The sequence below is a fragment of the Quercus suber genome, unplaced genomic scaffold, assembly GCF_002906115.3.
Source record: "Quercus suber isolate HL8 unplaced genomic scaffold, Cork oak 2.0 scaffold_25, whole genome shotgun sequence".
Classification (NCBI taxonomy): Eukaryota; Viridiplantae; Streptophyta; class Magnoliopsida; order Fagales; family Fagaceae; genus Quercus; species Quercus suber.
The window spans coordinates 702840-847018 of record NW_027069490.1 but is presented as its reverse complement, the minus strand read 5'-3'; the positions used below and the strand labels follow the sequence as shown (position 1 = coordinate 847018).

General features: G+C 35.5%; 12 protein-coding genes, 1 long non-coding RNA gene and 1 other non-coding gene across 16 annotated transcripts in view; 5 read left to right on the top strand and 9 right to left on the bottom strand.

Annotated features, from left to right (window-relative positions):
- The window catches only part of LOC112017493 (translocase of chloroplast 90, chloroplastic), an 11319-nt gene extending 10483 nt beyond the window's left edge, over positions 1-836 (bottom strand). For all 3 annotated transcript variants that reach the window (XM_065767047.1, XM_065767050.1, XM_024049947.2), the window contains exon 1: positions 481-836. The gene's annotated coding sequence lies outside the window, so the exon portion shown is untranslated. The remainder of the gene's footprint in view (positions 1-480) is intronic.
- Positions 837-18123: 17287 nt separating this feature from the next.
- On the bottom strand, positions 18124-18982 carry LOC112017463 (uncharacterized). Its single transcript, XM_024049914.1, has 2 exons — positions 18815-18982; positions 18124-18681 (listed from the first exon to the last, which is right to left on the bottom strand). Exons 1-2 carry the CDS (start codon positions 18980-18982, stop codon positions 18124-18126), a joined length of 726 nt encoding a protein of 241 aa, XP_023905682.1.
- Positions 18983-24642: 5660 nt separating this feature from the next.
- LOC112024362 (uncharacterized vacuolar membrane protein YML018C) lies at positions 24643-32441 on the top strand. The gene is made up of 8 exons (XM_024057000.2): positions 24643-25059; positions 27449-27847; positions 28891-29108; positions 29578-29648; positions 29741-29839; positions 31214-31331; positions 31421-31556; positions 31817-32441. The coding sequence occupies exons 1-8, from the start codon at positions 24976-24978 to the stop codon at positions 31889-31891; spliced, it is 1200 nt and encodes a 399-aa protein (XP_023912768.1). The 5' UTR covers positions 24643-24975; the 3' UTR covers positions 31892-32441.
- Positions 32442-40429: 7988 nt separating this feature from the next.
- LOC112024345 (uncharacterized transporter C405.03c) lies at positions 40430-47151 on the top strand. Its single transcript, XM_024056982.2, has 8 exons — positions 40430-40735; positions 42926-43315; positions 44321-44535; positions 45092-45162; positions 45300-45401; positions 45928-46045; positions 46158-46293; positions 46804-47151. Exons 1-8 carry the CDS (start codon positions 40655-40657, stop codon positions 46909-46911), a joined length of 1221 nt encoding a protein of 406 aa, XP_023912750.2. The 5' UTR covers positions 40430-40654; the 3' UTR covers positions 46912-47151.
- Positions 47152-48265: 1114 nt separating this feature from the next.
- LOC112024360 (ubiquitin C-terminal hydrolase 22) lies at positions 48266-52894 on the bottom strand. The gene is made up of 3 exons (XM_024056996.2): positions 51649-52894; positions 51298-51422; positions 48266-49523 (listed from the first exon to the last, which is right to left on the bottom strand). The coding sequence occupies exons 1-3, from the start codon at positions 52629-52631 to the stop codon at positions 48751-48753; spliced, it is 1881 nt and encodes a 626-aa protein (XP_023912764.1). The 5' UTR covers positions 52632-52894; the 3' UTR covers positions 48266-48750.
- A 4413-nt stretch (positions 52895-57307) lies between these two features.
- Positions 57308-61337, bottom strand: LOC112024355 (actin-related protein 2/3 complex subunit 3). The gene is made up of 5 exons (XM_024056992.2): positions 61222-61337; positions 60970-61073; positions 60697-60805; positions 59700-59969; positions 57308-57617 (listed from the first exon to the last, which is right to left on the bottom strand). Exons 2-5 carry the CDS (start codon positions 60970-60972, stop codon positions 57475-57477), a joined length of 525 nt encoding a protein of 174 aa, XP_023912760.1. The 5' UTR covers positions 60973-61073; positions 61222-61337; the 3' UTR covers positions 57308-57474.
- A 19239-nt stretch (positions 61338-80576) lies between these two features.
- On the bottom strand, positions 80577-84371 carry LOC112024357 (monogalactosyldiacylglycerol synthase 2, chloroplastic). The gene is made up of 8 exons (XM_024056994.2): positions 83751-84371; positions 82775-82947; positions 82190-82351; positions 81952-82093; positions 81634-81858; positions 81487-81549; positions 81316-81390; positions 80577-81214 (listed from the first exon to the last, which is right to left on the bottom strand). Exons 1-8 carry the CDS (start codon positions 84036-84038, stop codon positions 80954-80956), a joined length of 1389 nt encoding a protein of 462 aa, XP_023912762.1. The 5' UTR covers positions 84039-84371; the 3' UTR covers positions 80577-80953.
- A 3105-nt stretch (positions 84372-87476) lies between these two features.
- Positions 87477-91242, bottom strand: LOC136064790 (monogalactosyldiacylglycerol synthase 2, chloroplastic-like). The gene is given in 10 exon segments (XM_065767015.1): positions 87477-88108; positions 88144-88145; positions 88210-88284; positions 88381-88443; positions 88528-88752; positions 88845-88986; positions 89083-89244; positions 89667-89839; positions 90625-90893; positions 90896-91242. Coding segments are annotated over 10 exon segments (1386 nt in total). The 5' UTR covers positions 90912-91242; the 3' UTR covers positions 87477-87849.
- An 8072-nt stretch (positions 91243-99314) lies between these two features.
- LOC112024326 (uncharacterized) lies at positions 99315-103333 on the top strand. The gene is made up of 2 exons (XM_024056965.2): positions 99315-99323; positions 102791-103333. Exons 1-2 carry the CDS (start codon positions 99315-99317, stop codon positions 103331-103333), a joined length of 552 nt encoding a protein of 183 aa, XP_023912733.2.
- On the bottom strand, positions 101098-101171 carry TRNAR-UCG (transfer RNA arginine (anticodon UCG)). Its single transcript has one exon. It is a non-coding gene; the product is annotated as a tRNA-Arg (tRNA).
- Positions 103334-103354: 21 nt separating the features above from the next.
- On the top strand, positions 103355-103897 carry LOC136064951 (uncharacterized). Its single transcript, XM_065767463.1, has one exon. The coding sequence runs from the start codon at positions 103355-103357 to the stop codon at positions 103895-103897; it is 543 nt and encodes a 180-aa protein (XP_065623535.1).
- An 8281-nt stretch (positions 103898-112178) lies between these two features.
- Positions 112179-117540, top strand: LOC112024307 (uncharacterized). Its single transcript, XM_024056942.2, has 3 exons — positions 112179-112341; positions 114377-114729; positions 115049-117540. The coding sequence occupies exons 2-3, from the start codon at positions 114386-114388 to the stop codon at positions 117417-117419; spliced, it is 2715 nt and encodes a 904-aa protein (XP_023912710.1). The 5' UTR covers positions 112179-112341; positions 114377-114385; the 3' UTR covers positions 117420-117540.
- A 1385-nt stretch (positions 117541-118925) lies between these two features.
- Positions 118926-121061, bottom strand: LOC112024316 (uncharacterized). The gene is made up of 2 exons (XR_002884117.2): positions 120671-121061; positions 118926-119362 (listed from the first exon to the last, which is right to left on the bottom strand). It is a non-coding gene; the product is annotated as an uncharacterized LOC112024316 (long non-coding RNA).
- A 3893-nt stretch (positions 121062-124954) lies between these two features.
- Positions 124955-130021, bottom strand: LOC112024306 (uncharacterized). Its single transcript, XM_024056941.2, has 4 exons — positions 129680-130021; positions 128061-128104; positions 127523-127820; positions 124955-125712 (listed from the first exon to the last, which is right to left on the bottom strand). Exons 1-4 carry the CDS (start codon positions 129729-129731, stop codon positions 125402-125404), a joined length of 705 nt encoding a protein of 234 aa, XP_023912709.1. The 5' UTR covers positions 129732-130021; the 3' UTR covers positions 124955-125401.
- Positions 130022-144179: the final 14158 nt, after the last annotated feature.

The following is a 144179-nucleotide window of genomic DNA, read 5'->3' as shown; positions in this document are numbered from 1 at the left end:
AAACCATAAATCAAACTGCAGCCACGGTTCATCCAATCAAATAATTAACAAATGCATTTCGATTCAGTTTCAGTATGAACGAAAAAAATCATCCAATATCTACTCAAAACATTTTTTTTTTTCCTCCCCAACCGAAAAATAGAAAAACTTAAAACCCCGAATTCCCTTTTACATTACTTTCCTTGGAAAAGCATTTCCACCCCTATTGTGGTCCATTCATCAAGAGCTGTCTGCATGCAAAGTTACATACTCAATTAATACAAAACCCCATTCTCCAAATTACAGTTCTACACTAAATTTCCCATTAGTAAATTAGTTCCATCTACAATTTTCTGAAACTGAAACTTAAACATCAAATTTATGAAGCTAGCTAGCTCCTAGTAATGCTGCTAAGACAAAAAAACTAAATTGGTACTATAAAATCAGTACCACAATTCAAAATCAAATCCAAACAAACTATTAGAAAAGAAAATGGAGTACCTGAAATGTAAAGAAATTTTCGAAGTCAAAAAGGCTGAATGGGATAGTAGGAGCTCCGGCGAGGAAAAAAAAAACTATACTGGAGCTGTGAAACCCTAATTGGAGACCCACGAAGGCATTTGGGTACCCGATTCAGGATCCGAAACGAGGGAAGCCCACGTGTGCGATGGTGAAAACGGGGAGCGGACGAGGTTGAGGTTGAGGTCGAGGTTGCAGAACAAGAACGAAGAGATAAGACAGAGAGATAAAAGGACTTTTGTTTGTGAGTTTATCGGTCTCTGTGTTTGTGTTTTGTGCTTTGTGTGGTGATTTTGTTTGGTGAAAGTTTTGGTTGCGTCCTAGATGCTAGGGATAAGACAAAAAGAAACCCGGATTTTTGTCAAATGACACGGACGGAGAGAGGGATTGAGTATGTTTAGAACCACTTTGGAGTTAGGTCATGATCTTGCCATGTGCCAAACACCTGGTTTATAGATTGAGATTAGGTGCACCCGATGCAATTGTAATCAATGGCTGAGATTTAATGTTGAAAAAAGTAACTTTTAACCTCAGTTATTAAATTAAATATATTAAAAAGAAGTAAAAAATAAAAATTGTAAAAATATAAACCAAGAGCTAGAAGAAGGAAAAATATACAATCCAATACAATACAAGTACAATTCAAACAATCCAATAGCATAAAAAAATAATAATAAAAAAAAAAAACCCCCACACCCATCATAGTATAATACAAATATAGGAGGAATAATGACAAGATTGAGTTGTGGATGGAGAGTCAAAACCTTTCATGGTCTGTTTGGGATCCGTTTATTTTGTTGAAAGTATTGTAGATAAAGGTAAAAATTAGTTAAAATAGTATAGTAGAACTCATGAATAGTACCAAAAAGTGCAGTAAAGTCCACGAATTATAGCAAAAATAAGCTGAATAGTAAAATAAGATGACTTTTTAATTTAAAGCCAAACATACTTAGTGATGAAAATGAATGACGAACAAGTGATTTGATAGAGCAATTGAGACAATTAATTTTTTGGGCTAAAAGGGATAAATGGATTGACAACTTGACGAATAACACACACACAGAGAAGGCAATCAACAAATTAATCTAAAGGGGAAGGATGAAACAAAACAAGTATATATGTATGTGAATCAAAACTTAGATTAGGTTAGGTTTTATGTTATTTTCCCCTAAAACCTAGTATCTGCCTATCTGGTAATAGAATATGTACAAAATAAATAAATTATAAATTGGATATGTATTTAATAATAAAAAGATTGATTGTTATATATAAATAGCATAAATATATATTAAATAAAAACATATATATGCACGGTTGGGGTGGGGTGGTGCAAACTAAACCCATCCCCAACCCATCAATATTTTTGACATCTCAATATTTACTAGAATACTCGATTTATCTTAAACTTAAAATCTGATTTTGATAGCCCTCCCTAGTTGAAACCACCAACCCATCGGAACTGACCATTTCGATAGAGATAATTGAGTTTTCAGATCTATGGTCATCTCTATACTTGACTAGCTTAACTATATACTTGCTCTGCATATGGTTAGAGTTCATTAGTTGCACATAATCTCATCTCATATGTGGCTAATTATTATTGTTTTCCATGTGATAATGCACTTTATTCTCTCTCTCTCTCTCTCTCTCTCTCTCTATTTTCAATCATCCAATCGATGATCAACCCTTCTAAGAATTGGCCACCTTAAGTAAGAAAGAAAGTTGGTGTTGTACAAAAATAAGTTGTCACCAACAGCAATGAGACCTTATTCATCAACCTCTCCAATGTGAACCTCAAGTCTCATCCATTACCTTTCATCCTCTCATTCACCAACATAGATCTTGACAATCATCACTTGCACAAATCTTAGCATTGTTGCAAAGATCTTAACTTTTAGAGATGAGATTATTGTTTAAATGAGTTTCTTGGCTTTTTTATTTTGTTTAGCTTACATTAAAGATAAAATTATATTTATAAGTAGCATATTTGGTTCATATGATTTTCTTTTCTTTTCTTGATTTATCACCCTTAACAAATTTTTATTGATTCCTAATAATGTGTAGTATTTTTTTGTACTAAGGGTTAAATCTTCCCAACTTGATGACCCATTCGACAACTAATCATCCACCCAAAAGCAATTTATGGGCAGTCTCACCCAATCCTTTAGTCGAGAGTGAGTAGGGGCACCATTCACCTATTAGAGCTGATTCAATTGGAAGGTTGACCCTTAATTTAAGGCTAATCGTTGCATGATCGCCCCTTAGTGGTAAACGATTAAGAACATTTAGATATATTTAAGATGAATATTTATTATAATGTATCTAAAAATAATACAGTACTATCATTCGAATTTGGTAAAATAAGATTTTAAATAAAATGACCATTATATATACCCAGGACGATTAAGAATTAATTTTTCACCATAAAATTTATCCTATCTTTCAAATAAAATGAATTGATTCATGCTTTATTAAATATTACTTCAATATTATCTTTTTGTGTGGTTTTCTATTTTATTTTATAATGTCTTCAAATATGATTCTTTGAAGAGTTTGTGAATACAATATTAATAGTTTTCATAATTTATTCTTAGGGGTGGCAATGTTTGACATGATTGGCAAATATGACATGGACACAACACAAAATAAACAAGTTAGTATTTGGTGTGATTGTATTTATGTTAAAAAAAAACATGTTTACCCTATCAAACATTCTTAATAATATGTTAAATTCATGTTGACTTACATACCCAATGTACATATAAATTGTAAGCGAAGAATTGAATAATTAAAAAGAAATTGATGTCTTAATTAGCAAATACATATACAACTTCAAAGTAGGCTTGTTTGTATGCTTATAAAATGTAAAAGGTTAATTTTGTATGTAATGTATTAATGTTAATCCAATATGTCTCATTTCATATGTTGAAATGATCATTCTGGTGTTAATCTAACAAAACTTTTTAATTAAGTAGGCAACGTGGATCATATCATGTCAAATCACTCAATAAACATGACATGTAGAGTTTTGGGGCTAACATAATTATTAAATGAGTAATGGTTGTGTTGGTCCATAAAGTTAAATGTTCATATAAAGTTAAGGGTAATTTTTATATGCTCCAGGAGCAATGCTCTCTCATCTCAAAAAAGGGGTGGGCCCCATGGTGGGACCCACGTGTGGGGCCCACCCCTCATGTGAGAGGAGAGAGAATTGCTCTCGAAACACCTAAGTTTTTTCCTAAAATTAAATGTTCACATCTCATCACAATATACATCTGACCCATCAATATGAATTGTCACCCTTACTTCAAAAAAAAAAAAAAATGAGGTTGAGGTCGAGGTTGCAGAACAAGAACGAAGAGATAAGACAGAGAGATAAAAGGACTTTTGTTTGTGAGTTTATCGGTCTCTGTGTTTGTGTTTTGTGCTTTGTGTGGTGATTTTGTTTGGTGAAAGTTTTGGTTGCGTCCTAGATGCTAGGGATAAGACAAAAAGAAACCCGGATTTTTGTCAAATGACACGGACGGAGAGAGGGATTGAGTATGTTTAGAACCACTTTGGAGTTAGGTCATGATCTTGCCATGTGCCAAACACCTGGTTTATAGATTGAGATTAGGTGCACCGGATGCAATTGTAGTCAATGGCTGAGATTTAATGTTGAAAAAAGTAACTTTCGACTTCAATTATTAAATTAAATATATTAAAAAGAAGTAAAAAATAAAAATTGTAAAAATATAAACCAAGAGCTAGAAGAAGGAAAAATATACAATCCAATACAATACAAGTACAATTCAAACAATCCAATAGCATAAAAAAATAATAATAAAAAAAAAAAACCCCCACACCCATCATAGTATAATACAAATATAGGAGGAATAATGACAAGATTGAGTTGTGAATGGAGAGTCAAAACCTTTCATGATCTGTTTGGGATCCGTTTATTTTGTTGAAAGTATTGTAGATAAAGGTAAAAATTAGTTAAAATAGTATAGTAGAACTCATGAATAGTACCAAAAAGTGCAGTAAAGTCCACGAATTATAGCAAAAATAAGCTGAATAGTAAAATAAGATGACTTTTTAATTTAAAGCCAAACATACTTAGTGATGAAAATGAATGACGAACAAGTGATTTGATAGAGCAATTGAGACAATTAATTTTTTGGGCTAAAAGGGATAAATGGATTGACAACTTGACGAATAACACACACACAGAGAAGGCAATCAACAAATTAATCTAAAGGGGAAGGATGAAACAAAACAAGTATATATGTATGTGAATCAAAACTTAGATTAGGTTAGGTTTTATGTTATTTTCCCCTAAAACCTAGTATCTGCCTATCTGGTAATAGAATATGTACAAAATAAATAAATTATAAATTGGATATGTATTTAATAATAAAAAGATTGATTGTTATATATAAATAGCATAAATATATATTAAATAAAAACATATATATGCACGGTTGGGGTGGGGTGGTGCAAACTAAACCCATCCCCAACCCATCAATATTTTTGACATCTCAATATTTACTAGAATACTCGATTTATCTTAAACTTAAAATCTGATTTTGATAGCCCTCCCTAGTTGAAACCACCAACCCATCGGAACTGACCATTTCGATAGAGATAATTGAGTTTTCAGATCTATGGTCATCTCTATACTTGACTAGCTTAACTATATACTTGCTCTGCATATGGTTAGAGTTCATTAGTTGCACATAATCTCATCTCATATGTGGCTAATTATTATTGTTTTCCATGTGATAATGCACTTTATTCTCTCTCTCTCTCTCTCTCTCTCTCTATTTTCAATCATCCAATCGATGATCAACCCTTCTAAGAATTGGCCACCTTAAGTAAGAAAGAAAGTTGGTGTTGTACAAAAATAAGTTGTCACCAACAGCAATGAGACCTTATTCATCAACCTCTCCAATGTGAACCTCAAGTCTCATCCATTACCTTTCATCCTCTCATTCACCAACATAGATCTTGACAATCATCACTTGCACAAATCTTAGCATTGTTGCAAAGATCTTAACTTTTAGAGATGAGATTATTGTTTAAATGAGTTTCTTGGCTTTTTTATTTTGTTTAGCTTACATTAAAGATAAAATTATATTTATAAGTAGCATATTTGGTTCATATGATTTTCTTTTCTTTTCTTGATTTATCACCCTTAACAAATTTTTATTGATTCCTAATAATGTGTAGTATTTTTTTGTACTAAGGGTTAAATCTTCCCAACTTGATGACCCATTCGACAACTAATCATCCACCCAAAAGCAATTTATGGGCAGTCTCACCCAATCCTTTAGTCGAGAGTGAGTAGGGGCACCATTCACCTATTAGAGCTGATTCAATTGGAAGGTTGACCCTTAATTTAAGGCTAATCGTTGCATGATCGCCCCTTAGTGGTAAACGATTAAGAACATTTAGATATATTTAAGATGAATATTTATTATAATGTATCTAAAAATAATACAGTACTATCATTCGAATTTGGTAAAATAAGATTTTAAATAAAATGACCATTATATATACCCAGGACGATTAAGAATTAATTTTTCACCATAAAATTTATCCTATCTTTCAAATAAAATGAATTGATTCATGCTTTATTAAATATTACTTCAATATTATCTTTTTGTGTGGTTTTCTATTTTATTTTATAATGTCTTCAAATATGATTCTTTGAAGAGTTTGTGAATACAATATTAATAGTTTTCATAATTTATTCTTAGGGGTGGCAATGTTTGACATGATTGGCAAATATGACATGGACACAACACAAAATAAACAAGTTAGTATTTGGTGTGATTGTATTTATGTTAAAAAAAAACATGTTTACCCTATCAAACATTCTTAATAATATGTTAAATTCATGTTGACTTACATACCCAATGTACATATAAATTGTAAGCGAAGAATTGAATAATTAAAAAGAAATTGATGTCTTAATTAGCAAATACATATACAACTTCAAAGTAGGCTTGTTTGTATGCTTATAAAATGTAAAAGGTTAATTTTGTATGTAATGTATTAATGTTAATCCAATATGTCTCATTTCATATGTTGAAATGATCATTCTGGTGTTAATCTAACAAAACTTTTTAATTAAGTAGGCAACGTGGATCATATCATGTCAAATCACTCAATAAACATGACATGTAGAGTTTTGGGGCTAACATAATTATTAAATGAGTAATGGTTGTGTTGGTCCATAAAGTTAAATGTTCATATAAAGTTAAGGGTAATTTTTATATGCTCCAGGAGCAATGCTCTCTCATCTCAAAAAAGGGGTGGGCCCCATGGTGGGACCCACGTGTGGGGCCCACCCCTCATGTGAGAGGAGAGAGAATTGCTCCCGAAACACCTAAGTTTTTTCCTAAAATTAAATGTTCACATCTCATCACAATATACATCTGACCCATCAATATGAATTGTCACCCTTACTTCAAAAAAAAAAAAAAAACTTTTTTCATTTGCTTTTGAAATGAAGAAAGTTTGTCAAGTCTCCCAAACATGAGTCATATCTTCTCTTCAACTTTGCCCCATTTGGTGTATGTTTGTAAAGAAAGTTCATTATAAAATGAAGATTTAATATTTCTCAAATCTAAAGATGAACGTGATGTCATGTTATTTGAAATCAATAATCATTCATTATTTGATGGAGTGAGATTTTTTAAATGATATGATACCATGTATTCATTTGAATATATTATAGATTAATCTTCACTATGACATAGATTTCCTTCCTTTCAAATGATATAGAAAGATCCTAATTCCCCTTACTTAACTTTTTATTTTATAGAAAATCAAAATTTGTTTTTAATTATCTTTACTTAAATTTAAATTGAAAAGAGTAGTTTTGAAAGCTTATTATTATTATTATTATTATTATTATTATTATAAAAATTATTAAAAGCCATTCTCATAAGCAATTGAAATTTTAAACAAGACCAGCAGATGCAATGGTGCTAAAGGACTTTTAGAAAGGGTTTTGATTAAAAATTCACCACCAAATTACATATGGACTTGAAAAAAAAGAAGAAGAAAAAATTGCCAAGTCATAGACTCATACATAGTTGAAAGATTGACAGAAAAGAGACTATAAAATTTATTAGTGGATACTTTTTTTCTTTTTTTTCTTTTTGAAAGGATTATTAGTGGGATAGTTGATAGATACTGTTCAATGTTTTATTATGGGATAAACTTCAATTGGGTTGTGGACCCTGTGCTTGAATTGAAGTGCAGGCGTGGTTGGGTTTGCGAAATAATGAATGTATCTTTAGGGGATAATTTTAGTGCCATAACTCGCCCATGTAACTTGTGACATAAGTTGTGGCACTAACAATGCTCATCTTTAGGAGTGTCATCACTGTCATCATGTCTCCGTATGGCTTAATTAGCAAAAAATACTAGAGTGAGTAACATCGTTAGGACAACTTTAATTTTGGGATGGAGCTTGTATCGGTGAACGAGTGCATTGAAAAAGTTGAGATTTAGACTCATATTCGAAACTGGACATCTCCAGTCATGTCTTAAATTTTTAGCCTTTTTTTTTTTTTTTTTTTTTGCTGAACATAGGTACAAATAGAAAGAAAGGAAATTACAAAAGAGGCTTGCCCCTCTTGAGAGCAAAGGACTTTGTACAAATTTTTAAGACAATTAGACCATCACACCATTTGGGTGAGTTGGTACCTCCTCAAGCATTGTGAGATCTGCTTTGTGAGCACAAATAAAATTGCATGAAGGGCAACTAATCGGGTAATGCTATAGACAAAAATTGTCATAATCTATCACATCAGCTAGATGTGATTTTTTTTTTTTTTTTCCTGTATAGGCTTTCTCTCCCTCTACCCAAGGAAGAGAGTGACCTTTTTCTTCGCGCAACCAACCTCTAGTGATGTTACTAGCTCAGTTTCTTCCCAAAGCATAATGGACTACTTTGTAATTTTTCAATGCAACATCAAAATTTGGTTTTATCCATTAAGGTGGGGGAGGAGCCCACACTTTTAAGGCTTTTGACTCCATTTGATATCCCTTTTAGGTTAATTGATGCTCTTGGAGAAGCCCTGTTTTTCTTTTTCCTTTCTGATAAATAGAGAAGCCCTGTTTATGTCTCTTTCCAATTGGAAGTGATCCGCTTTATCACCTATAAATATTGATTTCTTTCCTGCCATCCATAATCATGTAAAAATGAAGCAAAAAATAGATTTTTTCTTACACTAATCCTAGGTAGTGGCCTGGATCTATATTACCAACATAACTTTTTTTTTTTTTTTTTTTTTTGAGAAACAACATAATTGTTAAATTGTGAATACAAACGATTTTAAAGAAAAAAAAAATTATTGCGCATCATAATATATATAGATACCTTAAAATAAATAAAGTATTATATATGACATATAGTAATCATACCTATATAATTTTAATTTTTTAAGAAGCAATCATACACGTAAAATAAAAATTATAAAATAACTCATCCATGCTACCTTCATATTTGACCAATTAATAGAGTTATGTAATTGTTAGGCAAAATCTTTGTGGTTATAATACTTCCTCTATGAAGAATATTGATTCGAATCCCCTTTGTTGTAAGATGACGATGATAACAGCAACATCAACAACAACAATAACTTTTATTAGTTACTAAAAGCCAAGAAATTTGTAACTCAATGGCTCTCCTTTACAAGGAGAATCAAGATTCAAATTCAACAATAACTAAAGAACCCAAATTTTGTTGGATTTTTAGAGACAAAATTTATATTTCGTCACTATAGCATACTTTTAGAAACAATGGAATGAAAAACCATATTATTTTTAGCGACGATTATTTTCCGTTGTTACTTCTTCCTTATAGCGACGAAAGGATTTTCATCACTAATACTATCCACAGCAATACCTACAATGACGAAATATTTCTTCACTAACAATTTCAACTTTTAGCGAAGAAATATTTTGTCGCTATAGATTAATTAAGTTCGCGCCAAAGTTTCCCCTGCTGGCGCCCATTTTTCAAATCACAATAGCAACGAAAATTATTTTTCGTCGTTAATTTTTTTTTTTTTAATTATTAGTGATGAAATTCATATTTCGTCGCTAAAACTATACTTTTAGCAACGAAGAATATTTCCTTATTAATTTTCGTTGCTAAAAATACATTTTGTTGTAGTGCCCTATTGTTGTAATTATGGAATTATAATAATATTGATTATTAAAAATGGAGGATTTAGGAAGGGTTTCAAATTAAACCTTCACGTCTCGTAAGTTACAAATTAAAAACTATAATTTGGAGGCTTTCAAATTAAACCACATTGTTTGATAATTTACAAATTAAATCATATACTTTTACAAACTATGCTCTCTCTCTCTCTCTCTCTCTGATTTAGATCACATTGGTTAGGGTTTAAATTGAAATGGATTTAAAAGTTCATGGTTAGGGTTTTGAAACTATATATATGGTTCAATATTCAATTTCCTACGAGAGAGAGAGAGAGAGAGACCACATTATGTGACAATTGATAAAAGATTACAAGCAATTTTAGGGATACAATTTTTTCACAACTTGTTAAGTTGGAAAGTTTTGATTTGAGCAACAACAATTTTACTTGAGTCCACCATTGGCACCAATTTTTTTTTTTTTTTTTGAAAATAGATATGATAAAATTTGAACATATGACATCAACTTTATAATGATTACTCTTTATTATCATTAAGCCAAAACACTAATTGGATTTTGTAGGGACTCAATTTGGAAAAACCGTCAGAAATGAGAGGGAAAAATGGTCCAACAAGCCCAAACAATAAATTTTTTAGAGTGTGGGTGAAAGAACTAGCTCTATTTGATAGGAAAAGCCTCCCGTTTTCTGTATATCTAGACCTCCTTTATAATGTCATCCCCTTTCATGTTATGTACTATGTTCCTCCCCTTACTTTCGCCGTACACATATAGGTTTTATCCTGGGAACTCCTTTCTGTCCCATCTCCCGCTCTCTAGAATTCCCAACCAGCAATCATAAGGCTGCTTGATCACTGTTCAGACATCACCTCCACATTAATGCGGCTAGAGAGTTAGCTGGGAAGCATTTAATGTAGAGGTAGTAGCGTCAGAAGATATTTGTTACCTCCACTATCCCATATCTGTTTCTAAATTATAGTACAACCTTATAGACTATCCAGGGTAACCAGATAGTTGCATCCACCTCGGACTATCGTTCTAAGGTGAATCTTCTCCTCGGATACATTTTGGATTTTTATTTGCAATCCTCAGCTCTTCTTCTTATATTATTCGTATCATGCCCTTATTAAATCATCCTCAGACAGATTACTATCCTCGGATTGGGCCACTGGGCCGCAGGCCTAATTCCTACAAATTTACCAATACCTCCTTGTATAGCTGGCCCCACAATAGCCCCTCAAAATCTCACTTTTTGTCACCTCGGCAGAAGGGAGATTTTGATATCTTGCTGTCATCCCCTTTTCCTAATCTCTAGAATGCCTTTCTACCTGCCCAAGGCGCACTTCTGACGTTTTGGCTTCAGGAGCGTGCCATCATTAAATTATGGCGGCCTCTCTGTCCCCCACGTTCAACGGCAAGATGCTAATCTAACGGTAGAGGGTTTTCAGTATTTATGAGCGGGATTTTTCCCGCTCACAATTTCTGCACCACTATAAATAGCTTTTCAATTCAACCTTCTTTCCAGTTACAACAATCATATTATCACAGTGCACATCCATTAAACCTGTCACTTTCTTTTGCCTCATCGTGCGTTCATAAATACCACAACCCTGTCCGAGGATCTCCTTTCTAAACCTGTAAGTCTCCTTGAACCTTCTTAGTTCTCGTTCCCTTTTTATTAGCTTTTTCTTCGCAACTTTTAGAGAATGGGTAGGTTTAAAAATTTAGTTGAGTCCGAGGAGAATATAGAGGCATTTAGATCGAAATATGGGATTCCCCCAACAGTGGGTATGAGATACGCTTCTCCAGAAACATGGGTGAAAGATAGGAAGACAGGAGAAGTGGTAATCCTTATGATTGCCTTTATGGAGGGAGGGATGACCATTCCTATGGGTAGTCTTACTAGAAATTATCTTAGATTCTTTAGGTTATCTCCCACACAGTGTGCCCCCAACATGTTTAGAGTATTAAGGAGTATAGAAGTCCTAAACGAGAAGATGAACCTAGGCCTGACCCATCACGATGTGAACTGGTTGTATAATCTTAATCATCTAAAAGGTCAGGGTTACTATCTTAAGTCTAGGCATCCTGAAGTCAGGTTAATTCAATGTCTCCCTACATCGAATAAGGGCTTAAAAGATGACTTTTTAATCTTTTCTAGGTAGTGGCATAACGGTCTACCCTGCCCGACTAGAGAGGGAAAGACAGGTGGGGTTTTTGGCAATAAGTTTATATAGTTTGGTTTGTACTCTTCAGTTCAAATTATTTTTGTTTCTAATAAAGATTTCTTCCAATTTTAATGACCTTGCAGATAAACGCGCTACCAGGCCTCAATTCAGACTAGTCAATAGGAAAAGTTTGGATAGACTCCTGCGATCCGAGGTGTAAGTGAACCCATCTGACGGCCAACTTAGAGCAAAACATATCATCCTCAGGAATAAGCCTATCTCCTCGGCATTTCATGCCCCCAAGTATGTGATAAAGGCTAAGGATCCTCGGTTTCACTGTATCAGTGTAGCTTTTGAAGGATTTATTGTCCCTGAAGGCGTTCCGATCCCTGAAGGGACTCCTTTTATAGAGCCGCTACACGTGGCCACACCCTCTGTGGGGGCTTCTTCATCGCACCCTGTTCCTTAGGAAGGAAGAGAGGAAGAAGAAGAAGAAGAAGAAGAAGAAGAGGAAGAAGAAGGAGAATCTTCAGAGGGGTTCGTAGAACTGTTGGACTCGGTGGACGAATTCGAAGTATTCAATCAACCCCCATCTCCCGAGGTAGTTTCTGAAGAAATGGGCATCCAGAGGAAAAGTCAAAGGAGTTTGCTAGATGTGATCGAAGGCCAGCCTGGGAAGGGTGCGCTGGGGAAGTCAACTCAACCCAAGCTTCCCCTTCCTCCCAAATCTCCTCTTCCCCCTCATCAACCATCCCAACCACCTGTGATCGAACCTACTGATCCGAAGAGGAGGAGGGATTCAAAAGACAAGGAAGTGGTGGAAGCCGGGAGGTCCCGCCTGACTCTTGAAGATGAAACTCAACGAGCTCCGAAGCAGTAAAAGGTTAGCCCTGGATCTCAACGAGTCGCAGGAAAGACCTCCACCTCGTCCTCGGAGCCCGAGGCTTGGCTCCCCGCACCCATGCTCGGCGGTAAGCTCCTAAGGGAGGATGCATCCCTTAGGAATTTCAATGGCGGAATTGGGTGCCACGTCACCTCAACCCTAGAGGAAACCCTCCTGCTCCCCAAGGATATGACAGAGCTGAGAGGCATAAGGAAGAACGAAGTTTTCCTGAATGCTAAGAGATACTTAGGCATGGTATGATATCTTTCTTGCTCTGCCTCTTTAATTATAAATGTCCTGCACATAACTTTATTTATTGCATCTCTAACTCCCTTTCCTCTAGGCCGTCCAAGCCACTTTCAGGATGGAGGAGATCACTAATTCTTATGGCCAGCAACTAGATGATGCGAGGAAGATGCAGGCCATAGCTGTGCAAACACTTACCATTGCTGAACAAAGCAATGCACAGCTGAAAAAGAAGTTGGCCGAGGAAGAACACGCTCAGAAGAGTGCTAAGTCAGCTCTGAAGAATACTCAGAGGCAGGCTGAGGATTAGAGGAAGCGTCTGTGCGATGCTACTGACTAGCTGGCAACTTCCCAGGAACAAATATCAAATCTGAAGAAACAACTGGAGGAAACCCAGAGGCTCAGAGGCCAGGCTGAAAAGGCAAAAGCCGAGGCAGAAACTGCAAAGGCCGAGGCTGAAAAAGAAAAAGATAAAGCTGAGCAGGATGAGTATGACATCGGTGTAGCTGAAACGGAGGAGAAATTCAAAACTGAGGTGCTAGCTGTATGCCGAGTATACTGTGCCCAGACTTGGATAGAGGCTCTCAACCGAGCTGGTGTTGACCCTTCTTCCGAGCTGAGGAGACCAGAGAACGTTTACTTCCCTCCAGCTATACGAGCTTTAGGCCCCTCTTCTCAGCCACAGGATGCATCCTCCACAGCTGCTGATTCGGCCAAAGAAACCCAAATTCAGAATCCTCCCCCTCTCAATCAACAAGAGCAACCCAAAGCGCTTGAAGTTTTTAAAGACATCTCTTCGGACAAGGCAGGTGAGAGGCCCAAAGATGGAGCAGCTTCTCAAAGTTTTGAACAGGCTTTAGCTTCAACCACTCTGCCTGCTGGAGGAGTTCAAATGGAGAAGGAAAAAGATGTTCCTCCACAAGCAACTGGCAAAACTCCCTAACCCAAGCTCCAAATAAAATTAAAACCATAATTGATCTAGTTAAATTCTATTTATTTTTCATTTTATTTATCTTTTAAAGAAATTTGGAATGTGATGTATATTTTTTATTTTATTACATTTATGTAAAATGTTATTGCTTTATTTGTCACTTATGCAATTTTCTGTGCGAATATTCTTTGTTTTTATATGATTGCTTGAGAAGGTAATCTGATGCTACAAAGGAAGACTTAACTTTAGGTGTACTAGTTAGAAAAAGGAGTAGACCTTAATCATAAACTTCACTACCTTATCGAGGCTTGCTTCTAATCCATTACAAAGTGTCCAAATTTGAGAAGACGTTCTAAAGATGTTTCAACCAGCGAGATACTGGGCACCTTAGAATGCTTTAAGTGATGCTCATGGGATTTGCTTTGATACACTATTTTAATTGCACGAACCCCAGTTAAGAAGCACTGACTTCTACTAAGTTTGTTGTCTGGACGATCTGTCGTGCTTTATTTTCTGCTTAACACCTCGATGGATACGAAAAGGTATTATTTTTCACTAAGTTTGTGGTCCGAGGACCTGACCTGACTTAGTTTTTGTTTAATACTTCAAAGGATATCATAGTGTATTAATTTTCACTAAATTTGTGGTTCGAGGACCTGACATAACTTAGTTTTTATTTAATACTTCAAAGGATGTCATAGTGTATTAATTTTCACTAAGTTGTGGTCCGAGAACCTGACATAACTTAGTTTCTGTTTAATACTTCAAAGGATGTCATAGTGTATTAATTTTCACTAAATTTGTGGTCCGAGAACCTGACATAACTTAGTTTCTGTTTAATATTTCAATAGACTTAAAAGCACAAGTTGCAGAATTAGGACAAATTGTAAGTGGAAGTAAAACTGAATTGCTCTTATTAATAATAATACCTCTTTAGGTTGCTTACATTAATAAAACAGAATTGCTCTTATTAATAATAAGCACCTATCCCCGCTACAGATGTGATACGATATGGTCTTTCCCAATTGGGCCCCAACTTTTTCCAAGTTGGATTTTTAGTAGTTCCCAAGACTTTTCTCAATACCAGATCTCCTGGGGCTAACGGCCTCAACCTGACATTTGCATCATAGCCTTGTTTTAGCTTGTGTTGGTAGTAGGCCAATTGAACCATCGTATTCTCTCGTTGTTCGTTTATCAAGTCTAGATTCTTCTTCAACAGTTCATCATTCCCATCCGAGGTAAAAGTACTGGTCCTTAGGATGGGAAAACCTGCTTCGAGAGGAATCACAGTCTCAGCCCCATAAGTCATTGAAAATGGGGTTTCCCCTGTCGATCGTCGAGGTGTCGTTCGATATGTCCAGAGGACAAGTGGCAGCTCCTCCACCCACCTTCCCTTTGCATCATCTAATCTTTTTTTAAGCCCACCAACTATGACCTTGTTGACAGCCTCGGCTTGCCTATTTCCCTGTGGATAGGCCGGAGTGAAATATCTGTTCTTTATCCCCAGATCGGAACAATACTTTCTGAAAGCCTTGCTGTCAAATTGAAGACCATTATCCGAGATGAGAGATTGAGGAATCCCAAATCGAGTAATGATATTTTTCCAGACGAACCTCTTGACATCCACATCTCTGATATTGGCCAGAGGCTCAGCTTTGACCCAATTCGTAAAATAGTCTGTGCCAACCAACAGATACTTTTTATTTCCTACCGCTTTAGGGAAAGGGCCAACGATGTCTAAGCCCCACTGAGCAAAAGGCCAAGGACTAGAAAGTGGATTAAGAACTCCTCCCGGCTGATGGATGTTCGGTGCGAATCTTTGACACCGATCACACTTCCTAACAAACTCCTGCGCTTCTTTTTGCATATCTGACCACTAATAACCTTGAATAATTGCCCAGTGAGATAAAGACCTCCCTCCGGTGTGACTTCCACAAATCCCTTCATGTAGCTCTTCCAATAATGCCTTTGATGCTTCGAGATGTACACAAAGCAGATATAGCCCAGAGAAAAAGCGTTTATATAACTTTTTGTCTTCAGACAGCTAGAACCGAGGAGCCTTCCTTCGTACCTTTTCAGCTTCTGATTTGTCTTCGAGCAGTATATCCTTCTCTAGGAATAGCAATAGGGGATCCATCCAACTGCGCGCCGAATTGACTTGATTAACCTGGAGCGAGTCTCCCATTATTGGGGTGGATGTGATTAAATCTTTGACCATTATCACTCGGGGTAAGTCTTGCGTCGAGGAGGTAGCAAAGGTAGCCAAAGAGTCCGCATGGGCATTTTTGCTCCTAGGGACATGGGTTACTTCAAAACATTCAAAATTTACTTGCCTACGTCTAACCTGGCCCAAGTACTCCTGCATTCTGGTGTCCCAAGCCTCCAACTCACCTCTAACCTGACCCACGACCAGTCTAAAATCCGAGAAAATCTCCACTGCTTTTCCACCTAGTTTCCTGACCATCACCATCCCATTCAATAAAGCTTCATACTCTGTTTCGTTATTAGTAGTTGAAAATCTCAACCTTAAAGACTTCTCGATAACGACCTTTTCATGAGACATCAGAACCAGCCCCACTCCTGACCCCCCCTGGTTTGCTGCTCCATCCACATACACTTTCTAGGGTGAGGCATGTTGCACGGAGATAAGGCTAATTGATTTTTCATCCATGTTCGATGGACTTGTTTCTATTTCTTCAGGGCCTTCAGCAAACTCGGCCACCAGATCGGTGAGAATCTGTCCCTTCACAGAGGTATGAGGCATGTATTTAATATCAAAAGCTCCTAGAATTGTGCCCCACTTGGTAACCCTACCAGTGTAGTCTGCACTCTAAAGCACTGCCTTAAGTGGATACTGAGTGAGGACGACCACAATATGTGCTTGAAAATAATGGGAAAGTTTCCTTGTAGCATGTACCACTGCCAAAATGGCCTTTTCCAACGGCAGATAACATACCTCAGCCTCATGAAGTGACTTGCTCACGTAATAGACTGGCCGATGCACGCCATTATCTACCCGTATCAGAACGAAACTAATCGCATAAGTGGCTATCGCTAAGTAAGAAAAAAGGACCTCATCCACCTCGAGGCTAGACATAATAGGTGGCCGAGATAGATATTCCTTAAGCTGCTAAAATGCCAGGGCGCACTCCTCTATCCACTCGAACCCCTTCCACTTGTGGAGTAAAAGGAAGAAAGGTCTGCACCTATCCGCCGACCTGGAGATGAATCTATTCAAAGCAGCGGTCATCCCAGTCAATCTTTGGACCTCCTTGGGATTTCGAGGTGCTTGCAAGCTACTTATGACTCTGATTTGATTGGGGTTTACCTCAATTCCTCGGTGAGTCACCATGTAGCCCCAAAACTTCCCCGAACTCACTCCGAATGCACACTTGGATGCGCTCAGCCTCAATTTGTGTTTCCTTAAAATCTCAAAAGTATTGGTAAGGTCTGCCATATGCTCAGTCACAACTCTGCTCTTCACAACCATATCATCAATATAGACTTCGATGCTTCTGCCCAACTGTGGCTCAAACATCTTTGTCATCATCCGTTGGTAAGTAGACCCTGCATTCTTCAGGCCAAAGGGCATTACCTTATAGTGACAATTTCCAGTGGGAGTGAGAAAATTGGTCTTTTCCTGATCATCCAATACCAGTAGGATTTGATGATAGCCCTGGAAGGCGTCCAAGAAGTTCATCCGAGGGTGGCCTACTGTTGCATCCACTAATTGATCTATACGGGGCATAAGGAAAAGGTCTTTTGGTTAGGCCTTATTAAGGTCCGTAAAATCAACACATACGCGCCACTTTCCATTTATCTTTTTCACCACGACCGTGTTAGCCAACCATTGAGGGTAAAACACCTCCTTGATAGCCCCTGCCTATTTGAGCTTGGTCACCTCGTCCTTGATTGCCTCGGCATGTGCTCTGGACGGACGCCGAAGTGGTTGTTTCTTTGGAATAATAGAGGGATTAACATTCAAATGATGGCAAATGAAGTCTGGATCCACCCCTAGGGTTTCATAAGCATTCCATGCAAACACATCAATGTTTTTCCTAAGGACTTCAACTAATTGTTCCTTCTCCGCCACAAGCAACTACGCTCCGACCTGAAAGAACTTTTCTGGGTCATCCCCAACACTCACCCTTTCCAAATTTACACATTCCACTCCCCCGGCAGATATGCTGAAGAGGGTTGTTGGAGACTTTGATTGCTATAAATCATTCTCAGCTGTGGTTGAAATATCTGCCTCTGGCCGATGTTGAATAACCGTTATCAAGCATTGCCTAGCCATGGTTTGATTCCCTAATATCTCTAACACCTGACCTCCCGATGGATATTTCACCTTCTGATGAAGTGTAGAAGAGACAGCCCCCAAAGTATGTAGCCAGGGCCTACCCAAAATAGCAGTGTACGGAGAAAAAGCATCTACTACGATAAAATCTACCTCCACCACGTCTAAGCCAGTCTGCACAGGCAATCTAATCATGCCCAACGGAATGACCGATCTGCCCTCAAAACTCACCAACGGGGAGCTATAGGCTGTCAGGTCCTGGGGTCTTAAATTCAACCCCCTATACAGGTTGGGATACATCACCTCGGCTGCGCTACCCTCGTCAATCATCACCCTCCTGACATCATCCCCCCTGATTCTAAGTGTAGCCACCAAAGCGTCATCATGTGGTTGTATGGTTCCTCTTTTATCCTCTTCTGAAAAGCCCAAAACCAGCGATGTCTCCAATCTGGCTCTCTTCGGCACTGAACTGGATCCCTCATCCAAACAATGAGACACATTTATTACCCTTGAAGGACAAGATCCGGTTCTACTCAGGGCAGCAAATATAACGTGTATCGTACCTAAGGGGGGGTCTTGAAGAAGCATCCCCCCGAAATGTCGAACCTACCTGACTTCCTCGGCCACTGGAATGGTGCAGAAGCTGGGTCAACTTTCCTTCTCGGACCAGCTGATCCAAATGATCCCACAAATTTCTGCAATCTTCAGTAGTGTGCCCATGATCCTGGTGATACTGGCAGTAGAGATTTTGATTACGTTTCGCAGGATCCCCTGCCATTCTATTGGGTCATCTGAAGAATGGCTCGTCTTTTATCTTCTCCAGAACCCGTTAGGAATGGCAACGGGTCTGGTTCGGGCCGAGTTTTTTCATACCCGGACCCGACCCGCGGGCTAAGACCCACGGCCCGAACCCGGCCCGTTTACTTAACGGATTTTTTTCCCGGAGCCTGGACCCGCCCCCGCCAGGCCCCGCGAGCTCCATGGGCCCCGTTGGGCCGTGGTACTTCAAGGCCCATTTTGTGGCCCAATAAAAAAAAAAAATTTTGCCTGATTGATTTTCTCAGCAACCAAACAGGAGGGTAAAAGAACACTCAAGAAAACCCATTATTTTCCAGCAACCAACAGATTTGAACAATCGAAAACCAACAAAACCCATTATTTTCTCAGCAACCAACAGATCGAAAACCCTTTTTTTTTCATTACAATATTTTCCCACATCAAAAGTAAAAACAAGAACTAACATACAAACCCTAGGTCTGAACAATAAGACCCTACAAAATTAAATCAAACAAGCCGATCCTATTCAACCAAAATAGCACTAAAACTAAATATTACAAATTTGATTCTTTGAACAAAAAGAACAATTTTCATCCTTTCAAAAAAAAAAAAAAAAAAAAAGAACGATTTTCATTGCAAAAGCCATAACGAGGTGAGGGAGATGAGAGAGTTGCGGCCTTGTGAGGTGGAGGAGGGCCTGGCGAGGTGGGAAGAGCAGCGGCGTCTGCAGGCTGCGGCAAGCTGAAGGAGGGAGGGAGGAAAGACCTGGTGATTTGGGGTTCGGCCTGGCGAGGTGAAGAACGGAGCGACGCCGGTGAGGTAAGGTGCAAGGAGCAACGGCGCCGGCGAAGTGAGACTGAGAGTGAGAGTGAGAGCGAGGGGAGGGTGAGGGAGAGAATGGGAGGCGGCTTGGGAAAGAATGAGAGGGTGAGAGAATGGGTCTGATGGTGAAAAATGACTATTTATACTTAGGGTTTTTTTTTTTTTTTTTAATATTATATATACGGGTCGGGTTCGGGCCGGGTATGCCTAATACCCGGACCCGACCCGAGCCCGCTTCAGGTTTTTTAATGAAAACCCAGACCCAACCCTAATGTTAAATGGGTCGGGTAAAACCCGACCTATTAGGGTCGGGTCGGGCCGGGTACCCGCGGGTCGGGTACATTTTGCCATCCCTAGAACCCGTTGCACCGGTTCTCGGATCACGGCATTAACCACTTAAGAATTAGCAGATCCTGGTTGCCCCCAAAAATCCTTCTGAGGCCGGTTATTGTTATACCGGTCCGACCTGAAATCCCTCCTTTCTTGAGGGACTACCTTGGACTTTCCTCTACCCTGTATCTGATCCTCCTCTACCCTTCTAAACTTGTCAATCCGATCCATAAGCTGGCGCACATTGGTAACAGGTTTACCAGTCTAGGATTTCCTTAGATCATGCTCGATTGGTAGGCCAGCCTTAAAAGTATTAATGGCCACGTCATCGTAGGCCCCATCTACTTCGTTGAACATTTCCCAGTATCTATTAGAATAGGCCTTCAAGGTCTTCCCCTCACGCATAGACATGGACAATAACAATCCCAAGGGTTGAGAGACCCTCCTGCAGGTGATAAAGCGAGCACTAAAAGCCTGGGTGAGCTTCTCAAAGGAGCCAATGGAATTTGCTCTCAGACTGTTGAACCATCTCATCGCCACTAAGCCCAGGCTAGATGGGAAAACCTTACACATCAAGGCCTCGTCCTTAGCATGAACAGCCATTTTTTGACTGAAATGGTTGACATGCTCCACTGGATCCGTTCGACCATTATAAATGGTGAATGTGGGTTGATGGAATCGCCGAGGAAGATCTGCATCCTTGATATGTCGCGTGAAGGGTGATTTTGAAACTTGACTCAAAGCTTTGTTCAGGGCGTCATTCCCCAAACCCTGGCGAGGCAGACTCTTATTCTCTTGTCTGCAGTACCCCTCATCATAGGAAAAAGATTCACTGGGCGGAGTTCTCGACCTCCGCCTATAACTAGTGTTATCGGACTCTTCAGAAGATTACCTGGAGTGGTGAGACCTACGCTTTCGTCGTTCGTGTCACAATTCCCTTTTCAATTTGTTAATATCACGTTGCATGTCCTCGTCGTTCTTTACATGGGAAATATGGTTTTTCCCTCGAGAATGACTTCTCTCAGTGTGGGTTGTCCGCACACTTCCCTCGCAATCCCCCCTTTGTTCATGGACTACCAACGGATTATCATGCTGAGACACCTTGGACTTTACCTGGTGTGGGTTAACATCTGTCTATTGTGGGTTCACCACAGGTTATTGCGGTGCTCCCTCTTCCATCTTAACCGCTGCACTTGCCTTTCCTTAGAAATAGATCAAGTTCTTCCCACAGACGGCGCCAATTGTAGGAACTCAATTTGGAAAAGCCTTTAGAAATGAGAGGGAAAAATGGTCCAACAACCTAAACAATAAATTTTTTAGAGAGTGGGTGAAAGAACTAGCTCTATTTGATAGGAAAAGCCTCCAATTTTCCCTATATCCAAACCTCCTTTATAATGTTATCCCCTTTCATGTTATATACTACGCTCCTCCCCTTGCTTTCGCCGTACACGTGTAGGTTCTATCCTGGGAACTCCTTTATGTCCTATCTCCCACTCTCTAGAATCCCCAATCAGCAATTATAAGGCTACTTGATCACTGTTCAGGCATCACCTCCACATTAATGCGGCCAGAGAGTTAGCTGGAGTTAGCTGGGAAGCATTTAATGTGGAGGTAGCAGTGTCAGAAGATGTTTGTTGCCTCCACTATCCCATATCTGTTTCTCAATTACAGTACAACCTTATGGACTATCCAAGGTAACTAGATAGTTACATCCACCTTAGACTATCGTTCTGAGGTGAATCTTCTCCTCGGACACATTTTGGATTTTCATTTGCAATCCTCAGCTCTTCTTCTTATATTATTCGTATCATGCCCTTATTAAATCATCCTTGGACGGATTGCTATCCTCGGATTGGGCCACTGGGCCGCAGGCCCAATTCCTACAAATTTACCAATACCTCCTTGTATAGCTGGCCCCACAAATTCTTTTTGGTATACACAAGACTTAAACCTAGACTCTTTATTCAATAAAAAGAGAGTTTATTAGTTGAACTAACTAGAACTCATCATTAACTCTATTTTTATTATTCACTAATCACAATAGATCATGTTAACAATTGTGAAAAATATTGTGACTCTTGACTTATTTAGTAAAAAAAAAAAAAACAATAAGTCATTGACAATGTTGTGTGCCAACAATGAATTACTTTTTTTTTTTAATAATCGTGCCACCAATGAAAAATGATACAATATTATGGAAGTATGCATTATTATACTCTAAGGGAATAATTAATTACTCACAAACAATGTAATATACAACTATGTAATTGTCTAGTTAAGGATGCAATATATATCCTTATCAAATCTCATTCTTTCTCCCTTGAGTATGTTTTTGTTTTTTGTTTTTTAAATCCTACAACTAGTTTCAACTGGTTGGCACCTTCTGGTGTTTCCTTATGGAAATACTTATTTTCGATCATTTTGAATATTGTAATTAAATCAAGATATTGTTAGCATAGTAAGAGGCTTACGCAAAAGAAACAAATAAAAAGATAAAAGAGGGAAAATATTGAATATCTTTAAAAGCTAATTTTGTCATGGTCTATTATATATATATATATATATATAAATTGTTTCTTTGTATACACTATACAGGTCTCTCTCTCACATAAACAAAATAAGGAGAGAAAAAGGAGATAAATATTGAATATATTTAAAGGGTATGTATTACGGTCATTAAAAAATTAGAAGAATTTGCTTCCAACCTTACCCATGTAACCACACTTACATGTGTAACTGTGCGTTTATAATGGTGACATAAAATAAAAATATCTATCTAACTTATGTATCAAATGCGTGTAATATCTCACTCACAGTGTGTAGATCCTCTTTCCTTACAGCGTGTGGCCTTCTAATTCATAAGATACCACCATATTTAGTAACCATCATTCAACTTTGGAGAATGAAATGCCATATTTCATTGTTTCATATATCCAAGTGGATGTTTCTTACATAAACCAATATAAAATTCTATCTCCATCAAATATATAAGAATCCGATTGTTTGCATCAAGAAAGAAAAGAAAAAATCTGATGATGCCGAAAATCTCACCAGTGAGTTGCACGACGCGTGTACGCTCAAAGACAACACCTGCACAGTGAAAAAGAAAAGGACCTCGCAGAGAGCACCGGTGTGGTGCCGGCCAAATACCCTCCGAAGGTCAAGTTAGAACTTCTTTCAACTCTAGAGTGCTAGAGAGGGGTTAATTATGCGTACCTCGGCCTATGAGGGTATTGGGGCTTTTATAGTATGGACCTTTCTTCCTTGGAGTAGAAGTCTTTTCCTTATAGGAATCCTTAAGCGCGTAGATTGCGGAATCCGTTCCTTATAGGACTCTGAGACGGGGCGTGGAATACAAGCAATCTCCCTAAAACCCATGCGTGGTGACCAAGTCATGGTCTGCGTGGAGCCGTCAGCTTTTAAACCGTCAGCCTGCACTTCCCTTCAGCTTAGTGTCAGCTTCACACCGTTCAATAGCCTAGGGGCTCCCAACTTCCGTCAGTTTAGACTTGGGAATTCAGACCGTCGGTTTTGTCTTGGTCAGTCAGCATGTATTTCTTTGTTTAGCTTACGTCACAACTTCACCCGTCAGCTAGAGCAGAAGCTGACGGGTTAAGCCCATGGTACCAGTCATAAATCTTCCATATCAAAATCCATGTACATTGTGCCAAGAGAACCCCAATATCAATTTATCTTTTAATAGTTATAATGGAAGAGGAGGGGATTGAACTAGTGTGTCTCCATTGGAAATTAATGCTATATTTCCTAAAAATAAATAAATAAATAAGTACCATTTTTTCTTGGCCGAGTAAGAGTTACTATGAATTTACTTTTTTTATGTTTATGTGTATGTTATCTAGGCCAAATTTCTTCTTTACCCTTTTCCCTAACGAGAACGGTGTATCATATGTCTTTTTCCATTTTTCTTATCTTTACCCTTTTCCCTAATGAGAAAGGTGTATCATATATATCGTTTTCCATTTTTCTTATAAAGTATGGGGAAAAGAAGATTTAAACCTTAAACGTTAAGGTTGAAAACTCTAGGAGGTGGTAGTAGGATATATGTGTGTGTGAATGCTAAAAAGTTAATTGAGCTACAATGTACTCTTGATAGATAATTCAATAATTAGGAGTTAGAGGACTCGAACTCTGAATTTCTCCGATGGAAACACCATAAAGGTGCTACCCAATTGAGCTATAAAACTCTTGGTAATAGAGATAGCAAGATTTGAGTATTCTTTTAAGTGTGTGTGTGTATATATATATATATATATTTATAGATATGATAATTTTTCAACATATAACTTTGCTCCATGATATATTTTTTTTCCAAATTTTTGAATCTTTAAGTATAAATTAGAAACTGCAACCTAGGATTTTTATATAAGCTTCTTTTTTTTATACAAGCTTGTAGCGCAAAATTTGCCATATTTGGTTATATAAAAGAACACCAAAATTTGGTGGTACAGCTATAAGGACCAAGGAATATGTGGGACGTTTATTTTGTTTGTTTATTGTTCTTTTAGACACACGTAACGTACTTTCCACCCCCCTCTCGTCCCGAGATCAAATGACAATAGGCATAAAGCACTCGCACAGACACTAGCATTCATTTGTCTCTGCTTTCTTTTTAGCTTTCCTTATTCCTGGATAGAAGTAGAAGCGGCCAAGCCATCACTATTTCGGAAGAATTGTAAAAGCCTACCAAGTTTTCACGTCCCTCATAAAACAATAAGCAACCAAGCGTGATTGTTAGCCTTCGTTTGACTGAGAAAAAGAAGCAAGGGAAACATAATATATAGCACAAAGACAAAGATAGTGATTCTTGGTTTCATCATAGATATGATGAGTTGGAAATACAAGGGAGGGTTGCTTCTCATCGTCAGTGTTGTGATCATGTGGGTCACTTCTGCAGAAGTCACCCAGGTCAGTTCTTTCTCTCTCTCTAGTCTCTATGTTATTTATTGGTTCAGCCAGTTATGGCTGAGAAATTTTTAAGTAATGGGTGTTGATTAGAATGAGATTTTGTTGCAGACTTTGATATTGTTTTGTACGTCAGATGCCTTTAGATGATATCTGATTACTCTGGGTCGACTTTGAAGCTTAATATGAGCACTTGTCAATTAAAATGAATACATATTAATGGAATTTATGGTAGTAATTGAATTCCAAATGGTATGTGAAATCCAAGTTGGCTACTGTAGAAACTTTAAGATTTCCTTGCAGACGCGATTTTTTTGTAATCCGTGGGACATTCCCTGTTCAGTTTTAAAGGCACACAGAAATTTTGAGTTTTTGGTTAGAATCTGCTGTTTTCATATGTTGAATTTTTTTTTTCCTTCTAGCCGTGTTGGCTTAGTATTGTTGCCGTGCTTTCCCTGCTGGTTTTTGTTTGATTGTTTTCTGCAGTACCCTTTTTGTTGAACTGCTTGTTGTCCTTGTATCCAAGAGTTGTTCATATTAAAAAGTCTGCTCATTTATCTAAAAAAACAAATTTTATGGTAGTATTCTAGGTGGTAACTGTTCTTGCATCGTCTATGAATTAGAAATACGCATTGGTTTTGAGTATTATGTCTAACTTATGGTAGATAAGACATTGAGAATGAAAAAAATAGTTGTTTCTACCTTGCTATCGGATACTGTAGATAAAGATTATTCCATGACTTTCCTCTTAATAATATCACGAACTTTGTCTTCTCCTGTAGTTTCAGGAACGGTGGGGTGCACACTACCATCTTGCTCTGGTGGTGGGTCCCTATAACCATCAATAAATGCATTATTTTTGGTTTTTCACTTTTACTTTTGGGGCTAGTGCTTAGTGACAAACAAAGGCTCCCGAGGTTGCCAAGGAAAGTTTGATATCTTTAAAGTGGCCCCCAAATCTGATAATCTTAATAGAGGAAGTTGAACCAAACAGTGCCAAAAGCATCCACAAGTACTTTACTTATACATCGTTTATTTGTGTTTTTTTTTTTTGGCATCCACAGTGTTGATTTTAGACTTATTGCTCAATGGTTTATTATTTATGACACAATGAGCTTGGTTGGGGTTGACCGTGAGTTCCACTTGTTTCTATCAAATTGGCTTTGGAATTAATATTTATTATTATCCACTTTGTTTAAGCTAATGGGTCTAATTGTGACTCTTAGAAACATCATTTTTGGGCACTTGGCAAGGTGGTTAATACCATATCCTTATGTATACTGGTATCGAAATACCAACGTTTTGTATCGGTTTAAATACCGGTTGTCCCAGCTAATTTCGAGCATTACCAGCCAGTAGAGGATAGAAAAAAAAAAAAGCATTTTTTTTTTTATAGTTTTGTAATTTTTGAATTTGTATAAGGGTAGAATGGTAACTTACTTGCATTAACTTATTAGTATTATTTGTTTTCTTAGTATGCAATGAATAATTAAACTTTCTATTTTTTAATATTGTGTTTTTTTTTTCTTTTAATTGATACTAAAGTCTAAAATCATGAATAATTTGTTCTGAATTGAGGTAATGTTTTATGGTAAACGTTTATATTTATTAATATATATTCAGCCAGTAGAGGATAGAAAAAAAAAAAAGCATTTTTTTTTTTATAGTTTTGTAATTTTTGAATTTGTATAAGGGTAGAATGGTAACTTACTTGCATTAACTTATTAGTATTATTTGTTTTCTTAGTATGCAATGAATAATTAAACTTTCTATTTTTTAATATTGTGTTTTTTTTTTTCTTTTAATTGATACTAAAGTCTAAAATCATGAATAATTTGTTCTGAATTGAGGTAATGTTTTATGGTAAACGTTTATATTTATTAATATATATATATATATATTTATAAATATAAAAAATATCGGTAAACACGAAACGTATTGACCGGTACTGAAATATATCGTTTCACTGGTTAAACCAGTACAATCTCTGATACGAAATTGACTCTCTTGGCACCTGGTCTTCTTCACCCAATTACCTATGTATAAAGAATGAGCGCCACACTACATTTGTACCATTTGATATTATTGAAGTTTGATTTGTTATTGCTTTATTATTTAATGACTTTGGTCATAATGAAGCTCATTTGCAACAATATAATGTGCTTAAGATTTTAAGCAAGGATCATTGTTCTGAAGTTCTTTAAGTTATAGTAGATGCAAGGTAGAGGATTTCTGTGTCCTTGATATTTGATACGTAAAAGCCATTTTCTTCCACAAGTGAAGCAGTACATTTACTCAGTTTATGTTGCTGTGGGACTAATTACAAATTTAGTTTCTTTTGTTTGATTCTCATTGTGACTGCTAGAACACCTAACTAGTATTCATGCAACAGGGTGTCTTCAGAGAATACAAGCAGCCATTTGCAGTGGCATATCTTGCAACCTCTCTATTGGTAGTTTATCTTCCAGTCGCGTTCATTAAGGATTGCTTACTAGAATTTCTGAGATGCCACAGTTGTAAAAGTGTAGATGATGCAGAAACTGTGGATGAGCCCTCTATGGAACTTGATTCTACTGCAAAACAAAATGGGAAGCATAGTATTTTAGAAATTGAACCTCAGGAAAAGTTAGGGAAAGAAGACTCTTGCATAGATGTTTATTCTGAGGACGTTAAACTGTTAGTTTCTGAATCTGCAAAAGATATAGACACACTGAAGGATGACAAAAAGATTACTACAAAGGAAATAGCTAAATTTGGATTTTGCATTGCTCCTCTCTGGTTTTTTACTGAGGTGAGATCCTTGCATGTTTCTGTAATATCTTCATGGAGCTTTCATTTGTATCATTTGACTTGCTTCCTGGAAAAAAAAAAAAAAAAAGCAATTGATTCCTTAAATGTTGCTTTTCCTTGAATCTCTTGAGAAAATACAACTCTTGCTTGGCGGATTTAGGAATTTTTTTTCTAGGGTAGCCATTAAGGCAATTTAATTATGCAAAATCTAATACTCAATTATACCAAATAATGCTGCCAAACCAATGACAGTTAAAATAGTCTAATAGCCTTTTTTTTAGGGGTTTTATTTATTTATTTTTTTGTTGAATGGGCTTATTGTTGAATATTTTATTTATTTATTGTTATTTGGCCTAATCATGTTGTTGTTTGGGATATTTTTGCTGTTATTTTGGCTAATTCTTATTATTTATTTATTTTTATTTTGTTTAAGGGGTTAAGGATTATGTTTGGGGGGCAAAGATTATTTTTGTTGAACCAAAATTTTTGGGATTCTTAAGTCAGGGTAATCAATATATTTTTTAATGGTAAACAAAATAGGTTAAGTTAAAAAATAATTACGCATATAAATTTTTTTTAAAATAATTTTTTTTTGCAAATCATAACACCCTGAGCAATACATATTGCCTCCACTACTCTTGCCAATGAGCACTAGCTTACCAGACACCTCCTCCTCTTGCAAGTGCTAGGTGGAGGATGAGGTCTTGGGTTCACAATCCACTGGCTGTGTGAGTAATTTACCAATAAATAAATAAAAAATACAACTCTTCCAGAATCATTATTCATTTTCCATGCTATTTGTTTCGGTACTTTTCTTTGTGTTATAATTTTCTAAGAATTGATTGTTCACACATCCTGTCAAACTTTTATGTGGTCATTTGATCTGTAACATCTGGAATAAAATATTATTACTCATTATTATGTATGCACACAACTCTTATCTATTTGATAGATAATGTTCCAGGAAACTTTAGGTTATCAGCTTACAGAATGAGTAGGTATCTATCTTTTGTGAAGAAGCATAATTGAGTTTGTTTTCTGCAGTATCTAACAAATGCTGCCCTTGCACGAACAACCGTTGCCAGTACAACACTGATGTCTTCAACTTCAGGACTTTTCACTCTTTTAATTGGTGCATGTCTGGGTCAAGAATCTATAGATATCGTTAAAGTAGTTGCTGTTGTTGTTAGCATGGCTGGTGTTGCCATGACCACATTGGGGAATGTATCAGCTACAGATGAATCACAATTAAGCACACTTAAGTACGTTTCGTTTCCTTAGTTTAGTGAAATCATTAAGATCATATATGAATGTGGCTGAATTACATACTTATATTGTTAGATATAAGAGCTCTGTAAGTCACACTGAGCCTATTCATGGGGAATAAGAGTTCAAGCTCCATCAAGTTTTGATTTCTAGTCTGATGATCAAAGTATGTGCAAATCTTGGATGATATATGAGTTACAGAACTTTGAACCCATATATTTTCAAAGACAACATCACAAATAACAATTTCCATCTGAAAAAGCTGACTCTAATCTCTAACTACTTTTGTGATTTGCTCTCAAATGTAGTTGAGCATTCTTAGTGTAATGTACTTGGTGCTAAATGCCGGCAATACATTACATATTCTGGCACTTTTTGTTTTTGGTTGACTAAGTTTTTTATTAACTTGAACTTTATAAAGCATGTTTCTTAAGCAGTGACTGATGATTGCTTTTTTGTGTTCAGAAATGGGAAGCATTCGCTTCTGGGTGATCTTTTTGCTATTCTGTCATCTATTACTTATGGACTGTTTACCGGTTGAATATCTTCTCTTTCTATTCATGGAATATTTATGTCTTTTTTGTAATGCAATATAATGATTGTCTTTGTTGCAAAACTACTAATGCAGTGCTTCTTAAGAAGTTTGCTGGAGGGGGTGGAAGGGTAGATGTGCAAAAGTTATTTGGCTTTATGGGATTATTCACACTTGCTGCTCTTTGGTGGCTCAGTAAGGCTTGCTAGATTTTCCAAAGTCCTGTTACTGTATATGATATATTATAGCTGCCAAAGAAAAAGTATATGATATGCTACAGTTCTTTTGCATGAGTTGGCTTCTGTTGTATCTGTGGCTCTTTCTAGTAAATGTTTCTGTTGGTCTCTCATCTTAGAAATAGGCTATGCTATTTTCTTTTTTTCTTTGTTAATTTCCAAAGTCATTGTTATTTTTTGGAAAAGAAGATCCTTTTTAATTTTCAATGTATGTTTAATTTTACACATGCACCACATTTCTGAGAGTTTGGTACTGTAAATTTGGGGCTTGAGTTTTGTTTTTGGTAAGCAATTTGGATCTTGACTTGCTAATTGTAAACAATACAGGTTCAGCACCATTCTTGTGTTTGTGTCAGTGGTTTACAGAGTAAAAATGTTATATTTAATCAGGAAACAGTATAGTTTAATGATGCTTTCAGAATATGAGGGATGATAGAATGGGGACATACTGATATACTTGTAGTTTTGAATAGCACAATATTGGCACAACAATAAACAATATGGCATATATGAAGCAAGTTGAAGCATTTAAAAGTAGGAATGAATTGAACTACTAGTTTTTAACTTGTTATATAACCATTAACTAAAACTATATGACTCCTTGCTTGTGAACCATTAGCCTTCTCTGCACATAATTGTCACCTTTAGGTGTTTCCTCTAAAATTTCAATAATCCATTTCCTTATGTGTGTTTTTCCATGATCACTCATTTTATCTCACATTCTCATTAACTCCCTTTTTGAGTCATAAATTATGGATGGTCATATAGCTCTCTTATTTGTCTTTTGTGTTTGATCCATGGACTAGTTTGCTCCTTAAGATATTTTTTAGAATTTTGCATGCAGCATTTCTTTTCAGTATGTTGCATTCACCTTTATCACTGTATTTAGATAACCCAGATCACTATAACCGTAGTATAAATCAGAGGGAGGATCATTATTGGAAAATGAAGTTAAGTGGTTTTTTTTTTGGGGGTTGTTGAGCTTCCCCTATAATATTTGAGTATATACGTTATGTTCAAATTTAAAAATAGAATTCAATAGAAGTTCTATCAAATGCATACTTTAACTTTGGATGATAAGCAATTGGTAGAACTGCCAATTAATATGATGTAAGATTCATGACTCTAATTGTATCCAATCTTATTTGATGAGCATCTAGAGGACTTATACAATAGGACCTGTTATCTCATTTCCATTATTGTTATTATAAAAGATTATGCACAAATTTGAAATCAAGAAGGGGTTTGGAAGTCTCAACCATAACACTGTCTATTTTCTTTCATTTTAATCGTGCATGACATTGAATGATTAAATTTATATTCTCTATCTCAGTGTGGCCTCTTACTGCTATGGGCATTGAACCAAAGTTCAAATTCCCCACCTCTGCTAAAGTGGAAGAAGTTATTCTCATCAATGGTTTTGTTGGAAGTGTTCTCTCAGACTATCTCTGGTATGTTAGGAGAGTAACCTTTTGCCACTTCAATTCGATGAATTTTAATGATCTTACTCTTCTGATCAGAGTTTTATCATACTTACCAGGGCATTAGGTGTTGTTTGGACCTCACCACTTGTAGCAGCACTAGGTGCTTCGCTTACCATCCCTCTTGCCATGATGGAGGACATGTTGATTCATGGACAGCACTATTCAATAATTTATATTATTGGTTCAGCTCAGGTAAATGATGTACGTCATTATTGCTGGTACTATAGGGCTTGGTTTTGGAATTTGTTTTTATTATATATAAATATAGTGCTAGTGCTAGTGCAGTTTTTATATTGTACCCACCCTGCAGAAAAGGTTTCCATTAATTAGTGGTTGTGGAAAAACCAATCCCAAGTTTATAATAATCAATGCTAGCTACTATTGTTTGTGTAGAAAGCAAGTTCTTGCTGGTTGCAATGGCCACTTATTTGTATATCAATTACGCATTGCAGGTATTCCTTGGCTTTGTAGTAGTTAACCTTTCAAATTGGTTCTCACAGAAGTGGCATCAGTATCAAAAACCTTGAGTTCACCAGGAAAAATATTGCTTCTCACATTCTCTCCTTGGACGTTTCTTTCTTAACTTTGATGATGCATGGCCTATGGACAGCCTTTTTTTTCGTCCGTATATTATAGGCCTTATTATGAAAGAAAAGATAATTGTTCACAAGATGCAACACAAATTCGAAGTCTGGCCATCCAGTTTCTTGGCTTGATTGACGAAGACATGACTCCAAATAGAGTGGAATTGCTGCAGTGAGATTTTGTTTAAAGGTTTCTTGTTCCTTGGGTTTGAAGAGACTTGTCTTTGGCCACTTATTACTCTATATGTACTCCATAAGATTTGTACTGGACTGATGCAAGGAATTATGTGTATGATGTAGCTCGATTTGCATTGCCTAAAGGCTATTGCAGATTGATCGGTAATGGGAGCAAAGGTAGATAATTACCAAGGAAAGAATGCACAAAAGCAAGTAAGTATAGAAGTCGTGAATTAGGGTGGGAGCATGTTGATAGTGGCAATGCAATCATTATCTGCTTCTCTCATAATAAAATAATTTTTATTTTTTTTTCTCACAGTTGATTTAAAATTGAAAAGCTTCTTACCTTTACATTTTGTGCTTCTCCTAAAGGTCTTACGTTATGCCATTAGCTGAAGCTTCTTGTGCTCCTGCTCAGGGTTACCCTGGCTTTGCTTATATGTACATAATCCAATCCCTTAATTTTTATCCTGATCCAGTACTGCCTGAGTACAAGTTTGAAGCCACTGTTTTAGAGAAGGACTTTTCACCCCTCCAATTCTATACACAACACTGACAATTTGTTCTTAATGTGCACAATTGATCATATAATTAGAGCTGCTAAGGTCTTCCACTTTCCTTGACACCTTGGATAACTTCAAGTTAAGAAGCAAGAGACAGAGATAGAGAGGTCCAGATGGATACAACTGAATGTTGAAATTTTAAGCTGAATGAAACCTAGAGCTGAAATTACTTGCCAAAGTGATGAATATGGATTTGGTTTTTGCTGACAGCTTATTTACTCATTTGCTAAAAATGGGCAATTCAATCTAAAAAGCATGAGGTTTTATAGAAGCTGTACTCAAGAAAATAAGTTAAAAAGCTAAATGAAGAAAATAACTAATTCAAACTCACGTTAATCAGGTTCTCAAAAAAAAGAAAAAAAACTCACGCTATCAGCAAAATGAAACCCAGAGGTGGAATTACTTTGGGGGTAATATGGCCCAAGTAAATTCTTTTGGGGCATGCATCACTAACTTGATTCTTTGCTTTGTAATGTAGTCTGTGTTTCTATTTTGTTAAAAAAAAGAGAGGGTAAAGTGGTATACCCATAAAACATGAAATTCCCAGGTGTTTTCTTTGTCATCTACCTTTCTTGTGTTTTGCTTCATGTGGCATTTACCTCACTTGTGATTTATTTATGAGCCATTTTCAATAACTTCAATGGAATTTGATGGTGTTACAGGTATCAACATCACATACAGAGAAAGAATTGAAGAAAAATTTTGCTCTAACCTCACTGTTTTGTGTTTGTATATGTTCATAAGGCATAAGTTTTAAGGAGGAAAAATCTTTTTTCTTTTCCCCATGTATGTTCTTGGTGTTTGTCACATCATTAATTTTCATGAAAATTAACAAAAATGCATTATAAAGAAAACACATGGGAGGTAAATGCCTTATAAATCAAACCATAAGGGATGTAAGTGTTACAAAATAAAACCCAAGATATCCATGTTTTATACCATAGGGGTGTTATCTGTAATTTTTCCAAAACAGGAAAAGAGATTACTGTTTTTTGTAGTTATAAATAGACATTAAAATTAAAATTGGAAGTTTTCTACAATGAGATTGTTGACGTATTAGATCAAATGCCTCAAAGGCAAGGGAGAAGAGAGGAGCTGCTACCAAATTGTAGGTCTAAGAAACACTTTGAATTGCATATACGAAGCTTTAATGGCCCTTTTAGGAAGATGTTAGACATCCAAAACCACCTAGCCCTTCACTTGTATTATTGGATTATACTTGAATGAACATTACTAAATAGACTACTATTAACATGCATTTGCACCCTAACCCTAAGTAAATCATACAATAAAGCAACAAAATGAAGAAAATGCATGAAGTAAATCTTCCAAACATTATGGCTAATTAAGTATGTGACCATCCAAGCACGTGATCACTCAAGCATATCCAAAAATATAAGCACCAACCAAGGGATTTGAGTGGCCAACTCGAAGTGTGTCGACACAAGTGCTTTTGGCAAGTTTACTTTGATGTGGGCCCCACCATGAACATGAGCCCAGGAGTATATCACTTGCCTAAAGGGCAAGGGTAGAGAAAGGAACACGCTTTGAATGAGAGAAAAAAGTAAGAAATCCTCTTTTCAACTTTGACTCTCCCACTCTAGTTGTTGCTTTTCTTTCTGTTACTTCAAAAGTAGCTGCTTCAATATCAACCACTCCTACTCCAATTGTTGCTTTTCTTTCTGTTACTTCAAAAGTAGCTGCTTCAGTTTCAACTACTTGAATTTTCGATAATCCTTTTTATAAATCTTCAGTTGCCACCTGAGTGTAGTTCCAAGAACTACTTGAAACCATATATGTGAAGCCTAATCAACCTAGACTAAGTTTGAAGTTAGGGTACGTTCTAGAGAGGTATTAGGCACCTAAAAAAAGGATGGAAAGATCTAACAAGACTCAAATGAAAGGTTAGTAATTTCAAGACAAGAAATGAAAAAAAAAATGAAAAAGAAAAGGAAATGATGAACAGGTTGTATTAGATGGAATCCAAGAGTGAGAGTTTAGCTAACTAGTGGTGAAAAAACAAAAAAAAAAATCAATTTAACTCTCAAAGAATTTGCCCTTCTATTTTGGCGAGGAGAGAAAAATAAGTATAGAGTGAATCCAACAAGGTTTCAGTCTGATTTTTAGGGATGTTCTTCCTTGTTTGAAATGAGGGTGTCAGGGTTTTTTTAGAGACTTATTGATTCTCTAGAGATTGGTAAACCATTCTGGCCAACTAGGGGCTGACCAAAATCAAAATCACCTGATAGAAATGGAAAGGGGGTGATTTTAAGGTTCTTGTCCCTAAGTGTGTGCACACCACCCTCCCATTGGCATACACCAAGTGGAAGTGGCATACATTGCTTTAGTGTTTGTTTGAAATGAGTTTATCTAACTTTTCGCTAAAAATATTTTGCTAAAAGTGTGTTAAAATACACTTACACTTTTAAAAAGTTTGAAGACGAGAAAAAATGAAGTTTTAAAAAATTGTATTTAAATACTAAAAGCTAAATGCTTATCCCAAACACACTCTTTAGTATGACAGTTACTAAATGGGATTTGGAAATGGGCTTGATTTCTGCAATTCAAACTGTTGGACTTAACAGATGATGCTGATTATTTTGACAGTGATTAAGACTCATTCATTATCAAGATCGGGACCTCAAGTATAGATTGGAACAGAATAGAGTGTCTAAGCTTAATATTAACCTTTGTCCAACCATGTTCTGCCTAATCTACTCCACAATCCTCTTCATTTCTCTTGTAGTTATCCTTAATATATAGTTTTGTTACATTGTCATATTCCATTAGTTGATTGGCCCCAAATCTTTGGTAATCTTCACCATATATGTAAAGGTAGGTTCTCACCACCTCACCTCGAGATAGAGTTTAGCAAAAATGGTCATTTGAGTGGTACAAGGAAACACATGGGGGGAAAACGAAACATAGAATAATCACAGGCACAGCAAAACAGGACAGCACCCACCGCCACGCACACTAGACCTTGTTGGCAACATGAATGAGGAACCTGATGTCAAGGAATTTTCAACAAAACAATTTTATAAAGCCTTGACTTTTGTCGAAGTTTACTCTCTTACTAGTTATCACATGCGTATGAGCTGAGCAAATAAGGACACTGTAGGCTTAAACGCGCTTAAGAGAAAGTATTAAGGTATTAAATATGTTGGTAGAACTTACCTAGTTGTTTCTCTTCTTTCTTTTTGTATTTTTCTCTTGGTGCATGTGCTTATGCGTTCGGTTTGTTTACACTAACAAAAATGCGGCTCAATATATTATACTACTTTTTTTTCTAACAAATAAGGGTAACTAAAATTTCAAACTTCTTCGATTATTTAACTATTCCATCGAGTATGCAATTCCTCTGTCCCATATACAACGGATTATTATAGGAAATAATCTTTTAAGAGTAGTTCTAAGATGCTAGCATGATATTTCGAACCCAAAATCTCATAGATATCACAAAATTTTAGGAACCACTAAGTCAATCTCTTGATGTTCAATATATTATAGTACTTGTTTTAAGCCATGTAGCTGAAGATTATGAGTTATGACAAAAAGTAGTATATACCCAACTGAATATATTTCTCTCAGCAAAACTATGGCTTTGGACTGAAATCCCGTCTATGCGTTCCCATTCAATGATAGCAGTTAGGCATTTGCAATTGGAGTGTTCAATATGAATTATTGAAACTCTGTAGATCTACACCTAAGCAAAAATATGCTTCTTTGCTTTTCAAGCTTAAAACAAAATATTAATGAAAAAAAAAAAAATAACACCAACGTACGTAGTGGGGGTTGGGGTCCATTTTGTGCAGTGCGTTGATTCTCACATTTCTTTATAATCATTTCTAAGAAATATTTTTCCCAATTTATGATGTATGTGCACTCGTCACAAGCAAATTACTATTTGGTCAAAATATGATTTTTAGTTAAGAATTATAGTCTATATGTGAATCATGCATGTATGGGATTCTAAGTTTATCTTGATTAATTGTATTATAAAAAAGAAAATTTATCTAGATCTTGATTGTTTTGTTTAGCATTTGAAATTCTAAAAGCCAGTCAATATATTATTTATATTACCTTTCATGCAAATACTAATGTGATAGACTTATAGAACTATTTTGTTTTCTTATATTATTAATATGATACAGTAGTCACATATTATACTAGTAAAGTGTTAATTTCAAAATTTTAAGATAGGTAAGAATCTTCAACAGGTTAAATAGGATCGGTCACATATATTTTTCTTTGTTATTAATTTATCATATTTAAAATTATACTTTTTATTACATTCTTAATATATATATATATATACTATTTTCATTAGTGTTAATTTTAGTCTTTCTTTTGATCCTTTCCCTTGAATAAACGTTATCCCTAAAAGGTGTATTAATTTTTCTCCATTTTCTTATCAAGAAAAAAAAAATCTCCATTGTATGCGTAAGTAACTTACTGAGGGATGACAATCATGACACTGCTCTATATTGCTATTTGTGGAAGTTGCTAAACTACAAGTCTTATTATGCTTGACTAAAATGGGGAGTGACTAATACTCTTTCCATCACATAATGATGAACTCAATTAATAAATGCACATATTTTCAGAAAAAAGCAATCAACACTAAAACTTTTCAAAGTCTTATTTAAATTTCCAAAATATTCCTCTTAAAAAATTAATCTAGTTAAAAATATTAGAGTAGATTTTAGTTAGCTCAACAAGTAAAGTTTTTTGTTGTTGAATAAAGAACTTAAGTTAGAATCCGGTCCACACCAAAAACAATCCATTGGTATCTTTGCTAGATGATAAAGAGAAATCATTATAGATTATACACTATAGTTTCAAATATTATCATATCTATAAAATAAAAAGACCAAAAACAATCTATTAGTATCTTTGCTAGATGGTAAAAGAGTAATTATTATAGATTAGACACTATAGTTTCAAATCTTATTATATTTATAATATAAAAAGACAAAAACCAATTCATCAGTATCTTGAGTAAATGGTAAAGAGTAATCATCATAAATTAGACACTGTAGTTTCAAATCTTATCATATCTATAAAATAAAAAGTATCAGGAAAAAAGAGAAAATAAGTTATTTAATTTCTAGATATTAACATTCATTATTGAATAAGTATAAAGATGATGGGTAAATTTTTTTTTCTTCTTAAATATTATTTATGTTCTATTTGTGTCGGCATTTTTAATGGAATGTATATTTTAGAGATGAAAACATGATAATATTCAATAATGAAAAGAATATAGTTCATTTAATTTTTCCTTCATATATATAGTTGTTTTCACTTTCATTAGACATGTAAAACAAAAGACTACTAAACGTGGTGAGAATGAAATATAAAACATTTGAAAGATCAAGATCAAAGTTGAATTGCTATATTTTTATCAAAAAAAAAAAAAAAAAAGTTGAAGGAAAATGAATAACTGAACCAAAGAAGATTAGAATGATAGAGGAAGTAGAAGTCAAAATGGATTTGGAAACTGCACCGACATTTTCTTCTTTCTTCCAACTCTGAAGTCAACATTGATGGTGATTAGTGAAGAGTAAACATCATGGGTCCAAAACATGGTCTAATTTGTAAACCAGACGTGGAATATTTTCTCATCCTAGTGTATGAAAATGAAACCAGTGGTCTTCGAATAGATGTGAATGTGTAATCTCAAATTCTTAGCATTCACACACTCGACATTTTCTTCTTTCTTCCAACTCTGAAGTCAACATTGATGGTGATTAGTGAAGAGTAAACATCATGGGTCCAAAACATGGTCTAATTTGTAAACCAGACGTGGAATATTTTCTCATCCTAGTGTATGAAAATGAAACCAGTGGTCTTCGAATAGATGTGAATGTGTAATCTCAAATTCTTAGCATTCACACACTACCCTCCGCCGCATGCACTAAAGGTTCCTGTTGATTTTGATTTTTATGTGATTCTTCCTGTGGATGTCATTCCTTCCTTCTTCCTTCTTCCTTCCTTTTCTTGCAAAAGAAAATATTTTCTTTTTTATTCTTCTTTTTACCAAAGGACCCACATTTTCCACTAAAGAGTCCGACATTCACACAAAAATAAAAAGAAACGAAAAACAATCACGCGCTTTTGCACCGAGTACTAGAGTTTGGAATCTTGTGATTTTAGTATCAAAGTGATACAAGATCTTGTTAATTATTAATTGTATTTTATTAATGGGTACCTTAAATCACAAATTAATTAAGTATTAAAATACTAATTAAGTTATGGTTATATTTTAATGACTCACTCATTGCAGCAACGAATTATTGTTTTTTTCTTCTTCTTCTTTTCTTTTCTCTTTCGTAAATGTGTATTATAACTCATAAAAACAAATTTTTTATTTTTATTTTTATTTGTGTAATTAGCATATTTGATTAACAATATCGGAACATTCTAATTTTTTGATAACTCAATAATTATAATGTAAAATACAGATTTGAATATCCTAATTAATTTAAATAGGATATACTATGGGAGATTGAGTTTAACTTGTTTTGTAGGTTCTAGTTAACTCAAGTACTCAACTGGTAAAGTATCTGGTGGTTGTATAAGAAATCTGGGATTCAATCCCCACCTACACAAAAAACTGATTGGTATCTTGGTTTAATGATAAAGAGCTATTATTAGGAGCGGGTTGAAACTCTCTCAAAAAAAAAAAGTTTAACTTGTTTTGACCTCATATTAAATTAATTACCATTTTATATAATAATAATAATGAAACCTACCTATTAATAACCTACCTTTGTTTTTTTGAAACATTATTAACCTGCCTAATTAGAAAATGTGAATTAATCAACAACCTACCTATTATTCATAGGAGGAAAAAACACTCCCAATTTTATGTTACCTATTAATATTTACCACTTTCTTTCTCAAAAAAAAAAAAAAAAAATTACCACTTTCTTTGTTATATCCACTCTAAATTTTAATATAATAATATTATGGATACACTCAATTTCTTCAACTTTGGATTCAATCTCTGCCTACACTGATAATCGATTGGTGTCTTAGTTTAATGATAAGTTATCATAAAAAACGAACGGTATAGGATAAAAAACAAAAAAAATTATTTTATCTCAAAAAAAAAAAAAAAAAAGTATATTCATGCATGCCTGCTTTAAAATGGCGGCCTGCCTAGCTATAACATAGGGAAGGAAGTCTACAACTACGGGAGAATTGTAAAAATAAGGTAGAAAACTAGAAATAATGCAGTGTCATGGGTCCAGAGTTCACCCATTTTTCACCGTATATTATTAAAAGTTGATTCACGAGGCTGGCTGGCTAGTCCAAGACTCCAAGTTGAAATTATTCTAGTATTTACCTGCACCACTACATAACAAAGGTTGTGACAGCTCGGCCAATTTTTGTTTTTCTAATCATTCTTTCGTCATTGTAGTGTGGCTAGCTAGCTACTTTAAAAGAAATATCCTTAGAGCCGAAGCCTCTTTCAGCTCAGGTGGCTAGCAATGCATAGTACAATTCTTGAAAACAATATTTATAACCCCCCCGTGTCTATTAAATTTTCTCATTACTAGCTAAGAAGCACAACCTACCTCATTATTTGAAGCTAGTTGTTGAGAGATCGAGTGTTTCAACTTTCAGCTAGCACTACTTTCTTTTAGATACTACCTTTGAGTACGCAGAGAAATGAGTTGGAGTTAATCATTCTTTCGTCATTGTAGTGTGGCTAGCTAGCTACTTTAAAAGAAATATCCTTAGAGCCGAAGCCTCTTTCAGCTCAGGTGGCTAGCAATGCATAGTACAATTCTTGAAAACAATATTTATAACCCCCCCGTGTCTATTAAATTTTCTCATTACTAGCTAAGAAGCACAACCTACCTCATTATTTGAAGCTAGTTGTTGAGAGATCGAGTGTTTCAACTTTCAGCTAGCACTACTTTCTTTTAGATACTACCTTTGAGTACGCAGAGAAATGAGTTGGAGATATAAAGGAGGAGTGGTTCTGATCATTTCTGTTGTACTTTTGTGGGTTACCTCTGCAGAAGTCACCCAGGTCAGCTCTCTCTCTCTCTCTCTCTCTCTCTCAAAACTAGATTTCATTGCTCTTTTTTTTTTCTTTTTCTTTTTTGGAATTAGATTTCAAGTATTACTGTACATTAATGTCCTCTCATGTTTTTTTATTTTTCTTTTTGGGAATTAGATTTCAAGTATTACTGTACATTAATGTCCTCTCATGGTAACACTATTCTTTGGTAAATTTCCCATATGACCTTGTTAGTGTGTCATAGCAGCCTTGATCAGTTTGGATGTTAAAATTGTATATCTCAATGGCTTTGAGTTCTCCATGTTGTTCAAGGTACATACATGTCTTGATTCAAAGGCGGAGCCTGAGGCCCCCCCTAATAATTGTACTTGGTATTTACAAAACTGTCCCTTAAAAAAAAATGTTAGGTTAAAAGCTGAGCCAACCGGTTAATAGATCATTTTAAAAAAAATCTTAAAACACTTATATGAGAAATTAAAAAGAATGTTAAAATATATTTTTTTTTTCTCATAAAAATTTTCTTAAAATAATTTACTAAAAATATACTTAGAATATTCATTAATATTTCTCTTAAAAAAAAAAATCTAACGTATCAGTTACATGCGAAATAGACCCACGAGAAAAAGCTCACCTGAGATTGGAAACACCTTGCTCAACAACTATTCTGCCAAACAGATCCATTATGTAATTACTAGTGTCCAACATGCATGTAGTCTAAGGTTTAGCCAAGCATAGAAGGCACGTGGCTTTCCCAATAATGGGGTGTGACACAACTTTGCACCCTTTCCAATTATAATTTTTTCCTTAGTTTTTAGTGATTTTCTTTTATGCATTTGTTATTGATATATTAATATTTATCATACTTATAATTAAATTACTCCTGAACAGAAAAACAAAATATAGTGAGTATACTATCTTTTTGTGGATTTCATATTTCTTTTTTCTTTTTTTGACGTGAGTGGATTTCATATTTCAATTGCATGAATGTACATTTGTATATAAAATTTGCTCCCCAAATCCAAATCCTAACTTTGCCATTGTCTTCATTAGAATTAATCTCAAGCAAAATGATACTCTGTCATTGTCTTTATTAGAATTAAACTCAAGCAAAATATCATTTTGTGACACAGCAGTTCACTCAACTAGCTAGGCCATTTTTTATGGCCCACTGATCAGTGCTTGTATAGATGAAAGCTTTATCTGTCATAAACTGTCTTTCCAATTAATAGGATTAAATTTTGTTGTTATTATATAATAAAATAAAAAAATAAAAATAAAAAACTTGTTTCCACCCAATAGGCTTATATTAGCTTTAGAAAGTATAAACACATTACAAGAAAAAATATTTATTACAATGGAAAAAATCTTTGCAATAACATAAGAGTTGTTGTAATAGTTAATGCGAGGTATTGCAATAAAATCTGAGATAATAGTTTTTTGCCAAAAAAAAAATTGCAATAAATTTCAAAAATTTCAATAACAATCTTGATACAATAATATATATGTTGCAGTAAACAATTTACTGTTTTGAATAGCTTGTAACAATAGGTTATTATCTCACGAATCTTATTACAATAAATTATAAATAATAGACAAAAATAATTCAGATCAAATTATTGCAATAATATTTTCATTGTAATAGATAATTACTCTATGTTTATCATTGTAAAATAATTAATATCAAGTTATTGCAATAATATTGTCGTTGCAATTTCATATTTTTCATTACAATAGATTGTAAAATAATTATATCAAATTATTGCAATGATAACTTCGTTACAATATACTATTGGTTCAAAAATTTTGTTGCAATAGATTATAAAAATAATTGATATTAATTTATTGCAATGATTTTTTTATTTTAAGTTACTGCAACAAATTTTCCTAATAATGTATGATATTAAAGCCTCTATTGCAATTGAAATTTATAAATTATTACAACTAATTATTGTTGATGCAATAATTCAAAATTTTTAAATTATTATTGTAACAATTATTAACTTGTAGATGCCGTATTTTATCTACTACCATTATACTAATTTTGTTGTATTAGCAATTGATATAATAGACTTATTCCGATGTAGTTCATATTCCAAATGATATTTTTTTCATTTTGATTCTCATTTGAGCTCATTCATTTATATTTCAACATTGGAGTTTTTATAGTTTTCCTTTGACTTTTTTTATCATTCCTGACAGGGTATTTTCACGGACTATGAGCACCCATTTGTTGTAACATATCTTGGAATCGCTCTATTGGCCGCTTATCTTCCAATAGCATTCATTAGGGATTGTTTACAGAAATTTCTAAGACGTTCTTACCAAACTGATGGTAATGATGTGGATGAATTCTCCATGACCCTTGATTCTCCCACTAATAATTGCCAGAATGGAAATCTTGACATTGAGCAACAACAACCACTGGCTGATGAAAAATGTGTCAAAGACTTGCATTCTCAAAAAGAAGGAAAACTAAGTGCTTTTGATAACAAAGACGATGTGGACATATTGATACATCAGAGAAAGCTTAGCACAAAAGAAGTTGCTACACTAAGCTTATTCATTGGTCCCATCTGGTTTCTATCAGAGGTTGGAGGCCCTTTCTTTTTTGTGTGGGTTAAATTGCATATTTGGGTCTTAATTTTTTACTTTGTTTTAAAAAAATGTCTTTATATATATTTTAAAATGAAAATGCTAAGATTTCAAACTATTTTATAACATTTTTTATAAACTAATGATGTAGTGAGTAGTTATTAGAAAGTGAAAAAATAATATTAGTAGTGAGTTCAAATAAAAACCAGTAAAAATTGGTCATATAATAGTTTGTAAAAATGTTGTAAAATAATTTGCGACATTAGTATTATTCATTTTAAAAATTTTCAAAAAGTTTTTACCATTTTTTTATGGTAAAAAATAATGGAATTCACAAAATTGATCCACTTTAATGAAATGAAGCCTATGATATGACATAAATTTCAAATATCATATCAACAATGTCCATCAATCAATTGCCAATAAAGACATTTTTTTAAGTAAAAAATATGAAATGAAACATTTCAAAGAAAAGGACAACTATAAAATTAAAATAAAAAATTATAACTGGTTTGGTTGGAGAATGAAAAAGTTGGAAAGGTAAATGGAAGAAAATACAGTTTGAGTTGTTTGGTTAAAAAGGGAAAAGAGGAGGAATTTTGGTGGGATCCAGTGTGTTCTCCTCGGGCCTATCAGAAATGAATTTCCTCAATTTGAGAAGGAAATGAAAAGAAGAAAAGTAGTTGTAATCAAATGACTTAACAATCTTTCATTTCATAATTTGGTTGTTACCTCTACCTTCCTTCCACACCACCCCCCCCCCCCCCTTCCTTTTCTTTTAACTACAAACCAGGCGTGATTGCTGCCTTTTTTTTCTTTTTACTATGCATGAATTTTTTTAATAATAACATATAAGTAAAATTATAAAAATTATACTTCCTATCTTCTTACTTTTCTTTTTAACTAAATAAAGGAGTCTTTCATCCTTCCACCCCATTGTCATTGATTATGTTATTGTTTGGAGGTCACATTCTCAATATTTATTCTATTCACTTTTTGCAGTATTGTATGAATGCGGCACTTGAAAGAACAAGCGTTGCCAGTACGACAATATTATTCTCCACTTCAGGACTTTTCACTCTTCTAATCAGTGCATTATTGGGAGAAGACTCCATAAATGTAGTAAATTTGGTCTCTGTTTTCGTCAGCATGGCTGGTGTTGCCATGACTATATACGGCAAGACTTGGGCAAAAGAATCCCAGTCAACCACATCCTTGTAAGTTTCTTCATTCTTGTCCACATCTTTTGCTAATCGTTTGGATAACATGTTAATTTTTACCATGAACTTCATTATTTCTTTTGGTACTTGGCTTAAACTAATAAAAATTGAGAAAAAAAAAAAAATTCAAGTCACTGAAGTTTACTAGTAATATACTAATATTAACTATTACGGACGCAATAATTTTTACAATTATTAATATGATTTTTTTTTACTGAAGTAATATCATTTTCACCAAAGTTTATTATCAACACTACTTTTATTTTTTCATTAAAAAAAAACACTAAAAAAAACACTACTTTTATTTTTCCCTAAAAATAAATAAATAAACAATACTTTTATTTTGAATTATTCACAACACATATCAAAATTTGTAAAAATAAAATAATAAAGAAACAATTTTTTTTCTTTCAATATTGCTCTTTTTCAATAAGTCTAGTGGGTATATTATTAATTTACATTGGCTGCTATATTTTTTTGTTGTTTTGTACGATGTTATATTTATAGAGCAACTAGTTATGAGATTTTCCTCCCTCTGTGTCTGGGTTCACAGAGACAGAAACCATTCTATTCTCGGGGATTTTTTTGCTTTGCTCTCAGCTGTGACCGATGGACTATTCGCAGGTCAAACATCTTTTATTTTATTCACATATATATATAAATAAGAAAATATATAAAAGAAAGGAATATTTATCTTTGTAGTTGAAAGATTGTAGCTCTTATTATTGTAATCATTCATTGACAAAATACCAATTCTGCAGTGCTTCTTAAAAAATATGCTGGAGAAGAAGGAGAAAAGGTGGATATGCAAAAGTTCTTTGGATATATTGGATTGTTCGCCCTTGTTTCTCTCTGGTGGCTAGGTAAGACAAAGATTCTGTGTTCTGACTTATTTTTTTCCATTAACCTCAGCACATTTAACTTATCCAAATTATCACAGCAAAAGTGCTTTCTTCAAACAAGCATTAAGGATTTAAAATTTTTCATGACTGTAAATGTGACATGTTGTCATTGATATATAATAAATTGCCATATACAAAGAATTGTGTGCAACTCTCAACATGGGTATGCCCAATAAAGATACAATGCTTTTTTTGGGGTTGTTTACTTGTTTTGGTAATATATGGCAACTAAATTTATTTATATCTGAATTTCAGTTAGCTTAACTAATAAAGTCTCTAATAATTGAATAAAAAATCTGGAATTCAATCCTCGCTTACACAAAAAACAGATGGATGTTTTAGTCTAATGATAAAGAAGTATTATCATAAGCGGACGCTATAAGCTGAAACTGTTTTAAAATAAAAAATTTCTTTATAATGTTGGTTCCAACCAGTGGCTTTAGCATGGATTGATTATAATGTTTTAATTTGTTGTGTCCTTTTTCAGTGTGGCCCTTGAGTGCATTAGGAATTGAACCCAAATTCATGATTCCTGATTCTGCTAAAACCATTGGAATTGTTTTTGCCAATTGCTTTGTTGGGAGTTTCATCTCTGATTATTTCTGGTATGTTGGGAGTAAAAAAACAAAGATATCTATCATGATTCATTGTCTTTTGTGTAAATATTTTTATTTTATAAATATATAGTATCTTGACTATTTTATATCATAATCCCAGGGCATTAGGTGTTGTTTGGACCTCTCCACTAGTGACAGCGCTAGGTGCCTCGCTTACCATACCACTTGCCATGTTGGAGGACATGGTGATCCATGGCCGACATTATTCAGCAATTTATATTCTTGGCTCAATTTTGGTAAGATTTGTACCAAGTTGACTTTTGGGTGTAGTGATTTCTAACTTTTAAATAAAATAAATAAATCTAAAGTGCAGACTATATCCAAAGTGTAGTATTTAAATTTGAATTTTATCTTTTAAAGTTATATTTTATTTGCATCAATGACTCATATTTTTTTGATAAATGTCATGTAAACTTATCACACGTATCTAGTTCGTCTAATAAAATAATGCCATGTTATTTTTATTATGTCACGTGGCATAATTCTATTGGACAAACTAAATATGCATGGCAACCTTATGTCATATTTAATAGAATATATAAATGGAAAGATTGCTTATGTAAACTAAATATAACTTCAAAAGATAAATCCAAATTATGAAACTTATATGGTATAAAATTCAAAGACTCCAAATTTTAATAGTATAATTTGCACTTTAGCTATAAAAATAAAAAAATAAAAAAAATCCCGAAAGTCGTTTAAGTATTGTACTGACCATTTATCCATGAATTGGTGATGTGTTGCAGGTATTCCTGGGATTTGTAATTGCCAACCTATCGGATTGGTTCTCACCCAAGCTAGGATCACAATTTTTGAATTCCTTGAAGAGATTTTTCATCCGTCACTCTTTTTAGGGATATCATTCTTTTTTATCATTTCCCCGTCATCACTCGATGATGTGAGGCTATAGCCTGTAGGGTTTTCAATTTCACCAGTTAGTCTTGATGTTTATTGTTGTTCAATATGTTCTAGGCATAGAGAGGATAAACTTTTGTATATTCTAATGAAATAGAGCAAGGGGAAATATTTATTTTTCTTCTCTCTCTTTTTGGTATGAATAAAAAATTGGTCTTTCACTCGCCTTCATCAACAAAGATTATGTTTATGTCATGTACTAAAATAGAGTCTAACCTCAAACCCCACGAAAGAGACAGAGAGAGATTTATTTATATTTTCTTATTTTTTGAGAAGACAAACCCTACAATATACCAATATGTTGGGACCATTATAAAGGACTTATCCCTATAATTATTTGGGGTATGGAATAGAGGATTACACAGATTACACTCACCGAGCTCTAGACTGCCACATCCAAAAAAAAAAAAATTAACCGTGTTTTTTTTTTTGGAAAAGTAAATCAATAATAGTTTTTTGATAAACTAAATCAATTATCATTTTTTATTATAAAGACAAATACTAGTATAAATTTATAATCATGCCAAGCCTCATTTTGATCCATTCAAGAATGATGGTTACCCAAGGCCCCAGCCCACATAAAGTTGGAATTTTTTCTTTTTTCTGATAAGACATAAAGTTAGATTTTGATTAACGTTAAAATGATTCGGGAATTCCAATGCACAAAGTTTTAAATTATATTATAGAATAAAGAAACGTTACTTGGGATGCTCCGCTTAGATAATTGAAATCAAGGACATATATATATATATATATATTACTTAGGATGCTCCGCTTGGATATTGACATCGTCATTATTTTAATTAGTTTGTACTCTGTTTTAGTTAAGCAAGAACTCTATTTTAGTTTAGCAACATTACTTGTATATTGAAATGGTTGGTTTTCTTCGAATTTATTTGGTATTTTTTTTTTTTTCTCAAGAATAAAGATGCCTGAAACTCTCGAAAATGAACAACGCAAAACTAAAAGATGTGAAAATTGAAAGCTTTTAGCATATGACAATGAAGCCATGAGCCTCGTTTGTTCCTGCGCAACTTTGGACGGTCTGGTTGTTTGTATTATTGTATTCTGTCACAGCAAATTTAGTATAACCACCAGTTAATCATCAGAAATTGTGCAGAGCCTGATGAATTAGGGTCAACTTAACCAAGTTTTTCATGAAAGCAATCTGATATAAGTACCAAGATTAACGACAACAGTTCGTGCAGCTCTATGACTTATGGTTAGCTTGGCCAAGTTTTTTGTGAAGGCAACCTGATATATGTACAAGACTGTAACTGGCTGTGAAAGAAATTGAAACTGGAAATTATGCTAGAGATTTATCTCTAAACTTTGATTTTTGACTATGACTATGCCAAGTATAAGAAGATTAGTACACTGGTAGAGTACATATTCAAGTGTTGCGACTTTCTGCCATAATCCATGACAAGAAAACCACCAGTCTACCAACACCAGAATTCAATATCAGAAATCATTTTTTTTTAGAAATAAATACCTCTATAAATTAATTTTCCCAACTGCCACATCGCCTCAAAAAATCAGGCTTAATGCTCCAACTGAGAATTTTAAATTCACCGCTCAAAAATGTCCTCTAGAGGGCAAAGTGGGGGAGAAGCTGCTTCGTAATTTGCCAATGACAATGCCAACTCAGTGACTTGTTTTCAAGCAATACAAAACTAGCCATGGCATTCTTTGATGCACAATCAAATAATAACCATAACTCCAATTTTGGTTCGTTTTGTGCGATTAATATAGGTATCAATTCTTGCTTCACCATATCATGCAGCAACCTGTTTCTCACTTGCTTTATAATATAGCATCTTCTGTACATAAAACATCATGTATCCTTGTGCAGCCCTCACAATGTTCTCATTGACTTGAGTTATCCAAGCATCATCACACTTATACCATTGGTTGCTTAACCGCAAGTATGTCACGTAATGTCCAGCATCTAGTTTACCTGTATGAGTGACAACAGCAAACAGCTCAAACTCTGACGACAACTCATTTGAGGCCTCTGGCTCATCCCCATCAAAAGGGAAAATTCTATTCCCGAATCTACGCCTCAAGATTGAAGATGAGAGATAGGGCGCCATGTCCAATGAAAATGGGAATTGCAAGTAACGGTCAACCTTCCTCGACATTTTCCGTGTTGAGGAATGCTCAAATCTTTTGATATGGAAGCAAGAAACCAATGGAAGCTTTCTGATGGACATTTGTTTGAGAGACTCTTGCCTCACCTGACACTGTTGGCAAAAAAATTTCTGGTCGGTGCCCAATCTCTCAGGTCTTGTAAAACGGTCCAAGCATCCCACAAGGGTAGATATCCCACTGTTTTGACTTGAATTTAGGCAATCCGCCTCACCGTTGGAAGCATGATTGGACTTCGTGGACGCCATCTTTGCAGATCCCCCTTGGTTTGGCTCCAAGTCCAGTGAGATGTCTACACATGGGTCATATGTTGTAGATGTGAAACCACAGGTCATACACATCACATCAGATCGCAGGATACCGGAAAATACTCTATGAGCAATACAACAGTCTCCATTGCCTGCACTACAAAAGAAATGGGAATGGGAAGGGGTTATTAAGATATTCTAACATAATTAACGAAACAGTAACAAACAACCCAGCCATATAACAAGGAAACAAATAAATGTCTGACGATTAACTGTAGCCAATGATGTTCCAGTGAGCAATATATATATAAAAAAAAGAAACAGTGCTTCAGAAAGCATAGCATAAGATCCACTTTTAAATACAATACTAATTCTATCTTGAATGAGTTTATATGATTCATGTTAGCATATCCTTCATACCCACGTTAGCATAAGTTTAACTGTAAGCCATTAGAGACTTAATTCTTCTTTAGTCAGAAAATCAGTCAAATTCAATTTTCTCACCAACAATTTTTTATAAGAAATTGCTCATAATTAACATATGCATCCACTACCTTCCTAGGTTAATGTAGTATTAGCGCAACCCCTTACTTTAAATACCCTTATCACCTTCCAAAATGTGCAACCGGAACACAAGTTACAGAAGCACACCAACTTATTGTTATTAATGGATGGAGTGGTGCAACATAGCTACTAGTGGAGTCCTCGGGTTAGGTTTCTCAAGATATGACTATAAGATAGTTAAAGCTTCGAAACAGCATACTACCTATGACCAGGAAATTCATTTTTATTTTGTTTATATTCAGTATGCTGGCTCTGAACCTAATGCAACCTTCCTTCGCTGAGACCAGGGGATCAGCTGAGTAATACGACCCTAAACACACCAACAGGTGGAGTTAACACGAGAATTATGCAAGATGAGAAAACCCTATGATCAAACCAAGTTGGCTAGGAAAAGTTGACTTACTGGATGAATCAGAAAACACCTTCAAGCCAGCAGGTTGAGGTTGACAATTATCCCTAATTTGTGAGCACTTTTCAACTCCTAGAGCGACAAACAGGAGACCTAAACCCAGACCCTGCAGTTAAATGTTGCGGTTACTTCTTAATCTTTAACAGTATCATCTAGATTAAAAAGAAAAACTATTAATGTATGAGAGTGACACTAGCTGCTTATTGATAGAACTTTAGTTCATCATCTTGCAGTATACGCTGGCAGCAAGTTCCATTCATGCGTTAGAAATCCATTGGCTTGTCCAATGAATTTATAAAGAGAATTACATCATGGGATATCAAGTTATCCAAAGGTTCCACCTCTTAGTCACTGCAACACCAATAATAACATGGACAATATACCAACTGACATGACCAATGAAGCGTCTAGAGGATTTCAGAGTAACTACCTATTGGCTATGTTTCACTGTATCTTTTGGGAGCTAAAGACGAATATATTAATTTTTAGGAATAATCCAACTGCAAAGTTAGACCATCCAGGTTCTAAGTCTAAAAAAGGCAATCCATAGAATCTTATATCAACGTTCTGAGCTTATATTAACAAAATTTTCAAGATCCAAAGTAAATTATCTAGTACAGAATTCTAGGTCTTAGGCCAAAATGCTGTTAAACAGAATCTACATATAAGGCCCAACAACACCCAAATTCCCTGATCATATTTACTATAACAAATATGTTACACAGTTCCTGCCAAGATAATTTCACAGTTAATTGATTAGGCTACATATAAACAAATCATACCACTTTTCAGTCTCACTACAAATGTCTGTAAAGAACATGTTTAAATGCCTAATTGGGTACAACTTATTTTTAATTTTTTCCAAAAATGGGGTTGTTTGAAAAAAGTATTAACATACACAAAAAATACATGAAAATTTGATATAAAAGAAATTGGAAGAGGGTAAAATTTACCCTGACTATGTGGTTTGCGCCGTTCCTTCTCGACCTTTTCATGGATCCCATCTAGCATTGAAATGAAAAATTCATGAGCATCTTGCTGCTCATAGCTTGCCAGATTTGCAGCATGTTGCCACCAACTGCAATGCAACCACAGCGATCATAAACATCAACAACCTATTTACTTCTTTTTTTACCTTCTAAACAAAAACTGCAAAATCAGTAAAGTTTTAAGTCCAAAGGTAAAATATTTTTATCCACATGGGTCAAAACTCAAAATTCAAATACTACAAAATTGAACCCGTCAACCAAAATGCACATATTCAAACCAATCCCATATCTCAGAATCAAACAATTTTCACGAACCTGTACAAAAACTTTGCAGGACTATAAGGCTTCCGATCTCTCGAAAAAACGGCCGAAAACATGGCGTCCATATCGCAAGCCAAACACATCCGCGAATTATTATTCCTTTCATTGTTGCTCGCATTTCTCCGATTCACAATGCCGTCTCCATTGCCATTGCCATTGCAATTGCTCTTCTTTTGGCAATAGAATCGGTTGTGCCGATCGCTGAGGAAATAGTTTCTCAGCGGCGGAGTGTGAAGCAGAGCTTGCAAAACCGAATTCATGAAGCACGTGTTTCCGAGATTGTTGAGTCCGCGCAATCCCCAGGGTAACAAATCGTTGGATCTGGAATCGGAGTTTGAATCGGAATCGGAAACGGTGCCGTTTAGGGGACTAGATGAGCTTCCCATTAAGGATCGCTCTCTCGGATCCGGAGTCCAAGGCCTGTAATCGACTCGCCGCCGTTTCCTTAGGTTTTCAGGCTGAGGTAATCGGATCGTAGTCGGCGTTGTGACGGAGTGAGGCGGCGCGTGGAGCGTCGACGCGGCGGTCTGAGCGAGGACCACCGCGGAGTCGAAGTCGCGATCGTAGACCTGATCGCGGCACGCGCAGCAGAAGAGCTCGGCGCGATCGACGTCGACGGCGATCTCGTGGCCACCTCCACCTCCTCCCCTCGCCGACTCCGCGTGCGCCGCCGCGTGAGACGGACCTCCGCCCGGAGGCGCGTGGCAGTGCACGGCGGCGCAGGAAACGCAAGCGTAAAGGCGCGTGCGGCCGCCGCCGGAGTCGCCGCAAGCGCCGCAGAGAGGGACCTCGCTGGGGTCACGTCGGATCGCGGCGCGGCCTCCCGGCGGCTTGATCCGGAGACAATCCTGCAGAGCTCGGAACGGGTTGGACCGGTGCCGGGATCGGAAATCGGCGAGGTGGGGACACGGCTGGAGAGAAATCTGGCCGTTGATCCGATGATTGTTGTTGTTGTTGCTGTTGATCTTCGAAGACATTGTAGATGGAGATTAGGATTGAGGTTGAAGATGTTAGATGATGAGGAAGAAGAAGAAGAAGAAGAGGAAGAAGATGAAGCCCTAGATTCCAAGAACATAAGGTTCATCGATCGGTGAAATCAACGGCTGAGATTGGAGGAGTGAAAGTGAGAGACCATTGAGTGTGATGTTGAGGATTATAAATATAAAATCTGGTGAGAGTTTTATTTGCTTTCTTTCTGTTAAAATCTGTTTAGCTTGTTGGGATTTTTAGATTTTCAAGATTTGTTGGATTCTTCTATTTTATAGTATTGATAAAAGAGAGAGAAAAAAAAATATTAAAAATTAAAAATAAAAATAAAAACATTTAAAAAAAATTATTTAATGATTAGTTTTAGTTTTCAATATAAAATTATATATATATTTTTGATGTTTTTGATCCAAAAAGGGAGGAGAGAAAAACACATAGAAATTGGGTTTATGTTTTTTTGGTATTTTTGGGTTTTGGTTCTTAAAGTGGTACTGAATCTTGAACAGTAGCTAGTGAGCTGAGAGGTATACTTTTCAAGTACAGTGAAAGGCCAAAGGTAGATTAAAGTAAGCACTAAATATATATATTTTTGCTTTTTTTAATGTGGGCTGTTGGATATGAGTGGGTAGTTGTGTGGCTTGTCTAGTGGATGTGGGCCCAACTAGGCTTGATGTGTTTGTGTTTAGGTTGTGATGAGCTTCTTCCTTTACTTCTTTTCTTTTGCTCAAACTTGCTCTCAGCCTAGGTTAAGGAAGGTCATCATTATTCATTATTGGTGATAGTACAGTGGGTTGTGACTGGTGGAGTCTACTTTTTAATCCATTCATTCAAGGGTGGTACTCGGGTATGGTGTACCTAACACTTAAACAATAATTTAGATCAATGTTATTTAAAAACAAAAAACAAAGAAAAAAATGAAAAATGGTATTTTTTGATATTTTGAATGAAGACATTCGAATTTGAAACCCTTTTTTTCTGCTTATAATTCTTCTTCTTCTTTTTTTCTAAATAAAGAATCTAATTTGTAACGTTTCAATAACCGTATCTCTTTTAACTTTCAATAAAAATGAAAAATGAAAGGAAAAAGGTTTAGAAAAGTATCTTTGCTAAATTAACCCACACATCAACCCAGCAAGAACATAAGTACAATTTGGACTGATGATGCCGAAAATCTCACCAGTGAGTTGCACGATGCTTGTACGCTCGAAACAACACCTGCACAACAAAAAGGAGATGACCTCACAGAGAGCACCGGTGTGGTGCTGGCCAAATACCCTCCGAAGGTCGAGTTAGAACTTCTTTCAACTCTAGAGTGCTAGAGAGGGGTTAATTGTGCGTACCTCGGTTTATGAGGGTATTGGGGTTTTTATAGTAGTAGAGGGTGGACCTCTCTTTCTTGGAGTAGAAGTCTTTTCCTTATAGGAATCCTCATAAGCGTGGATTGCGGAATCCTTTCCTTATAGGACTCTGATACGGGGCGTGGAACACAAGCAATTTCCCATGCGTGTTGGCCAAGTCTTAGCTTCAACAGAGCCGTCGGCCTTGAAACCGTCAGCCTTCTTTCTCCCCTTCAGCCAAGTTGGCGTCACCTTCTTGCTATACGAGTAACCAAGGAGCTTTGAATAACGGTCGGTTAGAACCGGAGTCTAGTCCCGGTTTATCTTGGTCCCGTTAGCATGACTCCGTCTGTCACCCGTAATTGGCCCGTCAGTCGAAGCTCGCACTGACGGGTTAAGCCCATGACACCTACTATGATTATTCTTCCATATCATGGACAATTCTAGCTCACCTTCTCAAGCAAACTTAACAAAACCAAGATTCTCCCAAATTTTGAGATAATAAATTCTAAAGAGGGTTGTCATTTGCTAGCTTCAAATGACAACCTATTTGGGAGACAATGTACTCCACCTTGAATTTATCCACACACATCAACCCTTCAATCCTGTTTGGAATTTGTCGAAGTCATTTTGGTATATTGAAGACATTCATTTAAGGCAAGAAGAAAGTTATAACCAAAAAAAAAAGAAGATCAAAAATTCAAACTTTTCTTTTGCTTAGCTACTTCTGCATCGTCCTCATCTGTCCACAACCTTATACTTGGTTTAGAGTTTGGACAATTTAGCTCACCTTCACAAGTAAACAAAATAAATCAAGATTCTCCCAAATTTAGATATAATATTCCAAATAAGGTTGTCATTAGCTAGCTTCGAATGACAACCCTATTTAGAAGACAAAGTACTCTACCTGAATTAATCCACACAAAAATTTAGTACTACAAACTTAACTACAACTTTTGTCACAATTCTCTCACACAACTAGTTGTGAGTAGTGGGAAAAAAAATAGTAGGTTCATATGAAAATGACAAAAAATCAATCATAATTTGCTATGTAAAAAAGTTGTGACAAAAATTGTGACAAGTTAGTGATACTAGAACAACTCTAAATACACGCATCAATCCTTCAATTCTATTTGGACTTTGTCATATTCGTTTAAATATATTGAAGTCATTCATTTAAGGCAAGAAGAAAGTTATACCCCAAAAAAAAGTTTTTTGAAAATTCAAACTTTTCTTCTGCTTATGTACTTATGCATCGTCCTCCTCTGTCCACAAGCTTTTGCGTTGTTTAGAGTTTAGAAATTCAGAAGTCATCAACATTTGTCTTGTCTCTGTTAAGGAAAGAAAAATCTATTTGACTCCAAATCTCCAACCACAGTTTGTTGGACCTATGGACAATTTATTTTGGTGTTTACTTAATGGTCCGATTGGACAGAATTATAAACTCTACTCTACTCTTAACAAAACCAAGATTCTCCCAAATTTTGAGATAATAAATTCTAAAGAGGGTTGTCATTTGCTAGCTTCAAATGACAACCTATTTGGGAGACAATGTACTCCACCTTGAATTTATCCACACACATCAACCCTTCAATCCTGTTTGGAATTTGTCGAAGTCATTTTGGTATATTGAAGACATTCATTTAAGGCAAGAAGAAAGTTATAACCAAAAAAAAAAGAAGATCAAAAATTCAAACTTTTCTTTTGCTTAGCTACTTCTGCATCGTCCTCATCTGTCCACAACCTTATACTTGGTTTAGAGTTTGGACAATTTAGCTCACCTTCACAAGTAAACAAAATAAATCAAGATTCTCCCAAATTTAGATATAATATTCCAAATAAGGTTGTCATTAGCTAGCTTCGAATGACAACCCTATTTAGAAGACAAAGTACTCTACCTGAATTAATCCACACAAAAATTTAGTACTACAAACTTAACTACAACTTTTGTCACAATTCTCTCACACAACTAGTTGTGAGTAGTGGGAAAAAAAATAGTAGGTTCATATGAAAATGACAAAAAATCAATCATAATTTGCTATGTAAAAAAGTTGTGACAAAAATTGTGACAAGTTAGTGATACTAGAACAACTCTAAATACACGCATCAATCCTTCAATTCTATTTGGACTTTGTCATATTCGTTTAAATATATTGAAGTCATTCATTTAAGGCAAGAAGAAAGTTATACCCCAAAAAAAAGTTTTTTGAAAATTCAAACTTTTCTTCTGCTTATGTACTTATGCATCGTCCTCCTCTGTCCACAAGCTTTTGCGTTGTTTAGAGTTTAGAAATTCAGAAGTCATCAACATTTGTCTTGTCTCTGTTAAGGAAAGAAAAATCTATTTGACTCCAAATCTCCAACCACAGTTTGTTGGACCTATGGACAATTTATTTTGGTGTTTACTTAATGGTCCGATTGGACAGAATTATAAACTCTACTCTACTCTACTCTTCTCATTTCTCCTCTTCAATCCAAACATGCCCTAAGTTAAAAGGGATCGTGAGTCATGACCTTGTTACTATTTTAATTTTCAGATGGAGCACTTACAACATATGTTCGTACATCATAGAGAGAGCATTGAAGTGATTTTTTTTTTTTTATATATAACTTACAACAAGCTTTAATATAACATCATGGGGCATGCTGTGCCAGCATGCTCACAAGTCACGGTTACATTATCTTTGGAGGAAACTAGTGAGCATGTAAAGAGAAAAATAGCCAAGTAACCATCCGGTCCAATCATTTGGTCAACCTGGTTCAATAACTGTTCATCTATTGGTTGGAACTTACAATTTTTCCTCATTACATCATGTCCAACTGTCTGTACAATTGTACATTGTGTACAATACATATTAACCATATATATCAAACTATTTCCCACACGTCTAGATTTTTCGTACTTTTCGTTCATGTATATCCTTTGGTTGCTGACTAAATGCTGTGACAATGGTTCATTCATATGCAATCTCATGCCCTATCAACCTATGAAGGACATGAGCATGAAGGCAGCAGAAGAACATGAATAAGTTACATCTCTGAAAAATATCAAATAATGCAAATACCGCAGCTGATAACAGATCCTATAAAAAGACTACTTGTGTCAGAACAGAAAATAATTCCACAAACCACTGGTTTTAAGGAACAGACATCAAAAAGTAGCTTTGAGCCTAAAAGACTCTGCTCCACACTTTTGAAAAGCCTACCATACAAATTTCCTCTTTTGGGCCCTGCGAAGAGAGGGAAAATGACGTGGGAAAAGAGGAAGAAAAAGAAGAAAAAGAAATTGCAAGACAAGACAGCACGAGAACAAGGACATGAATCCAGCAGAGAAAAATAAAGAAATTGGTCATTAATAGGAACTGTAATATAGCACAAGATGCATCATTCCACTACTTCAATTACTTGGTACAAGATTCTTCAGCGAAAAGGAAGGCAATGCTTGGAGTAAAGCATGCGTGTTTCATTAGATGGGGTAGTCTTTACAAGAAACACTTCAAGGGACAATAATGTTCATGAATTTCCTCTTGGCAAAAGCTAACCACCATTTATTTGGAGTCCCATTGGGTCTATATGCAACACTCAATAGTCTCCCACTTGTTTCCTCCCTTATCTGCTTCAAATAATTCCTCAGCAGCTCTGCATTCAATAATTAGAAAAATAAGAATGAAATTTTTTTTTAGTCTGAAGCAATCATTCACTTGGTCAAGGACATTCTTAAGCAGAAGACGAAAACCAAAATTTCACAGGTCTGATCATATATGGCAACATTTCAAACATCAATATGATTGTCTAGTCTCAAGACTCCACATTCATCTGCCCTTTAATTTTTACTAGGTAAAGCATTTGGGGGGAATGCGAAGCCCAGACATACCCTACCTAAGGGGGTGAACATGCCAGTTGGGCCATTGGCTGACTCAACATTCAACTTTCATATCTCACATTGGTTTTATGTAAGTATATTCATCAAAATGACAGAAAAGATTTGAAATTTTCTTGATAAAAATCTCTATGAAGTGGACATTCAATGGTGTATAAAGAATTATGATCACTTTGAAATAACAAAAATCAACATGTTGGTGGAGAAATGATACATTAGTCCCATGTTGAAATATCAAAGCCCTAACTATGAAATAGAATGTACAAAGGCCCCAACTCCATAACCCGAGAAGGATGCAAAAAGTCTCATGGATAATGTTATAGTTAAGAGCCCTAGAATATATGCACCAATTGGATCTTGAACCCAATACTTCACCCTCAATCTTGTTCTTACAAGGGGAGGAGGTGCCATATGACTATAAATCACACAAGCAACTCACGAACAGATTCCATCAAAAGTAAATTATGAAACATGAAAATAAAAAAGCCAATATTTTAAGGCCAATAGTTGAAACCACTACATCAGCCCCAGCAAACAAAAAAGGCAGTAAGCTAAGCCTAGATTTGAAAACTGTATCCATATAATGAACTTCACTCAAGAAAAAAATTTTGTTTCCACAATGAAAGAAAATACAAAGAGCCTTCACATAAAACTGAGGTATTTGATAACCAACAAACGGTTGAGGGTGAGTTTAGCATAAACTTTTAACTTTTATGTACAGCTTCTTAAAACCTCACTTTTTCCCATCTTTTCTCACTTTTTCAAAATTTTTCAAGATACAAGTATACTTTAGTACATTTTCAGCAAAAAGTCTTCAACAAAAAGCCAAATAAGCTATTCCCAAACAGACACTTAGTCTCAAGTGATGGTCATGTAATGAAGGTATCAATTGCATCATAGATATCACATTGATCCCTAATTAGACAATTTTATCTCCAAGCAACATGTCATGTGAAACCAGCAGAAAGAAAAGAGGGTCCATGCAGGTTGTGAATAAAAGTAACATTTTAGAGTTAAACTATTTTACAATATTACTTTTTCAATTGAGATGTAGGTTTAAAGATGGTGTAGCAAATGTCGCAAAATTAGCTTGTATCCAACCAGAAACTACATTCCTTATCATCTACATTTAAAACTTAAAGCTATGATATTTGAGTAGTATCCAAGAGGAGGCTTCCCTTAAAATTGTTACATACATATAGGCACAAAGGAATAATTATCAGTATTAGAAACATAGAGCATTATTTTCTCACCACAAATTGTAGTGACATAAAGACAATAAAGAAAATGCCAAAGAATGCAGGAAAGGTGGACTTTCTTCAGCCAGGACACAAAATAAGTTGTCAAACTTGGGAGCTTGAAAGAATAACTAGGAAATGCACAATAGTGAAAAATGAATGTATGATTCTATCCACATATACTATTCCAACTAGATTAACAAGTTAACAAAACAAGATATCAGATCGTAGGTTTAAACTACTTGCTGAATTAACCACCATCTTGAGGATTAAATATGAAATAAATAAATAAATAAATAAACTAGAATGTTTACTTTCTAGATTCATAATAAGTCTAGGCATTGTGACCTAAAATTGCTGATGAATTTTTCAAATTTGGTATGAAGCTACATCATGAATTTCTTATAAACCATCCAAATAATTGAATTTCTTAAGGTTTTCAAAAACATTACAACTATAATAAGATAAAAAGAACAGAAGTCAGCCAATAGAAGAATTTTCCATCTTAGATGAATAAACAATATGATAATTGAGGCAAGCAACACGCCAAAGAAGCTCTCTGGCATACATTGATATACTAAACACAAAGACAAGGAGTTTCACCTGCTTCCTGCTGAGACTGAGGAAGGGGGAAAAGGCCTGGAAAAGGAAAACCGGACTCTCCAGGGACTGGAACCTTTTCCAAACCCAAGTTGATGATTGCCTTAGTTCCTTCAGCCAAAGTTCTGCAACCTTCAAGCCTCTTCAAAGCCACATTAATGTAAAATGTCAAATATATGAGGAGCTTATCCGCCGAACTCTTAATATCAAAGTTTCTGAAGAAGACATTGGCGCGAAAGAATGTAATTGCTTCATCTACGATATCAGTTCTATCTGCATACACAGAGACCTCAATATTAAAGACATAAGGAAGTACATGCTACTCTTAGTCCTTTTATTTTTCATATATTGTTTTTCGTCCATGCTAGCTTAAGGGCCTGATAACACCACTTGGATCTAGAACCTACATGCTGATGCTCATAAGTTTGATAGCCATACTAGTGATTTGAGGAGGTCCTCTCAAAAAGTATTTAGTGCCCATTTGTCCAACTCTCTCATCTTTGTTATACCCTTTATGATATTTAGGAATAATCCAATTCATGGGCAGTTGGAGAGTCATTGGTATTAGAAGCCACAAAGGTCTGGTCGATGCACATATTGCATTTTCTGGCAGCAACCCAAAATTGTTGAGTTTATTTCTATCCTCCTATATGTAATCCAAAGAATGGAAAAGATTCTTCAAGAGTCTTGAACCCACGAAGTGCATCATCTTTTACCACCATTTCCATAATGTACGAAACAAATGTATGCATTTGGACTAGGGTCATATCCTTCATAATTACTATTGAGCATTTAGTAACTACTGATTTGTTATTTCAAGTACCCTAAAAAAAAATATTCACATTTTATATATCAATAGTGAGAAACCTGTATACTTCTAGTGCATACAAAGCAACCATTCTGACCCAGCATGTAATGGGAGTATAAAAACTTGGTTTATAATTGCACTATCAAATAATGAAGCATTTGAAGCAGTTAAATGATAAGGTTAAGTAAAAACCTTGACCAGAAGCTGGAGCAGGACCCTTTATATGGCTTTTTAAAGGAAGCAGAGGGCACCCACAAGCTTTAGTAATTCCTTCCTCATCCACAAAGCTAGAATGATATACCTGCCATGACAAACATCTCTCTAAAAATTTTCAAATTTCGAAAAATTCACACTTTAATAAATATTCAATGCAAACCAGGATCAAAAAATAAAAGAATCCCAGAAAACCCAAAATGGAAAAACGTCAAGATTGAAACTTTGTCAAGCTAAGCATGATTGCCATACCATACTTCTCCTTCTCTGTTTCCCAGATGAATTGGTGTCTTATTGCAGCAATTGAAGCTCAAATTATCAAACTTTTTCCAAATGCAAACAAAAACAGACTGATTCTGTAAAAAAAAAATGAAGTAGAAAGCAAAAGATTAAGTGGGTATTATGTAAAAATGAATGAATAATGGTGTATTTGAGGAATGATAGTGATTGTGCAATGGAACAGAGTGAGTAAAAAAAAATTTGGAATTCAGGGGATGAGATTACCTGAGTTTTCAGTTGATGGATCGGAAATGGGTCGGAGCCACGGAAGGTGACAATAAGATCAGCGGATCGGTACTATGCTCTAACGTGATTGGTGGGTGAAATCAATGGAACTGCTTCTGATAGATTATTAGTTTATTACATTTTCGAGTGCACGACACGACACCGTATCCATTGCGCAACGACATGTGTTTTTAGTTTTACCCACTCAATAAAAGGGTGAAAAGAAAATTGTCGTTTGATGTCGTTTAGCAAGATGCAAAATGCGTGGAGTCTTTTTTTTTTTTAATTCAGGGGATGAGATTACCTGAGTTTTCAGTTGATGGATCGGAAATGGGTCGGAGCCACGGAAGGTGACAATAAGATCAGCGGATCGGTACTATGCTCTAACGTGATTGGTGGGTGAAATCAATGGAACTGCTTCTGATAGATTATTAGTTTATTACATTTTCGAGTGCACGACACGACACCGTATCCATTGCGCAACGACATGTGTTTTTAGTTTTACCCACTCAATAAAAGGGTGAAAAGAAAATTGTCGTTTGATGTCGTTTAGCAAGATGCAAAATGCGTGGAGTCTTTTTTTTTTTGGGGGTGAATTTAGAGTAAAATCTAAAATGGATAAAAAGGCATTTTGCATCATCGGATGCTAATGCTTTAAGAGCATTAGCATTGGGGAATGCTAATACCAAATCTAAGAGAAATTTGAAATTTTAAGCCCCCAAACCATCTGCATTGAGGAATGCTAAACAGCAGTATTGCAAATTTTTTTGCAATACTACTACAGTGCAATTCTAAACATAGAATTGCACTGTAGCAAGTATTGTAAAAAAATAATAATATTTTATTATGTAAAGAGAGGAGAGAGATGAGAGAGAAAATATATAATTTTGAGATATATTATTTTATTATGTAGATATATTATTTTAATGAGTAATGTGGGGGGGGGGAGCCCAACCTTACGTAGTGGGCCTAGGGCCCTATTTGAGGATTACTGTGTGTCCGAAGAGAAGGACCCAGTTGATATGGAGTCCATCTGGAAAAAAGATACTTGGAAACGGAGGAGGATTACAATCCGAAGAGGTCACCATTGGTCCGAAGAGGTCTTACTCCTCGGATACGAATAGTCTTGATCAATCAAACGTGTGGAAGGTCCGAATGATCTTCCTAGCAACTCCAGTGATAAAGATAAGCTCTAAGTATGTTTGGAGACGATAAGAACAAAGAAATATCTAAAGGAAAAGCTGCTACCACCGTATTAAATGCACTGCAGCAACTTTTCTGGCCGCATTTATGTGGAGAAAACCCCTGAACAGTGTAACCTCAGCTACCGCCACTCACAAAAAGTTAAAAAAGATACATGACATGACATATACTCAAGTAGGTACACAGATGAAGAACAAGTGGACGATGGGGATGATGGGGAAGGATGCTATATAAAGAAAAAGGGCTCCTGATAAAAGAAAGAGGAAAAAAAAAAAAAGAAAAAGGCTTGGAGATAGCTCTAAGAACTATAATCACTATTCAATTTATCATAAACCTCTTCGGACTTCAATTCATTTCGTTTGTACGTATATCTTTATGCTAGTTTATTCTTGGAGGTTGTAATCAACTGTTATTAATTCCATAATCAACCTAGCTCTATCATCCACGCTCTACAAATCTATTGTTTTGGGCTTAGGCCACAAATCCTAACCCTACAATTGGCACCGTCTATGGGAAGGGCTTGAGCGAAAGTGGAAGCAACAGTTGATAATGGCTGAACTAGGGCAACAACCAGCAGAATCTATGGCGTCCCAACACATAGACCATTTTCTCAATTTGGAGTAGAGGCAAGATCGTGAAAGCAGCGTGCATACTACGCACCCTGAGTGGAGTCAACCACATGGAGGAAGTCACGTGTCTCATGCAGAGAAGAACAACAACATGCAACTGGAAATTGAGAGACTAAAGAGGGAGTTACGCCATGCAAAGAGAAAACAGATTTCTTCGTATTCTGATACTGATGAGAATTGGGGTGACGAGCAAGATGTCACTTACGAGCAGAGATCTCGGGCACCAATCAGTGAATCCTTTTCCTACGAAGAAGAGCACCGTCGCAAGAGGCAACCCCAAAGCCCATCACGTGGAGGTGTAGGAAACGATGCTATGAGCAAAGCCTTGAATCAAATCTCTAGGTCACCCTTCACGCACAGGATCAAAGGAGCGAGACTTCCTCGGCGTTTTAACCAGCCAACCTTTATCATTTATAATGGTAAAATGGACCCTGTGGAGCATGTGAGTCACTTTAATCAAAGGATGGCTGTCTATTCCAGAGATGAAGCTCTAATGTGTAAGGTCTTCCCCTCCAGTCTTGGACCGGTTGCAATGAGGTGGTTCGACAGCTTGAAAGCAGACTCCATCAATTCCTACAAAGAGCTCACCCAAGCATTTGGTTCACGTTTTGTCACATGCCGAAGAGTGGCCAGGCCCTTGTCTTCTCTGCTATCCTTGAGCATGCAGAAGGGTGAAACCTTGAAGGCGTATTTGGATAGGTACTGGGAGATGTTTAATTATATGGAGGGCAACTTTGATGCAATGGCCCTCGACACCTTCAAGCTCAGCCTCCCTACTGATCACGGTTTAAGAACATCCTTGTTTGGTAAACCCGTTACTAACATGCGTCAGCTCATGGACTGTATTGAAAAACATAAAAGAGTTGAAGAAGATCAATAGCAAGGGAAGGGTAAGGAAAAGGTTATCCCCCAAGAGAGGAGGGATTTCAGGTCGGACCGTTATAATAATAATAAGCTGCAAAGGGATTTTTCTGGGCAACCAGGATCAGCAAATTCTCAAGCAGTCAATACTGTATTCAAGGAGCCAGTCCATCAAGTTTTGAAAAAGATCAAGAATGAACCATTCTTTAAGTGGCCGAGTAAGATGGTGGGGACTCCTGAGAGGTGTAATCACAATCTCTATTGCCAATATCACCAAGACCATGGGCATACCACTGAGGATTGCAGAAGCTTGTGGGATCACTTGGACCAGTTAGTCCGCGAAGGTAAGTTGAGACACCTCTTGCATCACTCCAGCGGCCAAGGAGGTCAGATGAATTCTGAGCCCCAGAGGAATGATTCTTCAAAGCCTCCATTGGGAACTATCAACGTCATCTTCACCGCACCTGGAAGAATAGGAGCCTGGCAGTCCAAGGTTATTTCGGTAGCCCGGTTACCGGCAGGGGATTTGGTCAAGATCCGAAGAGACCTAGACCGGATATCCAACCGGTTATAGGGTTCTCAGATGAGGACAAGATTGGAACCATCCAACCCCATGATGACGCTCTGGTAGTCACACTCAGAATTTGAGGATATGATATGAAGAGGGTAATGGTGGACCAGGGTAACACGGTGGAGATAATGTACCCTGACCTCTACAGGGGGCTGAACCTAAAACTTGATAACTTAACACCATACAGTTCTCCCCTGGTTAGCTTCGAGGGAAGAATCGTCACCCCGAAGGGCTAAATACGATTACCTGCACAGACTGGCTTGAAAGTAGTGGAGGTGGATTTCATTGTTATAGATGTGTATTCCCCTTATACGACAATTGTAGCCAGACCTTGGCTACATACGCTAAGGGTTATTTCCTCTACTTTGCATCAAAAAGTTAAATATCCATCTAAAGGGCAAGTTTGTGAAATCTGGGGAGATCAATCCTCGGCCAGACAATGCTTGGTGGCTGCCATCCAGCAGAAGCCCAAAATTAAGTCCTCGACCAAGGTCGAGGGAGATTTATAGCAGTTAAAAAGTTGGGTATCGCCCGTCGAAGATCTAGATGAAGGTGTTAGATGTGAGGATTTAATAAAGGTTCTAATTGGAGACAATCCCGAAAGGTTCTTTCAAGTCGGATCTTAGATGCCTCAACTAGAAAAGGAAGAGCTAATAGAGTTCCTTAAGAGAAATCTTGACGTATTTGTCTGGAATGCTTACGAAGCCCCAGGAGTGGATCCGAAATTCATTTGCCACCACCTGAAATTCAACCCACTGATTGTCCCCAAGAAGCAGCCTCCTCGGCACCCATCTAAGGAACATGCAGATGCAATGAAAGAAGAGGTAATGAAGCTCAAACAAGCTGGAGCTATTAAAGAAGTTTTTTACCCTGAGTGGTTAGCAAATACTGTGGTGATGAAGAAGAAGAACGGGAAGTGGCGAGTCTGTGTAGATTTCACCAACTTAAATAATGCTTGTCCTAAAGACCCATTCCCTATGCCGAAAATTGATCAGCTAGTAAATGCCACTGTCGGCCATCCTCGGATAAGTTTCTTGGATGCTTTCCAAGGCTACTACCAAATACCGTTAGCCCCGGATGACCAGGAGAAGACTGCTTTCGTTACCCCTATTGGTAACTACCATTATAAAGTGATGCCATTTGGTCTGAAAAATGCAGGCTCTACTTACCAAAGAATGATGACAAGGATATTTGAGGCACTATTGGGTAAAAGTATCGAAGTTTATATAGATGACATGGTGGTGAAAAGCAAAGTCGTTTCCGAGCATGTCAAGGACCTTGACAACACTTTTGAAATCCTAAGAAGTCACAAGCTACGTCTGAATGCTTCCAAATGCTCATTCGGTGTAGGGTCAGGCAAGTTCTTGGGGTACATGGTGACACACGGGGGAATTGAGGTTAACTCCGATCAGATAAAGGCTATCAAAAATCTACAGTCTCCTCGGAATCCGAAAGAGGTTCAGAAATTGACAGGAATGACCGCCGCCCTGAACCGATTCATCTCTCGGTCAACAGATAAATGTAAACCTTTCTTCTCACTGATCAACAAGTGGAGAGGGTTTGAATGGACTGAAGAATGTGCTTCGGCCTTTCAATAACTCAAAGACTACTTGGCTCGGCCACCAATTATGTCCAGTCCTGAACCGGATGAGGTCCTGTTTGCCTACATTACTGTGGTTCCCTATGTCATGAGTTTAGTTCTGATACGAGTGGACCAAGGAGTGCAAAGACCAATTTACTATGTGAGTAAATCGTTACATGAGGCCGAGATTAGGTACTTGCCGCTGGAGAAAGCCATCTTGGCAATAGTACTCGGTACACGAAAGTTGCCTCATTACTTCCAAGCACATACGATCGTCGTGCTTACACAACTCCCGCTTGAAACCATACTTTGAAGTGCCGACTACACGAGAAGAATAGCCAAGTAGGGCACTATCCTGGGGGCTTTCGATAACAAATACATGCCTCGCACTTCAGTCAAGAGCCAGGTCCTTGCAGATCTGGTGGCCGACTTCACGGAGCCTAGTTTAGAAGAAGTAACAGCAGAGAAGGACATGGATGAAAAATCGTTTGGCATGATTTCTCAACAAGGCCCCTCCCATTGGGAAGTGTACGTGGGCGGCGCAGCGAACCAGAAAGGTTCTGGAGTGGGGCTGGTGTTGATATCCCCCGAAAGAATCATCATTGAAAAGTCGTTAAAGCTGGATTTCTCGGCAACAAATAACGAGGTGGAGTACGAAGCCCTACTGATGGGAATAGCTATGGTCCAAAGAATGGAAGGAAAGGCAGTGGAGTTGTTCTCAGACTCAAGGTTAGTTGTGGGACAAGTACAAGGTGAGTTTAAGGCGAAGGATGAAAGAATGCAAGGATACTTGAGTTAAGTTAAATGTCTATAATCGGAGTTTGAATTTTTCAGTTTGCTACACATCCCCAAAAGTGGTAACGCACATGCTGACTCTTTGGCCACACTCGCTACCTCTTCGGCACAAAATTTGCCAAGAGTTATCCTTGTCGAGGACTTGCATGGGCCTACCGAGGCAAGAAGAGATGTAATCCAAGTTCACCAAATTAGGACCGGGCTCTGCTGGATGGATCCTATAGTTAAATTCTTGAAAGAAGATATCCTGCCTGAAGAAAAGGGGGAAGCTAACAAAATTCAGAGGAAGGCGACTAGATTCTGGCTATCCGAGGACCAGAAACTATACAAACGCTTCTATTCAGGACCGTACTTGTTATGCATGTATCCTGAAGTGGCTGAGCTGCTACTAGAGGAATTGCATGAAGGAATTTGTGGGAGCCACACTGAAGGTAGGTCTTTAACTCATCGAGCTGTTACTTAAGGTTATTGGTGGCCGAACATGCAAAAAGAAGCCCATGAATATGTTAAGAAGTGCAATCAATGTCAACGATTTGCGCCGAATATACACCAACCAGGTGGAGTCCTCAACCCACTATCTAGTCCATGGCCATTTGCTCAATAGGGCTTAAATATAGTGGGTCCATTCCCAAAAGCCACAGGAAACAAGAAGTACCTTCTGGTCGGCATAGACTATTTCACTAAATGGGTTGAAGCTGAACCTCTAGCCAACATCCGAGACGTAGATATGTAGAAATTTGTGTGGAAGAATATTATCACTCGTTTCGGAGTTTCTTATACTCTCATCTCGGACAATGGCCTACAGTTCGACAGCAAAGCATTCCGGAATTATTATAGCAAACTGGGGATCATAAACAGATACTCCACCCTCGCCTATCTCTAGGGGAATGGACAAGCAGAAGCAGTTAACAAAGTCATAGTTAATGGATTAAAGAAGAGACTAGACGATGCGAAGGGCAAGTGGGTGGAAGAATTGCCACACGTACTTTAGGCTTACAGAATTACGCCTCGTAGATCTACTGGAGAAACCCCCTTCTCGATGACTTATGGGGCTGAAGCTGTCATTCCTCTGAAGACTGGGTTCCCAAATCTGAAAACCAACTCATTCAGTTCGACTGGCAACAATGAGCTGCTAGAAAGGAGTTTGGATTTGGTTGAGGAAAGGAGAGAAAATGCAATGGTTCGATTGGCACATTACCAACAAAAGCTCAGGCAAGGCTATGATGCCAACGTAAAGTTAAGATCTCTAGAGCCTGGTGATTTGGTACTCAGGAAAGTTGTGGGCACTGCAAAAAACCCAGCTTGGGGGAAGTTAGGACCCAATTGGTAAGGGTCATATCGTATCACTTCAGGGGCTGGCATTGGGGCGTATTTCCTAGAAGACCTAGATAGTCATGTGATACCACGCCCTTAGAATGTAAATAACCTTAAAAGGTACTATTATTAATCGAATCTTTTCTTCAATCACCATGACAATTCGTCATCCAAAAGGTTCTCTAAGTGTTTAAACTTAAATTCAATCATGCCTGTAGTCCTCGGACCAGATGATTTAGGTTAGTTAACACTCCTTCACAGTTCTCTAAGTATTTAAACTTAAATCCAATCATGCATGTAGTCCTCGGACCAGATGATTTAGGTTAGTTAACACTTCTTCAAGGTTCTCTAAGTGTTTAAACTTAAATCCAATCATGGCTGTAGCCCTCGGACCAGATGATTTGGGTTAGTTAACACTCCTTCACAGTTCTCTAAGTGTTTAAACTTAAATCCAATCTGCCTGTAGTCCTTGGACCAGATGATTGGGGTTAGTTAACACTCCTTTACGGTTCTTTAAGTGTTTAAACTTAAATCCAATCATGCCTGTAGTCCTTGGACCAGATGATTTGGGTTAGTTAACACTCCTTCATGGTTCTCTAAGTGTTTAAACTTAAATTCAATCGTGCCTGTAGTCTTCGGACCAGATGATTTGGGTTAGTCAACACTCCTTCAAGGTTCTCTAAGTGTTTAAACTTCAATCCAATCATGCCTGTAGTCCTCGGACCAGATGATTTGGGTTAGTTAACACTCCTTCACGGTTCTCTAAGTGTTTAAACTTAAATCCAATCATGCCTGTGATCCTCGGACCAGATGATTTGGGTTAGTTAACACTCCTTCACGGTTCTCTAAGTGTTTAAACTTAAATCCAATTATGCCTATAGTCCTCGAACTAGATGATTTGGGTTAGTTAACACTCCTTCACGGTTCTCGGACCAGATGATTTGGGTTAGTTAACACTCCTTCACAATTCTCTAAGTGTTTAAACTTAAATCTAATCATGCCTGTAGTCATCGGACCAGATGATTTGGGTTAATTAACACTCCTTTGCATGCCTGTAAGTCCTCGGACCAGATAATATGGGTTAGTCAACACCTCCGTATAGTTATTGTTATTGAAGTTTAACTATGAAATGAGTCATGCCTGAAATTCTCGAATGTATTTGAATTAACTCTAACTTATGAGAGGCCTTCTTAATAATTTTTTTAAACCAAACAGTAATAACATTCTCTGTGCATGTTTGAAAAGACCTGTGAAGATTTCATATCACTCGTTGCATTCATTACTTATTAGTAATTCTTATACAAACTGTTCTTTTCAGTACCAATTTTGGTTATGTACATCGTCAGCATGATATGGTGGTTATGTTTACCTACATTACCATAATTACAAAGTACAGTTATTTGCAACAAAAATAAGTCATAAGATATGCAATGAAGACACCAGAAATAAAAGGAAAACTGTTTCATTTATCAAAAGAGAATAGTTTACAATCCCTTACATAAAAGAAAAACAAATACAAGTACAAAACAGAAAACACCTAAGTATCTAAGTCTTCGTTTGAGGGACCAAGGGGTCGGCAGCCTGACTGGATTGAGTTGCAGCAGCTTCTGGGGCTTGGTCCTTAGGTGCTGAAGGGGTTTTCTTCTTTCCCAAGCCCTCGCCCTTATCCTTGGGTGCCTCAGCTGGCTTGCTTTGATCATTAGGCTGACCAGACTCCTTGGAGGCCTCGAGGTTGATTGGAGGAACTTGGTTGACCAAGGGTTGCTCTGAAGTCTCCTGGAGTTGTGTTGGAGGAGGGGGATCAGACCCTGGGAGCTCTCGAATATCAGGTTCGTAATATATGCTCCCAGGCAGTCTCAGGTTTGAGTTTGCAAGGACCCCAACAGCGTCCAGTGCTTTTCCCCACGTTATATAGCAGTAGTCTCGGCTAACCGAGGCAAACTGCTCAGTGAGGCTTTTATGGGTCTCCTCCACCCCCAGCTGATATGCTGCTTTTCTTTCAGCCTCGACTGCCTCCTTAGCCAGCTGAGCATTCTTCTTAGCTAGCTTGGCAGTCTCTAGGGCTTTTTGAAGTTTAGCTCGAAGTCCCTCCACAAGTACTTTCTCAGTTACCAAATTGATCTCAGTCTCATTCAGCAACTTCAGTTGGTCTTCGGCCTGCTTCTCAGCGTTCTGTAGGCCCGCGTTAAGACTATTTCGTTGATTAGTCACCTCTTTGAGCTGCTCAGAGAGTTGAAAATAGTCTTCCTTCAAGCTACCCAAAGACTTTTCTGCCTCGGACCGAGAGTGGGCCTCTTCTTAGGCTTCGATATATGTCTTTTTGTTCCATTCTTCAGCCACAAAGACTTACTGGGTAATCTGCATAGTAAAGTGAAAGAGTTAGCATAAAACAAACGAAAAATTAACATCCCAAACTGAAGAGCTGGATTAACTCACTTACCATGGCCAAATCCCTTTTCAGGGACATGAAGAGTTCATACTGGCTGAAGTGCCTGTATGAATCCATATCTCGGGGGAGGAGCAATGGTTGCTCCAAGGCGTCAGCAACGACTCCTGCTCTCCCCCCATCATAGTTTCGAAGGGAAGTATCCCAAGGAATAGGAGCACCGTCCAATTCCAACTTGGGAGACCATGTGCGTGGCCCTCGGCGCACATCAGCAGCATGAGGGTCATCTCGGCTCTCAGTAGATGAGGCCCTCTTGCTTCGGTGGTCTTTCGCCACCTTCTGTTGCTTGGTTGCTTTCGATGGCACCACCTCCCTTTCTTCAGTTTCAAGGAGGGGCCTTTTCTTCTTCAGATCCGGCAAGGGCTTTAAGCCAGGATCAGAAACCTGAGGTGGTGGTGGGGGCAGACTCACCACAGGTTGGGAAGTACCAGTCCCTTTCGGCTCGGCCTTCTTACCCCTGTTCCTCATCAAAGCCTTCAAGTCTGACATGTTTTCCTTTTCTGAAGAGTCTTCTGGAAGAGCAGTTATCAAAATGGGAGGATGGACACTGGATTGCAAAGTCGGTATCACTTGAACCCTTCCTGAAGCTTCTCCTTCGAATTAAATTTGTCTATTTGTTCCTCTAGTGAAGAGGACGAGGAGCTAACTCTTTCGCCTACAACCACCGGTTCAAGGGGGACTTGCTGAACTGGCTGAACAAGTAATGGCACACCCTGTGGATTCGGGTGTGGTACAGGTTCAAGGTCGAACGGCGCTAAAAAACCATGCCGAGCGACGTCTATTCGCCCGAGCTGATAGTCACCTTATGTGATGGCATTGCCGACCGGTTGAATATCAGTTGATTTTGGCGTGTAACCGAGGATGAGAGGAACGGACCGAAGCTGTCTGTCTTCACTCACAAAAATCTTCGAGCGTAATAAATAATTAAGCGTGGCTGTGTTGGTGAGGCTATGCCGGGGAGAAGTGTGATTCTTATCTGTTAACATCGCAAAAAAAAAAAAAAAACTTATTCAAAAAACTGGAAAATAATAACATAAAAGAGAAGACAGATTATGAAGAGTGAAGATCCTAAATCTACTGTTAGAGATCTTAAGTCTAGGAAGTCACACCTGGCTCTCCTCGCTGGGTCGGACAGTGAAGACCGTCATGCCACGCGCCCGAGACAATCAAATAGTCGTCTTTCATCCCTTTATTTGACTTGGGAAGGCAGGAGAGGAGTCTAACAGTGTCGGATCGGGATTTAAGGTAATATCCCGCTCCCTTCTGGCTATGACACTCGTACATATGTACCACGTCATGCTAGGTCAGTCCTAATCCTAGATGAAGGTTCAGGGCATCAATGGCTCCTAGGATCCTAAAGGTATTTGGCGTGCACTGCTCGGGGGGAAGTCTATGATTGCGAAGGTAGTTCATGGTGATAAAACCCATTGGAAGAGTCATTCCCTTTTCAATGAAGGCTATCATGGGGATTATGACTTCCCCCTCTCTTCGGTCAGTTAATATCCATTCCAGAGGACTATACCTCAGATTTACCCCCTGCGGTATATCATAGGTCAGCTTAAATTCTTCTATTAAGGCAGGGCTATCGACGAGGTATTGAAATCTACCCATTTTTAAGAAAAACTCGAAGCAATAACTAGGAGATAAGGGTTTGAAGGCTGAGAACCCTAGTCGAGGAGAGAATGATGAATTTAAGGATGTCAAAACTTATAGACTAAACTGGAGAATGACCTCTGAATTCACAGAAGGGCTTCTAGCGGACTCTGGGAAGTAATAAGACAGATGATTGGAGGAGATTGGAGGATTTGAGTGCGTGAGTTCGCTGGATAGTCTGAGGATTTGTAAAGTAAATACGAAATAACCTCCTCTGAGGGCTTATATACGGGGACAGGTGAAAGGGTATAATTCATCCCGCCCAAATCCCAAAGAAGAACCATGTCTGTTAGATCAATAGCCCACCGTTGGATGCAAAAGACAAAACGCCACCTGGAGTAATTAATACAGCACTTTGGGAATACGGAAACAACAGTGGCAATGATGAAGCGCTTGCATCTATGCCTTCACACGTGCAAGCTTAGATAGTTGTGTGTTTCTTCAAGCTTTTTACTACGTGACAAGTCAAAATCCTATTTTTTCTCCTCGAATGCGAGGGAAAAATTAAAATTTTGAGGGGCTATTGTAGGGGGAGAAAAGCCCAACCTTATGAAGTGGGCCTAGAGCCCTATTTGAGGATTACTGTGTGTCCGAAGAAAAGGACCCGGTTGATATGGAGTCCATCTGGAAGAAAGATACCTGGAAACGAAGAAGGAGTACAATCCGAAGAGGTCACCATTGGTCCAAAGAGATCTTACTCCTTGGATACGAATAGTCTTGATCAATCAAACGTGTGGAAGGTCCGAATGATCTTCCTAGCAACTCCAGTGATAAAGATAAGCTCTGGGTATGTTTGGAGACGATAAGAACGAAGAAAGATCTAAAGGAAAAGTTGCTACTACCGTATTAAATGCACTGCAGCAACTTTTCTGGCCGCATTTATGTGGAGAAGACCCCTGAACAGTATAACCTCAGCTACCGCCACTTACAAAAAGCTAAAGAAGATACATGACATGACATATACTCAAGTAGGTATACAGATGAAGAACAAGTGGACGATGGGGATGATGGGGAAGTATGCTATATAAAGAAGAAGGGCTCCTGATAAAAGAAAGAGAGAAAAAAAAAAAGGCTTGGAGATAGCTCTAAGAACTGTAATTACTATTCGATTTATCATAAACCTCTTCGGACTTCAATTCATTTCGTTTATACGTGCATCTTTATGCTGGTTTATTCTTGGAGGTTATAATCAACCATTGTTAATTTCATAATCAACCTAGGTCTATCATCCACGCTCTACAAATCTATTGTTTTGGGCTTGGGCTACAAATCCTAACCCCATAAGTAAAAGAGGGAAGTAGAAGTTTGAGATGTGGAAATATTGTAAAATGGTATAGTATAATGATAAAATGACTTTTTAGAATTGTAAAATTGAGTAGCATTGAAATGTTTCAATGCTAATGCTCTAAGAATGGTTTAGGTAAGGAAAATATCTAATTTGACTAATCCTTAGAATTTTTTGTGCTAGGTAGGGACAAAATTGGAACTTGGAATTAAGAAAGCAGATCTACTACTAGTAGGGCTGTCCAGATTGATCCGGTAACCCAACCCACCCGAAGAACTGACCGGATCCGACTCGAATCCGGCTGACCCGACTGCTCCGGCGGGTCGGCAATAGGTCTTCACACCAGAAAACCGATTCTGGCGGGTCGATTTCAGTTTTCCTCCCCTAAAACCCGAAAAACCCGAACCGACCGAACGATTTCCAGTTCCCGAACAAAATTTCCAAAATTCGGCAATGGTTTTCCAAAATCCGGCGATAAATTTCCAGAATCCGACGAAAAAACCCAGATTCCGGTGATATTTCCCTTAGATCTAGTGAGATTTTGACCGGATCTGGCGAAATCTCACCGGATCTAATTAAAAAATCGTCGGAATCTGGAAAAATTATCATTGGAATCTGGGTTTCTTCGCCGGTTTCTTTTGTTTTTTTTCACTGTTTTCTGCCGTTTTCTTAGATCTCTAACTCTGACCGACCCGCCCGACACCCGTTGATGGTGTGAATCACCCAACCCGATTACTTCGGCATGTCAACGGTGAGTTCATTTTTTTTCCACCCGATTCCGGTGGATCGGTTCCAGGTTAGGCATAAACCCGACCCGGACCGACCCGTGGACAGCCCTAACTACTAGCCATGCTCTGCTACTGTAGCTACTAAAGTTTTTTTTTTGGAGCATGCATCTACTATGAGTACGTCTTCTCAGATCTCTGACTCCGACCGACCCGCCCAACACCCGTTGATGGTGTGAACCGCCTAACCCGATTACTCCGGCAGGTCGGCGGCAGGTTCATTTTTTTTCCACATGATTCCGGCGGGCCAATTCCGGGTTGGGCACAAACCCGACCTAGACCGACCTGTGGACAGCCTTAATTACTAGCCATGCTCTACTACTGTAGCTATTAAAGTTTTTTTTTTTTTTTTTTGTGCATGCATCTACTATAAGTAGGAAAAAAAATTTAGGTGAACACATCATTTTGGTTCCTACATTTTTGAATCACGGTCAAATTAGTCCCTATATTTTGGTAACAGTCAATTGGTTCGTACTATTTTCAACTTGCAACTAATTTGATCCCTGCCATTATCTCACTAACGGAAAATGCTGCGTGACTAACGGATTGCATTATTGGCATGTCTAACATTAAAAAAAAAAAGTTAAATTTGATCTTAGTTGACAAAAAAGCCATGTCAACATTTAAAAATATTTTTTTCCTTTTTGTTTACTAATTTTTTTCTTTTTCTTTTTTCCTTTTAATTTTCTTACGAAATTTCACTTCTCTCTCTCTCTCTCTCTCTCTCTCTCAACATTCATCAACGGACAACCTAGAACTCAAATCTTCTCTAGTCTCTCTTTCTAGTTTATCTCATTCCTCTCTCTTGGCTCCTCCATCTCAAGCCCACCTAGGCTGGCATTCGCATAGCTCACCACACTGATAATAAGATGCACAACGGCACCACCACAAGAGTCATCGTCTTGCTACACAGGGAGTGTGGTTGCTCCAAGTCAAAGTCGGAGACGTTGATTCCAACACTCAGGTCGCCTCTTGTTGGTCCAAATCGCAATCTGGGTATATATCTTCAATTCTGTTATTACATTGTTGGCAGCTTGTAGGTGGGTTGAAATTTGAGTTGTTGTTGGTTGCCAAACTTCAGGCAATTGAGTTGTAGTTAGTCTGTGAGGGGCGAACGGCGGTGACTTTGAGCGTCTTGGATTTGTGGTTGAAGTTTGATGTTTTAGTTGCGTCTTGAGTAGTGGTGGCGGGAAGGCTTAGATTTGTGATTCATAGCAAAGGGATTCACCCAGAGACATTAGTAGGGTAGAGAGACATTAGCATGGATGTGGATTTTCTTGATTTTTTTGGCACTATATTGAGATTTTCTTTTTGTATTTGTTATTGTGATTTAATGTCAAGATTTTTTTTTTTTTTTTTTTTTTTTGTTTTAAGAAACGGATGCCAAAAAAATAAGAAATTGATAATTTTGTTATTTAAATTGTTATTATAAAGTTTTGAAATTCTTTTTATCTTTTTTTTTTTTTTGGGAGAAAGTCTTGAAATTTTATTTGAATGGTTATTTATATTTTTTAAATTCTAAGAGCATCTCCAATGGTCTATGTAAAAGCAAAATATTCTTATAATAGAGAATGAGACCAAAAAAAGCCACTCCAATGGATTCTCTATACCTGAATTTTTTTTCGGCTCATGAACAGTAGCTCATCAAGTCTGATGGGGTACTGTTCATTCTTCAAATGTTTTTTTTTTTTTTTTCTATTATAATAATTAGGTGTTGAATAAAAACATGTTGGAAGATGTGTAGTTGTTAAAAAAATAATAATAAATAATGAATGAAGAAATAATATTTAAATGAGATAGAGAATAAGATAGAGAATCTGTTGGAAAATGTATTTGAAAAAGTAGGTAGATAAAGGTAAAAGTCACTGTTCATCTTCCAAACAGTACAAAAATTTGATGAATTTGCTGGAGATGCTCTAACATGGCTTTCTTGTCGTTTAAGTGCTGATGTGGTCAACAAAATATAAACACGTCAGCATCAGATTTAATTTTTTAATATTAGACATGCCAACAATGCAATCCATTAGCCACGTAACGGAAAATATATGAACTAAATTGATTGCAAGTTGAAAATAGTAGGGACCAAATTGACTGCTACCAAAATGTAGGGACTAAATTGATTGTGACCCTAAAATGTAAGGACCAAAATGGTGTTTTTGCCAAAAATTTATTTAAAATTTTTTAAAGGGTTGGATTTTTTTTTTTTTGTAAAATTAGTTGATTAGGTTTAATTTTTTTAGTTTTACTACTGGTAATTTTTGTTATTGAGCTAATTTTTTTAAGCTTGCATATTTTATTTTAGTTTTTAGATCTTTTTTTTTTGTCCTTTAAAAGGAAGAAAATGCTAGAGTTATAAACTTTTTAACAAATTGATAATGTGGTGAGTGGTATTGGTAAGTTAAAAAGTTGCGTAAGTAGTGGGCCTAAATGCGAACCATAAAAAATTTGCTACCTTAACCATTTGTAAAAATATTGTAAAATAGTTTATGACTATAGCATTACTCTTAAAAAGATCAATGATATTATTAAAGGGGGCCAAAGTTTAAGAATACCTACTTTCCTAGATAAGTACATAAAGAATGACAGGAGATAAGGTTTAAACCACAAACATAAAATATCATAAAGGATGTCATTACTATTGGATAATCACTTTAAAAATTCCTACTAATCCATAGAATTGGATAATAGTTAACCATAATATTAGCATGTTAACCACATCTTTTCTACCTATTAAAAAAACTAGCCTATTTCTTCTTCTTCTTCTTCTTCTTCTTTGTTTTCGATAATTTAATAGTTACAATAATGGAAGAGAAGGCACATCCCCTATTATCTACCTATTAAAAAAAGTAAAAAAACTAGTTCATTTCTTTTTTTTTTCTTTTTTTTTGAATAATTTAATAGTTACAATAATAGAAGAAAAGAGATTTAAACCTTGATTTACACATCATGATGTTTGATTCAGATTAAATCTTTCTAAGTGGGGCCGCCCTATGTATTAATCGTAAGTGGTTCAATGTCTCATTTCAAGTTTCAAAGTGAAGAATTTGACCTCGAGGATTATGGATAGGGTTTAATATTACCTCAATTAAATGAACTTTTAACAAACAGTGTAAATAATTACAGTAAATTCTTGGTGCGATAATTACTCCATAAGTATAAGTGCTTGTGGTGTGTGGAAGGGGAGCAAGGGCCTAGGTTTAAGTCTCCAGGATGGAGCTTTACATACATATACACTTAGATTATACATGCTAGATTAGAATTTCTATCTTGTATAATAAATAAATAAAACAAACAAACAAACAGTGCAAGTAACAATGAAAATGAAGTAAGTAAAAGAAATTACAAGTGATCAAGTTTTAGGATTGAGTGCTAATCTATTTCTAATGCCATTGGATCTCAAGAAACTAAATTGGAATGCAAACAAATTAATTCGAAGCCTAGTTCATCTAAACAGCTGTTGATTCGAAGGTTCACGATAGACAAATTAAAGCTTAGATTAAACTAACAATAGGAAACTTGAATCAAACTTCAATACTCATATAAACAAGATTAAACTAAGTACAAGATTACAAGCATTAACACCTTACAATCAGAGCCAATTAGCGAGGGAAAAACTTCAATCCAACCCCTTATTATATGCACTAAATTTATCTGATTCTCATACTTGCTTTATTATTATTATTATTTCTTACTTGGCTTTATAATTAATCTTATAGTTTTTCTTAGTTTGTGACAAGTTTCCGCATCAACCCAAGTATCTCTCTCTATATTCACCCTTAATTTTTTTATGAATATCTTTTTATAATAATTTTTTTTATCATTTTTAATGGTGTGAACTGTGGGGGGAAAGGTTCAATCTAAAGTAGTGGGCCTAGGGCCCCATTTGAAGGCTACTGTGCGTCCGAAGAAAAGGAAGTGGTAAGGGCAAGGGCCATCTGGAAGAAGGATACCCGGAAAAGAAAAATAGGTACAATCCGAAGAGATCGCCATACGTTCGAAGGGATTTTATTCCTCAGACTCGAATAGTATTGATCAATCGAATGTGTAGAAAGTCAGAATGATCTTCCGAGCATTCCTACTGCTCAAGATAAGCTCTAAATATATCTGGAGACGATAAGAATAAGGAAATATGTAAAGGAAAAGCTGCTACCATCGTATTAAATGCATTGCAACAACTTTTCTGGCCACATTTATGTGGAGAAGACCCCTGAACAGGGTAACCTCATCTACCGCCAGTCACAAAAAGCTGGAGAAGATACATGACATGACATGCACTCAAGTAGGAACCTAGATGAAGAACAAGTGGACGATGGAGATGAAAGGGGAGGATATTATATAAAGAAGAAGGATTCCTAGAAGAAGGGAGGTCGATTTGTAACCCTAAGAACTGTAACCTGTATTCAATGAATCAGAAGTCTCTTCGGATTCAAACTCAAACTCGCTTAGTCTTTACATATACTTTTATGCTGCTTTATACTTGAATGCTATAATCAATTGTTGTTAACTCCATAGTTAATCTAACTCTATCACCCACGCTCTACAAATTTTATTGTTTTTGGACTTAGACCACAAATCCTGACCCTACATGAAATATTCAGCCAATAATAGCCCTGTTGACTAGAGGATAGTAAGATTCATTCCCTCTTTTTTTTTTAGTCATTCTGATTTTTGTCGAATATGCAAATAAGAGTAGGTACTCCCTTTGTAATCTTCGCTTTAATAAAACATATACAATACATATAGTCATATTCTATAATAAAACATCGTGGTGTCAACTGATTATCATAACTTGAGGCAATGCAAGTCCAGGCAGAAACCAACACTTTAAAATAGTTATTCAACCTCAGCAGCTTTCTATATTTTCAAATTATAAATCCCCTGAAGATACAATTAAAAGTGTGTTTCGATACTGCTTATTTTGTTGAAATTGAAAAATTATTACTAAAAATACTGTAAATAAATGTAAAAATTAGTTAAAATAGTACAATAAGTCCTATGAATAATACCAAAAAGTACAGTAAAACTCATAAATAATAATAAAAATAAAATAAATAGTAAAATAATTTTTATTTTTCACTTCTAAAAATACTGTAAATAAATGTAAAAATTAGTTGAAATAGTACAATAAGTCCTATAAATAATACAAAAAAATACAATAAAACTCATAAATAATAATAAAAATAAAATAAATAATAAAATAATTTTTATTTTCCACTTCAATCCAAATACACAAGTCAGATTTATTTAGTAGTGGACCTGCCCAAATATTTTTTTTTCTCCCTTTTTGGACTTCGTTTTAGGATCTTTCATGTGCTACCCCAGTACTCTTGTTGTTGACCTCTCTGGATTTTTGGTAGCCTCGCTTGCGCCACATGGCACCATCATGTTTGCCAAGTCTTTACAGTCTGTCATGCTGTCACTATCTTAGTCTCGCACACCCGCCACCTAAAGGCAGCTTGGCTTCTTTCTTTACATTTAAAAACCTAGTCGCTGTTAATTACACACCGAAGTGTTTATTGGCTATACCACGTCAGTTGAAATCGTGAATTTAAAACACGATTCTAATTAAATTATGAAATTGTAAACATGATTTTCAAATGTTGTGTGTACGGTGTGCACTCCACGGTGTGCAACAATTTCCTTTAAAAACCTATGTACGTGTAAACCTTAACTTGCAAGTCTATGACCATGTTGAGCTCATATTAGACTTGGTGCATCATGACCCGTGACAAAGTCTTTGCGTCTTCTTTTTCCACAATCTTGAACCAAATTTCTTAAGATATTAATACTTAACAGGGTTTTAGGAGTCAAAACTAACATTCTTTAAAAGCATCGAGTGCAACAAGCTAACAACCGGTCAACCTGGTTTCATATCTAAAAGCGTCAATCTACTACCATTGCCAACCAGTCACGGGATTTGTTGGCAATGGTAGTAGATTCACGCTTTTGGTGCAAGTTCACACACCGTGTTGAACAATTTATACCATTTGTCCATTTTATGCTAGAGTAAACCCAGCAAGTTCAAGCAAGGTGTCTAAACAAAATCTTTGGCTTGACAATTCAAAGCATAAAAGACTAGGCATATTTACTTCACTTGTTTGCTTCTTAAGCCCTCTATCACTTGCTTCAATAGTCTATTAGTGTCAATGAGTTTTGTCCTTTAGCTTTGAAGCAAACAGGTCATTGGAAGAAAAGCAAACTTCACATCATTCTGCTTTCGAAGACGAGTCATAAATCATAATAGACAAAGAAGTTTACTAACGGACAGGACAAAAATTTTGGGTACACCGTACACAACAAGCTAAGGTCATTACGGGGCAGAAAAAACAGAAGGGGTAACACTGCAAAATACAGAATACAACATTATCAACTTTCACATGATCCTATTTTCCCCCAAAAATAGCCTAAAAGAAATCCCAATTATTAAAAACACCAGAGCTTGTTTTGCATAATTTACAACTCATATTAACGACCAAGCCCCTGAGACCAAAGAATGATAATACCAAAGCTAACTACTGTACATTGCAATATACTATGGAGGCAAACTTTTTTTTTTTGGGCTAAGTAATTGATTGAGTGGAGGAGCCTCAAGACACAATTGTTGTCAATTAAATGAGGCTTGTGAATGAAGATGTTAACATGTAGGGGATATTCGCTAGAGGCCCTCGTTGGCAAGCGAGATCATGGATGTCCCTCACAATGTTGAAGACAGCCTCTGGTTGTGCTAATTTAAGTGCATTCTCTGACATTATCTTGAGCTCATCTTTCTTGGTGCTGAACCATTCAGTCACTAGTCTTGCAGTTTCTTTAGGACTGCGGGTGAAGACACCGGCACCATTGTCTACAACATAAGGTACATTGCCCTTTTCCTGAGCAAATTGGAAAGTATTAGTAATGAGGGTACAGCTAGAAAATAAAATTAGACATGTTATCTATCTCAATTGCACAAGTGATGAGGTTGATGACTAACTTGTCCAGGAATGTAATCATTGAGAATAATAGGAAGCCCCCTGATCAATGCCTCTGCAATTGTACCAGGTCCAGCCTATGAATAATAGAAACCCACAGAATCCAATTAGTAAGGGGCTAGGTAATATACACGACATAAAAGCAAATAGATGGCAGGGATTTATTAACATACTTTTGTTATAATGCAGTCACAAGCTCCCATCCATTTCTCCATTTGGGTCTCAAACCCTCTCACCTACATCAAAGAGGAACAAGCATTTAATCGATGCTCAAAATGAATGCATTGTCTTGATCCAAACAAGTTTGTGAAAGCCATTACCTTTACTGGGATTTTAAACTGCTCGGATTGAAGAGTAGCGGCTAGTGTTTTATTACGGCCACATATAATAATTAATTGCCCAATTGGTTTTCCAAGATCATTATCAAAAAGTGATTCCCCAAGAGCCAATGCAGTTTTCTTAACAGGTCCCATCCCTTCACCACCTCCCATTAGCAAAACTGCAGGCAACTCTGGGTCCATCTCAAGCTCTTCCCTCAATTGATCCTATACAAGACATAAAACAAAGAAAGTAAAAATCAGAAACTCCAGCCAGTAAAACATGCATACATTTATAATCCCAAACAGGCATACACCTACCTTGGAAAGAACGGCACGGGCAAAAGAAGGCCGGATGGGCAAGCCAAAAACACAAGTTTGAGACTCCTCAAGGCCATCCAGTAACGCTCTCTTGGCTACCTCTTCTGATGGGCAATAGCACCGATTAACCCCAGGGTGAAACCTGGATGCAGTTTCAAAGTTAAAATGCAATGCAAAGTGAGCTATGATCAATGGACAGCAAATATAAATGTAGTTTCAAAAGGGTTTGCTAACTAACCATGTAGGATGGCAACTATTTAGGTCAGTGATGACAGTGACAAAAACCACTTTCTTCTGGAGGCCTTGCCATTTAAGAACCCACAACGGAATATGTTGCATTAAAGGATGCACACTGATGATGATATCTGGCTTGTACTCCATTAGCCCGGCCTCCACCTCTCTTCAATCACGCAATATAGCAAAAATTAGAAAAACTAATTGGACTAAAAATATAATATGCAAATTGATAATATTGTACACCTAAAAAGTTATAATCATGTTCTCCAACTAAGGGAAATAACTCATCTTGGAGTAAAAAGTAAGCAACTATGTCCTCAATAATTCAACTTCTACCCAATCGATCAATCAGCAAGTTGGTGATAAAGAACCATCATTATGTCATTAACTAGTAATATATATAAAAGTAGGGTTAAACTTTTGTTAGACTATGGGGACCAAACAAAGTATCATCATGTCATAAAGTATAAAGAAATCTAATGGAAACTACAATCCACTTGAAAGCAATAAATTATTTATCATGCACTATAGTATCTGTAGGTAACAATGAGAATGAAAAGTAAAAGGGTTAAGAAGATCCAAGTACTTGGCATAGTAGGCAGCAATGGCAGCAAGATAGAAGCTGTGTATCCATCGAGGAGAGGTACCGTGGAAAGCAACCTTCCATAACTGTACATGTTTCACCATGAACTTGTATGATCTCTCCATGTCATTTAATGGCCAGCCGGTGTATTCTTTCCATACATCTTTCACAAATATCTAAAATCAGAAGATACCAACAGTCAGGAGAAAAAAATAAATAAATAAATAAAGCAATAGATTATTGTTCAGATTGAGGCTTCAGATGATATGAGTTAATGGAGCAGAACACTAGCATAAATTTTTAATTTGACCCAATTGGAAAGTTCAATAACATTAAAAAGAAATTAACCAAGTAAAATAGAAAATTTCCACTTTCAGCATAACAATTAAAACAGCAAATGAAAAAGTCATTAAAATTGGAGAAAATCCCAAGATCGTGAATTAGTACAGCTGGTAAGTAGAAGAATTAGAACAAGATGAGATCATCAAGCTCACCTTTTTTTTTTTAAAAAAAGGAAAATTCTGGCAAATTTTGAATCATGAAAACAGAGAATCTGAATTGAAAATCTTGAAGGTTAAAAGAACAGTAAAGGTTCTTGATTTGACAAACAATGAGAAAGAGAGAGGCAGAAAACTCCAAGAAGAATAAAAGCTACACGATGGACAAAATTTTGGATGATCTCTACGTACCCAAAAAAAAAAAAAAAAAAAAAAAAGGGGGAAAAACATCTGGCTTCTGAACAATTTTACTTTTTAGAGAAGAACAGAACACATAAATCCAAGAAAGTCCAATAAGAACAGAAAGGCAAGCTATTCACATGTTCTGCATAAAACATTTCTCTCTTCCACGAAAAGAAACATAATACTTCCAAACAAGGACAAGTAATTCAAGGAAAGAGCAGTAATTAACCACAATTCTTTTAACCTAAAAAAAAAAAAAAAAATCCAAGAAAACCCAGATGAGATTCAAGCCAAATTACCCTATACTCATCGCCAAACTCAATTTGAAAGGCGTCTCTGATGGCCTCAGCAGAGGCTCTGTGTCCTCCACCTGTATCACTCATGAGAATCAGCACGTTCTTGGTCCTCTCTGCTCCAATCTGCACCAGCTCCAGCTCCATGGTGCTATCCTCGTCATAATCGTAGTCAGTCTCGTTCGAGCATCTCCTCTGGTTTTGGTTGCTTTTGCTGCCATGGTAGTACCCTCCAACCTTCTGGAACACCTTCTCTGTTATCGACTTCCTGGGGGTCGCCACCGAGATCACCATGTTCGTAGCCCAAACCCCAGATAAAAATCTGCCAACTTTAACGAAAACCCAGTTGACCCTAACGGTCAAACTCCCTTTCCCGCCACCGGGAATGGGAATTTTCCGGCAGAGCAAAAACAGATTCCGTTGCAGAGAAAGAAAGAAAAAAAGAGTTTGATTATTGATATAAGTACAACAACTCAATAACCGAAATGTGTCTATGTTTTTGTGAGTGTGTGTGTGTCTGTGTGTATAGGATAGAGAGGGTGTTATTGGTTTTTAAAAGGTTAAAGAGGCTCCGAGTTGGCAAAGTTTTGGTGCTATAGGCTAAATGATAGCTTAGACTTTGGATGCTAGAATTATGCTGGGAATTTTGTGGGAGAGAGGGAATTTTATAGCCGTCAGATCCGCATTTTATTTTGGAATGTTCTAATCGAAAGATTCGAATCTTTATACAATGTCTTAAGAAAAATTAGAAACAGAATAATGCTTTTTGAATTTTTCACTCCTTAAACCCAAAACTCAAAAAATAAATAAATAAATAAAAGTTTATTATGATTTTTGCTTTGGTAGTCTTATAGTTTTGCGTATTTGCGTTTGAGAAAAAAGACAAAAATGGTTGGTAGGTTTTGAGCTGAAAAGACTAGTTTACCCTTCCTGGAAGTTACGGGTCGTTGATTAGAGGACAGGAAGAGTGACAAGTACTGAAGTACCTATGCTTGCTTTCTTCTTCTTCTTCTTCTTCTTCTTCTTCTTCTTCTTCTTCTTCTCTTCTTCTTCTTCTTCTTCTTCTTCTTCTTCTTCTTCTTCTTCTTCTTCTTCTTCTTCTTCTTCTTCTTCTTCTTCTTCTTCTTCTTCTTCTTCTTCTTCTTCTTCTTCTTCTTCTTCTTCCACTAAATTTATCTGATTCTCATACTTCTTTATTATTATTATTATTTCTTACTTGGCTTATAATTAATCTTATAGTTTTCTTAGTTTGTGACAAGTTTCCGCATCAACCCAAGTATCTCTCTCTATATTCACCCTTAATTTTTTTATGAATTTCTTTTATAATAATTTTTTTTATCATTTTTAATGGTGTGAACTGTGGGGGAAAGGTTCAATCTAAGTAGTGGGCCTAGGGCCCCATTTGAAGGCTACTGTGCGTCCGAAGAAAAGGAAGTGGTAAGGGCAAGGCCATCTGGAAGAAGGATACCCGGAAAAGAAAAATAGGTACAATTCGAAGAGATCGCCATACGTTCGAAGGGATTTTATTCCTCAGACTCGAATAGTATTGATCAATCGAATGTGTAGAAAGTCAGAATGATCTTCCGAGCATTCCTACTGCTCAAGTAAGCTCTAAATATATCTGGAGACGATAAGAATAAGGAAATATGTAAAGGAAAAGCTGCTACCATCGTATTAAATGCATTGCAACAACTTTTCTGGCCACATTTATGTGGAGAAGACCCCTGAACAGGGTAACCTCATCTACCGCCAGTCACAAAAAGCTGGAGAAGATACATGACATGACATGCACTCAAGTAGGAACCTAGATGAAGAACAAGTGGACGATGGAGATGAGAGGGGAGGATTTATATAAAGAAGAAGGATTCCTAGAAGAAGGGAGGTCGATTTGTAACCCTAAGAACTGTAACCTGTATTCAATGAATCAGAAGTCTCTTCGGATTCAAACTCGCTTAGTCTTTACATATAGTTTTATGCTGCTTTATACTTGAATGCTATAATTAATTGTTGTTAACTCCATAGTTAATCTAACTCTATCACCCACGCTCTACAAATTTTATTGTTTTTGGACTTAGACCACAAATCCTGACCCTACATGAAATATTCAGCCAATAATAGCCCTGTTGACTAGAGGATAGTAAGATTCATTCCCTCTTTTTTTTTTAGTCATTCTGATTTTTGTCGAATATGCAAATAAGAGTAGGTACTCCTTTGTAATCTTCGCTTTAATAAAACATATACAATACATATAGTCATATTCTATAATAAAATCGTGGTGTCAACTGATTATCATAACTTGAGGCAATGCAAGTCCAGGCAGAAACCAACACTTTAAGATAGTTATTCAACCTCAGCAGCTTTCTATATTTTCAAATTATAAATCCCCTGAAGATACAATTAAAAGTGTGTTTCGATACTGTTTATTTTGTTGAAATTGAAAAATTATTACTAAAAATACTGTAAATAAATGTAAAAATTAGTTGAAATAGTACAATAAGTCCTATGAATAATACCAAAATGTACAGTAAAACTCATAAATAATAAAAAATAAAATAAATAGTAAAATAATTTTTATTTTTCACTTCTAAAAATACTGTAAATAAATGTAAAAATTAGTTGAAATAGTACAATAAGTCCTATAAATAATACAAAAAATACAATAAAACTCATAAATAATAATAAAAATAAAATAAATAATAAAATAATTTTTATTTTCCACTTCAATCCAAATACACAAGTCAGATTTATTTAGTAGTGGACCTGCCCAAATATTTTTTTTTCTCCCTTTTTGGACTTCGTTTTAGGATCTTTCATGTGCTACCCCAGTACTCTTGTTGTTGACCTCTCTGGATTTTTGGTAGCCTCGCTTGCGCCACATGGCACCATCATGTTTGCCAAGTCTTTACAGTCTGTCATGCTGTCACTATCTTAGTCTCGCACACCCGCCACCTAAAGGCAGCTTGGCTTCTTTCTTTACATTTAAAAACCTAGTCGCTGTTAATTACACACCGAAGTGTTTATTGGCTATACACGTCAGTTGAAATCGTGAATTTAAAACACGATTCTAATTAAATTATGAAATTGTAAACATGATTTTCAAATGTTGTGTGTACGGTGTGCACTCCACGGTGTGCAACAATTTCCTTTAAAAACCTATGTACGTGTAAACCTTAACTTGCAAGTCTATGACCATGTTGAGCTCATATTAGACTTGGTGCATCATGACCCGTGACAAAGTCTTTGCGTCTTCTTTTTCCACAATCTTGAACCAAATTTCTTAAGATATTAATACTTAACAGGGTTTTAGGAGTCAAAACTAACATTCTTTAAAAGCATCGAGTGCAACAAGCTAACAACCGGTCAACCTGGTTTCATATCTAAAAGCGTCAATCTACTACCATTGCCAACCAGTCACGGATTTGTTGGCAATGGTAGTAGATTCACGCTTTTGTGCAAGTTCACACACCGTGTTGAACAATTTATACCATTTGTCCATTTTATGCTAGAGTAAACCCAGCAAGTTCAAGCAAGGTGTCTAAACAAAATCTTTGGCTTGACAATTCAAAGCATAAAAGACTAGGCATATTTACTTCACTTGTTTGCTTCTTAAGCCCTCTATCACTTGCTTCAATAGTCTATTAGTGTCAATGAGTTTTGTCCTTTAGCTTTGAAGCAAACAGGTCATTGGAAGAAAAGCAAACTTCACATCATTCTGCTTTCGAAGACGAGTCATAAATCATAATAGACAAAGAAGTTTACTAACGGACAGGACAAAAATTTTGGGTACACCGTACACAACAAGCTAAGGTCATTACGGGGCAGAAAAAACAGAAGGGGTAACACTGCAAAATACAGAATACAACATTATCAACTTTCACATGATCCTATTTTCTCAAAAATAGCCTAAAAGAAATCCCAATTATTAAAAACACCAGAGCTTGTTTTGCATAATTTACAACTCATATTAACGACCAAGCCCTGAGACCAAAGAATGATAATACCAAAGCTAACTACTGTACATTGCAATATACTATGGAGGCAAACTTTTTTTTTTGGGCTAAGTAATTGATTGAGTGGAGGAGCCTCAAGACACAATTGTTGTCAATTAAATGAGGCTTGTGAATGAAGATGTTAACATGTAGGGGATATTCGCTAGAGGCCCTCGTTGGCAAGCGAGATCATGGATGTCCCTCACAATGTTGAAGACAGCCTCTGGTTGTGCTAATTTAAGTGCATTCTCTGACATTATCTTGAGCTCATCTTTCTTGGTGCTGAACCATTCAGTCACTAGTCTTGCAGTTTCTTTAGGACTGCGGGTGAAGACACCGGCACCATTGTCTACAACATAAGGTACATTGCCTTTCCTGAGCAAATTGGAAAGTATTAGTAATGAGGGTACAGCTAGAAAATAAAATTAGACATGTTATCTATCTCAATTGCACAAGTGATGAGGTTGATGACTAACTTGTCCAGGAATGTAATCATTGAGAATAATAGGAAGCCCCCTGATCAATGCCTCTGCAATTGTACCAGGTCCAGCCTATGAATAATAGAAACCCACAGAATCCAATTAGTAAGGGGCTAGGTAATATGCACGACATAAAAGCAAATAGATGGCAGGGATTTATTAACATACTTTTGTTATAATGCAGTCACAAGCTCCCATCCATTTCTCCATTTGGGTCTCAAACCCTCTCACCTACATCAAAGAGGAACAAGCATTTAATCGATGCTCAAAATGAATGCATTGTCTTGATCCAAACAAGTTTGTGAAAGCCATTACCTTTACTGGGATTTTAAACTGCTCGGATTGAAGAGTAGCGGCTAGTGTTTTATTACGGCCACATATAATAATTAATTGCCCAATTGGTTTTCCAAGATCATTATCAAAAAGTGATTCCCCAAGAGCCAATGCAGTTTTCTTAACAGGTCCCATCCCTTCACCACCTCCCATTAGCAAAACTGCAGGCAACTCTGGGTCCATCTCAAGCTCTTCCCTCAATTGATCCTATACAAGACATAAAACAAAGAAAGTAAAAATCAGAAACTCCAGCCAGTAAAACATGCATACATTTATAATCCAAACAGGCATACACCTACCTTGGAAAGAACGGCACGGGCAAAAGAAGGCCGGATGGGCAAGCCAAAAACACAAGTTTGAGACTCCTCAAGGCCATCCAGTAACGCTCTCTTGGCTACCTCTTCTGATGGGCAATAGCACCGATTAACCCCAGGGTGAAACCTGGATGCAGTTTCAAAGTTAAAATGCAATGCAAAGTGAGCTATGATCAATGGACAGCAAATATAAATGTAGTTTCAAAAGGGTTTGTTAACTAACCATGTAGGATGGCAACTATTTAGGTCAGTGATGACAGTGACAAAAACCACTTTCTTCTGGAGGCCTTGCCATTTAAGAACCCACAACGGAATATGTTGCATTAAAGGATGCACACTGATGATGATATCTGGCTTGTACTCCATTAGCCCGGCCTCCACCTCTCTTCAATCACGCAATATAGCAAAAATTAGAAAAACTAATTGGACTAAAAATATAATATGCAAATTGATAATATTGTACACCTAAAAAGTTATAATCATGTTCTCCAACTAAGGGAAATAACTCATCTTGGAGTAAAAAGTAAGCAACTATGTCCTCAATAATTCAACTTCTACCCAATCGATCAATCAGCAAGTTGGTGATAAAGAACCATCATTATGTCATTAACTAGTAATATATATAAAGTAGGGTTAAACTTTTGTTAGACTATGGGGACCAAACAAAGTATCATCATGTCATAAAGTATAAAGAAATCTAATGGAAACTACAATCCACTTGAAAGCAATAAATTATTTATCATGCACTATAGTATCTGTAGGTAACAATGAGAATGAAAAGTAAAAGGGTTAAGAAGATCCAAGTACTTGGCATAGTAGGCAGCAATGGCAGCAAGATAGAAGCTGTGTATCCATCGAGGAGAGGTACCGTGGAAAGCAACCTTCCATAACTGTACATGTTTCACCATGAACTTGTATGATCTCTCCATGTCATTTAATGGCCAGCCGGTGTATTCTTTCCATACATCTTTCACAAATATCTAAAATCAGAAGATACCAACATTTAGGAGAAAAAAATAAATAAATAATAAAGCAATAGATTATTGTTCAGATTGAGGCTTCAGATGATATGAGTTAATGGAGCAGAACACTAGCATAAATTTTAATTTGACCCAATTGGAAAGTTCAATAACATTAAAAAGAAATTAACCAAGTAAAATAGAAAATTTCCACTTTCAGCATAACAATTAAAACAGCAAATGAAAAAGTCATTAAAATTGGAGAAAATCCCAAGATCGTGAATTAGTACAGCTGGTAAGTAGAAGAATTAGAACAAGATGAGATCATCAAGCTCACCTTTTTTTTAAAAAAAAAGGAAAATTCTGGCAAATTTTGAATCACGAAAACAGAGAATCTGAATTGAAAATCTTGAAGGTTAAAAGAACAGTAAAGGTTCTTGATTTGACAAACAATGAGAAAGAAAGAGGCAGAAAACTCCAAGAAGAATAAAAGCTACACGATGGACAAAATTTTGGATGATCTCTACGTACCCAAAAAAAAAAAGGGGAAAAACATCTGGCTTCTGAACAATTTTACTTTTTAGAGAAGAACAGAACACATAAATCCAAGAAAGTCCAATAAGAACAGAAAGGCAAGCTATTCACATGTTCTGCATAAAACATTTCTCTCTTCCACGAAAAGAAACATAATACTTCCAAACAAGGACAAGTAATTCAAGGAAAGAGCAGTAATTAACCACAATTCTTTTAACCTAAAAAAAAAAAAAAAATCCAAGAAAACCCAGATGAGATTCAAGCCAAATTACCCTATACTCATCGCCAAACTCAATTTGAAAGGCGTCTCTGATGGCCTCAGCAGAGGCTCTGTGTCCTCCACCTGTATCACTCATGAGAATCAGCACGTTCTTGGTCCTCTCTGCTCCAATCTGCACCAGCTCCAGCTCCATGGTGCTATCCTCGTCATAATCGTAGTCAGTCTCGTTCGAGCATCTCCTCTGGTTTTGGTTGCTTTTGCTGCCATGGTAGTACCCTCCAACCTTCTGGAACACCTTCTCTGTTATCGACTTCCTGGGGTCGCCACCGAGATCACCATGTTCGTAGCCCAAACCCCAGATAAAAATCTGCCAACTTTAACGAAAACCCAGTTGACCCTAACGGTCAAACTCCCTTTCCCGCCACCGGAATGGGAATTTTCCGGCAGAGCAAAAACAGATTCCGTTGCAGAGAAAGAAAGAAAAAAAGAGTTTGATTATTGATATAAGTACAACAACTCAATAACCGAAATGTGTCTATGTTTTTGTGAGTGTGTGTGTGTCTGTGTGTATAGGATAGAGAGGGTGTTATTGGTTTTTAAGGTTAAAGAGGCTCCGAGTTGGCAAAGTTTTGGTGCTATAGGCTAAATGATAGCTTAGACTTAGATGCTAGAATTATGCTGGGAATTTTGTGGGAGAGAGGGATTTTATAGCCGTCAGATCCGCATTTTATTTTGGAATGTTCTAATCGAAAGATTCGAATCTTTATACAATGTCTTAAGAAAAATTAGAAACAGAATAATGCTTTTTGAATTTTTCACTCCTTAAACCCAAAACTCAAAAAATAAATAAATAAATAAAAGTTTATTATGATTTTTGCTTTGGTAGTCTTATAGTTTTGCGTATTTGCGTTTGAGAAAAAAGACAAAAATGGTTGGTAGGTTTTGAGCTGAAAAGACTAGTTTACCCTTCCTGGAAGTTACGGGTCGTTGATTAGAGGACAGGAAGAGTGACAAGTACTGAAGTACCTATGCNTTTTTTTTTTTTTTTTTTTTTTTTTTTTTTTTTTTTTTTTTTTTTTTTTTTTTTTTTTTTTTTTTTTTTTTTTTTTTTTTTTTTGAGTACTCGTGTCGTCTAAGCTGTGTTTGTTTCAACTATAAAGAAAGTTAAGAAAATATTTTACACTGTGCTTACTGTTTGGGATGCTCAGGTAATTCGGTCAAAGGAAAAATTAAATAATTTGTCTATAAAATAAGAAGGCTTCAAGTGTAAAATAATTTAATTTACACATTCAAATTACCTTCAAATAGAATTTTACATACTGAAAACAGAAAATGAGAGAGAAAGAGAGAGTAACGATAGTCCAGCCTTCAATCCACCCAAACTCATCGCCAGTCAAGTCGCGTCGCTCAAATCCATCGCTAGTCTGATCGCGCCGCCTCAGCTCCTCCATTATGCTCAAACCCATCTCCAATGAACCCAGCTAACCCACCCCGATTTCACCACATCCCAATGCTCGACCCACAACCTCACCGTCGTGCCTGCAAGCCCCTTTGCAGGTGAAGGTAGTTTCTCATCTACTTTCCTTTCGTCCTCTCTCTCACTCACCAGACCTATCTTTCTTCCACCCACGCCATCGCTGCCTTAACACTTTTTTTTTTTTTTTAAATATTGTAAAATAACATTTTTGCTTGGGTTTTGGAGGATTGGTGGTTGGGGTGATTTATGGGGTTTCAATGGTGGTGGGTTAGGGGTGAGTTTAAGCGTTGATGCTGGTCGATTAGGGGTGGTGGATCATTGGCTAGGGTGGTTTGTGGGTTTCAATGGTGGTGGATTATAGGCTTTGGTAGATGGTTTTGATATTGATCTTTAGATTAATGGGTTTTGATTTTGATTATGATTTTTCAGATTAATCGGTTATGTGGTGGTTGGGTTTGTAGTGGCCCGTGGTGGCTAGGTTTATGGTGGTGATTGTGGTTGTTAGGTTTTCTGAAAATAGGTTTTTACATACAATACCAAACACTAAAAATACTTTTCTAGCAAATTTTCTAGAACACAAACAAACAATTGAAAATATTTTATTTTTCGTAAAATATTTTACACTCGGAAAACATTTCAGATATTGCCAAACACAGCCTTAGTTGAATCGCATAAGTTAATTTATGATGAGATTTGTCATGAATGTAAGAGGAAGAAGTATATCATGTCACTGTACTTTAAAAACACCCACTAATTTTCCTTCTTTTTTGTACCGGACTCTTTGCTTTCCCTAATTTTTGCTTTCTAAAGATAGGATTAGAATTTTGAACCCTTGTTGAAAAGAAAACCACTCCATTTAGTAATTATTTAAGGAAACATGATTAGGCATATTCATGGATTATGCCTCTATTACACTTTTCTGTTGCCTTGTTTATAGAAGATGGTCACTTTCCCTTTTTTCACATTCTTTGCATTTATAGGTTCTCATAGGAGTTGATGCGGTTTTTTTTTTTTATTTTTTTTATTTTTTTTAGAAATACAATTTATATCTACAATATTTTTACAACACTTTTACAACAAATCATAAATAACAAATTATTACAGATTGTTATTGGTAGACAAAAAAGTAATTTTAATGATAGGTTCAAACCAAAACCAATAACAACTTACCACTTATAATTTGTTGTGAAAATATTGTGAACATAACACTTCTTTATATATATATATATATATATAAAGAAAAAATTACAATTTACTCTATGTGGTTTGATTATATCATAATTTAGTTTGTAAACTTCTAAAGTTTGGACTAAAAATAAAATTGTTTGGGTTTCTTCTAAATTGTGGCATTTGATTTCATTTTAATCAAATTTAAAGAATGAAAATGTAACAATTAAAACATTCATGAGAATAAATTGTTATACGGCCCATTCAAAAAATAAATTTTCCACAAAATATAAAATATGTTAATTTGAATAAAATCATAACAATTCAATTTTAATCCAAATCTTTTTTTTTTTTTTTTTCCCAACCCTCCTCTTTTTTAGCCTACGGACATTTTAGGAATAAATTCAATACAAATACATTGTTAGCTAAGTAATGCTATAGACACAAATTTTTGTACAACATTTTTACAAATTGATGTTGTGACTAACTTTTTATTGGTTTTCATCTAAACCCACTATTAACATCACTTTCTCATTTACTAATAATCATTCACCACATCAATAATTTATAATTTTTTTTATAAAATAATTTGTATCTCTAGCATTACTTTTATTAGCTAGAACATACATAACCTTCAATCAATTGACTGCACTTTTTCCTTATATATTACATGGATAGTTATATCATTTTATCAATTTGGTAGTTAAGAAAATTCACATGATCCCTTATATGGAATTTGAGGTTAAAGTAAATATAATCATGAAACATTATGACCCATAACTTCTTGATTGCGACCAATAACAATAAGGTATCCTTTATCCTTAAGTTTTACCATGGTAGCTCTAGAATTTACTTAGGCCAAGAAGGATGAGTTCTAATAGCAAAGCAAAATATTACAATAAGGAAACAGGAAGCTTGCGGTATTATTTGACTACCGCAAACATATTATAAACAAAAATTAACTTTCGTTTAGGATAAGGTAACATTAGCTTTATTTAATTATCTATTTTGGGCGCTTTCAAAAAAAAAAATTATCTATTTTGGGCCGAATTTGTATACTTTGAATAATTGGATGAAATCACCGAAGTATAGACTCAATCCCATCACACCACCTGGGTTGCCTCGAAATTGATTTGAGGTGGGGATTGGGGTAAGAGCATGTAGATTGAGTGAGACATATCTACTCGGAAAAGATTATATAATAGGTACAAATGTACTATTGGGAATAAAATCAATAAAGAGAGATGATGACTTTGCACCCTAAAGTGAGAGACTGGAGATGTAAACGTAATATATATAATAGAATGCAAAAGTAAGGGCATATTGGCAAAGATTACACGTAATTCCAATGAGTGGGATATGGGACCCATGTAATGTGTGCGATAGGCTATGTGGAGTATCTTTGAGCTGGCGAAGAGCCCATGCAGCTTATAGTCAGCCTGTTTTTGTGCGTAAGGGTCTGTTTGGTTCCGTAAAATATTTTTCAAAAAATATTTATTTTTTAGAAATATTATTTTTCAAAAAAGAAAAATATTTTTAAGTATTTGGTTATATTATGAAAATTGTTGTAAAAAATATTTTTATGTGTTTGGTTCTATTCTGAAAATGTTATTTTCCTACAATTTTTCACATTTTCTCAGCTATTTTCTCAGCATCTAAACAAATTTTGTTACAAAAAATTTCAAAATCATAGCCAATTCATCAAAAAATTCCGGCAGCAAATTCCGGCTATCAAAAGCCACAACCACCAAAACATCACCACTACACCACCACAACAACAACAACAACAATCAGTTCATTAAAAAAAAAAAAACAACAACAATCAAACTTAAAAAAAAAAAAAAAAAAAACTGAGAGATCGAGGAAGAGGGAGCGATAGGTCTAGGTCGACGACGATTAAAATCTGGCAATCAAAAGCAGAAACAAAACCAAAAAAAATATATATATATATATATATATCAAATCCGGTCAAAGACGATGGGTTCTGAGTTCGAAGGAGATCGACGATCGACGGTGCGACTCGCTGGGTCTGGATCGAAGGTGCGACTGGGTCTGCTCATTGCGGTGAGGCGATAGGGACTGGGTTCGTGGGTTCGTGGTCGCCGGCGATGGGCTCTGGGCTTGGATCGGCGATTCATGGGTTTGTGGTCGCCGGCGATGGGCGCTGGGCTTGGATCGGCAATGGGCGCTGGGCTCTCTCTTTCTCTCTCTCTCTCTCTCTCTCTCTCTCTCTCTCTCTCTCTCTCTCTCTCTCTCTCTCTCTCTCTCTCTCTTCGTGCTCTTTGTTTCTCAGTTTTCCGGAAAATAGAATTTGAAGTGAAAATAGAAAGGGAATTGATTTTCCCCTTTGACCACTGGTCAATTGAAATTAATTTCCGGAAAATTGATTTTTCGTGCGCAACCAAACACCCGTAATTACAGAAAAGCATTTCCGAAAATGATTTTCACCCAAAACAAACGCAACCTAAGGCACATAATTGGGAAATTTACCCGTAATATTTTCGCAACTTCTTACTGCAACTTTTACTGTTTCACGTGATAAAATGTGATTAGTAAATAAAAAATAATGAATTTATATGTAAGTTATAAAAAATTATTCATAGTCTCTGTTATATTAGAGTTATGACAAAAAAAATCATAGAATAATTTATAGCTCTAGAACTACTCAACATAATTGAGTTGAGAAATTAAATTAACATGAGGATGATCTCACTTGTTAGTACATAGATTTCCCTAAGACATAAAAGCTCCATAGATAGAGAGAGAAAGAGAGGAAGCTTTCCCTCTTTTCTTACTTACTCGAATACTTTTTTACCAATTTAGCAGTACTTGCGTGCATATTAAGAAACAGTCAAAGATAAGAGGAAAATGCCAATGTTTGATTATGATATCATAGTTTATAAACCAAAGAAGAAGAAAGCGAGTTAAAAAATTTAGAAGCACGTGTAATGTAGATAAGTACTCTATATTCCATGATTATTTAAACTACTTAAAACATCTTTGGTGCTTTGCTAATTACTTGTACGAAGAAGAGAAGACGAAAATGAGATTGAGACCCATAAGTGCATTCCCATCAACAATTCTAAAAAATTTAACTTTTACCATTTCAAAAACTAATTTTATAATATATAACACATCACTTTACAATATCCTTTCCATCAAAACTTTTTTTTTTAACGTTCCATTTAAATATTTTTCTTTATTATTTTTTATTTTTCTACTCTCTCTCCTCTATCTCTCTCTTTCTCAACCCAATTATTCTCAGCACCGCCAGCCACCGCATCCACCCACCCTTACCACAACCACCACATCCACCCACCATCGCCGCCACTAGCCACCAGCCTGATCCACCGCAACCACAAACAACAACAGAGAAAAAAAAAAAGAAAAACCTCCACATCCACCATCGGACCAAAAAAAAAAAAATCAACAACAATCGAACCAAATCACCACCAACCACAGCAAAAAAAAAAAAAAAAAAAAAAAAAAAAAAAAAAAAAACCACGACCAAATTGGACCACATCCCATTGCTAAAAAATACCCACAAACCAAATCAACCAAATCGGACCACAACTCCTTCAATCCACACACCGACCCGTGCTCCATGGTTGACCACTAAGCTTCGTTTGAACATCAATGCCACCAAACCCAAATCGACTACCCTCTCCATAGTAATCCAACAAAGTCTCATCATCTCCATAGTAATCCAACAAAAAAATAACAAAAAGAAACAAAACCCAAATTGATTACCGAAGTCCGATGAACGCCGAATGGGAACTTAATGAAACCAATTAACGGCCCGGAATGCCGCTTCATCATCTAGGCATGGATTTCCGCCTCCGACATCTTCAACAAATCGGAAGGCCGGAGATCGGACTCACTAGAGTCAAATCACAAACCCATATTTGAAGAAATTTCTCACCAGAGTCTCAGATTCTAGCTCAGTGAGAAGCAAAGAGAAAGAGAGAAAAGATAGAGAGAGTGAGAGTGAGAAAGGAGTGTAAGTCTCAATCTGAGGACAGAGAGAATTAAAAGTATTAAAAAATGATAGCATGACGCTACAGTGCTGTCTCAAAAATGAGAGTACACTGTAGCAATATTGCAAATTTTTAGCATATGCAATCTTTGATGGAGCAGGTTCTTGGGTTATAAATGCTAAAAAAGAAGAAGCATATTTTAGCATATGCAATCCTTAATGGGAATGCTCTAAGCAAACTCCTAGACCTACCCCAAAAGAATGCATTATACATGACTAGGTCCCTTAAAATAACGTACTTATAAACCCTTATCCATGCATCTTCCCTTCTTAATTAGAACCTTTTGCCTCTATTTTATCCCATAGAATGAGGGCAATACCAAAACAAAAGGGGGTATCTTGGGTCTCGATCAAAACAAAACCTATTTGGTTAGGTTAAAATCCAATTCTGATATGAATTCAACGTATTTAAGATTCTACTGTTATACTATTTCAAATTCGACAATTTGATTTTCAATTAGATCCTTAAGATGTGTATATAACTAGATCAAAATTGGATCAGCATAGATTTAACTTTAACTATACTCAAATGCCAACAAACTATATTAATAATGACCCAGCTTTTTTTAAAGATGAACTGGCCATTCATTTATTTAAATAAAGCAGTCTAACATTATGTACAATGATAATGACCAAATGGACCGGGAATAGGCTCCTATATAATATGCCCCTTGTTAACAAGACATTGAAAGACATTAATGGATAAGGGTCCATCGGTAAAAATAGACAAACTAACCACAAAGCTCAATCTATGTGAGATGTAGGAAAGTATAATGGGCTGTGAAATGATTTAAAAATAGATGGAAAGTGAGTTGCTTAGAACAATTGATAGGAGGTTAGGCACCTTTGCAAAGAACACATAGTTCTCAAAGAAAAGCTCTCACACTTATTTCAATCAATATTCAAAGCTGTTTACAAAGTAACTTCAATGTACTTATACTAGCTATTTGGCATTGGTAGTCGAAAGCTCGGATTTGTGCTAAAATACAAGAACTTGTTCAGACTCCCAAATAAAAATTATGGTTAGATTGCTTTTGCTCTACTTAAACTAAGTGTGGAACAAAAATAAATAAGCGCAATGAACCGATAACACTACCCTAAGCCATATTCATCAATTATCAACAATAAAATGAAAGTTTAAAAAGTAGGGAAGAGAGATGCAAATATAAGATAATACCGAAACGTGTTGTCGAAGAGAAAACTAAAGAACTCGGCGAAAAACCTCTCTACAACCCTCTAAGTCAAAATCGATCCACTAGAGAATAAAGTTGGAGTACACGAATAACAAAATACTCTCCAAACCTAGTCTACCCCATGTACTTAAGCCCTCCAAGCTCCTACTACTAATTGACTTCTTAGAGCCTTGTCTTCTCTAGCTTTCTAGATCCTGTAATTCAGCTCGATTGCATCCGCCAATGAATGACTCTTTTCAATACTTTCCAGTAGCACCAAAATCTCACTTTACACTCAGAATAGGTGTGGTAAGTGTTTGGTCTAACTACCTCTCAAAGATCTAGAGATGAAGATGTAGGAGTTGAGGAAAACCACAAGGGAATGTGCAGATGAATGTAGGTATAACAATCTCTAATTCTTAAGTGTATTTTCTAGGGTTTTCTATCTGAAAAGTACTTCTTACTACCAACTGACTTCTCGGAGCTTTGTCTTCGCTAACTTTTCGGATCCCGCAATCCAACTCAATTGCATCCGCCAATGAATAGCTCTTCCTAATACTTCCTAGCAGCACCAAAATCTCACTTTACACTCAGAATGTGTATGGTAAGTGTTTGAGTTAGCAACCTCTCAAAAATATAAAAATAGAGAAGTAGGAGTTGAGGAAAACTGCAAGGGAATGTGTAGATGGTTGTGAGTATAACAATCTTTAACTCTTAAGTGTATTTTCTAGGGTTTTCTTTCTGAAAAGCACACCTTACTACAAACTGACTTTTCGAAGTTTTGTCTTCTCTAACTTTCCAGATCCCGCAATTTAGCCCGATTGCATCTGCCAATGAATGGCTCTTTCCAATACTTCCTAGCAACACCAAAATCTCATTTTACACTCAAAATGGATGTGGTAAGTATTCGGGCTAGCAACTTTTCACAGGTCCTTCGCAAGTTGGCCTTCCTGTAAGACAGTCATGAAAATGACAATCTGACACGACTCTTCATTTTCCAATCATGTGTTCTACATGTGGTTTTTTCGCGAGTTGCTTCTCACAAGCTACTCGCGAGTCATTCGCGAAATTCACTTATTCAACTTTTGAAACTTGATTCTTCACCGATCTCTGACACTCATCCCTTACAATTAAACTCACATACTTATAGGGAAAATGATTGAAGAAATTACAATAAAATTTGACACAGAATAAAAGCTAACACAATATAATTGAAAATCACAACTTTACCGTATCCACATAGATGAATGACAAATCTCTAAATCCTATTTGGTCAATGCTTAAGCAATAATCTAACGAATTTACTAATGAGTTACAAGAAAATTAGTAAATAGCTAGGTGTCCTGTCATCGCATGGTTAGTAACTTGATCAACAATTTGATGTCTCTTTCCATACAAAGTACATTCCCACTCCTCTTAATGTTTAATGCTTACAGTTACAGTTACCATCAATCACATTAAATACAATTTGACACGTGATCTAATTTATAATCTAGAAGGAATAGGTAGTGTCCTCTGTTTCTTAAAAAAAAAAAAAAAAAAAGGTAGTGTCCTCTACCACCCTCCCTCAGCCTCTTCGAGGGACGTGGGGTGTCAGTCCTAACCCTTGGAACCAATGGATGATAAAATGCCCATAATACCCTTGATAGAGTCCCTATATTCCAATCAAAGGTTTGATAATTTAAAATTTTCCTCTCATCCAATGTGTGTCAACTTTGATCTCAATGAACCCTTCACAGTTTCACACTAACGCGGGTTGGTCATTGGTGTAGTGAATGTCTTTCCTTATTGCATCATTGCATGTACTATCACAGTGATCATCTACCCGTAAGAGTCCCGATCTTTCCTGTGGCTTCCATCACAAACATTCCATCACCCAAAAGACAATAGTAATAATTATACGTAAAGGGTAGAATGGATTCAACCAAGTGTAAAAATATCAATGTCAAATCGACCTGTAAAAAGCCATTGCCTCACTTGTCAATGATAATTGGTGCGTGACTGTCATCATAATGAAGACAAGCGGTGTAGCACAACGCATGGCCGACGTTCAAGAGCCCTAGTAGGGTAGTAGCAGCAAACTATATTAATAATTGATTACAACTACAAGCTAGAACGTCCTCTTGATAGCTTTTTAATTATGTTTTTGAAAAAAAACAAAGAAACAAAATGAACAAACAAAAACCTCAACAGAAACCTTACGGCTTACGTTGATTTGGCTCTCCCAACCACAAATAGCAAAAAGGGACTGTTTGGGCCCTCTAATTACACAAGTTTAATGATAGAACTCTATGTGAGTCAGAGAGAGAGAGAGAGTATTTGGACTGGCATTATGTGGGTTACAATTCATTGAGCCTGACCGAAGAGGGTGTGGCTCAAATCAAATCCATCAAATTAGTGGGCTGCTTTTAAATTATCCATCAATTTTGACTTGCCATCTATTACCATTGACATTTTTTGTTTCGTGACATATCTTTCCTTCACTGGATTGCCTAAGTAGGACCACTCTTGTCTAAAAAAGAAGGAACTAAACTAACTAACAAAAAGAGGAAAGAGGGACACTACAGAGCCAAACGTAGAGATGCAAGAAAAGAAGAGCTAGCAAATAGGAAAAAAAGTAAAGAGACACACACAGTTTAAAAAAAAAAAAAAAAACACAAATTTAAACAGTAGCGACCACAGTGGGAGTCGAACCCACGACCTTTTGATCCGAAGTCAAACGCGCTAATCCACTGCGCTATGCGGTCTACTTTGACTTATGTGTACAAATTTTTTCTGTTCAAAGGAATTCCTGCATGAGGATTGAGGATAAACAAATTGAATACAGATACTTATCACTGATGATCATATTAAATTGTGACCAAATAATACACCTAACATGCATTTTATCGGAAAAATAAGGAAAATCACAATTCTCTTTGTATTCAATATGATTGCATCGGAAATTCCTTAAATCACAAGTAGCTATTTTGTGGTTAATGTCAACAAACATCTCTTGACATCTTTAACAAATATGACCTGAATTCAAACCCATCCTCCCACTTGAAAAGTATTAAAAGAAAAAAAAAAAAAGATGTTGATATTGATGTTGATGTTGAATTAGACATTGATGCTAAAGCCATTGTTAATTTACTTTCTAAAAGAGCAACCACGTCAGCTTGTGGAAAAGATTTCGTCTATTTTACACAAAAAATCAGCTTGTGGAAAAGATTCCGTCTATTTTACATAAAAAAACCCTACTTTTTTTATTTTTTTATTTTACACCATCATTTTTACAAAACACCCACATCAGTTTATCTATTTTACAAGACTTTTCAATAAAATATTCATTCTTCATCAATTTTTTTTATTATTTTTCCTAATGGTCTTACTTTTTTAATTTAAACTTCTATGTGAAGTAAACTACCAGCATCGGTGGCTCGGCCAATGGAGCTGCTTGTGGTGGAGGTTCGATGGCCGAACCACCAAAATAGTGGCTCTGGCAAATGCCACCAGATTGGTCTCGCCACCCACCGTACCACCGAATAGTGACCCACTAGTGGGTGGATTATTAAAATAGTGGCTTCGATGAACGCTGCCGATGCCCAAACTATCAAAATAGTGGCTTTGGTGACTGTCCACTGAATTGGTGTCTCCGACCATTGTACCCCCATCACCGATGGGTCGATTGTTGTAGTAGTGGCTCCGATGACCACCGTCGAATCGATGTCTTCGACTACCATATTGCTAGAATCGGTGACCAAATCGATGTCTCCAACCAACGGTCATATATTTTTTTTTTTACCCAACGGTCATAATTTTTATTGTTATATCCACAAGTCATAATTTTGAAATTCAAAGGGTAATTCAAACCTAACTTTAAACCCAATGGTAAATTCAAACCTAAAGGTCATATTTTTTTAACTTTAAACCCAATGGTAAATTCAAACCTAAATGTCATATATATATATATATATATTTTTTTTTAACTTTAAACCCAATGGTAAATTCAAACCTAAAGGTCATATTTTTTAACTTTAAACCCAATGGTAAATTCAAATCTAAAAGTCATATTTTTTTAAACTTTAAACCCAATGGTAAATTCAAACCTAAATGTCATATTTTTTATTTTTATTTTTTAAACTTTAAACCCAATGGTAAATTCAAACCTAAATGTCATATTTTTTAATTTTAAACCCAATGGTAAATTCAAACCTAAAGGTCAAATTTTTGAAATTCATACTCAAGTCACATTCTTGCTCTATAAATATGACCATTTTCTCTCTAATTTCCATCCACTTCTACAAAATTATCTCTTCCATTCGGTTTTTGTTCTCTCTTAATTCATTTTCATTATGACATTGATTTTATTTTTCCAAATGATGAGCCTCCATTTGACTCGTCTTCTGATGATGATGAGTTGGAACTTACTCTAGCTATTGCCATAGAAGAATTAAACAATGAAGGAGCATCAATATCACGATGTCGTTTGGTTCAACCTCGCAAGTTTATCTGGCGTAATCCTTTGCAAGGTTATGACAGGCTTTTCCATGATTATTTTGCTGAAACTGCAGTGTATCCTCCTAATGTATTTCAAAGGAGGTTTCGAATGAGTTGTTCTCTTTTTCTACGTATCCATTCAAGAATTGAAGCTAGTAAACCATACTTTGTTCAAAAAAGAAATGCGGCTAACACACTCGAATTGTCTTCCCTTCAAAAGATGACTGCTGCAATCAGAATGCTTGCTTATGGAGTGTCGGTTGATTTCATGGATGAATACTTGAGGATTGGAGAAACTACTGCAATAAAAAGCTTAAAAAATTTTGTTAAAGCGGTAGTTTCAATCTTTTCTGAAGAGTACTTGAGGTCATCAAACAGCAATGACATTGCAAGGTTGTTAGCGGTTGGCCAACACCGTGGATTTTCATGAATGCTGGGGAGCATCAACTGCATGCATTGGAAATGGAAGAATTGTCCAAGTAAGTGGAAAGGTCAATATATTGGTCATACCCGTGATCCAACGATAATTTTGGAAATTGTGGCGTCATATGACCTTTGGATATGGCATGCATTTTTTGGGTTTCTGGGGTCTCACAATGACATCAATGTCCTACGGCGGTCTTTTGTATTTTCTGAGCTTGCTGAAGGGCGTGCTCCTTTGGTTAATTACTCGATAAATAGTAATGACTATTCGATGGGGTACTATCTTACAGATGGTATATATCCATCATGGGCAACATTTGTCAAAACAATTCCAGCACCACAAGACCGTAAAAGACAACATTTTGCTTCCGCACAAGAGGCGCCCAGGAAGGATGTCGAACATGCTTTTGGAGTACTGCAAGCGCAATTTGCAATTGTGCGTGGGCCGGCATGTTTTTTCCACCTTGAAACGCTTAAGGACATTATGATGGCATGTATAATATTGCATAATATGATCGTTGAAGATGAGCGACATACTTACCTTGGAGCAAATGACTTTGATTATGATTAAATCGATAATAATGGACTTGAACCAGTGTCACATAATCCCACTTGTAACCTTATGCAGCTCATTGAACATCATAATTCCATTAGAGATAGAGGAATTCATTCTCAACTTCAAGCGGATCTCATCGAGCATCTATGGCAACTACAAGGCCAGTCGTAGGAATTTGGAATTCTAAATTTCAAAGTATTACTACTTTTATTTAATGTGAACCTTCATTGTCACTCTAAGTATTAAACTTCATTGTCACTCTATTAATAACTATTGCGTAATTTGTTTCTTCACACATCAAGTATCACTATCACCCCTTTATGTATCTTTAATCAAATCATCCAAACCCAAATCCAATCTATCAAACTTCAAAAGTAATTTAACAGAAAGTAAATTGGAGTCTCTATCTTTCTTGCAAATTGAGGCTAGAGTTGCTAATGACTGAGTCCCACAAAATGATTTTGAATTACAACTTAACCCCCAAGCCTTTATTTTAGCCAATCTAATACAAAATGATTTTAAGGATTATATTTTAAAATCCTTAAAATTGAGACAACCAAAAGCCGTATATAAGTTGACAAACCCTTAGGTAAGTTTGTTAACTCAAGTTTAGTTGTAAACTTACACTAGCTACTATCTTGATCATTGGTCATTTTTAACACTACTGCAACTATTCAACAAAGCTTATTTGCTTAGTAAATCAGTATATGTAGAAGCAAGAAGCAAGAAATATGCAGAAAAACAAAACAGTTTCTGCAGAAACAAATAATTATGCAAAAAAATAACACTATGCAAGTATAGCCACCTGTTAAGAAAGCGCAGAAAAAAAACATTATGCAAAAATAGCAGTTTCTGTTAAGAAAGTGCTATTTACATTCAAATAGCATATACAACCAATAAAATCAGCAAGTACAACCACCTTCAACAGAGATATTGCTTCATCCAAAATAGAATGACAAAAACAAAATTACAAATTAAATTGAATAATCAAGTGCTATCGTCCGTGCACAATACAAAATTTACAACATTGCATTTATTTCCTTACTTAAGTGAAGATTACAAAGATATATCTAACATGATTAGAGATTGAATAATCATATTCTCTACACAAGTAAATACTACAAAAGAGATGTTTAACATCAAATCATCTATGTCAACCATGTGATAGTATCTTTGCACTATACAAAAAAATTACTTGATTAGATATTGTTAATAATAATATTCAAATTATGATGGAAATTTAGACCTTAACCTCTCCAAGATTTCCAAACAACGTAGACGAATATATTCTTTTTGTTTAGGATCCATGGTTCTTGTATCTTTCATCATAATTTCATCTTTTGTTTTCCACTTTTCTACTTCATTCTTCTCTTCCTTGATACGAATCAACTCTTCACTCTTCTCTTCCTTGATACGAATCAGCTCTCTTCGTTCTTCGAATGTAATGCGCATTAACTCTCTTCATTCTTCTAATGCAATGCACATACTTTCCTTTTTCTCCTTATGCATTCTTTTCTTTAATTTCTCCTTTTCAGCCTTCTTGCCTATGGGTTTCTCCAAGGTTTCGCCAGTGTTCATCTCATCATTATCTTCATCTAGATTTATTGAGCTTGCAAAAGTATGACAAGATTGTGTGGCTGGTTGTCATATGTGGGCTTTTAAATTCTCTCTTATAATCAACCACTTAGCTTTATTCCTCAAAATTCTCCAACAATGTTTCAATTGAAATGCATTTTTGCAATTACTTTGATACATAGCTTTGGCATCTTCAATCTACAAAAGTAAATAATTAGAATCATAAAACTAAAAGTGTATTGATGTACAATACATATTAGATGTTGAGTCGAAATACCTTGTCATGCTCAGTTTTACCACTTTCATTCCAGTTCTCAATTTGGGCCAGGCATCCACAAAACTTGTTGGTCTCCCTTTGAATTGTTGACCACCGACTATTTAATGAATCTTTGGTGCGGTTAAATTTCTTGTCATTGTGGAAGGTGGACCAAATTCTATCCCAAAATGTTGTGTGTTTTTGGTCCGTCGATGTCACGACATATAAGCTAACATTGAGCCACACCGACACTAACTTAATGTCTTCATCTACAGTGAAGTTGATTCCCCATTGACCTCTCTTAGTAGTTGATTTTTTTTTTTTACAATGGGGGGTATAGATTGTCCCATTTCAACTTGGGGTGGAGATTGATGGACATTCACGTCTGAATGTGAAGTGGACATCAAAATACTACTGTCAAAAGACTCAAAACCATGTTCATTGTCTTGTAAAATGTCAAGAAAGAAGGGATTTTGATTTTGTGAGTCCATCACCTAATAAACATCAAAGTAATTTAGAAGCAGCACTAATAAGCAACAAAATTCTAAACAAAAAAGAAAAAGCATTGTTTAACATAGATTTAAAAGTATAACTCACTGAAAACACAAAGGTAAACAGTATGGGATCTATAATAGAGCTTCTCCAACCTTTAGAAACTAAAAGAAACCTCACGAACTATGAAGATGAACACAAGAATTTGATCAAAGAACACCAACAGTCCCCATTGACACATGATCCATCCATGTCTAAAACACTAACATTATCAATAGAACTCTCAACTCTCTAGTAAAACCCATATGCATTTGTACTTATATTAACACAGAATCAAGGAAACTCACAAGCAATACAACTACCAAAATTCATTTAACTACACAGAGTTAATCAAATTCCACAATCACAACCAAGCACCCTTATGGGCTAATTCATTGACCAATTCATGTACAAACACAAGAAAATCAAACCTCAAAGTAACAGAAATAAAAATAAAAATGAAAACCCTCACTTTCAACCACACCAACAAAACACAAAAAAGAAAACCAAAAAAACAACTACAAGCACAATCCTTCAGCTTTAAGATAAAACCCACATGGAATTCAACCTCAGAAAATAATAAGTATTCAACAGAATTCAAAAATAAACCAAAATTTAAACTGATTTCCCACAACTTATTCTCAAACGAAGAACTAAAAAAAGACTCTGATTTTATCAAATTTGGCTTGCAAAAGAGAGACAAAAAGACAAGCAATTAGCTATACTGCTTGCAACCTATAAGATTAGTCCTAGAATAAAAATAAAAAATTAAAGATTAGTCCTAGATTATAATTGCTCCATAGGCAGAGACATACTAGGCAGTTCTTTCATGGCCAAAAAACAATATATATTTCTCAAGTATATCCCAAAGAAACATCCAAAATTAATGTAAAACCTTTAACATCAAGTTGAAGTAGTTTATAACTAAGTAATAAGAGACTCTACCAAATCAGCACAGGGAAAACAATCTGAAAACTAAGTATATAACTAAGTAGTTTATAACTAAGTATATACCCTGTTCAATCAGTCCGAAAACAGGGGAGAAATAGAAATTTAATACAAGTTTAAAAAACTCCAAAATCTTCAAACACTCCCTACACACGAGGAAACTAATCCCTATTAAAAGACATAAAATTTAATCCTTACCTGAACTCTAAAATAATCAAATATAAATACACACAAAATCTGAAATACTAATAAATTCCAAAAATAAACTTTGGGTGTGCTCCGAAGAATCCCTAAAAAAAAATACCCCAAACCAGAAAAAATTTGAAACAAGAAACCCTAAAAAAAAAAATTAGTTTAGAGAAACTCCCAAGAATCTTGCTTGAAACCAAAAAGCAAAAAATCCCTAAAATCTCAATGAGAAAAACCCATACATTTTTAGAGAAATTAGCCCCAAAGTTTGTCAATGAAGAAGATGAGTCTGATAATTGATCCACCCTGCAAAACCCCCAAACCGATCACATTATTATTTCCCGTGGTGATGAGAATGAGCAAAAGTTGATAAGAAGCAGACGAAGAGAGAAGATGAGAGGAAGAGCTCAAGAATGAATCCCTAAAAAAAAATACCCCAAACCAGAAAAAATTTGAAACAAGAAACCCTAAAAAAAAAAATTAGTTTAGAGAAACTCCCAAGAATCTTGCTTGAAACCAAAAAGCAAAAAATCCCGAAAATCTCAATGAGAAAACCCATACATTTTTAGAGAAATTAGCCCCAAAGTCTGTCAATGAAGAAGATGAGTCTGACAATTGATCCACCCTACAAAACCCCCAAACCGATCACATTATTATTTCCCGTGGTGATGAGAATGAGCAAAAGTTGATAAGAAGTAGACGAAGAGAGAAGATGAGAGGAAGAGCTCAAGAATGAAACAGGGAGAGAGAAGCTGAAACCTGAGAGGCGTTGGTGTGCTCAGTGAGAGGAGAGAGAAAAAAAAAGAGCAAAAAAGAAGTTTTTATACTGTACAAAGAGAATATTATTTTAATGTATAAACGAGCTACAGTACCCGTGTAAATATACACAAGTACTGTAGCTCATGGAAATATATACACAGTTTTACACATTTTTACATCCATTGATGTGGGTGTTTTTTTGCTCAAAATGTGAAAAATTTGTACTTTTTTCTATTTTAGAAGACTTTAGATGATCTAATGGGGTTGCTCTAACAATGATAGCTCTTGTGCTTACTTTGCACCAATTCTTGATGATTCCAGATAATTCATAAACCAAATCCCATCCTTGAAGATCAGCCAATGCTTTAGGGAAGCAAAGGCCTATGCTGATGTGCTTGCTAAGAAAGGATCCCATTTTTAGCATGGTTTTGTTATTCTAGAGCCTCCGCCTATGGAGATTGCCCAACTTTTCATTAGAGACTCCTTGGGGTTATTTTGTAATCAACTTTGTTCAAACCCAGCTGCCTTGACTGCTGGGTAGTTTGTTTGTTTATATATTTTCCTTTTATGAAAAAAATAGACATCTTGTGGATGCCAAACACATAATAGTCATTAATATTTATTTGTTGAACCCTAGTGGAGAAGTAAATAAAATTTGACATTTGGTTAAGGGTTTGCATATAAAAAAAGGAAAAAAAAAAAAAAAACCTAACCTCTTTTGTCTAATCCAAAAATGCGATGTCCCTCTAATAAGAAAGAAAAAAAAAATCATATATTCCTAGCAAGATAATGCTTAAAAATAACTTATAAACATATCATACTATACCAAATAACTTAATACAGATGGATCTTCAGTTGGAAACCCAAATCAGGTTGGAGGAGTTAGGCTTTTGCGAGACAATGTTGGTGGATGGATTAACTATGATTATCTAAATAGTGTTATGGCGTGGATATGGGCTCTTAGAGATGGTCTTCTACTAGCAAAGGATTTCGAAATTTCAAACTTGATAATGGAGCTGGATGCTCAGGAATTTTTTTTTTGAGAGTTTTAACCTATGGCGTCCGCTCCTAATGATAGCTCTTTATCATTAGACCAATACACTAATCAATTTTTTTTGGTGTAAGCAAGGATTGAACCCCAGATCTCTTATACAACTATCAAAGATTTTACCAGTTGAACTAACTGAAACCCATTGCTTAGGAATAATTTTATTGTAAATAATTCATTATAACCTCTACTCACTTATTATAGGAACTTTTTAATGACCTTCTTTCATAAGCAAATTGAGCATATCTTTCGAGAAGCTAACCGTTATATAAATGTCTTATCAAATCTTGAAAACTCCAATGACTCTACTATGTTTTATTTGAAAATTCACCGTGGTGAATAAATTTGTAGTCCTCAATTGGGAGGGTGTATTTTGTAATAGACTTATGACCATTTAGTCTGTGCTATGCCTTATCCTACCCAAAAAAAAAAAAACTTAATTCATCATTTTCCTTTACTTCGTTTTTGTTACGACATATCTTCTACAAAACTTTTTTGTCAAAAAAATATAGCTAAGTAGTTGCTTTGCATGACCGATTGTCTTGCTTCTCACACACTTCACACGTAGAAGGATAACGCTAATAAAAATTACGAAAAATTAGAGCCCGTTTGATACATATGTTTAAACAACAGTTTTCAGTTCTTTTGGAAATACATGTGAGTGAAAAAAAAATGTGTAAAAATATATGTAATGTTGTTTAAAGACTGAAAATATGTATTTAAGTTTATGTACCAAATGGGTCATTAAGATCTAAAAATCATCTCACACACTTTGAATAGTCATAACTTGTCCAAAGATAATAAAAATAATACTCATCTATATCTATATTGATAAAATAATGTAAAAATGTAAACGCTAGTCCCTCCACAAGTGTTATGTGCATGTTTAGAGTTTTTTTTTTTTTAAAAAAAAGTATAAATCAATATAAACGAATTTACTTATTTTTTAATCAAAATCATTTTTTTTTTCCAGGAAGCTTTATTAGAAACTAAAATTACGCAATTATAAGAAGTGTTGGTAATTATAAGTTCTTTTAGTACAAAAGTTGGAAAAAGTAGGGAGTAACTTTTTTTTTACTAGTAATATTTAGGCGTGTGCTCCATAAATATTATTAATTTTATTATTATTTAAAAAAAAGTGTGCATCAACTCACCAACTCCAAAAAATCAACCCACCCTCTTAGAAGTATATGGTTAAATGATTAAATTTATCATATTTCAATAGTTTAAATTTTTGGGACAACCAATAATATAACACAGTATCAGACCAAGATGTTCTCAATTCGATCCATGTTTCCTTCACTTTACCTTTCATTTAAATTTTCACGTGTTAAGTCTTACCTATTAAAATGTATTTTTGACCCACATGTGTGGAGGAGTGTTAGAAGTACGTGGTTAAATGATTAAATTTACTTCATCCAAATAGCTTAAACTTTTGGGACAGTTGTTAATTTAACACACCCTAATGCCTCGGGTTGGATTTTCATGAGTTGATAGGTTGGGTTGGATCTTAAAATTTGTTTAAAGCTTGGGTTGTATTGGGAAAAATTCTAACCCAAGTAACCCAACCCAACCCACTCTATTAATAGTTAAAAAAATATGAGCATTTTAAGTTAATTTATTTGATTTATTTTGAATTTTAATACTGGATTTAAATTTGTGATTTAAATTAGGAATTGATGAGGTTCCCTATCAATATAAAAAAAAGAAAAAGAAAAAAAGAAAGTATAATTAGAGTTTTCTTCCTTTCTCTCATTATAGGTGTATCTAGTGTGATACAATACAATATAAAACAAGACAATGGAATTCAATGTAATGGATTATTTTGAGATATAGTTTAGATGAAATTGCAATCTTAAGACCAATTGTGTAACTCTAATTATTTATTAAAATTGAATAATGAGCTTGAATAGTTAAGTAAAACCAAGTTTAAACAAAACGACTCTAACCTAATGATCCAATGGAACCCAACCAGGGTAGGTTTGGTAGTCTAGATTAAACTAATTAGAACTTATCATATTTTTGGATAAAGAAACTCAATATTAAACAAAAATTCAAATTAAATTATGGTTGATATTTTAACGTGTATTGGACACTCTTTTATATACAGAATTAAGATTCAAACTCTCCCTTTGTTGTAACTTGTAAGTATTAAGTTATTAAAAAATGATATTTTAATTTGTATTTTTCATTAATTAATATTTATTAATTTGATTTTGTCGTGCATTGACTAGTGACTAGTCTATAATCTATAATTTATAATACGACTTTTGACTTTTGACTGACTTTATAATATTTTATCACATAAATTTTTATGTCTCACAATTTTACATGTCAAATTCTAATATATATTTTTGAATCGGACTTAAATTCTATTCTAGATTTAAACCCCCAATTAAATAATAGAACAAATAGTTCAATATACAAATGCAATCATAATAAAAATCTATTAATAATTATTATAATATTATATTATCTCGAATATTTTCATCATCTAACAAAACCATTATCATAAGTGTCATAATTATTGAATTTCATATACAAACATAATCAAAATAAATTTCTATTAATAATTATCACAATTATCAAGTTTCATGTTTTTTTTATTAAAGAAACTATTAAATTTGATATTTTATATACAAAATAAAAAAAGAGAATATTTTTTTAGATAAAGAAAAAAAATCTAGGACTACACATTTTTGTGTCACAATTTTAATATAACAGGTTGTAAATGGTAGAAAAAAGTAATAAATAAATATAAAAGTAATAGATAGTCATTATAATCAGCCATATAAGATAATTATGAATAAATGTGTGTAGTAAAAGGTGTAGTCCTATAATTACTCGTAAATCATATTTTATTTTCTCTTGCATTATTGATTGGTAAAAGTAAAACCTTTATTCCCATCCATCTATAGTTTATCCCTCTCTCTTCTTAGTTCTCTATAAGGTTTATCCTATTTACTTTAAATTCCAAAAGAGCCCCTAATATCAAATTTCTGTTCCAACACTAGCCCCATCTTTTACACTTACTTTTCCAACACACCCTTGCCCTTCGATCCTCGTACCTTTTCACTCTTTTTCTCTAATTTCCGAAAAGCCCCAAATTCTAGGGTTTCCATCAACCTCAAAGTCCCTGCAACACCATTTCTGGTATTTCTTCTTCTCTTAAATTAGGATTTTAATTTAATATTAATATATATTTCCCAATATTTTACTTTTATTTTTATTATTTTTTGTTTAGTTATTAATACCTGTAATGATATTCTTCTTCATGGGTTTAATCCATTTTGCAAAAAAAATTATAATGTGGTTCTGTTCTGTAATTCAATATCATGAATTTGATGGACTGAAAATTCATGGGTTTTAGAAAAAAAAGGGTCTTCCTTTGATTGCTGGTTGGATGATCATAGCCTTTGGATTGGTTGACTTTGTTGCTGAGCTTATTTAAGTTGATCACCTATGAAAATTAAGGTTACCCAGTTCCTTTTTTGGCATAATTTTGACATGGATATGATTTAGAGTGATAAAAAGACATGGGGTTTTGTTGTAACTTTAGTACTGTAGCATGATGTATTTGTGCTTTGGATTGGTGGTGCAGTGTTTTAGAAATGGGGCTATGCAATCTGAGTTTGTTTGGTTGGCAGTGTTTGTCATGGTATTGCTTTTGATTGGGTTATTAGATGATAAGCTGAATTGGGTTTCACATTTTTTATGTGTAACCTTCCCAGAAAAAAAACAGAAGGGATGCTTATCATGCTTTTCAATATTAACATGATATTTTTTCTGATGACTTGTAGTGAGGAAAGGAAATTATAAGAATTTAGTGTAGTTTGCCCATGTATACCCCTCGGAGCATTGCATAGTATGATGTTAGCATGTTAAGGTATCAAGCCATAAAAAAAAAAAAAAAAAAAAAAGGTTCTAATCTTGTTTACCTTTATATTGTGCTTTACTTAAGATTAACAAACATAAATGTCTAGGAAGTAGGAAAATGGTGTCAATGATATTTGGTAGTTTACTTTGATCACCGAAATACTGGATTATGTAGATGTTGTTTAATGGAAAATTTGTCCAGTGTGAAATTACATTTGGCCTCTCACTACATATTTACAATGCATCTTCGTAATAAATTATTTGAGTGTTATGTAGTATAAAAAAAAGATAAAAGATAAAAGAAAAAAACAGTAATTTGAGTGTCAAATATTACCCAGTCGTTATTGAATTTCTCCTTGCCCTTCTAAAATCCACTTTAATGATTAATTTGGCTGTTGTAATGATGTGTTTGGTTAATTAGTTTTCCTCTTACATTGGGCTGGTGTCTTGATTCTAGATATACGGTAATTTGCTGTGCCTGTCATTACCATTTAGTTGGTTTGACAGATTTTTTGTCAATTGAAAATAATTATGACTCTGTTACCAATAGATTGTGGTGATTTGCAGTAAGCCTTTATTAGTTGGCCGGTGCTTTCACTCATTTATATTTTTATTGGTAAGTTACTCATGCACCTAGTGTATTATGAACCCATGACCTCACCCTTCATTCATTCTCATGGGAGAAGGAAATGCCATTTGAGCTAAGAGTTCATTGGTCTGCTTTCACGTAATAGATCCTGATATATCAGCGTTAAGGTTAATAATGTTGTTGTTTTATGTGGAGAACTGTTTATATAATTATTTGCATTCTGTGGCAGTTTCATCAATTCAATAGCCTATACACTTCCAATAAAGCATTACCCATCTGGATTTTGGATGTCCCGTAGAAAGTGCATTATTCCATTATCCATTCTGTTTTATTATAAATTGAAATGTATTTCACTTAATAAAAAAAATTAAAATGTATTTTGTTCTCCGAATTTAAAGTAAACTTTTTTTTTTTTTTTTGGTTCCCCTTCTATACACTTTTCTAAAAAGAGCATTATAATTAATAATGAATGAATATTCTGCACAGTTTGGTCATGCGTTCATATTTCAGTCAACTTATGAATTTATAGATATTCTAGACAAAATGAACAAATTCAATTTCGTTGGAACATTCTTGCAAATGAAAACTTATTGATGCATTTTATAACCACCAGTGTTTATATGCATGATGGGCCTTTATATACATGGTCATTATTACCATCACCAAGCACCATAAAGACAAGTTTTTAACTTATTTTTTTTCTTTTTCATTTTAAAACTGAAGTTCATTGCAATGGCAAGGGGAAAGCTTATATTAATTTGCCAATCTGGTGGTGAGTTTGTCACAAATGAGGATGGATCAATGTCATATACTGGAGGAGAAGCACATGCAGTAGATATCAATCGTGAAACCTTATTTGATGATCTGAAATTAAAATTAGCTGAAATGTGGAATTTGGAATATAAATCTCTATCCATCAAGTATTTTCTCCCTGGAAACAAGCAAACTCTAATCACTTTATCTAATGACAAAGACCTCAAAAGGATGTATGACTTTCATGGGAGTTCAGTAACTGCTGATGTTTTTGCCATGGGGAGAACAGGTTTTGATCGTGAAGCCTTGAACAATGGTAACAGGTACTTCTTTCTTTCTCCCCACCCCTCTCTTTTTTTCCATATATTCTGCTTTGTTTGTTCTCTCCTGTTTGTACAAGCAGGGTTGCTCGACGTTTCTTTCTTTTTGAATTATTATTGTGAAAGATTAAATTTTGATTCTTTGTTTTATAATCTCTGCCCAACTAGTTCTGGAGAATACTAAAATCCTGTTGCTTTTTAATAAAATGATGGCAATGACTTCCTGTACTTTATATGGTGAATAGTAACTGATAATAGGTTGGTCATTGAGGTAAATTTGCAAGTTTTGCTTGCATTGAATCACATTAGTCATCCCTTGCAGGGCATGTGGGATAAAACTAGCTGAAACTGTAACCCCTATTGCTGCCTGTACTACCTCTGCAGCTGCATGTCATGCTGCTACTGCTACCCCTATGGCAACATATACAACTGCAGCACCCACTAATGCTAATTCCTCCACGAGTCCTGAAGCTATCACCCCACTTGCTGCAGTCCCTCTTCCTGGAGGAACACCTGCTGATTCTGTTAGATCTGTCAAAGCAACTGCAAAAAGTCCTACTGGAGCGATCATTAATTCAAACCTTTCTTCTGCCTATACTGCCACTGAGAATCTGGATGCTAATTCTAGTCCTTCTGGTTCCGTTGCTGTTGCCATTGATGCAACTGCCCATGACCCAACCATAATTGACATGTGCTCTACACCCGCTGATACTGTTAAGAAACGTAGGCGAACTGCATCCTGGAAAATTGGTGCAAATGGTCCTGCCATTGTCGCTGTCACTGACTATGTTGAGGAAAAAAGGAAAATTACCTCTAGAAAAAAGAATATCCAAAATCTCAGTGTTGCAATAGTAGCTGATGATTTGAAGCAACAAGGAGATATAGTAGCCTGTGAAGATGATTCCAACAGTTCACTTTTTCTTGCTAGTTCAAATGATGTTCCACCAGACAAACTAGTTGAATCTTGGAAAGCTGGTATCGTTGGTGTAGGTCAGGAGTTCAAAGGTGTGAAGGAATTTCGTGATGCACTGCAAAAATATGCTATTGCACATCGTTTTATGTACAGGTTGAAGAAGAATGATACTAATCGTGCAAGTGGCATATGTGCAGCACAAGGCTGTTCTTGGAGGATTCATGCATCCTGGGACTCATCTTCACAATCATTCAGGATAAAAAAGATGAATAAATCACATACATGTGGAGGGGAGTCGTGGAAGTCAGCTCATCCATCAAAGAATTGGTTGGTGAGTATCATTAAGGACAAATTACGAGATAACCCACATCACAAACCAAAGGAAATCGCTAACAGCATTCTTAAGGACTTTGGAATTGAGCTGAATTATACTCAAGTATGGCGCGGAATTGAGGATGCCAGGGAGCAACTTCTGGGTTCGTATAAAGAGGCATATAATCAGTTGCCTGAGCTTTGTGAGAAGATGGTGGAGGCAAATGCTGGTAGTTTTGTTAAGCTTTGCACTGCAGAAGATAAAAGATTTCAGCGTCTTTTTATATCCTTTCATGCCTCAATATATGGTTTTGAGAATGGTTGTCGCCCCCTTCTTTTCCTTGACACTACATCTTTAAAATCAAAGTACCATGAGATTCTGTTGACAGCTACTGCGTTGGATGGGGATGATGGTATTTTCCCTGTTGCATTTGCTATAGTAGATTCCGAAAATGATGATAATTGGCAGTGGTTTTTGGAGCAGTTGAGATCTGCAATATCAACTTCACGATCCATAACTTTTGTCTCTGACAGAGAGAAGGGTTTAAAGAAGGTAGTACTTGCAGTATTTCACGATGCTGTTTATGGTTACTCAATTTACCACCTTATGGAAAACTTCAAGAAAAACTTGAAAGGCCCATTTCATGGAGATGGAAGGGGTTCTTTGCCTGGTACCTTTGTTGCTGCTGCCCAAGCAGTCCGACTTGATGGTTTTAGAATGTGTACTGAGCAAATTAAACGGGTTTCTTCAAAAGCATATCATTGGGTCATGCAAATTGAGCCAGAATATTGGACGAATGCAGTATTTAAAGGTGAGCGCTATAATCATATTACAGTAAATGTTGCTGAGTTATTTACCAACTGGATAGACGAAGTGCGGGAGTTACCAATAATACAGAAGATAGAAGTGCTAAGGAGCAAGATGATGGAGTTGCTTCATACTCGTCAAATTGAAGCAAGTAGGTGGTCTACAAAACTTACTCCATCCAAGGAGGAAAAATTACATGAAAAAACTCCTAAAGCAAATGGCCTTAAAGTCTTAATCTCATCTGATACCCTATTTGAGGTTCACGATGATTTAATTAATGTTGTGGATATTGATAAATGGGAGTGTAGTTGTCTAGGATGGAAAGCAACCGGGCTACCTTGCCACCATGCTATTGCTGTCTTTAATTCTACAGGTAGGAATGTGTATGATTATTGTTCAGGGCGCTTCACAGCTGACAGCTTCCGTCTAACTTATTCTGAATCCATAAACCCTGTATCTGCTATTCTCAAGCCTTTGAGTGATGGAAAAACTGCCTTAGATTCTCCGCAAGTACTTCCTCCTTGCACCTCCCGGCCGCCAAGCCAACATAGAGAGCCAACCAGTACCAAACCTGAGGGAGAGTCCAACAAAAGGCCAGTTTCTTGCACTAGATGCAAGGAACTGGGACATAATAAATCTACATGCAAGGCAGACTTATAGTTCTTGTGTACTTCCTTTGGTAGGTATGACACTGTACATTGGTAATAATGTCATTACTGTTTTCTAACATTGTCTCAAGCCAGTCTGTTTGATCATCGATAGTTTCTTATGTTCTTAGTTTTGCCCTGTTCCAAAACCCATTTGCTGATTTTTTTTTTTTTTGACTAGTCAAGTAGTGTCTTTGTGGTATATTTAGGGAAAATGATCTACTTACACCTATTTTGGATTTTGATTCTAATCAATAATTTATGAAAAGGATGATGAATTTCTTTAATATTGATTATACTTCTAGTGTATCCACGGATTGCATTGTCACTGGAACATGCTATAAAATTTGACATTTTTCAAGGCAGGAAAGCTATAGAGATACTTACGTCCCATACCATACTCATTTGGAATGTCGGCCTCTCGGCCCTGCTTGTTTTGCGATTCTATTTTATCTATTTGATCCGAGTTAATAAAAAAGAACAGATTGTAATCTTTTATGGCCTGTTTGGAAGTTTAGAGAGGGAGAAGAGTAGATGAGAGTAGATGAGAGTAGAGGGGAGGAGAGTAGTGGGGAGAAGAGCAGAGGGGAATGATTATCCTTCACTTTGTTTGGATGTTTTTAAAATTAGTAAGGGGAAATGGAGTAATTAACATTTTCTCTTGTTTGGATGTTTTAAAAATTAGGACGGAGGAGATGAAATGATTTAAATAGACAAATTTATTCCTATTTGAAAATGGACTTACAACATTGGTCTATGATTAATTTGTTAGATTAAATAATTATGATTATAGCATGCAATATTTTTTTTGACAAATTCTTTTTCTAATGTGAATTAAATAATCCCCCTCCAAAAAAAAAATGTGAATTAAATAATCAACATTTGTCTATGATTAAATATTTTTTTGCTTTATTATTATACTAAAAAAAACTATCCTTAATTGATAATAATTAAAATAAGAAAAAAATGTTTGGTTTGTTTGTTTACTGAAAAGATCAACAAAATATTGAAGTTTGAGTGTTTCTTTTGTTTATTATTATTATTTTTAATATTTTTTATTTTTATTTTGCTTACTACGTGAATTTTATTTTTTGAAGATTCGGAGAAGAATTGAGAACCAAAAAAACAAAAAAGTTAGAGAGAGTGACTCTATGAATTAACTCAAAAAAATATGATTCTATTATGTAATTTAAATTCAAGTGTTTTTACCCACTTATCATTTAGAAAAGAAAGTAACTCAAAATTCTCAAGAGAATATCCCTGCTAAATACTGAGCAATAGCACACAAATTTCAATCAAGACAAATAACAATAATCTCTCCAAAAAATGCAGGATTTCACACACTGAAACATTTTTTTTCATAACCGTACTTATCCGTTTAAGAACCAATGCCACTTTGAATCATGACACGAGATACTGGGATTTGCCAAACATAGAGCCCTTTGAGAATGCCTTGTCCATCTAATTAATAAAGCAAAAAATATATATATATATATATTAATAGAATAGGGTCTAAAACTTTCAAATAAAAATATCAAGATTCAAGTGGTCCAACAACTAAGGCAAGTCCAGACTAGGCCAAAAAAAGAGAGCCTAATCATTTACAAACAAGAGTAAACCATGGGCTGAAATTCCTATACAATAACAAGACAATTTAAACTAGCACCTTAGTATTGAACAACTAGGGACATAACCTAAAAATAAACAATAAACACAAGCTGTACAATAACAAGCAATTTAAACTAGCACCTATACCAGTAAACAGTAAACAGTATTGTTATCAGTAAACAGTAAACAATATTGTTACAATAAGCTATGACCATATCTGTAATTGCCAACAGACTTGTTTCAGAAAGCAAAACTAAAGATAAAACACAAGCTGGCACCAAAGAAAAATTAATCCTAGCTACCCTCACTTGTTGGAATGAGACCAAGACATACATGATCAGCAACACCCTGCATGCAGAAAATCAAAAGGAATCAATCAGAGCAGTCCATCTTCTTGTAAATTAATGCATGTTTTCATGATAAACTTTTCCTTTTGGACCAGTGTAAAATATTAGCCATTGCAACACATGCTTTCACAAAAATAGGACAATAAAACAGCAACCTAGGATATCAAACTACAAAGTAGACCCAAAAAGCAGTGCACAAGTACTACCACTCTTAAGTTGCATTGACATTTTCAGAAGCAAAATGTACATGTCCCAAAAAATTAGTTAAACCTATTCATATCAACCCAACTGGAATCACAACTTTAGTTACCACCTAACATAGCATGACAAAATTATAGGATCTCTATACCATTAGAAACAGAACCACCCTATACTCCAATACACACTATCACAACACATCGAAACATATAAACCTTAAACCATTGTTTTTTGGGTAAATAGAAGGCAGTCATCTATAATACTATTGTTCAAACAGGATTGAGCTATTTTCTTTTAATATTACTTTAGCAATTAAAAATTCCAACAAAATATAAACAACCTAGAAAATCTTTAATAGATTCAAAGCCTCTAAGTTACTTAAACCATCTGTTTCAATCGGTTTGCTTAAGCTGATTTCAAATCAAATATTTTCAACAAAACAATATAATGATATCCAAACAGGAAAAAATCATCAGATTCAAGCTAAACCAGCATATGGGTAAGCATAATAACATCATATAAACAACAACCAAAAAAAAAAAAAAAAAACTCCTTTATTATTTTCTCAACAACCAAACAACAGAGAAAAAAGAAAGCAAACACGATTTCAAGCTAAAAGCTAACAGTTTTCTCAAAGCCCAAATGCCAAAAATATAAATCAGATCCATTTTCTAGTTCAAAATTGAACATCACAAAGCTGAGAGAGTATCATTTTGGTTGGGGCTTAGGAGGAGCCAAATCAGAAACCCATTCACAAAAAAACAAGAAATTACCTAAATTAGAAACCCATTCACAAAAAACAAGAAATTACCCAATAAAAATAAACAAGAAACATGGATCCATATATAGCTACAATATACAAATTTATGCAAGTTTACAATCTAGATTCACTCAAGCACTTTATCAAACATGTTATGAGCAATATTTTGAAACTTTAAAATTTAAGAAATAAAAAGCGATCAGATCTGAAACCCACCCACAAACAATATGTTATTACCCCATAAAATCACAATTAATAAGAAATTACCCAATAAAATCACAATTTTAAGAACATAGTTATTTGATCCAACTCAAAAGAAACCCATGAAACAAAAAGAAAAATAGAGTTTACCTTTGAAAGAAAAACCCAGGCGTGAAAGACGATTGATTGTGAAGAAGTTGTGTGAGAGAGAGACAGTGTGAAGTGTGGAAGAAATCGTGTGAGAGAGAGGTAGAGGAGTCTTCAAGGCTGAGAGAGTTGAGAGAAATTGGAGACTGAAGAGAGAAATAACGTGAATAATAACATGAATTTATTTTATATAATCGGTTTGTAATTTTGTTAATTTAGAAAGGGTAAATTGGAGAATTCATTTGGTTAATAATTTATCTACTCTACTCTCCCTCCAAATCTCTCCAATTTTGGAGAATTAAAAATGAGGGGTTAGAGGTAGTTGAAACCCTTCCCCCTCCTTCCTTAAAAAACTTCCAAATAAGGTAATTGAATTACTCTCCCTCCCTATACTTTACTCTCCCTCCTTTTCAAAAATCCAAACTGACCATTAGTATTATACATATTACAGGTTATTAACCTTTAATTTCAACTTTTTATTTTTAGTCAAGTTACACAATCCAACTTGAATAAATTGAGTTGTAGAGACACTTTGCCAAGCACTTTGTTACAATTTGTACATTTGTCAACTTGTGATCGGATTACATTATTTATACATGGGACCACCACTAGTGTTCGTGAAAATTAATCTATTTGTCATTAGATACACATACTAGTTGTGACAAAGTGTGCAAGAATGTGTCTCCAGACTTTTTAGAGTAAACTTATGTCTTAACTCTCAAAAAGTGAATTTATGGAGCTACATTTCGTTTTCCATATGAAGTGAATTCCTTTGGGCCTTTGGCAATTAACAAGTCAAATGCTAAATAAATCCTTTGAGTATTTGGGTTAGGTTGCCAAATCCTGGGACTGGACTACTTCCTCCTTGGGATCTAGTCAATCAACTAACACCTCAATTTACTTATCTTTCACTCTCTCTCTCTCTCTCTCTCAAAAGAAGAAAAAAGGCAAAAATCTAAAATTGACCTTCTAACTTTCAACATTTTTCATTTCAGTCTTTTAACTTTTAGTTTTGTCATTTCAAGCATTTAACTTTCAATTGTTGTCAATTCGGTATTTTGTTAACCAACTGTTAAGTGTCTCCGTTAAATGAGCAAAACGAAGCCGTTTTTGTATTTTTTTTTTCGAAATTAAAAGAAATTAAGAAAAATATTATTAAAAAAAAAACACACACACACACACACATTTAGGGGAACAACTTACCTGAAATCAAAACACATATTGTGTTATTTTGCTCACAAAGCTAAACAGCATAGTTTTAAAAATTGGATCGGACCGGCTGGTCTGACCGGTTCAATAGGGAACGGCCTCCAATCCGGTCCGGTTATGCTAAAAAATCGAAAATGAGCTTAAAACCGGTAAATAGTGAAAACCGGTCGGTTTAACCGTAAAACTGGAAACCGGCCTGGTCGACCCGGTTAATGACCGATTGAGAGTTTTTTTTTCTTTTCCCCTAAAACTACGTCGTTTTGGTCTCCTAAAATCTAACCCTAAGCCTAATCTGATCACTCTCTCATCTTAGTTCATCACTCTGCCTCACTCACCCTTCGGCCCTCACTCTTTCACTCACCTCAAGCTCTCAACTCAACTTAAGATCATCTCTCTGCCTCACTCTGTTTTCTGCCTCACCCCTCACTCTCTCACTCACCTCTTTGCCTCACCCTCATGCACAGCGGCACGTACAGCAGCACGCAGCCATGCACAACGCCGCAGCCACGCACCTCGGTTGGGGGTCTTTTTTTGTTGTTGTTGTTCTTTTTTCCTTGTTGGTTGGTCTTGCCCTCACCCTTTGAGCTTTACTCTCTGCTAATCAGGTTTCAGGTAATGTTCTTTTCTTTTCTTTTTTTCTTTTCATTTTCTCGATTTTTTTTTTCCATTTCTCTCGGCTTCATCAGGTAATAATTAGTATTCTTTTCTTTTTTATGATTTTTTTTGATTATTTGATTTTGATTTTGATCACTTGATTTTGATTTTGATCATTTTCTCGGTTCTGTTTTTTTTTTTTTTTTTTTCTTGCTTCATCTCAGAGTCTCAGTTTATGTTCGGCTTCATCTTAGGTTCTTCTTTTGGTAAGTGATAACTTCAATTATTCGTTTACAATAGCATTTTAGTTTATTTGTGATTTTGTGTATGTTGTGGATTTGATTTACAGAGCATTATTGTTTGTGAAATATAGTTTACAGAGTATTATACTATTGACTGTGTATGTTGTGTTGATGAATTTATTTGTTGATAAAATGGTTGCTGCCAGTCTGAAATTGTTGAGTGAAATGGAGTCCGCCTCTATACCATCTAATGAACATGCTTTTACAACCGAGTCCAATGCTAATTCGTCATCTGTGAGAGCGAAATGTGATCATGCATGGGATCATGTAACTAAAGGGGTGAAAGACAGAAAAAGTAGTTATAGATGTATACTAAAAAATTATTAATTATTTATATAATTTAAATAAATAATAATTAAATTATTTATGACGTCACCGGTTTGACCATCGGTCGGACCCCAGTTCGACCATAAAACCGGTAATTAGCAACTTTTCCGGTTCTTTCACTGTACCAGTTTTTAAAACCATGGGTAGCAGTGATGAGATGAGATTGAGAAAGAGAGAGAAACTGGGATTTGAGAGAGAAAGAGCACCCATCGCTCGAATTCCGAGAGGTCCGAGCCATTACCACCGCACTTCGAGCCGTCGACGACCTCCGTAAGTCGGCGCACAACTAATGGGCCCCGCACATGGACCTCCTGGATTGGCTCACCCTCTTCTTCGGCTTCCAAAACAACAATGTTAGAACCAACGCGAGCACCTTGTTCTCCACCTCGCTAATGCTTAGATGCGCCTCTCTTCTTCGCCGGACAACATCAACGCCACTGTTTTGTGCAAGTTTTGGAGGAAGCTCCTCAGGAAGTGCTCCTATCTCGGCAAGAAATCCAATATTTGGGGTGAGTGTGCTTGTTCCCCTAAATGTTGTTGTTGTTGTTGTTTTTTTTTTTTTTTTTTTTTTTAATTATTATTATTTATTTTTAAATAACAGTTTTCTTAATTTCTTTTAATTATGAAAAAAAAAAAGAGCCAAAATGGCACCGTTTTGCTCAATTAGCAGAGACACTTGACAGTTGGTTAACAGAATACCGAATTGACAACAATTGAAAGATAGAGGATTGAAATGACAAAACTAAAAATTAGAGGACTAAAATGAAAAAGGCTAAAACTTAGAAGGTCAGTTTTGAATTTTGCCAAAAAAAAAAAAAAAAAAAAAAACCACTCCTACACTACACTTTATCAAGCTAATAAAAATCGGACCATTCTTAGACAAGAAAAACAAAGGAGCTCAAGGTAAGGTTTTAAGATTGGACTGAGGTTTAATTGGAGAACAAATTGTAATAACATGACACTTGATCAAGATTTTAAAAATTGAACTGTTCAAAGAATTGGAGAGCGGTGAGGAGGGTTTTAAGATTAGACTGGGGTGCAATCAAAATTCAGACTGTGATGATGTCAAAATCAATTTAATAATGAACTAAAATATAATAAATTGAACCAATTTTTAAAAATGAGCAATCTTGATGATACATATACACACAAACACTATAGGGAAATTACATAATTTTCATGCATATTTTCACTACTTATATAAGAGAATTAATAATTAACTAAAATAAACTGAATGTAACAAATTTGTAAAAATAGCAATTTTGATTTAAAAATAAATCAATAAATAATTTTTATAAATTTTAAAAGCCTAGAGAAATCACATAATTTTCAAGCATTTTTTTTCACTTCCGTGGCAACATACCAATAAACCCAAAACTCCCAAATCCCATAAAAGGTCCTTCACCCCTTCGGCCCATAACCACTCATAGATCACCACCAAAACCTAACACAAAAGCCCCAACACCAAAAGTTACACCCAAAAACCCAAAGTCAACCACGACCCTCGTGGCCTCATAAAATCCACCACAATCTCTGACCTTTACATCAAAATCATAATCATAAGCCGCCATCATTTAAGATATGACTGAGCCTCAAATAAAATAAAATAAAGGCCAACTCGATACCTGCCGACTAAGAGCACAATTTTTCCTCAGATGATCAATTGTGATTGAAATATCACTTTTACATGATAATGCTCAATATCACATCGTTATAATATATATATATATATATAGATATTTCTGCCTACTACTAAGATGCCCCACGTATATATTGTCATGGACCACCACACACAAGCGTGTCACAGCACAATAATTTCGAGGATGCAACATTTTACACATCTAGTGCCGACCCAGACATCAATCATGTGTTTCCGTGTCCTTTTCACATAGAAATATAGAATATAGTATAGCAAGCTGCAAATATTATTTAACCCCAAAAAAAGGGTAATACAATACAGATTTTTTTAGAACTATTATTACTTATGGTGCCGAAAACATATTACATGAACCAGCATCTATATATCATTCAAGAAAAACAACATAAGCTGGTTACTATGATTTGCCTATTGAAAAACTTGCAAATGGCTACTAGTTAATGAAATACAATAGCACTTCAACACTTATAGATTATCATAGTTGCAATAGAATGTAAGGCCAGATTCCTGCCTGTCAAGCAGCCTGTTGTTCATACAACTGCTGCCTGTATTCCCATCTAAAGCTTTCTGTCTACTGATCTAAGTCCGCCCCGTCTCTACTAGATAATATGTATCATTAGTGCAAAGTTGAAAAATACTCTAAAATTACTTCTGTCCTCTCGATTCATCATCATTGGAGAACAAGTTCAGACACAAAGGGCAGGGAGGGTCACGTTTATCTTCAAGACATGTTCTTTGCTCCAAGCATTCTGCATGATAAACATGACCACACACTAAAACTGCCACAACAGAGAGTTCACCAGAAGACAGTGTACTCCCAAGAAAATAAGGTTTCCGTCTCAATTGCTTCTGGCATGTCCCACACTCCATCTTCACTACATCTGATGATATTGCATCCATTACCATGGAACTGGACCTAATTCTTTCTGGCCTGCAAAACATATTTTCCCTGAACTCTGGAAAAATGGTGGAGTATGGAGTTAGTTTGAGAACAAGTGAGAATGATTATACCGAAAATCTTAGGCAGCAGAATAATCAATAATGACTAAAATAATCTTGTTCACCAAAATTTGTTTTCATGTAATCAGGGGTGGAAGGGATGGCCCCAAAAAAATTTGAAAATATTATTAATTCTTTATATAACCATAATTAAAATTACTACAATTCTTTATATAACCATAATTAGCTATCTGAAATTTTAAATTTTTATAAAGTCTGCTCTATGATATTGAATATTGGGTTGTTAAGAAGCAACATAGTTATAAAATGACTATAGTTGAAATGTGAATGTTAAAACGGATACATGGAAACATAATACAGGTGTCGAAATGAGGAAATTTACTTAAAGATAAGAGTGACCCCTATTAATGAAAAGACTAGAGAAAGTTGCTTAAAATGGTTTGTTCAATTTCAAAGGAGTGATTAATGCAACAATAAGAAACAATAAGAAAGAGTGAATTAATTCAAGTTGGGAGGAACGAAAAAGGTTAGAGAAAGACCAAAAATAACATTAACAGAATTAGTAAAAAATGACATGTTAATTAAAGTAGTACTAGAGAGTATGACTTTGCATAAAATAGAATGACAAAAAAGAATACATGTGATTGATGGTTGATCCTAACTAGTACGTTGAGAATCCATAATTAACCGCAAGGTTTTGGGACTAAGGCTTGGTGGTTGTTTGATCACCCAAAGAAAAGTATAGATTTCTTAAATTCAAATATTCTAGAGGTTGGAGTTTTCAAGTAAACAAAAATCATCTCAAAAAATGATAATATAGGTGTATATTATAAAAAACAAATTGTCCATTTCATATTCGTTCTTTTAATAAAAATGAACTCTTTAATTTAGTCAATATGTTATGACAATTTTCACTAAGCTTATACAATATTACCTGAAAAAATGATAACAAATTAAAACTTATAGTGTCAAAAGATCCCCCCGCTCCCAAAAAAAAAAAAAAACCCCGAATCAAGTACCCCCCTTGAAAATTTAGTTTAGTCATTTCCTAAAAAGCATTAAGTTTTTTCATTACAAGCAAATCCACATTATACTTTTCTGACAAGTCAAACACACTTTACACACGTGAACACTAGATGTGCGCACAGCCAGTTCCAAGCCCAGAAAAATGAGGAGGTTTATGGTAGGCTGAAGGCTAGCTAAAAATTTAGTCACTCTATTAAGAATGGCTTCACTATAGATGTGACTGACCATGACTCTATTGAGGATCCATAGCCAACCCCAAAATTTGGGACGAAGGCTTGGTTGTTGTTGTATTGAAAACTCAAAAGGATGCCAAAAGTTGAGAATACCCTTTCTAATAGTATAGACGTATCATTATTTCAAAAAGAAACACTTTTTAAATATTTAGTTGTATAGATTTATAGGGTTTTATCGCAGACACAAATGTGTGTATGTTTTGGGAAGGGGAAGTGGGGTCAGTTTTCAATGATACAGTCTGAGAAAAAATTCAATGGTCCACCCCTGTTAGTAGCCATTCCATCACAAAGGAATTTCTCTTTTGTTTACCAAAAGATCACCTAGTCTCTTCATTATTTTTTGGAAGTGAAATTATTTACATACTCAGTATCATCACAACGCTGGACACCTCATCAAATAGAAAAAAAAAAAAAAAAAGTTCTTTCAGTGATTTGAATCTCCATTGAAAGAAATAGAACCCCCTTGTTTTATTAGTCAAAAGGAATGGATCATTGGCAAAATTGAACAGAATTTAAACAAAAAAAGAAAAAGAAAAAGAAAAAGCACCTGAATGATGTCCAATCTGTGAGTTGCATTGAGTAGCCAACTTGAAGGATAGTCTCTCATCACGTAAAGAAGCAACTTTGCCACGAGAAGTTGATGGATTGGCATGATTGGCTGAGTTACGCCGAGAGTACTGATGGCTGTAGTGGTGACGAGAACGTTTCAAAAATATTGAACGGCCAAGATTCTGGTGATGTGCAGCAGTAGGATGGGCATTTAGTAGCTTCATAGAACTATCCGTTAAATCCAAAACAGATGATAGTGGGTTTAGTGCACTAGAGTCAACTGCATGCAAAGGTGTCTGCCAAAAAAATCATACAATTATGTATCTTTGACTGCTGATAAGATGCATGAATGATATAGGGGAAAATGTGAAGTGCTGTTAAATAATATTGAATACTAGACTCTCTCATAATCCTTATCAAAGGTGAAACTGGCTTAGTAATCACTCTCCAGTATTATAAGTGAGGAAGGAGATGACGTAAAAAGGTTAAACTTGGAAATAATACCTATAGTAATAAAAGTGGAATACAAAACTAACCTCTTCTGACATTAGTTCCATCCCTGAGGAGCACGGCATGGTATCTGCAATATTTACATACAGATAGTTAATGATAACTTGTGCTTCATTTATTATATCTAAAATAAAAGTAGTATAGATTTTTTTTTTTAATAATTAAAAAAAGCTAAATGCTAGCTAAAATTAGAGTCTCATATCCATGAGCTATAATCTTCTTCCTTTACTTGAAATAGACCAGCAATCCCTATAATCAAGACAGGGACTCCACTAAATTAAAATATTACTTGGACTACATTCTTATTAACCACATGAAACAAATACATAACAAGACCAAAGACTTAGAAACTGAACCACTCAAAAATAGATGCACAGCAAGCATTGGCAACCACCTAGCCAATAGGGAAGGGAAATGCTAATGACTAAAGCCACAAAAAGGCCAGCTCCGTAATACCAACAAAAGTGTATCAGATAAATCACAATATGGAAGATACGCAAGAAGACTCAATTGTGACTAAATGGAGAAGACCCCTAAACGAGGATTCTAATCTGAAACCTATTGCAAGGGCAAAACTCCTTTAATGGTCCAATAAGAGCAATATCTACATTGGTGGGTGGCAAGTTTATTAACCCCAAATCATCGCAAACTAGTCACCAACAGTTTGTACAGATTAATTTTAGATTATGATGCTACCGTTAGAAGCAAATACAGATAACTTTCATTCCAAATCTTGGGGAGAAACTAAACAAGTAGTGCACAGCAAAGAAAAGAAAAGAAAAGAACTTTACAAGTAACAGGAGAATGGCCAAGGCACAAAACAAGATTATGTTGGAATCTATCTAGTTTCAGTCCCCAGTTGCTATGTTCCAATATGTACTAAAGCGGATAAGGAGGTTTGGTTGCAGTCAAAAGAAAGCTCATTTGCTGAAATTAACATCTACAGATTTTTTTTTTCTTGCAAATTTTGAAAATCAAAGACATTCTTTGAGATAATCAACATGGACTCCAAGTAATTCAACCTCATTTTTTTTTTCAAAAAGAAAAATTTCACAAACCGAAGCAATCTCAACCAGCTCAAATGATCTAAATTTAAATTCCAAATCTATACCACAAAATATCCAAAGCTAAATGCAAATGGAATAAATGAAAATAGTTTTTCATCTAACACACATGGTGCTTCAATCAACAGCTTCTAATTTTACATCGATTACACAAAAGCAAGCAAGGAAGCCAACCAAAAAAGAAAAGAAAAAAAAAAAAAAAAACACAGAATCCCCATCAATCAAACATTGATCAAAGATTAAATAGCCTCATAAAAATAAAATGAAATATACACACAAACAAACCCATTAAACAAATTCATAAATTTAAAAGAAAAAAAAAAATAAAAAAAAAAAAAAAAAAAACTCATCAAACTATATGACCTTGATTATAAAAAGAAGTTAAAATAGTGAGTAAAAATGCAGGTAGATCGTAAACCCCCGGGCCCCCCAAAAAAAAAACCCATCAAATTGACTAAATTTCTGCCCGATCAAACGGAAAACTTTGATAAAATTCAACAACTTTTGTGGCATTTTCTCGCGAACCAAACAGAGCCCATATAAAGTGATAAATTTATAAAAATTATTAAAAAAAAAAGTACCGGAAGGAGGTTGAGTATTGATGTGATCAGGGATTCGCTTTCTCTTGCCCATGATAAGAAGAAGAAGAATTACTATAAATAAATATCTGATAAAGTTGGCACAACAAGAGAGTTAGCGGCTGAGATACAATACACCTACAATTCTAAAGGGCTTTTAAGTTTGTGGGCTCTCTCTCTCTCTCTCTCTCTCTCTGGTGGTCAGAGGACAAGGTTTTCGTGTGGATGAACGGTCAAGAAGTTAGAGACCGTGTGTATGTGTTTGTGTTTGTTTTTGTGTCTCTGAGGGAGAGAGAGAGTGTGTGTGTGTGTGTGTGTGTTTGTCAGTGTGTGTACTTGTTTGGGCAGGTTCTGATAGAAAAGAAGAGAAAACGTGCGAAGCATAGAGTAACCGACCCTTTGCAGATAGGGGCACGTGTCAACGGGTACCTGAATATCTATTTAATGCATCAACCAGAACCGAGTAACAGCGTGGATTTGTAAAAATACACAACTTTGTATTACAACTCGTCACGTGATAGTTGTGATTGATAGATGTGTGATGGCGGATCATATGAGGACATACTTCTACCACTCACATTTCACCACGTGGCTAGTTATGATACAAAATTATGCATTATTATGTGTCTCTAGCATTACTCACCAAAACCAAATCCAAATACTACCGTATCAAGTGATTTAATTTTTCCAATTTTTCATATTTATTTAGAGAAAGTGGTAAATCTAGGCCTGGTCGTTGATCTACCAACATCGACTGAAACCGGTCTGATCGCACCGATTCGCCTCCTTAGGGCTCTGTCGAAGGTATTCGGCACGATGGTCGGCGGCATCTCTTCAATGCCGATGTCGGACCGGTGTGGCCATTAGCGTTGAGATGTGCACACCACCAAGAATTGAACCGACCCAAGTATGTTTAATATATATATATATATATATAGTCTCAGCCAGGTCTTGTCTAAGTTGTCTTGCATTTTCAAAAAAAAAAAAAATAAATAAATTTTTTTTTTTTTTTTTTCTTGTTTGCTCTCAGCCACACACATCTTCTTTGAGACTCTGAGACTAAGTTGTCTCTTTCTCTCATTTTTAGACTTTTGCTCTTAGACTCAATCACTCAGCCACCTTCATTTTCTTCCAAATCCTAATCCCGCTGAACAAATTCTAGTGTTTCCCTCTCAATCTCAGAATGTCATTCTCCCACCTAATCATTTTTCTCTTCTCTTTTGCTCTTAGTCACATAATTTTTCTTCCAAACCCTAATCCCGCCGAACAAATAGTAGTGTTTTCCTCTTAATCTCATATTCTCAAGCTCCCACCTAACCATTTTTCTCTAATCTTTTGCTCTTAGCCATATAATTTTTTTCCCATACCCTAATCCCACCAAACAAGCAGGAGTTTTTCCCTCTCAAATTCTCAATCTTAGGCTCCCAATCCCGCCTAAGACCTAACCTTCTACTCTTTAAGAACACAAGCTCTTAGTCTCACACTCTCAAGACTCATCTCTGATTCTTAGTCTCACTCTCTCACAAAGAAAGACTTTTCTCTCAAGGTCTAATGGAATTCCTAATCCCTAAGTCAGTCAGTCTCCTTCTCATCTCTGTTCTCCACCGTGGCTCTGCCAAACTACTATTATGTAGTTCTGTCTTTGGTAACCTTAACCCCTAATTTTATTGGTTTTATTTTGAGGTCATTGAATGTTTCTTGTTGATTCTATTTTTTTTTTTTGGGTTATTTTCTTGTAATTTCAGGGGTAATTTAAGAGATTCAGCTTTAGCCTAGTAAAGGACTAAATCTCAAAGGCTTACAGAGTTCCTGAGTATTTTTTCATACTATTTTTTTTTTTTTTGAGTTCATTAATGTTTGATTTTTTTTTTTCTATGCTGTTTGATTTTGTTTTAAGGGTTATTTTTTGTTTTGTTTTCAATTCACCAAGTTGTATCGAACTTTGTTTTTTTTTTTTGTTTTTTTGTTTTTTTTTTAAGGTTCACTCATGTTATTTGTTGTTTGATTTTGTTTCTAGGGTTCAAAGATTGTAAATTTATTTGTTAATCATCCTATTGATGGATTATACTGTTGTGATTTTAGTTTATTATATCATGCTACTATAGTTTTAGTTGATTATCTTGTTGTTGTGATTTTAGCACTGAGTAAGCTGTGTGTATGGTTTATGTTTACTAATATGTTATTAAAATTAGTGTATGACTGTGTTTTTTTTTTTATTAAAGGTTGCTTGCTTAATTTATTTGTTGTTGCCTCCTTAATTACTATGTATATATGATTGTTATTTATATTGATGTAATTAAATCATGGCCGTTTGTGCTTCTTCTTCTTCTACCCCTCCTATTGAACCTACTCCTATTCCATGTACTGAGGCTAATCAACCAAACACACATTCTCCCATTCCATCATCAGATGCTGCACCCCTTCAAACACAAACAGAAACTCAACAAGCTACTATTAATGGTGGTAAAGTGCCTTCTAAGATATGGGATCATTTCTCTAAAATAGAGGGTTGTGACCCCCTTTACCCTAAGTCACAGTGCAACTATTGCTAAAGGCGTTATAATTGTCACCCAAAAAGGAATGGAACCTCTGCGATGTGGTCCCATATAAAATATGGTTGTAAGAAGTACCCCTATAAGCGTGATAAAGGCCAAACCACTTTGAGTTACCAAAGTAAAAAAATAAAAAAATAAAAAAAAGGAGGGAAAGGGTGTTAATGAGCTGGTGTTGAGGGAGTTTAGTGTGGAAAGACTAAGGATGACTTTGGCTAGGATGATTATAGTTGATGAACCACCTTTTAGGTTTGTTGAGCATGGCGGGTTCATTGATTTTATGTGTTAAGGAATTTTTTTTTTTTTTGTAATTGGCATATCCTTTGACAAAATGCATTTTACTTGTATTTAGGTAAATCTAAGAAGGTTCAAGATGATCATTACAAGTGGTTAAATTGAAGACATGAAGATTACTCAAGAACTGCTTAAGAAAAGTGCAATCTGCAGGTCTCGATACCTCCTCGATAGAAGCTCAATTTGTCGAGATTCATTAAAGCTCGACACTTGTCTCGATCTTTCGAGCTTACGAGATTCAGACTATAGCTAACAACGTTTTTATTCTAAAAGGCTATTTGTTTATGGGTTTGTATAATCCTTATAGGACTAGGAAATCCCAAGGTTTGTGGGTTTGTATAATCCTTATTGGACTAGGAAAGCCCAAGGTTTGTGTAAACCTATTTCGAATAAGAGAGCCCATTAAGCTCCTATTTAAAGAAAGTGGAAAAAGAAAAACCTAAACCCTAGAGAGCTTCATAAGGTTTTCTTTTTGAAACCCTAGCCTTCTCCTATAGAAGAAAGAGTTCTTGTTGTATTTCTTGTTTGCCTTTGGGTTCTGTAGTCAAGCAAAGTCTCTTGTACCAACATTGAAGATCTTATTGGTGTTTCTATGTGAAGCTGTTGCAAATCAACTACAACAATCAAAGGGTTGTTGTGGAGTTAGTCATGTACTGGGATTCGTGCATCATTGGTAGTCACATACTGGAAGTCGTGCATTTAAAGGAGAGATTGCCGTTACATTACAAGTCCAATTAGGTATTGGGGTAAGAGTTCAACTGTAGGTTGGTATAAGGTACTGGGATTCCTTTACTTGTCACAGCTTGTTTTGATAATAGTGGATTCTCGGGAGTGGTGACCTTAAATTCACCAGGTGGGGTTTTACCTCGGTGGTTTTTCCCATTCGTAAACAAATTACCTGTGTCAAATTTATTTTTTGTTGCATTTAACTTAGTTGATGATTTGTTTGTGCTACGACGCTTATTGCATATAATTGAATTTAATTAATTAACTTGGCTAATTAATTGGTTAGTTTATCACAAGGGGTCAATACATTCTTAGCCTATCATTATGGCAGAGGTAGAGCCTAGGTTTGAAGTTCCCTTTTGTGTTACTGTTGCAAGGGATTGTCTTAGACTTTACATTAGAGAGAAGGAGAGTCTGAGAAGGGTTTAAATGGTTGGTCAAAGATTGTGTTTGATAACTGATACTTGGACTTCAATCCAAAACCTTAATTATCTTTGTTTGACTTATACTAATATTGATTGGGTTTATCATAAAAAGATTTTGAATTTCTGCCTAGTACCCGATCATAAGGGTGGGACCATTTGTAGGGTGGTTGAGTCTTGTTTGCTTCAATGGGGGATAGATCATATTTTTACAATTACTGTTGATAATGCAAGCTCAAATGATGTGGCCATAGACTATCTAAGGAGGAAAACAAAGGATAGGGTGGGTAGCCTCTTAGGTTATAAGTTCCTTCATATGTGTTGTTGTGCCTATATTTTGAATTTAATTGTGCAAGATGGGCTAAAAGACCTTAATGAGTCAATTGTTAAGGTTCGTAATGTAGTGAGGTATGTGAAATTCTCTTCTAATAGATTTGAGAAGTTTAAGGCATGTGTCGAAAAAGAAAAAATTTAAAGCAAAAGTTTGTTGTGCCTTAATGTGTCTACTTGGTAGAATTCAACTTACTTTATGTTAGAAAGTGCACAAAAGTTTGTGGTTGCATTTGAAAGGATGGAGGAAGATGATGGGCATTTCCTTCGTTATTTTGAGGATCCATCTAGTGGCCCCCCTCGGTTTTTAGATTGGGAAAATGTAAGACTTTTTACAAAGTTCTTTGGTATGTTCTATGAGGCAACTTTAAGAATTTTTAGTTCTTTGTTTGTAACTACTAATATGTATTTCCATGACCTTGATAGTCTTCAAGGCTAATTAAATCAATTGTGTAATGGTAGGGGTGATCCTTTATTAAAAGGTATGGTACAAAGAATGAAATTGAAGTATGATAAGTATTGGGGAAGTGTTGATAGGATAAGTCTGATATTATTTGTGACTGTTGTGGTTGATCTTAGATATAAATTGAAATATGTGAAGTTTTGGTTTAAGCAATGGTATGACAAGGAAAAGGCTAATGAGTTAGGACTAAGAGTCAGGGAAGCTTTGAATAGATTGTACAAGCACTATAATGAAGCAATGGGGACCCTATGTGGTGCTAGTGCTAGTGGGACTAGTGAGTTTAGTAGTAGTGATGTTGCTGCCATGTCCTCCATGCTAAGTGGCTTTGGTAGTACAGAAGAGAGGATGAAGAGGTACAATAACATATTCAAACAGAATTTAGTAGATGAGAATAGTATAGAATGCAAATCTAAATTGGACCGATACTTGTTAGAAGCTAGTGTAGATCTATAGACGAAAGACTTTGATATTCTTGATTGGTGGATGGTGAATTCTTCAAGATATAGGATCTTTCCTCAAGTTGCCTGTGATGTTTTGGCAATTCCCATCTCTATCGTTGCATTAGAATCTGCATTTAACACAGGAGGTCGTGTTTTGGATCCTTTCCGTAGCTCATTGTCTCCCAATACTATCAAAACTTTGATTTGTACACAAAATTGGTTGAGTTCCAAGGATTCAATTGAACTAATTAACCTACGGAGGCAATGGATGAAGTGGAAAGCTATGAACTTGAATTGGGTAATGTATTTATGTTTTTTTCTAATTTTTTCTGGTTTTGTTATTTATAAATTCTCTTGTATTTTATCTATTATTTATTTATTTGTGAGTTATTATTTATATACAATTTGCTTTTTTTTCTTCCTTTTAGAGCTTGCACCAAAACCCACTATGGGTATAGATTCTGTTCTAGATTGATTTGGAAGGTGAGGTTGTTTTTTGGACTTAGCTATCTAAGATAACTTAAAAATTTTATGTAATTTGCTTATGTTTGTTGGTTGCTGTTTGTAATGGTGTTAATTGTCATGTATTGCTTTCTACTTTCTACATATCATTATTTTTTGGGGATTGACATTGTATCTAGGGATGGAGTTTTTTGTATATGATGACTTGGAGTTGGAGTTGTTGGCTGGTTGATTGCAAAATTTTTTTTTGTGGATATTTTGTTGACTTAATCATGGAGAGGACCAAATTAGGAGTGTTTGGGTGCTTAGGCTATTGCTTGTTGCTGGCTTGATGCTTCTGTTGCTACTCTCCTTTATTTTTGTTTACTAGATGCACACATGACAACACAAGCATTGAACACACGCTTGAAAATTATTAGACTATTAGTCTTAGTAGACTAGACTACCTCCATTTTTTGTGAAAAATATGTAGTTACGTAGTGTACCAACTGTATATTTTGGTCCTACATCCATTATGTATATTTGTATAGTGCTTCTTAAGCACTATTTGACTACTTTGTAGTGTTACACTACTACTCCTCCCTGGGGTTATGCTACTGCTTATATTTGATGTTATTACTATGATGCTAGAAATATTAATGTTAATGTTGCTACCATGCTAGAATTCTCTTGTTATGGTTGAGATTTGATACTTTATAATTGTGTGTTTAATTTGAAATGTTGTGACAGGTTTAGATTTATTAATATGTGTTAATGTGTTTAATAAACACATGTTTAATTTGACAGGTTGAGATTTAATTCATATTATAGTTGAAACTTGATACTTTATAATCGTGTATTTGGTTTAGAATGTTGTGAGTCTTGTGACAGGTTGAGATTTTGTCTTGTTGTGATTAAAACTTGATAAAGAAAGGCTCAGTTAAAAAGAAGTCAAAATGGGCTAAAAATGCTATTTTTTAAAGGCCTAAAAACCCAAAACTTAGAATAGTAATTTTTAAAAGTCCAACCCATATAACAAACAAACAACACCGAGCCGCTAAGATTAACTGCACCTTGTGTAGACCGGTTTTTATCTTCCAAAAGTGAGGTTTGGTCAAACATAGGGTAAAACCGCACCCTATAGGCACGGTGCAAAAAACCTCTCCAAAATCGACCGCACTGAACCGTGTACACCCGTAGGTACATCCATAACATTTTCACAATTCTTTCACAACAAATCTTAGTTGGCAGGCCACTAGTAACAACCTGCCACATAGGATTTGTTGTAAAAGTGTTGTGAAAATATTGTGGAAATAGCATTTCTCATTTATTTATGGTTCATTTTTTTATAAGTAAAATATTTTTAGGTGTTTAGTGTGACACGTAAAATTTTTCAAGCAAATTACCAAAACTGATAGCTTAACCACCGAAGTTGTTGGTGCTAGAGGTCAAACAATTGCCACTAGAGTCGCAAAGCGGTGTCTTTAACGACTAGACCACCAGAATCAGTTGTCTAGCTTACCGAACCGACGACCTAACCACTAGATGAGGGTGAGGGGGAGCCAATGTATGTTTTTCTAAAATGTTTTACCCAGTTTTTACAAGTAAAATGTTTTACAACTTTTTATAAAGGATTTTACACCAATGAAAAATATTTTACAAGTTTGAACTTATTTTACATAAAAACATGGGAAAACATTTTACGAAAAGTATTTTATTTCAAAACAAATGAAGCGTAATTAGGTGTGACCAATTTATCACTAGTTTTGCAGCCAACCTCTCTCAATTTCATTTCCCCCTCCCCCCCCCCCCCCTAAAAAAAAATCCATTTATTTCCTAAACAAGTATCCAATGATAGGGGAACCAACAAAATACCATAATATATTTATTGACATGCATTAAGGGGTATTTTATTTTTTAGGGACAAAATTTAGATACAATTTTGTAAATATAGAATTCTGTGGAGGAACTACAACGACGTCATTCCTAAGGAACCGCTAAAGAATGTCATATAGTACCATATTAGAGTTCTGCGGAGGAATCGTCGTAGAGGAACTTTGTTGCAAAAGTAGTTCACAATAAAATACAAGATAAGCCTTAAATGTTCTATTTTTAATCTCCTTTCTATTGTGAATATTATAAATCATTGCTTTACTCATTTTATAAGGAAAAAAAAAATCATTTTATAGCATTCAAACACTTACATTTTTATTTTATTGCTTAGGGAAAAGCGCAGCCATAGCGTGCCAAATGGTGACATGTTGGCACGAGTTTCAGTCTCGACTTCCTAAACAACCTTGGGTCTAACTGCCAACGTTTCAAAGCACGGCACATGTATTGGTTAAAAAACAACCCTCAACACTATCATAATAAAATTGTAGCAATTTCATGGATGTAAAGCCTCCTAAAATCTGGTGTTTATGTGTATGCTTTGATCGATCCTTTCTGCTCTCTCTCTCTCTCTCTCTCTCTCTCTCTCTCTCTCTCTCTCTCTCTCAACCGATATTAAACACATTTTAGGTTTGAGTGGAACGATTATTGTAGATGATGAAAAGGGTTTAAATTGAAAGGGTTAATCATATGTATTTTGGGTTCTTAAACAATGGCCGATAAAAGAATTTTTCCTAGGGTAGTCATTGTGAAATTTTAATTATACAAAATCTAATAAAAAAATAATTTGAATATATAGACCAAAAAAAAACAAATACATGAAATTTTACAATTTCATACTAAGAAAATGAAAAGGCAAAAAGGGGTTGAGAGATAAAGTGAGAACTAAGAATGTTGAGAGAGAGAGAGAGAGAGAGAGAGAGAGAGAGAGAGGCAAAAATTGACGGATGATACATGTTGCAATTATGAGCTGGACTGCCAAGGAGAGTAGAGAAGCTCCTACTCCAAGGCCGAAGAGAGTAGAGTTGTCAGCAACGCCAAGAAGATCTTACTGCTATAGTATTTATCTTGATACATTCTTTTAAGTTGAACAATTGACGAATCTAAATGATTAGGGTTTTTTTTTTTTTTTTTTTAATGATCTGTTTGTTGAATATTTTGTTCATTTGTTATGGTTTGGCCTGATCTTGTTATTGTTTGGGTTATTTTTCTATTATTTGGGCTAATTTTAGAGTTGTAGCATAACAAATTGTCATAAATTTTTTATAATAACTGAGGTGTCAGTCCCTTATAGGTCAAAATAAAATAATAGACTAGGACCCGCTACAATTAAAAATAAGGTTGTTATAAAATTATTGTGAGATTTTGATGTGCCCATAGAATTTCTCTAAATTTTTGTTGTTGTTGTTGTGATTTTTTATTTATTTTTTGTTTAATGAGTTAAGGATTATATTTGGGGGGAAAATATTATTTTTGTTGAACCAAAATTCTTGGAATTCTCAAGTCAAAATGTTCAAAAAAAATTTTTAGGGTTGACAAAACAGAACACCCTGAGTTACATATAAAGCGGACAATGTTCTTAATTAAAGGCCCATATTGAAGATAAGTTGTACAAAAAAAACCAATATTCAAAAGGTTTGAATCTCCTTAAAGATTGTGAGATTTCAGTGCTTCAACATGATTGTTTTCATATTATATATATAATTGACTTTGTTCTAATTTTAAATATCATTCAATTTTCATTATATTTTAGTATATTAGCACTAATAAATAAATTGCATGGGACATTCTATCCGTAATAGAATTTTTGAGTTGGAGAGTTTCATTGAAAGACATTTCTTGTTTACTCAACCTCACCACACAAAATCAACCTCACCTTCTAACTTTGCATCAATGAGATTAAGACCAATACATGATTGAGTAATGTCATTTCTTACGTACCCCAATAGAATACAAGACATTGGCAAAAGGATGAAAGGTCCTAGACTATGTTCTTTGTTATATTTTGTGATAAGATTTGGCAATTAAGGAATCCAACTCTATTTGAAGACTCAAAGCCAAATCTGATCAAAATTGCAGCAGAGTTAAATATTACCTTTACTTTAGGCATATCAAATCATTAGAAACATTAATATTGAATTTATCGTAGTATGAAGCATGTAAAGATGAAGCCATAACAACAATGGCAGTTCTACAACATAGCAACGGTAGCAGCACTTCTTGGTGTTAGTGTTGCAGTCTTAGAAAACCTTGATTTTGTTATGTTTGAAGGAGACTACGAAAGTTGTCAAAGCTATCAATGGGTTTGTGCCATGTGATACTAATGGGGTAGTTGTTGATATTAAGATTTGTTATCCAAGTTTGTTGTTTGGTCTTTTGTTTCATAAACCTAAATTAGAAAATTTCTTAACCCATGTGGTTAAGTGCATGGATATAAGCTTGCACGCTGTACATGTGTAGCCACCAATTAGAGTCTTTAGAGCACCTTTCTTTTTAAGTGCTCACTTGCTCATGCAATAAGCTGGTTCCTATCAGTCAAGCATTTTAATTTTCAGAATTTTGAATCGAAACTAAAAGTTCAATTAGTGTGAAAATACTAATACTTGTTTAGACTTCCAATTTTAAATTACGGCTAAATTGCTTTTACTCTAACTTATCTAAGTGCGGAACAAGAGTAAATAAAGTGCAATATACTGGAACTACTCTAGTGCATAAACATGTGCAATAAACAATAAAAGTAAAGCACAAAGAGTAAGGGAAGAGAGATGCGAACCCAAGATAACATAGTGATGCGTTATTGAAGAGGAAACTAGAGAATTCGGCCAAAAACCTCTCCACGACCCTCTAAGTCGAAATCGAACCATTAGTGAATGAGTTGAAGTACACGAATATCAAAAAGACTCTCTAAACCTAATTTACCCAATGTACTTGAGCCTTCCAAGCTCCAGCTACTAACAGACTTTTCAAAGTCTTGTCTTCACTAGTTATTCGGATCCCATAATACCGCCCGATTGCATCCGCTAAGCTTTACCGGCTTCTTTTGGCAAATCTCCAAAACTTCCCAAGCTCTAAAGCACTCTCTACACTTTGAATAGCTGTGAGTTGTGTTTGGGTACAAATCTCCTTTCAAGATATAACAATGGGAGAGGGAAAGGAGAAGAGACCATTAAGGAATTCTCACTCAAGGATGAGTAGCTCTCTCTAAGATGGTGGGTGTGTTGTAGAAATCTCTCTAGGATTTTCTTTTGAATAGCCTCCTTTTACTTTTGTGGGTAATGAGAGTATATATAGTATAGGTGAAGGATAGGAAAGTCACACTTAAAAACATCTAGGCAGTGAGTTTCGTAAGTCACTTGCGACTTGGCTTGAGTTGCAAAGTGACTCATGAAATATAGCCTGGCAAAAGACTGTTTAGCTTCTGGCCTCATATGACTTTTGCGAGTTGCACCACTCGTGAGCCAAGTCGCGAGATCAATTTCTTGAGCAATTTTCACCAATTTAATACTAAACCCATTACAAATAAATCCCACAAAATACAAGGAAATAAATTAATATAAATACAACAATTTTTGTCATGAAATAAAACCAACATAAATGTCATGTGAAAAACCATAACTTGTCAGAAACCAATGCATGATGAGCAGTCATAATGTTTCTTGTCTCTAACAAGTACATGGGCATCAGCACGTTTCTCTTCTTTGCCCCTTTATTTATTTTTTATTTTTTGATTAAAAAAATATGGCAAATCAGAATCACTGCACTCTTCCAATCAGTAGGTCTAAATCCTACAATTGTTGCATACCCAATGGGTTCTTCAATACTATTATTGTTAGCCACCGTTAATCTACAAAGTTTCAAACGAAAGCCTTGTCCCTAGCCATCTTATTAAATCCAAAATTGGGTATCCTTTATCATATAGTACTTTGTCATGAATAGTAGAAAGGTAAGGACAAAAATATATTTAAAATGTTTAGGAAATTATAGAAATCAAGATAAAAGAAAAAAATACCACCATTCTCCACGTTAATGTTTAATGATTTAATCAAATCCTGTTAACACTCAAAACTAAGAAACTCTTTTAGTATGAACATGAGTACGTGACCTTCTGCAATATGCAACCATTTGATAGCCACAAATTCCAAGAATATATATATATATATATATATGGATGCCCTCATTAATCTTTCAAATCTTCATCAAACACTTTGTAAATTTATATAGTAAATTGCTAAATATAAGCATGTACATGCCTTCGAAATATACGTTATTATGGATTAAAAAGATAATTTCATTATGGCTGGAAAACATGAATGGAAGTTATACTATTTAAGGTGTTATGGCATTACTGTTCCACCTCCTCAGGAAGATTGTGTAAAATTCATCTTCTGCACGTATAAACTCAGACCTTTTAATTCACTATCTTGCACAAAGTTAGTTAAGCAGCTCATGAGCTAACATGAGGTCTATACTGTGTCGTTGCTTAACTAAATCCAAGTAACACTCAAAAATGAAAAGATACTTTTTTGTGGCATCAAAAGCATTATCCTTATGAACAACAAAGAATAAACATTATAAGTTAAAATAAAAAAAAGAAAGAAGACTAAATTGAAATAGGCAGGAAAAATGAAATTAATATTGTGTTGATATATCTTGCAAGAATATATAATTAAACCAAGAATTCCCCATAAGGCCTTCGTGGCACCAGAAGGTGGCAAATGCAAAACTGGACATCACTTTGTCTAGCTAGAGAAAAGGATAAACATGTCTCTACTTTGCACAATCTAATACAAACTTCCTCCTCTATTGTTACTGTCGGCACTAATCTTGAATCTCTACTCTTTGAGAGTCAGATCTAGAGAAGTGGGTTGAGTGGTGATAAGGGTAATTCTGTAGTTTTGATGAAGTCGTCCATATTAGGTGGAAGTGACAGTTTTCATGAACTCGTCAACCTCGCTTGCACATTCACGGCCTAACAACAATGGAGTGAAAGTCGATGGTTCCACCTCAAAGTTGACGGCTGCACCTTGAAGACAACAAACATCTGAATGAGACGACTAGAATATATTGATGGGATATGAAGTTGATGGGGGGAAGCTGAAGAGGATAAGAGAACCTTTGACGAGACTGACATGGCTTGGCCTCCATGCATAAGCATATAAGAAAATATCTTGTGCTCCACGTTTAACCCTAATCAAGAGAGTCCTATAAGGAAAAGATCCCGTAAGATATGCAAATTGAAGAAGATCTCTCCCACAAGGAAAGATCTTCTATGCCAAGAAACGAATCTCAACCCCATGCTACTATAAAAACCCCAAGACCCTTACAAACCAAGGTATGCATAATTCCCCTAGCTTTAGCACTCTAGAGTTGTGAAAGTTCTCTATGTTCGCGTAAAATAATCTGCAAGTACACAGAATCGTAACAAGTAGTAAAGTGTTTTTAGAAAACAAATGTCGAACCCACAAGGATTAACTATGTTATTGAATACCGAAATTCACTAAATTAATTACTATTTGGAAAATCGAAAATAAATGAAACGTTCTATTCTCTGAATTAAATTAAACTATTTAATAAAAATAAATCTACGAATAAAAAGAATTAATCAAGGCGTAAAAAACCTAACAGTGTAAAATTATGATAAGAATGGATCTAGAGTAGTTGATTTCACCTAACAAATCCCACACAATTTATTCTTCCTAATTATTAAATTCTAATAATCTCCCGTTGATGATTAAAAATTCCTTAAGTATTCAATATCTTCTCTCAAATAATATCAAAAATATCTTCAACTAACAATTCCATATCTCTAAGTGAATTTAATTAATTGGAGACTCATTACGTACTTTGAATTTTTTGAAAAATCACACTAGTCGCGGTAAAGCATCTCTACTTTCGCTCAACTAATGGTGTTTAATTCTAGAACTAAAATAACAAATCACCTCTCGGTCTCATTGTAATTCAATTGATCAAACTATAATTTGTAAAAAATAGTAAGCATTAAGAATAAGAATTAAACACTCAATCATGGAAATATTAAAAATAAAATAACTCAGAAAATAAATTGTGTGTTCATTGCTAGACTACATTACTGCTCTAGAAAATAAAATTTAGTTCATAATAAAATTGAAAAGAAAATAAATAAAACTTATGTCTTTCATCTGCATTGGTTGATCAACATGAAGCTCTCGCTTTTGTCCTCAGATCCTTCTCTTCATAAAGACTCCCAAAAGCAAGTTATTCTATGCGGCAGCCCCCTTTTCCTCTCAGGTTTCTCCTCCCTTCTTTTTACCCTAAAGAGCTTTTAAATAGTTCAAGGAATCCTATTACAAGTTGAATTTCTGTTTGGAGAAAATCCCAGATTTTTAGGCTTCACTTAACCGACGATTTTGGCCCATTTAAAGTAACTACAAAGTTGTAGCCCTTTAAGTTAACTTTTCAGCGCAACTTGAATCATCTCGATTGGATATCTGAGCCGAAAGTTATGCCAAAAATACTAACTGATGTGCAGGCTGGAATCCTAATCCGAATTGGACTTGGATTTGGTGCAAATTTCCTTTGATTTCTTGCTCCAATTGGACTTGAATTTAATTGGCCTACCCCCACTTTGCATGTAAAGCCTTTGTTACCTACAACACAAAGATATTATATAATTAGTAACAAAATAACATAAAAGTAAAGCTAAATATGTAGATATGTGAGTATTTTATTGTATATATTTCATGCACATCACTCTAACTTAACATTCAGAGGGTCTTTGGCCAGTACCACACCGATACTCTTCTAGGGTTTTCTTTGTTTTTGTTTCACAGGTGTTGTCTAGAGCACGTGAGCACTATATGACTTACTGAAAATTTTTGGCATCATCAATTGGCGCCGTCTATTTGAACTTGCAACTTGTAAGCCATACTATCGCTTTTCGGACAAAGAGTTGCATGATACTTACTC

Excerpts from the sequence above, each read along its gene's own strand:
- LOC112017463 (XM_024049914.1), bottom strand. The coding sequence starts at position 18,982 with ATGGCAGGGGATCCTGCGAAACGTAATCAAAATCTCTACTGCCAGTAT. Across the intron at positions 18,682-18,814 it reads CCAGTGGCCGAGGAAGTCAG|GGATCCAGTTCAGTGCCGAA; the intron begins GTAGGTTCGACA and ends TGTTTGGATGAG.
- LOC112024362 (XM_024057000.2), top strand. The coding sequence starts at position 24,976 with ATGATGAGTTGGAAATACAAGGGAGGGTTGCTTCTCATCGTCAGTGTT. Across the intron at positions 29,649-29,740 it reads TACTTATGGACTGTTTACCG|TGCTTCTTAAGAAGTTTGCT; the intron begins GTTGAATATCTT and ends CTACTAATGCAG. Across the intron at positions 31,557-31,816 it reads ATATTATTGGTTCAGCTCAG|GTATTCCTTGGCTTTGTAGT; the intron begins GTAAATGATGTA and ends TACGCATTGCAG.
- LOC112024345 (XM_024056982.2), top strand. The coding sequence starts at position 40,655 with ATGAGTTGGAGATATAAAGGAGGAGTGGTTCTGATCATTTCTGTTGTA. Across the intron at positions 40,736-42,925 it reads CCTCTGCAGAAGTCACCCAG|GGTATTTTCACGGACTATGA; the intron begins GTCAGCTCTCTC and ends CATTCCTGACAG. Across the intron at positions 46,294-46,803 it reads ATATTCTTGGCTCAATTTTG|GTATTCCTGGGATTTGTAAT; the intron begins GTAAGATTTGTA and ends GATGTGTTGCAG.
- LOC112024360 (XM_024056996.2), bottom strand. The coding sequence starts at position 52,631 with ATGTCTTCGAAGATCAACAGCAACAACAACAACAATCATCGGATCAAC. Across the intron at positions 51,423-51,648 it reads CCTGCAAAGTTTTTGTACAG|TTGGTGGCAACATGCTGCAA; the intron begins GTTCGTGAAAAT and ends GTTGCATTGCAG. Across the intron at positions 49,524-51,297 it reads GCGCAAACCACATAGTCAGG|GCAATGGAGACTGTTGTATT; the intron begins GTAAATTTTACC and ends TTTGTAGTGCAG.
- LOC112024355 (XM_024056992.2), bottom strand. Across the intron at positions 59,970-60,696 it reads TGCTCCAGCTTCTGGTCAAG|ATAGAACTGATATCGTAGAT; the intron begins GTTTTTACTTAA and ends CTGTGTATGCAG. Across the intron at positions 57,618-59,699 it reads TCAGTCTCAGCAGGAAGCAG|AGCTGCTGAGGAATTATTTG; the intron begins GTGAAACTCCTT and ends TATTGAATGCAG.
- LOC112024357 (XM_024056994.2), bottom strand. The coding sequence starts at position 84,038 with ATGGTGATCTCGGTGGCGACCCCCAGGAAGTCGATAACAGAGAAGGTG. Across the intron at positions 81,391-81,486 it reads GTGACTGCATTATAACAAAA|GCTGGACCTGGTACAATTGC; the intron begins GTATGTTAATAA and ends TATTATTCATAG. Across the intron at positions 81,215-81,315 it reads ATGATTACATTCCTGGACAA|GAAAAGGGCAATGTACCTTA; the intron begins GTTAGTCATCAA and ends CAATTTGCTCAG.
- LOC136064951 (XM_065767463.1), top strand. The coding sequence starts at position 103,355 with ATGCATTGGAAATGGAAGAATTGTCCAAGTAAGTGGAAAGGTCAATAT.
- LOC112024307 (XM_024056942.2), top strand. The coding sequence starts at position 114,386 with ATGGCAAGGGGAAAGCTTATATTAATTTGCCAATCTGGTGGTGAGTTT. Across the intron at positions 114,730-115,048 it reads GCCTTGAACAATGGTAACAG|GGCATGTGGGATAAAACTAG; the intron begins GTACTTCTTTCT and ends CATCCCTTGCAG.
- LOC112024306 (XM_024056941.2), bottom strand. The coding sequence starts at position 129,731 with ATGGGCAAGAGAAAGCGAATCCCTGATCACATCAATACTCAACCTCCT. Across the intron at positions 127,821-128,060 it reads TGGAACTAATGTCAGAAGAG|ACACCTTTGCATGCAGTTGA; the intron begins GTTAGTTTTGTA and ends TTTTTTTGGCAG. Across the intron at positions 125,713-127,522 it reads ACAGATTGGACATCATTCAG|AGTTCAGGGAAAATATGTTT; the intron begins GTGCTTTTTCTT and ends CCATTTTTCCAG.